The sequence below is a fragment of the Rattus norvegicus genome, chromosome 1 (assembly GCF_036323735.1).
Source record: "Rattus norvegicus strain BN/NHsdMcwi chromosome 1, GRCr8, whole genome shotgun sequence".
Lineage (NCBI taxonomy): Eukaryota > Metazoa > Chordata > Mammalia > Rodentia > Muridae > Rattus > Rattus norvegicus.
Window position 1 is genome coordinate 102,376,832 of NC_086019.1, and position 116,893 is coordinate 102,493,724.

Genomic DNA, 116,893 nt, shown 5'->3' on the forward strand with positions numbered 1-116,893 from the left:
TTGAATTTCATGAAGTCATTGTTTCTGATAGCTGAGTAGCACTCCATTGTGTAGATGTACCACATTTTTTTTAATCCATTCCTCTGTTGTAGGGAATCTGGGTTCCTTCCAGCTTCAGGCTGTTATATAAATAAGGCTGCTATGAATATAGTTGAGCATGTGTCTTTGTTGTATGTTGGAGCATCTTTTAGGTATATGCCCAAGAGAGGTATAGCTGGATCCTCAGGTAGTGGAATGTCCAATTTTCTGAGGAGCCTCCAGACCTATTTCCAGAGTGGTTGTACAAGTTTGCAATCCCACCAACAATGGAGGAGTGTTCCTCTTTCTCCACATGCTCACCAGCATCTGCTGTCACCTGAGTTTTTTAACTTAGCCATTCTGACTGGTGTGACGTTTAATTTCTGTCTCCACGATCTGTCCATTGATGAGAGTGAGGTGTTCAAATCTCCTACTTTTATTGTGTGAGATGCAATGTGTGCTTTGAACTTTAGTAAGGTTAGTTTTATGAATGTAGGTGTCCTTGCATTTGTAGCATAGATACTTTGAATTGAGATTTCATCTTCGTGGATTTTTCCTTTGATGAATGTGAACTGTACTTCCATCTTTTTAATGACTTTTGGTTGAAAGTCAATTCTATTTGATATTAGAATGGCAACTCCAGCTGGCTTCTCTGGGCCATTTGCTTGGAAAGTTGTTTTCCAGCTATTTACTCAGAGGATGTGTCTGTCTTTGTCTCTGAGGTGTGTTTTCTGAATGCAGCACAATGCTCTGTTCTGTTTACATTTCCAGTCTGTTAGTCTATGACTTTTTATCAGGGAATTGAGTCCGTTGACATTGAGAGATATTAAAGAAACTTGATTGTCACTTCCTGTTATTTTCATTGTTAAAAGTGGAATTATGTTTGTGTGTCTCTTGTTTGGATTCTTCACAAGGAAATTATATGCTTGCTTTCATCCTAGTATAGTTTCTCTCCTTGTGTTGGAGTTTTCCATCTATTATCCTTCATAGGGCTGGATTTGTAGAAAGATATTGTGTAAATTTGGTTTTGTTATGGAATATCTTGATATCTTGGTTCTTCCATCTACATTAATTGATAGAATACAGTGACTTGGGCTGGCATTTCTGTTCTCTTAGGGTCTGTGTGACATCTGTCCAGGATCTTCTGGCTTTCATAGTCTCTGGTAAGAAGTCTGGTGTAATTCTTGTTCTGCCTTCATATGTCACTTGGCCTTTTTACCTTACTGCTTTTAATATTCTTTTGTTGTTGTTGTTTTGTGCATTTGGTGTTTTGACTATTATGTGATGGGAGGAATTTCTCTTCTGGTCCAATCTGTTTATGGGCATCTCTTTCTTTAGGTTAGGGAAGTTTTCTATTTTGTTGAATATATTTACTGGCCCATTAAGTTGGGAGTCTTTACTGTCTTCTGTACCTATTATCCTTACGTTTGATCTTCTTATTGTGTCCTGGATTTCCTGGATGTTTTGGGCTAGGAGCTTTTTGTGTTTTACATTATCTTTGACAGTTGTGTCAATGTTTTCTATGGTATCTTCAGCCCCTGATATTCTGTCTTCTATCTCTTGTATTCTGTTGGTGATGTTGTATCTATGACTCCTTGTTTCCTCCTTAGGTTTTCTATGTTGAGGGTTATCTCCCTTTGTGCTTTCAATATTGTTACTATTTCCATTTTCAAATGAATGGTTTTGTTCAATTCCTTCACCAGTTTGTTTGTGTTTTCCTGTAATTCTTTCTGGGACTTTTTTGTTTCCTCTCTAAGGTCTTGTACTTGTTTATTTGTGTTTTCCTGCATTTCTTTAAGGGATTTCTTTATATCCTTCTTAAAGTCCTCCATCATTATTGGAAAATGTGATATTAAATCTAAATCTTGCTTTTCCAGTGTGTTTGGATATCCAATATTTTCCTTGCTCGGAGAACTGGGCTCTGATGATTCCAAGTGGTCTTGGTTTCTGTTGCTTAGGTTCTTGTGCTTGCCTCTAGCCACTGGGTTGTCTCTTTTCTGGTGTTTGCTTGTCTTGCTGTTTCTCAGAATGACTTGACCGTCCTGTAGGCCTCTGTGTCAGCACTTCTGTAGAATAGTTTTTCTGTTTTCTTTAAGCCATTTTTGAGAACAGGTGCTCTGATTTCAGGTATGTAGGTGCTCCTGGACTTTTGGTGCAGCTGTAGGTGCAGGCAGGAGTCAAAGGGTCCTGCCCCTGATTTCTCCTAGGGCCTTGCACCCAGGGTGCACAGTTGACACTGGGTGATTCCCTCTTGGGTCTGGAATGTGAGCATAGGGTAGTCTCCTCTGACTTCTCAGGAGTTTCTACAGTTCTGAGTGTCCTGCTCTCTCCCCTAAGTGATTTGTGTGCAGGGAACTGCTTGGCTGGTTTAGTTCAGTCCTGGGCACAGACCAGAACCGTGGGTACTGCCTGACTGTTCCTTTATTCCTGTGTCCAGAGGCACTGTGCAGTTTCCCCTTGGACCATGGATGTGGACAGAGGTGTGCAGAGGTGGCATTCTGTTCTGCAGTCTCAAGATATCTGCACTCCTGGGTGGTCAGCTCACTTCCCCAGGGCATAATCTGTCATTCTTACAAGATGTTCTGTAGCAATAGAGTTGTAAAACTTGTGGGAATGGCCAACAAGTGACTTGTCTAAATTGAGACCTACATCATGAAAGGGAGCTCATGTCTCACACTGCCTAGATAACTATGAACCAGAGGCAGAACAGCCCAGAGATCCTAGGTTGAACTAGATGTGTCTGGCAAAAAATACCAGTGACAGATATTCTGCTATACTCATAGATATGTGCTGAGATCAATTGCCATCAAAGAATCATCAAACAGCAATTGATGGTAGAAGAGACAGAGACCCACAGCTGTAAGGTGGATCTACAGAAGAAGGGGAAGAAGGATTGTAGGAGTCAAAGCTATCATGTTCTTAACAAGAACATGTCCCACAGACTCAACTAACCAGGACTTAAAGGTCATCACTTAGACTGAAGTAAAACATTCAAATCCTGTACAGATCTTTTGAGTTAGATCCTCTAGATTGTAGTTGTTAGAATGGAATTCTTGTGGGATTCCCTGTGGATGGTGTCTCTACTTCTGTTGATTTTATCTTTAGACCCTGTTTTTCCTACTGCATTACTTCATCCAGCTTTGATCTGAACATTTCTGCCTGGCCTTATAATAACTTGTTCAGTGGGTAACCCTAGAAGGCCTGCTAATTGTTTTTAAAGGGAATTGGAAAAAGAGTGGATTTAGGAGAGAGTGCAAGCAGTTGGAGGGACAGAAAACTGTGGTTGGAATGTAGTGTACAAGATCAGAAAAAAGTTTTTGAACCTTTTTTATTTTACATTTGAGAACTGTCTAGTTTTATGTCCCACTTTAAAACTATGATTTTGGTTTCCTCATGTTTGTATATTCCCAGTCTCTTCTATGTTCTAAGTATAAACCTCCTGTCTGATATGTAGCTGGTAGATTTTTCGCTTCCTTTATGCTACTTCATCACCTAAAGGATAGCTGCGAAAGATATTTAGTTTTAAGAGTTCCCACTTAGTGATGGTCCTCATATTGGTGCTTGTGCTCTTTTGGTCCTGTTGAGAAACTTCCTCCTTGCCAATTCAATGATATACCTACTTTTTTCTTCTATTAGTTTTAGGATATCATGATTATGTTGCAGTCCTTTTATATACAACTGGAGTTAAATTTTGAACAAGGTGAGGGACAGAGATCTAGCTTCTTATTTATGTGGAGCTATGCAATTTAGCAAGCACTATTAAACATGCTGTGCTGCAGACCACCCAGGGGAGTGTGTCAGCAGAGGGACCAAGGCTTGAATTTCAGATAGAGAATGGATTCAGCATGACAGACAGACACAAACTCGAGGTGTGTGCTGCTGCAAAAATCTTTACTTCTTGGCATATATTTAAGCAGTAAGAACAGGTACAGCATAATTGGCAATCATCTAGCTCTTATTCATTTCCCCACCAAATGTCCCTTGCAGAGAGGAAAGCTAAGCATACAGTCTAGGGAACAGTTTTCAACTGCAAACAATAGTTTAAAAAACTGCAGTTATACTGCCAAACTTGTGGGCACCAGGTATGTATTCATCATTTATCTTTGTCATAATAAAGTTTAAACTCTACATTTACACCCCCTCAGAATAGTAAGGAAACTTTTGTAACCATAGCTAACTCTTGATAAGTTTATTCAACTTGTTGGAACTTGTCTATGATCTTTCTAAAAGAATCATTACTATTTTGAATCATGCTAAACAAAACTTTTCCAAAGGGGGGGGAGGCTTTTCTGGAACAGTCATGTTGTTAGTAACTTTAATTAATTTCTCTCCTATGTATTGGGAGCAAATGGGTACAGAAGTTGGATTCATCACAGCTGTTGTGTTTATCAGGATCATGATGGTGTGAGACATTTCCATCTCTGAACTTTCAGTTCCTAAGACATCTAAAGGTACATGACTATCTTCCCACACTGCTATATTCTTAAAATCAGATATTGTTGACAGGCTTAAAATTGCTAAGATCACCAAGACTAAAACACAGAAGGCACCTCCACCACAAGCATAGACCCTAGTCATCATCTTTTTGTAGGGAGACTGCCAGGGACCTCCAGGAGGCCAAGCCATTCTAGGCACATGGCTCTGTTCTGGATAGAAACAAAGCACAAGAGCTTCGTGTCACACAGACTCTACTGGAGTGGGTGTGGCAATGCTGCCTTTTCTCTAAAATGTCACATCATTTTTCAAAGATTATATTGCTGTAGAAGTGTGATTTTGTGTGTGGGTCTTCAGTTCTACTCCATTTCTCAGTGAACCTATATATATATATATATATTTTTTGCTTACTCAAGTTACTTTTATTAAATCATTGCACAAAATTAATAGGGGATGGGAAAGTTTCCAACTATCAAAGTTATCTTGTCCTTGCTGCCTGAAAGGGGAGACAACCCACACAAATCTCAGTCCCCTCTGACCATGGTTAGCCATAATCAAAAGTAAGAACTCCACGTTTGGCAAGAGTGTCTTACGACCAAGGTTTGTGCAGCTGCAAGCTTTCATGTAGTACTAAATTCAGACTTTGCAGGGAGCCATTTCTTCAAGGTTCAAATAGTCTCAAAGCAAATCCACAGTCTCTACTGATTAACCCAAATACATTGAGGGCTTTGCCAACACATTTCACTTACAGCCAGACACACAGGCTTCACTTTACACATCAGTGCATCATCCCCCTTCTGTTTTAAGCAGAATTTGTTAGGGATAACAATTATGTTGGAGATTATGAAGTTGTACAGTAAACGTGGCCTTTTGTCTATCTAGTAGTCTAACAGTTTTATGAAAACAGATCAGCACACTTTTCAAAGCCAATAAAGTAATCACAACAAGGAGAATTATAAAAATCACAAGATCAAGAAACTTATCAAAATGATTCATGGTATCAAATGAAGCTACAACATCTGCAAGACACTCTATAACATCCATACCTGTTACATCAGACAGCTGCTTTGAAAATGATTTTATAATGTTTTGCTACAAACCATAAGTTATTTGAGAAGAATTGGGATGACACAACAAATACATTGTAACTTTTTTCCAGTCATATTTGTTGTCATTGAGTCTTAAAGAAATAATATAATAAAAAGTAATATCCAATCACATTTCAATGTCATTTGTCCTCTGAATAGTTCTAACTGATCTTCAATGAGTGTTACATCTTGTTTCAATTCAACTATTTCATTAACATTTTCCTATCTTATTTTGTTGAGTGCAAAGTTCTTGAGAATGCATATGCCAGTCTTTACAAACTCAGCAGTTTGAACTTCATTGTGAAGAACAACTCCAGCTGTGGTAGCATTAGCAGTTAATGCAATGATTTCCAGAAGCACAGCAGCAACAATTATCAGACCTACCATCCATCCACTTCTTAATATTCTCCTCATAAGCTTCTGCATTAACATCATCACAGGTGAGTCTTTCAATGGTCTTGACAATCTCACTGGTTTCCAGACTTCTGGTGCTCTTCTAACAATACATAAACTTTCAGAAGTACCATCTAAAGACATACTAGTGTTGACACAGGAATGGAGAGTACAGTGTATACAAGCGATGCTATAATTATTTGGGTGCAATTTCACAGGCCCTTTTGGCAACAGATAAAGTAACAACACACAAGCCATAAACATGTGACTTTGATCTAAATTAAAGGACAAATAAAGTTGATCCGTATATTAAAGTTCAACTTTCCAGTCCATACTTCAAGTGGGTGAAAAGCACTTACCAATCTCCACAAATTAGTCTGAATAGAATCACCAAATTGTTATAGAGGGCCTGGCAGTCCAATGCCATGCCACACAATAGAGTCTCTTAAAGCAGAGGCAACTACCATAGTTTTATTTGAATTGGACCATTGCTATTTCAATCCTGAGTGAGAATATAATCCTTGATGGAAACCATAAGAAGTCATAATCAACGACTTCTCCTTGGTAGATATAAATAAGCTCCCAAGGATTTTTATCCATACATTACTGCCAATGTATCCAATCAGATTCCTTGTGAGTAATCCAAAATTGCAAGATGGTAAATTTATGGGATTTGTAGCATTAATTTTTTTTGTCCCTCCAAATGCACAAAGTATAAGAAATTTTCTATAAGAATTCTGGGTAGTACTATGACTAATTCTAGAAAGAAATTTGAGAAGTTATACTTAAACAATGAATTCCATCACCCCTACTAATAGGAATTCCTTTTATTCCCATAATACAACATAATTCACAATTTTCTTATCTTCCTCTGCAGGTTGAACAGGTCCACAATGGTCACAAGGACCAGGTAGAAAATTCATTAACCACTGCAGGAATATCCATGTCTCCTCAATTTATTTCTTTGTTGACTGGAGGATTAGGAATACAGGCCTAATATATAGGATGTGTCATAATTACCTATACAATTACCAAGGACAGCATGGCCAAAAACAAGGCTGTAGTGTTCAGAGGCTTCCCATAGAGCCAAGCCATTGTTCTTCATCAGACAATTTCATAGGGCTGTCCCATGTATGAGGATCAGCTGTCTGCTTCAAAATCTTTGTTCATTGTTTAGTATTGTTTTATTTTTTTGTTTTCGTAGTCCTACATACGTGGACATCAATGAATCACCCATTATTGATAATTACAAAAGTCACACCAACATGGCAGCTAGTCAGGCTACTTTTTTTAAAAAAAAATAGCTTTAAGAGGTTTTATTTTTTTCACCTTTATTAACTTGGGTATTTTATATTTCCATTTCAATTATTATTCCCCTTTCCAATTTCCAGGCCAACATCCCCGTACACATGCCCCTCCCCTTCCCTATGGGTCTTCCCCTCCCCATCCTCCACCCATTACCGCCCTTCCCCCAACAATCACTTTCACTGGGGGTTCACTCTTGGCAGGACCAAGGGCTTCCCCTTCCACTGGTGCTCTTACAAGGCTATTCATTGCTACCTATGAGGTTGGAGCCCAGGGTCAGTCCATGTATTATCTTTGGGTAGTGGCTTAGTCCCTGGAAGCTCTGGTTGGTTGGCATTGTTGTTCCTATGGGGTCTCAAGCCCTTTCAAGCTCTTTCAGTCCTTCCTCTGATTCCTTCAGTGGGGGTCCTGTTCTAAGTTCAGTGGTTTATTGATGGCATTCGCCTATGTATTTGCTGTATTCTGGCTGTGTCTCTCAGGAGAGAACGACATCCAGCTCCTGTCGGCCTGCACTTCTTTGCTTCATCCATCTTATCTAGTTTGGTGGCTGTATATGTATGGGCCACACGTGGGGCAGGTTCTGAATGGGTGTTCCTTCGGCCTCTGTTCTAAACTTTGCCTCTCTATACTCTCTAAAGGGTATTCTTGTTCCCCTTTTAAAGAAGGAGTGAAGCATTCACATTTTGGTCATCCTTCTTGAGTTTCATGTGTTCTGTGCATCTAGGGTAATTCGAGCATTTGGGCTAATATCCATTTATCAATGAGTGCATACCATGTTTGTTTTTCTGTAATTGGGTTCCCGCACTCAGGATAATACTTTCCAGCTCCCTCCATTTGCCTATGAATTTCATAAAGTCGTTGTTTTTGATAGCTGAGTAGTACTCCATTTTGTACATGTACCACATTTTCTGTATCCATTCCTCTGTTGAAGGGCAACTGCGCTCTTTCCAGCTTCTAGTTATTATAAATAAGACTGCTATGAACATAGAGGAGCATGTGTCTTTGTTACATGTTCGGGCATCTTTTGGGTATATGCCCAAGAGAGGTATAGCTGAGTCCTCAGGTAGTTCAATGTCCAATTTTCTGAGGAGCCTCCAGATTGATTTCCAGAATGGTTGTACCAGTCTGCAATCCCACCAACAATGGAGGACTCTTCCTCTTTCTCCACATCCTTGCCAGCATTTCCTGTCACATGAGTTTTTGATCGTAGCGATTCTCACTGGTGTAAGGCAAAATCTCAGGGTTGTTTTGATTTGCATTTCCCTTATGAGTACAGATGTTGAATATTTCTTCAGGTGTTTCTCAGCCATTCGGCATTCCTCAGCTGTGAATTCTTTGTTTAGCTCTGAACCCCATCTTTTAATAGGGTTATTTGTCTCCATGCAGTCTAATTTCTTGAGTTCTTTGTATATTTTGGATATAAGCTCTCTATCAGTTGTAGGATTGGTAAAGATCTTTTCCCAATCTGTTGGCTGTCATTTTGTCCTAACAACAGTGTCCTGTGCCTTACAGAAACTTTGCAGTTTTATGAGATCCCATTTGTCCATTCTTGATCTTAGAGCATTAGCCATTGGTATTTTGTTCAGGAAATTTTCTCCAGTGCCCATGTGTTCGAGATTCTTCCTCACTTTTTCTTCTATTAGTTTGAGTGTATCTGGTTTGATGTGGAGGTCCTTAATCCGCTTGGATTTAAGATTTGTACTGGATGACAAGCATGGATCGATCAGCATTCTTCTACATGCTGACCTCCAGTTGAACCAGCACCATTTGCTGAAAATGCTGTCTTTTTTTCCATTTGATGGTTTTGGCTCCTTTGTCAAAAATCAAGTGATCATACGTGTGTGGGTTCATTTCTGGGCCTTCACTTCTATTCCGCTGGTCTATCTGTCTGTCTCTGTACAAATACCATACAGTTTTTTTTATCACTATTGCTCTGTAATACTGCTTGAGTTCAGAAATACAGATTCCCCTGGAAGTCCTTTTATTGTAGATGATAGTTTTAGCTATCCTGGGTTTTTTATTGTTCCAGATGAATTTGCAAATTGTTCTGTCTAAGTTCGTGAAGAATTGGATTGGTATTTTGATGGGGATTGCATTGAATCGGTAGATACCTTTTGGTAAAATGTTATTTTTACTATATTAATCCTGCCAATCCGTGAGCATGGGAGATCTTTCCACCTTCTGAGATCTTCTTCAATTTCTTTCTTCAGAGGCTTGAAGTTCTTATGGTACAGATCTTTTACTTGCTTGGTTAAAGTCACACCGAGGTATTTTACATTATTTGGGTCTATTATGAAGGGTGTCGTTTCCCTAATTTCTTTCTCGGCTTGTTTCTCTTTTGTGTAGAGGAAAGCTACTGATTTATTTGAGTTAATATTATACCTAGCCAAAGGTGCTGAAGGTGTTTATCAGGTTTAGTAGTTCTCTGGTGGAACTTTTGGGATCACTTAAATGTACTATCATATCATCTGCAAACAGTGATATTTTTACTCCTTTTCCAATCTGTATCCCTTTGATCTCCTTTTGTTGTCTGATTGCTCTGGCTAGAATTTCAAGAAGTATATTGAATACGTAGGGAGAGAGTGGCCAGCTTTGTCTATTCCCTGATTTTAGTGGGATTGCTTCAAGTTTCTCTCCATTTAGTTTAATGTTAGCAACTGGTTTGCTGTATATGGCTTTTACTATGTTCAGGTATGGGCCTTGAATTCCTATTCTTTCCAGGACTTTTACCATGAAGGGGTGTTGAATTTTGTCAAATGCTTTCTCAGCATCTAATGAAATGGTCATGTGGTTTTTATCTTTCAGTTTGTTTATATAGTTGATTACATTGATAGTTTTCCCTATATTAAACCATCTCTGCATGCCTGGTATGAAGCCTACTTGATCATGGTGGATGACTGTTTTCATGTGCTCTTAGATTCGGTTTGGCAGAATTTTATTGAGTATTTTTGCATCGATATTCATATGGGAAATTGGTCTGAAGTTCTCTTTCTGTGTTGGATCTTTGTGTGGTTTAAGTATAAGAGTAATTGTGGCTTCATAGAAAAAATTCGGTAGCACTCTGTTTCAATATTGTGGAATGGTTTGGATAGTATTGGTATTAGGTCTTCTATGAAATTCTGATAGAATTCTGCACTGAACCCATCTGGACCTGGGTGCTCTTTGGTTGAGAGACCTTTAATGACTGCTTCTATTTCTTTAGGAGTTATGGGGTTCTTTAAATGATTTATCTGTTCCTGATTTAACTTTGGTACCTGGTTATCTGTCTAGATAATTGTCCATTTCCTGCAGATTTTCAAGTTTTGTTGAATATAGGTTTTTGTCGTAGTATCTGATGATTTTTTGAATTTCCTCTGATCCTGTATTTATGTCTCCCTTTTCATTTCTGATTTTGTTAATTTGTGCACACTCTCTGTGTCCTCTCGTTAGTCTGGCTAAGGGTTTATATATCTTGTTGATTTTCTTAAAGAACCAACTTTTGGCTCCGTTGCTTCTTTGTATAGTCTTTTTTGTTTCTACTTGGTTGATTTCAGCTCTGAGTTTGATTATTTCCTGCCTTCTACTCTTCCTGGGTATATTTGCTTCCTTTTGTTTTACAGCTTTTAGTTGTGCTGTCAAGTTGTTGATATATGCTCTCTCCTTTTTCTTTCTGCAGGCACTCGGAGCTTTGAGTTTTCCTCTTAGCACAGCTTTCATTTTGTCCCATAACTTTGGGTATGTTGTACCTTCATTTTTATTAAATTCTAAGGAGTCTTTAATGTATTTCTTTATTTCTTCGTTGACCAGGTTACCACTGAATAGAGCATTGTTCAGTTTTCATGTATATGTAGGCATTCTTCCCTTATTGTTGTTGAATATCAGCTTTAGCCCATGATGGTCTGATAGGACACATGGGATTATTTCTATCTTTCTTTATCCATTGAGGCCTGTTTTATGACCAATTATACGGTCAATTTTGGAGAAAGTACCATGAGGTGGTGAGAAGAAGGTATATCCTTTTGTTTTAGAATAGAATGTTCTACAAATATCTGTTAAATCCATTTTATTCATGACTTCTCTTAGTCTCTCTATGTCTCTGTTTAAGTTTGGTTTCCATGATCTGTCCATTGATGAGAGTGGGGTACTGAAATCTTCTACTATTATTGTGTGAGGTGCAATGTGTGCTTTGAGCTTTAGTAAGGTTTTTTTTTTTTATGTATATAGTTGCCCTTGTGTTTGGAGTATAGATATTTAGGATTGAGAGTTTATTTTGGTAGAGTTTTCCTTTGATCAATATGACGTGTCCTTCCTTATCTTTTTTGATGACTTTTGGTTGAAAATCGATTGTGTTTGATATTAGAATGGCTACTCCAGCTTGCATCTTCAGACTATTTGCTTGGAAAATTGTTTTCCAGCCTTTCGCTCTGAGGTAGTGTCAGTCTTTGTCTCTGAGGTGTGTTTCCTGTAGTCAGAAGAATGCAGGGTCCTCATTGCGTATCCAGTTTGTTAATCTATGCATTTTTATTGGGGAGTTGAGTCCATTGATGTTGACAGATATTAAGGAATAGTTATTGTTGCTTCATGTTATATTCGTATTTGTATATGAGATTATGTTTGTGTGCTTTTCTTCTCTTTGTTTTGTTGCCAAGTCGATTAGTTTCTTGCTTTTTCTAGGGTGTAGCTTGCCTCCTTATGTTGGGCTTTACCATTTATTATCCTTTGTAGGACTGGATTTGTAGAAAGATATTGTGTAAATTTGGTTTTTCATGGAATATCTTGGTTTCTCCATCTACATTAATTGAGAATTTTGCTGGATACATTAACCTGGGCTGGCATTTGTGTTCTTCTAGGGGCTGTATGACATCTGTCCAGGATCTTCTGGCTTTCCTAGTGTCTGGTGCGAAGTCTGGTGTGATTTTGATATGTCTGCCTTTATATGTTACTTGACCTTTTTCCCTTACTGCTTTTAATATTCTTTCTTTGTTTTGTGCTTTTGGTGTTTTGACTATTATGTGACAGGAGGAGTTTCTTTTCTGGTCCAATCTTTGTGGAGTTCGGTAGGCTTCTTGAATGTTTATGGGCATCTCTTTCTTTAGGTTGGGGAAGTTTTCTTCTATGATTTTGTTGAAGATATTTACTGGTCCTTTCAGCTGCAAGTCTTCACTCTCTCCTATACCTATTATCCTTAGGTTTGATCTTCTCATTGAGTCCTGGATTTCCTGTATGTTTTGGACCAGTACCTTTTTCCATTTCACATTATCTTTAACAGTTGTGTCAATGATTTCTATGGAATCTTCTGCTTCTGAGATTCTCTCTTCTATCTCTTGTATTCTCTTGGTGATGCTTGTATCTACAGCTCCTTGTCTCTTCCTTCGTTTTTCTATATCCAGGGTTGTCTCCCTTTGTGCTTTCTTTATTGCTTCTATTTCCATTTTTAATTCCTTCAACTGTTTGATTGTGTTTTTCTGGAATTCTTTCAGGGATTTTTGTGATTCCTCTCTATAGGCTTCTACTTGTTTATGTTTTCCTGCGTTTCTCTAAGGGAGTTCTTTATGTCTTTCTTGAAGTTCTCCATCATCATGGTCAAATGTGATTTTAAATCTGGATCTTGCTTTTCTGGTGTGTTTGGATATATATTTTTTGTTTTGGTGGGAGAATTGGGCTCCGATGATGCCATGTAATCTTGGTTTCTGTTGCTTGCCTCTCACCATCAGGTTGTGTCTGGTGTTACCTTGTTCTGCTATTTCTGACAGTGGCTAGACTGTCTTATAGGTCTGTGTGTCAGGAGTGCTGTAGACCTGTTTTCCTCTTTTCTTTCAGTCATTTATGGGAACAGAGTGTTTTGCTTTTAAGCGTGTAGTCTTTCCTGTGTACTGGTCTTCAGCCGTACCTGTGGGTGTGTGTCCTGAGTCCATCAGGCAGATCGGTTCTAGCAGAAAAGTTGATCTTACTTGTGTTCCTGAGGCTGAAGTTGTTCCTGGGGGTCTGTTTTTGAGCTTTCCTTGAGGGCAGCAACCAGGGGGATCTGCACTGCCTTTTTCAGGGCCCCCGCACACCGGGGTCCCAGATGGTGTAAGTTGTTTTCCTCTGGAGTCAGAAATGTGGGCAGAGTGTAGTCTCTTCTGGCTTCCCAGTCGTGTCTGCCCCTCTGAAGGTTAACTCTCCCTCCCACAGGATTTGGGTGCAGGGAACTATTGACCGGGTCCCTTCAGGTCCAGGTGGTGTATGGACCACAGGAGCCCTGCTGCTTGAGAGCCCCTATCTCCCAGTTCCCAGGGGCCCTATACAGTTTCCTCTTGGGCCAGGGATGTGCACAGGGGTATGCAGTATTGGTGGTCTTTCCTAGTCTGCAGTCTCAGGAGTGCCTACCTCTCTGGGTGGTGAGCTCTCTCTCCCATGGGGTTTGAGCAGTGAGCCTATTTTTAAGATAGTGCCATACTGTTCTTAACATTATACCGCTTCAATTTAAAATAGAACATGAAACAGAGATGTCTCTAGCTATATATTTCTTAGAGTTTTTAAAATTTGTGTTTTATTTATTTTCATTTCAAATGTTATCCCCCTTCCTGGTTTCCCCTCTGCAAATCCCCTGAACCATCCCCCCTCCACCCTGCTAATACGAGGTTGCTCTGTCATTCAACACACATTTTCATCTCATGCCCTAAGCATTCCCCTATATTGGGGAATCAAGTCTTCACAGGACCAATTTCCTGCCATCCCATTAATCCCAGATAATGTTACCTAAGCAGCTGGAGCTGTAGGTCCTTCCATGTGTATTCTTTGGTTGGCAGTTTAGTCCCTAGGAGTTCTTGGGTTCTAGTTTGCTGATATTGTTGTTCATTCTATGGGGTTGCAATTTCCTTCAGCTTCTTGAGTCTTTTATCATATTCCTCCATTGGGTTTCTCATGTTTAGTCTGATGGTTTGTTGTGAGCATCCATATCTGTATGGTTAGGCTCTGGCAGAGCCTCTCAGGAGACAGCCATGCCAGGCTCTTGTCAGCAAGTGCTTCTTGGCATCAGCAACAGCGTGTGGGTTTAGTATCTGCAAATGGAATGGATCCCTCGGTGGGGTAGTGTCTGGAATGGCCTTTCCTTCAGTCTCTGCTCCACTCTTTGTGATGGCAAAGATTTTTTGTTCTGGGTCTTTGTTTGTTTATATGTGTATTTCAAGACTACTTTATTTTCAGTTTCTCTGATGACTTGAATATTTTGTGAGATTGCATTGAATATATAACTTGCTTTTGGTAGGATAGACATTTTTACAAGATTATTCCTGCCAATTCAGAAGCATTACATTCTTTCCAACTTCTGGTTTCTTTTTCAGTGTTTTAAAATTTTTCCTCCTTTCTGTTAAGTATACATGTCTTATGTCTTTTAACTCTGGCATTCCTAAGATTAGTTATACCTTTACTGTATATATTTTTTCCATCTTTGCCAATGTTTTCTTCTCTTTCTCTGATCATAATACTGAAATTTCATCTATTCTTGATATCCCCAAACTCTCTCATGCTCCATTCATATACAGTTTTAAGTTTCTCAATGCCTACTATTTTGTGATCCAGTTCATCCTTACTTGGAATTCTATCCTTAACTTTCTGTTTGCAACATCATTTTTGTTAGAGTGGTATTACACAGAGGCTTGTATTTGTTTATTATATTTTTCCTTTCCAGAATAATTTTAATTTGAGTTTTCTTGTAAAATCCAAATTCTATTTTTTATAATTTTGGCTGCGACCCTAGCCTTTAATAGCTGAGTCACCTCTTCAGCCCCAAACTATTTTCACATCAGAGTTTGACTTCCCTATTTAATCATCCTTGACTTGGAGTTCTTAAAGTACTTTGACTATATTTACAGTCACTTTTTAATTTTTTTGTAATTTCTTCTAATTATTCCCTTTAGGGTGTCTTTTCTATGGAATTTATAATTTTTGGATGTGAATTGTTACTTTGGTTTTTCATGCATTAAAAATTTATCATTTTTAGTTAACACATAATGACATTTCTGTATTGAAATTTACACATGTTGAGTTAGGGGTTTTTTGTGGAGGAGGTGGCAATTTTTTTCTAAATCACCTTTGATCTTTCATCAGAAGTGTTTACATTGTTCAGAATGGGGCAATTCAAAGCAGTCATGGGAAGATTTTTATTTTTATTTTGTGTTCATTGGCATAATGCCCTATGTATGTTTGTGTATTACATACATACCTGTTGACTGCAGAAGACCAGAAGTAGGCTTGGTTCCCCTAGAACTGGAGATACCAATAGTTGTGAGCTATAATTTTAGTGCTGTGAAAAGATCTCAAATCTTCCAAAAGAATAGCTAGTAGCTTTAAATGCTGATTCATATCTTCATCTATAATGTCCGGGCCTTGATTTACTGTGACTGGTATGTGAGAATACAGCCTAAATTCAGGTCTTCTTTTTTATGGCATAAGCCCAATTCTTTCAATAGTTAGAAAAAACAATCTTCAGAAACTTTCTTCTGGCATTGGCAAGTAGTTCTGGGTATAAAATGTGGATAGGGCAACTAAAGAATGCTAGTAAGGCATCTTGCATATATCTTTGTCTTGTATGGCATCTGCAAATCCTCTAGGTGTGACAGTTGGAGTATCAACAAGATGTGTCATTGTATGAGGTTTTAAATGAGATATAGAGTAATACAGGTTTAGAGAAAGTATAGATTTGAATTTTTAAATTTACTCTCATAACTCAGAAATTGATAGGTATGAAGGTAAGTGCAGTGTCAACATACTCTGTTCTTGCTAGAGATGAGGACATGAGAATCAGGGCTACACAGTTGTACCTTCCAAGTCAGAACATGACCCCATCCTTCACAGGCAATCTCATCAGCTTACTAATTAATTTTTCTTTAATGTTTGTCCTTAAGTATTTATGACAAACTAGTTTTTCTTTTCTTGGATTATAATGTCTATGTGAGTAAAGAAGAGATTACATTCACATAATCATTCACTTCAGACATTGTAACAATGATTTTTGTCACAACATGCCAAGAAAAAAAAAGACTTTATAGCTGCCCAGTACTGTTACCGAGACAACTCTTCAATCCCCTGGGTTTACGTCTTATGGTTACCCTCCATCAAAGAATCTTGTTGAAGAATTCATCAGTGTACTTCCTATTCCACAGATTTAGTTCTCTGCTTCAAAAGGAGTAGCATATTTGAATTGAGTGGCACATAGGCTTGCTCTATTACCCATGATTGTACTAAACAATGACATACTGAGCAGAAGGTTTCCCCGTGCCTGTTCATGGCCTTCAGTCTTAGAATAGACAGGTTCTGTCCACTATGTTCTCATTGAGTATTGTTAAGCTAAAGCAAAACGACAGTCCCAACAAACTACAGTGTATCTGGTTAACATTTCTTATGGTAATGCTTTTTATTTTTGTTTCATTTGGGATTTTGTTCATTCTATTCTCCCATTCTTTTGTGGGTGAATAAGCTTATTGAAGTGTGGGGGTGTTCATATTTTCATTACAATATCACAATAGATAGTACATTCACTGTCCTATACTGCTGGTGGCTAGAAATAGAACCCTGCCTTAGACTGCTTCCCCCAGTATCTTAGGTGAAAGAACACACAATATGTCCTTAAATTTAAATGACTTTAAATTGTCATACATTTTACATAAATAAGAAACACCCAATATTTTCAGAGCATGGTAAGCAGTAGGTGAGCATACTGCTTTAGATGCAGATATGGATCACAATGACACCTTTACTCAAAGATTAACCTTGGATTAAGGAAAAGTTTATGCTAGAGAAGTTCAAATCTCAGAATGTAAACATGAGACTTGATTTTTTTCACTGAAATTAAGTAGATAATTTGAAAGTGAGAAATCCAGCAAGAATACTGGCTTTTCCAAAGTGAGAAATAAACTGGTTGTGGAGACACCATATTTTTCTTCAGATAAAAATATATCATAGAAGAAAATTCTGAGACAAGAGTTAGTAAGGAGGACAAGTAATTTCTAAAAGTTTTCTTTGGTTTGTAAAATCATGGCCCATTGACATGTCCTGTGCATGACTAGCATGGACATCTTCAGGACTTCTTCTAATTCATCTACCACTGCAACCTCTGATGTAGCATAATTTCATCAGCCAAAATTGTTCTACTAAAAATTTCAAAGTTGGCTAAAACAGCCCAGTCAGGAATTTGATCCTTTAGCTCTTTCTGTCTTCTTTTCTGAAACCATGGTGCCTCTAGCTAGAATAGAAGATCCAAAACATATTTTTCAACTTGTTTTTTTATGAGGACACACGGCCTCAGATGCAGAGCCTAAGGGAGGAAAGACTTATATAACTCTCATTGGCAATGAAGTAAGTGTCCTTGAGAACTTGTGACTAATGCCACAGCTGTACTCATTAACATTCAGAAGCACAAAATGTTCACAAACACATGAACAAAATATATAGCTATCTGTGCATCACTGGATATGTATCCATCAGTCTTATGACTGGGCAGATATATATATATATATATATATATATATATATATACATACATATATATATATACACATATATATATATTAATAGGATGTTCTGGATTTTTACCTTTGGGCTCCTGTATATTCCCAATTTTTTGTGTGCCCTTACTGACAATGAATGCTATGTAACAAGCAAGGATTATTTTTACCATGAAGGAGATATGACAATTGGTGCATTTTTCCCTCTTCATATTTTGTACACAGGTAACAAAGTTCCTCATAAATATGTGCCAAACAATTTCCAAGATGTTCATATACAGTAAGTAGAATTATTCATTTTAAGAGTTCAGAATTTTTATGACAGTGCTTATATAGATTAAAACTTCCTTTAGTTTTTCCACAATCCTTTTACATTCTCAAATTTTTAAGTATATTTTCTGGTGTATATTTTCCTCTTTAATAGGAAAAGTGATCATTTTGATGTTTTTCATTTTATATTCCCTGTGATTATTCAATATCCATGATCCTTTCTTTGCCATGCTTGTAACACCACATAATTTGAATATTCTCAGCATTATGATTTTAGAGTATGGATGATTTAATCTAAGTATGACCTTGAACTTACGGGTTTTCTAGAAGTCTTGATGAGCTCTTGAGTGAAGAGAGGATGTAACTGAGTGAAGAGATTCCTGAGTGACTAGAATGTTGCCAGAGTGACAAGTACTGTCTATGTTACATCTAGCTAATTTCAGAAGAGGACTGTCACCATTAAAATTTGGGAATCTTTACCACTCTACACATATTGTCTATACCATTTTCATTTCATTGTTTTAGGGGTTTTTGTTTGTTTTGTTTTGTTTTTGTTTCTTTTTTGGTCTTAAACTTTTTTTCACAGAAAGATTTTAAATGCCTATTTGCTTGCCATATATGTTTCTAGTGTTTTCCTCCTTTATGTATGTGTGGTCACAAAAATACTCTATCTGCAAGGATGACCACTTAACGGTGGTTTTAGGCTTTTCTGAAATTTGCAATATTAAGAAATAGTATCAGAAAGGTCTGATTTTTTAGGAAAATAATAAAATAAATTAAGTTTTTCTCTTTATAGAGGAGATAAAGGGTGTTTATCCAATGGATTTATCGAAAATTTTAATGGATCCATGTAAAAAGATGATGAAGTAGTGCAATAGATCTTTTAGGCACCAAAACTAGATAAGATTGATGAAGGTAAGAAGTGTATGCTGAAAGGGGCCAGATATAGGTCTCTCCTGAGAGACACAACAAGAGTATGTCAAATAGAGAGGTGAATGCTAGCAGCAAACCACTGAACTGAGAACAGGACCCCTTTTGGGGGAATTAGAGGAAAAATTGAAAGAGCCAAAGGTGCTTTCAACCTCATAAGAACAACAATGCCAACCAACCAGAGCTTCCAGGGACTAAACCGCTACTGAAAGACTATACATGGTCTGACCCAGGGCTCCAACTGCATATGTAACAGAGAATAGCCTTGTTGGGGCACCAGTGGAAGGGGAAGCCCTTGTTCCTGCCAAGGTTGGACCGCAGTGCAGGGGAATGTCAGGGTGGTGGTGGTAAGAGGGGATGGGGGGAACACCCTTATGAGGGAGGGGAAGGGGATAGGGGGCTATGGACAGGAAAGAGGGAAGGAAAGGGAATAACATTTGAAATGTAAATAAAGAAATATATCCAATAAAATTAATAATAAATTGTCACAGAATATAGGTTTTTGAGAAAAGAAAATAACATCATTGATGATTGTTTTAAGTACTTCAAATCTAGGAAGTTTCTGCATACTCAGTAATGTGTGAGTTACAGGACACAGTACTTACAGTAAGAGACTGTTTACAGTATGTAGACATCATCATCACATTGGTTCACTCTGAGCATTAGGAATGTGTATTTCATTCTGAAGAAAAGAAGCAGTCAACTAGTAAAGGTATGAATCAGAAACCATTGGTATACAATTTCACAGGGCAAAAAAACATAGTTATAATTATCAATGTTTTATTTGATATATTCTTTACTTTTTCCTCAGCACATAATTTCTGGGTGTTTACAATAAAAAGTAAAGCTATGAGAAAATCAGTAGGAAGAAAATATATAGAGAAAAGGAAGAAAGAAAGAAAGAAAGAAAGAAAGAAAGAAAGAAAGAAAGAAAGAAAGGAAGAAATTAAGAAAGGAAGGATGAAAGAAAGAATACTTATGAAGGTGAACTTTGCTCAGTGTGACATTACTGTGTAACTGTTAAATCTTTGGTGGGGTGTAAAGCTAAAAATCAAAGAAAGTAGAAGAAATATGTTCAAAAGTAAAAAATCATGAGATATTTGGGGTCTTGATACATTTAGTATGAAACTAACATAGCAAAGATGGTCACAGAGCAAAAATTGTATATCTATAAACAATAATTCCTATCTTAAGGAAGAAATTCATGGTCGACACAATTGCTTAAGGATCACATGTTAAATAACTTCACAAATATGTGTTATACTCCTAGCAGCTGGAGGACACTGGATTCTGGGTGGAGTTCCTTCTATTTCATTATAATTAAGGTCTCTTCTTCCTCTCCTTTTCCTCTGTTCTCTTCTTTCAGCAGCCCAGGCACCATTGTATATGTGTATGTGGTATTTTGTACATAATGTAACAACAGGCCCATATGTGGAAAGAGTATACTGTCAGGTATAGGAGCCATAAGTAGCTGGCTTTTCCATGATGAGTAAACGGATCATATCCTATAAAAATATTCATTTTTAGAGCCAAATTTTATATATTCAAAAATAAAATCAAAGTAGTTCATTACTTGAAAAGAATATTTTCACTACAAAATATTAACAATCTTGCCTTATACAGTTCCCAGACATATTTTTCCGTATATGCTTATATTTGTATTATAATTTCTCTAGTAAAAGAATAGAAAAATGGAGCTCCTACAAGTTTTCTAGGATATTTCTCTAGTACCTAAAAGTGATCTGAAATTGCTTTGTCCGTTTTATCCTTCTGTATATTAGCAGTGAAAATAGTTCCACCATTAAATATATCTTTATCCTGTACACATTTCTCCACTCTTGCCTGTGGCCTTACAATTGAGGCCTCTATGACCAAGAATTGCAGCCTCATTGTCTTTTCTTCATACGCAGTTGGAATGGCCATTGAATATCCTTTAAATCCATTCATGGAGGTCTCTCATGTATTGGGACTATATTCATTTATTTGAGAAGTACAACTGTGGTGTGTGCTTTACTGTATTCAATGATATTTTGGATTCTATAGTTTATTCTCTAACTGGCATTTGGGTTGTGTTTGCTAGCTCCCCTTTTTTCTGGACAATTAGTAAAGTAGCTATGATAAACAAAGGTAATTTCCAGCAGAGCTGGAACCACAAACAGAGGCAACCCTTCAAGCCCATCACCCTCTCTGATGTAAGAGACATTGTCATGGTTTGCTTAGGTGAGTACTTATAGCAGTCATTGTCAGCACTGTGGATGTTTTTCTACCATTTACCTCAAACTATCACTTGCAGAAATAGATATAGATAACAGAAATAGATGAAGAAAATATCTAGACTTTTGTAGTTAATTTTCTTTTAAATTAACAGATTAAAAAATCATTTAATTGTATGATGTTTCAACTTTATCTCCTCTAATTGAATAAGTAAACAATTCATGGAGTAGTCTCTAATTTGTAGTATAAGTTGTATGATGTAGTATACATTTAGAAATAATACAAGAAATTTCTCAGAATTCTGACCTTTTCTGCAGATTTGTCTGTATGTTCTGTTATGATCTTTATTCTAATAAGAATCTTATAAATAACCACTTATTAAGATTATTTTTGACTATTCATTACCTTATACTTTTATTAAACTATTATTACCAATTTCTTAACATTTTCATATTGTCTGAAACATTTGTAGACATTTTTATCTTATTCCTTGGTGTGATTAGTTTTATGTTAACTAGACACAAACTAGAATCACTGGAGAGGAGGAACACTCAATTGAGTAATTGTCTCAATAACATCAGGCTATCTATATGCAGACTTGTAGGGTATTTTCTTAATACTTACTTGTGTGAGAGGACCCAGTCCATTGTGGGTGGGGTGCCACCTTGGCAAATGTGGCCCCGGGTTCCAAAAGAAAGGAGACTGAGCCAGCCATAGTGAGCAAAACAATAAACAGCATTACTCTGTGGCCAGTGGATCAGCACCCATGTACAGGGGTCTGCCTTACTTGATTACCTGTCCTGACTTGTTCCAATAATGAACAGCAATGATGAAGTATAAGCTAAATATTCTGCAAAGATTTGTATCAACTTGAAACATGCTAAAGTCACCTGAGAAGGGGAGGGAGAATAAGTTAAGAAAATGTCTCTATTAAATTGGCTTGTAGGAAAACTTGTAATAGTATTACTCAGCCCATTGTGGGTGAAGCCATTCTGAGGCTGGTAATCATGAATTCTCTAAGGAAGCAGTCTGAGAATTACATTATGAACAAGCCAGTTAGTAGAACCACTCTGGCCTCTGTATCATCTCCTGCCTCCACTCTTTGGCCCTGTTTGATATTCTGTCCTGATGTCTTTCAGTGATGGATTATGGTGTGTAGGTAATCACCTAACAAAGCTTTCCTCCTTACCTTGTTATTGGTCATGGTGTTTCACCACAGCAAGAGTAATCATAATAAAGTTACCAAAATAATCCTTTCCTCCTTAGTTTGCTTTTGGTCATGGTCTTTCATCCAGTAAAAAATAACTAACTAAAATACTTTGTTTCACATTAAAAAACTTAGTATGGGGTGGTTGGGCGGGATGGGAGAAAGTTTCATATGGTATTACATTGCTCTTCTTGTTTTTATTATTTTTTATTTTGAAACAGAGTTTCTCTAACTCATATAGCCCTAGTAGTCCTAAAACTTAGGCAAAGTCCTGTTTTCTTCTGCTTACTGCATGCTGTGACTGAAGAAATGCACTCCAATTCCCAGTGAAACATTTTTATTTCTCTCTCTCTCTCTCTCTCATATATATATATGTATATATATATATATATATATATATATAATTTGTTTGCTTCTTTCTTCATTCTTTCCTTCCTTGAAACATACATTTTTCATTTAGCCCTGGATGTCCCAAAACTGTGTACACCATGCTGACCTCAAAATCAGACATCTACCTGCTTTTGCCTCTTGGGTACCAAACAGTGTGTACCATCAAACACAGGTTCTATGTTTTATTTTTTTAAATATCAGTGTGCTTGTTTTTTTAATTTTCCTGTTTGTTTTTTAAACAAACACACACACACACACACACACACACACACACACACACACACAAGAAAGAGAGAGACAAAGACAGAGAGACAGAGAGCATGGATCTGGATGGGTAGTAATCTGGGTAGGAAAAAGAAAAAAATGAGAAAAAATAAAAATAAATCTGGTCATTTTAAGAAAATAAAGATATTTCACATGCTTGTGAACATGTAAGGACTTTAAATATATTAACATGAACGTTTAAGCAATCTATAGAATGCATATTTTGAACTGATTGTATCAAAAAATAATAACATAACAAGCAAAATTTTGTTAAATTTTGAAAAAGGTTTGTTACCATATATGAATTATAAATGTTCATGACATACTATGCTTTCTCAAAATTTGAATCTAAAATAAAGTGATGAAATCTTGGAGACAATTCCCTACCTCCTTATCATTGCTTTATGTTGGGAAGCTTGGATCCCCTATATTGTTTGATCATTAAATATATAGTGCTGATTGCACTCAATATTGTGTTTGTAAGCTTTCCTTACGTGTATGAAATTGTCAAGATGATACCTGTCATATTTATGTAGGTATGTTTTAAATCTATTTTGTCTATTGACAAAAACTATATTCATTTTTTTCTCACAATTCTAACCAAATGCCCTCCATTAGACACATATTTTCAATTTTATTTTTGCCTTGAAAGATATTTATTAATTCTTTACTAATTTCATACAAAACATTTTGAGCATATTCACCCACACCACCCCATCTTCTCATATTTCTCTTTGACCCTTATCCTCTTACAAAAATAACTTTTTTCCAGTCAAGTGCAGTTTGTATTCTATTTTGTACTCTAGTGTGTACTATTGTCACTGGAACCTTCCTTTGAGTGTGGTTGACCTCCTAAGGGTCACAACAGTGAAGAAATAAACTATCTCTCATCTAGTAACTATCAAATCTCAATAGTATTTTGGATCAGGGTGAAATTTCATGCCTACCTTCTCCATGTTGTTATTGTATCTTATTTGAGCATACATAGTCTTGTACATGATTTCATAATCATGCTGAGTTCAAATGTGCAAGTCTTGTGGGCAGAAAATATTGTTTCCTTGATGTTATCCACAGCCTCTGGTCGTTACAATCTTCCTATTTCTTTTTGCCATGATTGCTCATCCTTGTTGGTAGAGGTGTGATATCTAACACACATTTATAGATTAGCACTGCATAGTCTATTATCTGTATCATGATGAGGCATTGGTTTATGTATTATTTCTCATTTGCTGTAAAAAAGAATCTATGAGGAGGGCTGATGGATGTACTAATTCATGGGTACAGCAATAAGTCATTAGTGGTTGATTTTGTATTTTAACATAATAAGACTATTAAGTTATCCTCATGTGTCTATGACTTACTTACAGTCTTGCACTTTTATAGTACCATGCATGTTTTCTATACTATAGAGTGAACTTATATTGAGTCAGACAAAGGTTGGTCCACATGTAGCATGTGTGCCCATCTTAGTACAAGATGGCATAACTGATAAACCCAATCATTACTGTATCCCTCACAGTTCACAACTTAGTGATAATGATGATTATTTCATTTTCTTTGGTAAGTATGAATAGCATCTCCAGCACTTTGAAATCTAGCCTGGAGAAATATAGAATCTAGGTGACTAACAGCGTGATTTCTCCAGAGTGATTCAGGTATGTAGTGTCCTCAGTCATAAAGTCTTTCCATCAAGTTCTGCAGGATCCAATCTTGTGTCTTCCTGATAGATATTCTAGATAAAGAGTAGGAAGATGTATGATATTTGACTTTCTAAATGTGATTCAGAATGGCTATTTTAATTGTATGGAAGTTCACTGAGATGTGGATATGGTGTAGTTAATTTTGGTTCCTAGTGTATTTGATTTGAGAATTCCTTTTAAATTGTTATTCTTTAACCCGTTTTAGAGTCCAGTCTTCATCCCCCTCCCAGTCTGCCCCCTGAACACTCCCCATCCAATACCTCCTCTGCCTGTCTCCAACTACCACATCACCCCTATGAGACCACCTGTCTTTCTGGGACCTCAAGTCTCACCAGGATTAGGTTCATCTTCTCTCACTGAGGCCAGACCAGGAAGTTCTCTGCTGTATATGTGACAGGGGCTTCATATCAGCTGGTATATGCTGTCTATTCAGGGGTTCAGTGTATGAGAGATCTCAGGGGTCCAGGTCAGTTGAGAATGCTTGTCTTCCCATGGACCAACCCTATCCTCAGCTTCTTCCACAATACATTTTTACTTAAAATATTTTCATAGCTTCTTTTTGTACTCCTATTTTCATCTTTGTAGTCTCTCAGGTCCTTATTTGGTTGCCATGATTTTATCCTGATAAATACAAATGCATCCTTACATATTTGTTTTAAATTATGACATACATGAAGTCTATACTTTTCTTCTGTGCTATGTTACAAGAAAAAATCAACTTGGTTTAAAGGAAACACACCTTGGACATTAAATTTATAAATTTCAGCAGCTTCACAAAAAAGGAGTATGGAGGAAGGAGGAAGAAAGGCAGCATTCTTTGTGTCATCATGCAAATCAGATATGTGGCAGATGAGCAGCTACATGAATGGAAAAAAAAGAAGTTTTAGAAAGGAGTACTGCAGTACAAAGGATCAAAAATACAAACATTACTTGCAGCAAAACTGAAAAACACAAAAACAAAAATTAATACGTGTGTGTGTGTGTCTAAAATACCAGAATTCAGCAGAACAATTCTGCATCTAAAGATGTCTTGTTCCTTTTATTTTCAAGTATGTTTAGTGTAGAATTATTCTTCTTCCCTATGCGTCTTTCCAAAATACAAAACATAATGTGGCTTTTTTATAAAAGCCCTGAAAATGTCTTATTATGAAATATTTTATGTGTAACTGAAGAACAATTTGCTAAATCTAATCTTAAGGAAACTGTTTAGTGAACAAAATTCTTTTGCACTAAAATGCAGTGCTATTTCTTTGTGTATGTTTCTTTGGCATCATTAAAGGTCTAATTTTTTCTCTTACCATATTATTATTAGACAAATCAACAGTTGCCTAGCAAGGTAAAATGCTCTAGGTGCAAGTTTGAGGAACTTAGCTCAGACCTTCCAAACAATATGAGTATACTCTTCTATTCTAATGATCATATGGAGGGTAAAATAGGGAGAGGTAACTCTCTACAAGTCATCTGGCTAGAGGGCAAGACTTATGTGTTGAAAACAAGGAAGGAACTGTGAAGTCAATTGGCAGGGAACTATTTATTCACTGCAGTACAGAGAAAGGAGAGGCAGAAAGCCTTCATGATTTCAAGGTCAGATTTGTTTACAAAGTGTGTTCCATCCCAGCTAAGGCTACATGTTCAGAATCTCTACCAGTCAATCAAATTAGTTAGTCAGTCAATCAATAATTAAACAAATGATTAAGAGGCTCCCTGTGAAATCATGTGAACAGCCTAGACTGACCCTGGTTGTCCTTCTCGGCCGCAAACTCATAGTTCATGAAACTGATGAACCTACACCTACACAAAACCTCACATCTAAATAAGTGCTATATAAAACTGATGAACACACACAAAGGTGAAATAAATTTGGGTGAGGTTTCACAGAAATTAATCCCATTAACTGAGAGGCGGAGCCAAGAAGATCTTCTGTTCTATATAGTGCGTGCCAGACCACCCTATTAAAAAGTCATAGAAATGACACCTGTGGCAATATATTATTTGAATTAATTTTTTGCTAACTTTTAAGGTGGATATTGTCACAGAAAAGTGGGTGACTGGATCAAGATACATTATTCTTTCATAATCGTAGAGACTGAAAGGCCAAGTTCCAAACAAAAGTTTGGCTGTTTTTCAAAACCTAATTCCTTATTCACAGAGTTTTTTTTTAATTTTTCCACACATGAAAGATAAACAAAGCAATATAATGATAAACTAGTGTCCCAGACAGAATAATTAATGAGTATAGGATATTAATAATCTCATCTATTTAAAATGGTCATTCTCATTCCAGTTATTCATGAGAAGATATTAAAATAATGAGTTCATAGAAACATTTATATTTATATTATAAAACCACTGCACAAAAGAGCAAGGTTGTATGGTCTATGGCTTCCTCCTGTATAATTTTTTGAAATCTATGCAGGTATAAGTTTAAGAACTACCAGTTTGTTCTGGCCCTGATGTTTGCCATTGAGGAGGTAAACAGAAACCCTCATCTTCTACACAATACAACTATTGGATATGATATCTATAATATTCCATATACTGAAAAGAATATTCTTTATAGTGCCCTTCTTTGGCATACAGGGATAATCAATCCCCTTCCTAACTGTGACTGTGGACACAAGAGAAAGTCACCTGTTGTACTCACAGGACCATCATGGTCAGCATCTGCCCATATTGGAACACTGCTACAACTCTACAAAATACCTCAGGTGAGGAATGGGATGTGAGAACTAGGAGACAATCTCCCTTGTTGACATTATAGGTATCTGAAAATGTAAAATAGGGGGACTGGAGTTAATCAACTATCAAAGAAAAGTATGAAGATACTTAATAGATCCACAATTCCATTACTTAAAATAGAATGAACGGAGAAGTGGGTGAGACAAGCTAGGTTATTGGAACTGAAGGTCTAACACCAATTCATGTTAAAAATGTATTGAGTTTATAAGATAAGTCCATCTTCATCTTGACTCTATCCATCTGTTGATTTTGATCTGAGGTTGTGTCGCATAGCAATGTATTTTATTATCTCTTCAGCTCACTTTTGGGCCTTTTGATTCTACCTTGAATGATCAGGGGACATCTAATTCCCTCTATCAGATGGCTCCCAAAGACACATCTCTATCACTTGCCATAGTCCTTTTGATGCTTCATTTCAGCTGGTCCTGGGTTGGTCTGATGCTCCCAGATGACCACAGAGGTACTCAGTTTCTATCAGACTTGAGAGAAAATATGGAGAGCAATGGCATCTGCATAGCATTTTCGAAAATGATCCCTGGCACATGGAATGCATTTTCCAATGCATTATGGAAAAGTATGGAGAAAATTGAGGAATCATCAGCAAATGTGATAGTTATTTACGGGGACATCATTTCTGTAGAAGGATTAATTCGGCACATTGCACAACTGTTAGTTACATGGAAAGTTTGGGTCTTGAACTCTTCATGGGATGTTGATAACCATTCTGATTATTTTATGGTAGAGTCATTTCATGGGAGTCTTGTTTTTTCATACCACCATGAAGAGATGATTGAGTTCATGAATTTTATTCAAACAGTTAATCCCTACAAATACCCAGAGGATGATTATCTTCCTAAGTTTTGGTTTTTGTTTTTCAAGTGCTCGTTTTCTAAGTTTGACTGTCAACTTTTGGAGAACTGCCAACTCAATGCTTCTTTGGAATTACTACCCAGACACATTTTTGACCCAACTATGAGTGAAGAAGGATACAATATATACAATGCTGTGTATGCTGTGGCCTATAGTCTCCATGAGCTAAGTCTTCAACAAATACAAATACAACCATATATCAATGAAAAAGGAATGGTATTCTCCCCCTGGCAGGTAATATTTCTTCCTAGGTTTTATAATATCAGCAATGTGGCAATTTTAATATTTCTTAAGGCATTATAATTTGGCATTCTATGTGCTAGACTATGTTGTCAATAACAAGGGATGTATTGTTTCTACATCTGGAGTTAAATGCTAAATTCTGAGTAAGTGTTTTTTTTAATAAATTGGCAGTAACAGGAAAAATCTTAAGCTAATATTAAATTCATATAACATGTTACCTCACATTTTTCTTCATAATATTTTCAATGTAAAAAGTTGAGATTTCTCCTCTATATTTCTCAGAGAAGAGGTTAGTGTAGATCTTTAAGGGTTAAAATGCTCCTCAGCACTTCCACGGGTTATAAAGTTAAGGACCACTTTAAAGTGTACTTCAGACTTTCAGGCCTTCTTTTTTTCAGGACAGAAGCTTCAAATATATTCCAAAAGTGAATAGGTGAGGTTAGCTTATCAAGGAGATATGAATTAGCTCAATTCATGTACATTGGTGTCTTTGTATCTTAGCTATATTTAGTTCAATGATTTATCTAGTACAGAATGAGACTTCTGAAATTTAATGCATTTCAATTCAAGCATCTTTCATTTACTCAGGATCTTTGATGGCTCCTTTAAAAATTCTTCTTATCATGTGGGCTTAAATGCATTGATGGTCAGGGGGCAACCATGAAAGTTATTTGTGTTTCTCAAGGGGAGATAATATGTCAGTGAGAAAGGAGTGACCCAGGTATGGTTTTCAGGGAAATCACAAAGCTTTGTCTAACTAGCAGTCCGGTTGGGTCTTCATTTATACAGGTTCCACAGAAGAAAGATGGCCTAATGATGTAGAGTCAGTTACCAGTTCTCCTGGCTGAGTGGAGTTTGCCAAATATTTTTAAGTTTAACCTGTTCCAACTATTAAGCTTGGGTTTGTTTAGGGGTAGATATGCAAGAAAATCCCTGGAGTCATGGCTTCATTTATAAATGTCTAGATTTCTGCTTATTTATACCTGTCACAATCTCCAGGACATAAGGAAGATTTAAAAATAGGGCCACATAAGAGAATTTCCTTAAAGGGCAGAAGGACTAGTAAGTTTATGACTTTCCTAAACATTCAGACATAATTTTCTCTGAAAAAAAAAACATAAAATGAATCATAATGCAGAAAGTTTCCAAGAATGCTAGAGGCAGAGACCAACACATAAAAGAGAAATGGCATGAAAATGATCCAAGCATTTGGCTTACCTTTGTTGAAATTGTGACATACAACTGTCCTAGCTTCAACGACTTTCACCATTTCGGTTGGACATGACGGTGTCAACTGAGATTTCTTTTATTTCTTTAAAAATGTTTTAGTATCTCATATGATTTTTAACCTATTTTTTTTGCATTTCTTTTAGCTTCTCCCTTTCTTAAGGACCACAATAAATAAAAGTCATGTGAAAGGACACACAGTAATGGATGGAGGAAGAAACTTAGATACAAAGTATGACATTCTTAATTTTTGGAATTTTCCAAGTGGTCTTGGATTAAAGGTGAAAGTAGGAACCTATTCTCTAAGTTCTTACAAGGATGTACAGTTCTCTTTATGTGAAGGGATGATACAGTGGCCTACAAGGTTTACAAAGGTGAGTTGTGACTTCTCTCACTTCTCTGACCTTTCATAAAACTAAAGTAATTCTCAGGATGTAATGATCATTAGACTTTTACTCAATACCAATAAATATTGAACTATCCCTAAGGATCTGCACATAAAAACAGATACCATAGACTATTTTCTCATCAATGCTTCTGCTCAATGGCTATATTTGTTTTCAAGTTTGTTAGCCCATACATGTCTTAAAAAGAATGCCTATTAGATACTGCCTCAGAACACTGATAGATTCATTTGGTCACCTAGATGAAGAAATTTCAGTTAGGTAAGGTTACATATTATTTTCCCAGCCTCTGAAAAGGCATAATATTATGACAAATGTGTGTGTGTATGTTTGTGTGTGGGGGCATGCATTCATGTGTGTGTGTGTGTGTGTGTGTGTGTGTGTGTGTGTGTGTGTGTGTGTATTAATTGACTTCATGTAAATCATCAAAAAAAGTAACTAAGGCAAGTACAGGTTTTTTGGTTTTTTTTTTTTTTTTGATTGTTTGTTTTTTTTTGTTTTTTTTTTTGTTTTTTTGCTGACTTTTCAAGTACTCATTATATTGTAGAAAAAATGTTTTAAAAGCCAAACAAGGTGATGACAACATGTTCATAGATCAGAATTACAGCAAATTTAGACATGAAAGAATGTGGTTCCACACTTCTATCACCTTTTCATTCTGTTTGTGACCGTAGCCAGTGAAATACTGACCACCATTTAGAGGTGGTTCTTATCTCAGTAAGTGCCTGTATAAAACTATGCATGGAGATGCATAAGATTTGCTTCCATGATGAATCCAAGACCTATAAAGTTGTTAGTCAATGTTATCAACCACTTTCAATATAAAAGATCCCCCTAGCAGCCAGTAAGCATGAATACAAGTTAAATCTGAATGCATATCATGGCTTTCTTGAACACTACTTTAATCACCAATACTTATCAACATCTTCAGGAATTGGACCAAGGATTAAACATATGGGCTGTGTAACTGCAAATCAGATAAAATTAGCAATACCAAAACCCATTAGCAGCTAAACCCCTCAATTGTAAGGTGAAGCATTTGAAAATTAACTGGGGCTGGAGAGATGGCTCAGCGGTTAAGAGCACTAACTGCTCTTCCAGAGGTCCTGAGTTCAATTCCCCAGCAACCACATGGTGGCTCACAACCATCTGTAACAGGATCCCATGCCCTCTTCTGGTGTGTGTCTGAAGACAGCTGCAGTGTACTCATACAAATAAAATAATCTTTAAAAAAAAGGAAAATTAACTGCTCAATTATACTCATAAATTCTCTATTTACTCAAAATTTTCAAAGAATCCCAGTCATTTGCTAATAGATTTTATTTCTATCAGATTCCTCAGTCTGTATGCAGTGAGAGCTGTAGGCCTGGACTCAGGAAAGCTGCCCAGGAAGGCAAGGCTGTCTGCTGCTTTGATTGTACTCCTTGTGCAGAAAATGAGATTTCCAATGAGACAGGTAAATACTGGCTTACAGAGAATTTCCAGCTTGTCTGCAGGAGTCTGCTATACCTAAGCAAATGGGAAAAGACTGGAGATAAGAAGAGAGTATCTCATATTCCCTTGTTAGAAATTTAAGCATTGCTACTAGTTTTATTTCCTTTTGAAATCACACTCTCCAGATATTGAAATCATCCTTGACTTACATTGCTGATCCACTGCACATATTTATCCCTGAATACTCACCTTGCCCACACATTAATGGCCTTTTTCATTTCACCATGGACACAGTGTTTTTAGCACAATTTCTTTATATTTTCAAACAGTACACAGTCACATGTAGGATTCCCTTAAAACTTGGATTCCCCACAACATCGTAATCATTATTTCCAGTACAGGAATTTATTGTTGTTGTTGCTGCTGTTGTTGTACACAGTAGGAAACTAAGCAGTTAGGTTTGATTTCTCCAGTATATATGTTTATTCTCACCCTATTTTCATCCCCTTTGCTCAGTACTTCCACAAATTCTATTATTTCATGGAAATCTGTGGGACTGCCTAGTCCTTTCCTCTTTTTGTAACCAGTATAACATGTATCTCTATTATAATCTATTTAACAACTAACATAAAGATATAAGCAAATAAATATAATATTTATCTTTCTAGGATTGCCTTACTCAGTTTAATCTTTTCTTTTTTTTTTATTATTGACTTGCGTATTTCTTATATAGATTTTGAGTGTTATTCCCTTTCCCGGTATCCGGGCAAACATCCCCCTCCCCCCTCCCCTTCCTTATGGGTGTTCCCCTCCCAACCCTCCCCCCATTGCCGCCCTCCCCCCCACAATCTAGTTTACTGGGGGTTCAGTCTTAGCAGGACCCAGGGCTTTCCCTTCCACTGGTGCTCTTACTAGGATATTCATTGCTACTTATGAGGTCAGAGTCCAGGGTCAGTCCATGTATAGTCTTTAGGTAGTGGCTTAGTCCCTGGAAGCTCTGGTTGCTTGGCATTGTTGTACATATGGGGTCTCGAGCCCCTTCAAGCTCTTCCAGTTCTTTCTCTGATTCCTTCAACGGGGGTCCTATTCTCAGTTCAGTGGTTTGCTGCTGGCATTCGCCTCTGTATTTGCTGTATTCTGGCTGTGTCTCTCAGGAGCGATCTACATCCGGCTCCTGTCGGTCTGCACTTCTTTGCTTCATCCATCTTGTCTAATTGGGTGGCTGTATATGTATGGGCCACATGTGGGGCAGGCTCTGAATGGGTGTTCCTTCAGTCTCTGTTTTAATCTTTGCCTCTCTCTTACCTGCAAGGGTATTCTTGTTCCCCTTTTAAAGAAGGAGTAAAGCATTCACATTTTGATCATCCGTCTTGAGTTTCATTTGTTCTAGGGATCTAGGGTAATTCAAGCATATGGGCTAATAGCCACTTATCAATGAGTGCATACCATGTATGTCTTTCTGTGATTGGGTTAGCTCACTCAGGATGATATTTTCCAGTTCCAACCATTTGCCTACGAATTTCATAAACTCGTTTTTGATAGCTGAGTAATATTCCATTGTGTAGATGTACCACATGTTCTGTATCCATTCCTCTGTTGAAGGGCATCTGGGTTCTTTCCAGTTTGTGGATATTATAAATAAGGCTGCGATGAACATAGTGGAGCACGTGTCTCTTTTATATGTTGAGGCATCTTTTGGGTATATGCCCAAGAGAGGTATAGCTGGATCCTCAGGCAATTCAATGTCCAATTTTCTGAGGAACCTCCAGACTGATTTCCAGAATGGTTTTACCAGTCTGCAATCCCACCAACAATTGAGGACTGTTCCTCTTTCTCCACATCCTCGCCAGCATCTGCTGTCACCTGAGTTTTGGTTCTTAGCCATTCTCACTGGTGTGAGGTGAAATCTCAGGGTTGTTTTGATTTGCATTTCCCTTATGACTAAAGATGTTGAACATTTCTTTAGGTGTTTCTCAGCTATTCGGCATTCCTCAGCTGTGAATTGTTTGTTTAGCTCTGAACCCCATTTTTAATAGGGTTATTTGTCTCCCTGCGGTCTAACTTCATGAGTTCTTTGTATATTTTGGATATAAGGCCTCTATCTGTTGTAGGATTGGTAAAGATCTTTTCCCAATCTGTTGGTTGCCGTTTTGTCCTAACCACAGTGTCCTTTGCCTTACAGAAGCTTTGCAGTTTTATGAGATCCCATTTGTCGATTCTTGATCTTAGAGCATAAGCCATTGGTGTTTTGTTCAGGAAATTTTTTCCAGTGCCCATGTGTTCCAGATGCTTCCCTAGTTTTTCTTCTATTAGTTTGAGTGTGTCTCGTTTGATGTGGAGGTCTTTGATCCACTTGGACTTATGCTTTGTACAGGGTGATAAGCATGGATCGATCTGCATTCTTCTACATGTTGACCTACAGTTGAACCAGCACCATTTGCTGAAAATGCTATCTTTTTTCCATTGGATGGTTTTGGCTCCTTTGTCAAAAATCAAGTGACCATAGGTGTGTGGGTTCATTTCTGGGTCTTCAATTCTATTCCATTCATCTATCTGTCTGTCTCTGTACCAATACCAGGCAGTTTTTTTTATCACTATGGCTCTGTAATATTGCTTGAGTTCAGGGATAGTGATTCCCTCTGAAGACCTTTTATTGTTGATGATAGCTTTAGCTATCCTGGGTTTTTTGTTATTCCAGATGAATTTGAAAATTGTTCTGTCTAACTCTTTGAAGAATTGGATTGGTATTTTGATGGGGATTGCATTGAATCTGTAGATCGCTTTTGGTAAAATCGCCATTTTTACTATATTAATCCTGCCAATCCATGAGCATGGGAGATCTTTCCATCTTCTGAGGTCTTCTTCAATTTCTTCCCTCAGTGTCTTGAAGTTCTTATTGTACAGATCTTTTACTTGCTTGGTTAAAGTCGCACCGAGGTACTTTATATTATTTGGGTCTATTATGAAGGGTGTTGTTTCCCAAATTTCTTTCTCGGATTGTTTCTCTTTTGTATTGAGGAAGGCAACTGATTTATTTGAGTTAATTTTATACCCAGCCACATTGCTGAAGTTGTTTATCAGCTTTAGTAGTTCTCTGGTGGAACTTTTGGGATCACTTAAATATACTATCATATCATCTGCAAATAGTGATATTTTGACCTCTTCTTTTCCGATCTGTATCCCCTTGATCTCCTTTTGTTGTCTGATTGCTCTGGGTAGAACTTCAAGAACTATATTGAATAAGTAGGGAGAGAGTGCGCAGCCTTGTCTAGTCCCTGATTTTAGTGGGATTGCTTCAAGTTTCTCTCCATTTAGTTTAATGTTAGCAACTGGTTTGCTCTATATGGCTTTTACTATGTTTAGGTATGGGCCTTGAATTCCTATTCTTTCAAGGACTTTTATCATGAAAGGGTGTTGAATTTTGTCAAATGCTTTCTCAGCATCTAATGAAATGATCATGTGGTTTTGTTCTTTCAGTTTGTTTATATAATGGATCACATTAATGGTTTTCCGTATATTAAACCATCCCTGCATGCCTGGGATGAAGCCTACTTGATCATGGTGGATGATTGTTTTGATGTGCTCTTGAATTCGGTTTGCCAGAATTTTATTGAGTATTTTTGCGTCGGTATTCATAAGGGAAATTTGTCTGAAGTTCTCTTTCTTTGTTGTGTCTTTGTGTGGTTTAGGTATAAGAGTAATTGTGGCTTCGTAGAATGTATTCGGTAGTGCTCCATCTGTTTCAATTTTGTGGAATAGTTTGGATAATATTGGTATGAGGTCTTCTATGAAGGTTTGATAGAATTCTGCAATAAACCCGTCTGGACCTGGGCTCTTTTTGGTTGGGAGACCTTTAATGACTGCTTCTATTTCCTTAGGAGTTATGGGGTTGTTTAACTGGTTTATCTGTTCCTGATTTAACTTCGGTACCTGGTATCTGTCTAGGAAATTGTCCATTTCCTGAAGATTTTCAAGTTTTGTTGAATATAGGTTTTTATAGTAAGATCTGATGATTTTTTGAATTTCCTCTGAATCTGTAGTTATGTCTCCCCTTTCATTTCTGATTTTGTTAATGTGGATGCACTCTCTGTGTGCTCTCGTTAGTCTGGCTAAGCGTTTATCTATCTTGTTGATTTTCTCAAAGAACCAACTTTTGGTTCTTTTGATTCTTTCTATGGTCCTTTTTGTTTCTACTTGGTTGATTTCAGCTCTGAGTTTGATTATTTCCTGCCTTCTACTCCTCCTGGGTGTATTTGCTTCTTTTTGTTCTAGAGCTTTTAGGTGTGCTGTCAAGCTGCTGACATATGCTCTTTCCTGTTTCTTTCTGCAGGCACTCAGTGCTATGAGTTTTCCTCTTAGCACAGCTTTCATTGTGTCCCATAAGTTTGGGTATGTTGTACCTTCATTTTCATTAAATTCTAAAAAGTTTTTAATTTCTTTCTTTATTTCTTCCTTGACCAGGTTATCATTGAGTAGACCATTGTTCAATTTCCACGTATATGTGGGCATTCTTGCCTTATTGTTATTGAAGACCAGTTTTGGGCCGTGGTGGTCCGATAGCACGCATGGGATAATTTCTATCTTTCTGTACCTGTTGACGCCCGTTTTTTGACCAATTATATGGTCAATTTTGGAGAAAGTACCATGAGGAGCTGAGAAGAAGGTATATCCTTTTGCTTTAGGATAGAATGTTCTATAAATATCCGTTAAGTCCATTTGGCTCATGACTTCTCTTAGTCTGTCTACATCTCTGTTTAATTTCTGTTTCCATGATCTGTCCATTGATGAGAGTGGGGTGTTGAAATCTCCCACTATTATTGTGTGAGGTGCAATGTGTGTTTTGAGCTTTAGTAAGGTTTCTTTTACGTATGTAGGTGCCCTTGTATTTGGGGCATAGATATTTAGGATTGAGAGTTCATCTTGGTGGATTTTTCCTTTGATGAATATGAAGTGTCCTTCCTTATCTTTTTTGATGACTTTTAGTTGAAAATTGATTTTATTTGATATTAGAATGGCTACTCAAGCTTGCTTCTTCTGACCATTTGCTTGGAAAGTTGTTTTCCAGCCTTTCACTCTGAGGTAGTGTCTGTCTTTTCTCTGAGGTGTGTTTCCTGTAGGCAGCAGAATGCAGGGTCCTCGTTGCATATCCAGTTTGTTAATCTATTTCTTTTTATTGGGGAGTTGAGGCCATTGATGTTGAGAGATATTAAGGAATAGTGATTAATGCTTCCCGTTATATTCATATTTGGATGTGAGGTTATGTTTGTGTGCTTTCATTCTCTTTGTTTTGTTGCCAAGACGATTAGTTTCTTGCTTCTTCTAGGGTATAGCTTTCCTCCTTATGTTGGGCTTTACCCTTTATTATCCTTTGTAGTGCTGGATTTGTAGAAAGATATTGTGTAAATTTGGCTTTGTCATGGAATATCTTGGTTTCTCCATCTATGTTAATTGAGAGTTTTGCAGGATACAGTAACCTGGGCTGGCATTTCTGTTCTCTTAGGGTCTGTATCACATCAGTCCAGGATCTTCTGGCCTTCATAATTTCTGGCGAGAAGTCTGGTGTGATTCTGATAGGTCTGCCTTTATATGTTACTTGACCTTTTTCCCTTACTGCTTTTAATATTCTTTCTTTATTTTGTGCATTTGGTGTTTTGACTATTATGTGACGTGAGGTGTTTCTTCTCTGGTCCAATCTATTTGGAGTTCTGTAGGCTTCTTGTATGCCTATGGGTATCTCTTTTTTTAGGTTAGGGAAGTTTTCTTCTATGATTTTGTTGAAGATATTTACTGGTCCTTTACCTGGGAGTCTTCACTCTCTTCTATACCTATTATCCTTAGGTTTGATCTTCTCATTGAGTCCTGGATTTCCTGTATGTTTTGGACCAGTGGCTTTTTCCGCTTTACATTATCTTTGACAGTTGAGTCAATGATTTCTATGGAATCTTCTGCTCCTGAGATTCTCTCTTCCATCTCTTGTATTCTGTTGGTGAAGCTTGTATCTCAGCTCCTTGTCTCTTCTTTGGGTTTTCTATATCCAGGGTTGTTTCCATATGTTCTTTCTTGATTGCTTCTATTTCCACTTTTAATTCCTTCAACTGTTTGATTGTGTTTTCCTGGAATTCTTTCAGGGATTTTTGTGTCTCCTCTCTATGGGCTTCTACTTGTTTATTTATGTTTTCCTGGAATTCTTTCAGGGATTTTTGCGATTCCTTTCTGTAGGCTTCTACTTGTTTATTAATCTTTTCCTGTGTTTCTCTAAGGGAGTTCTTCACGTCTTTCTTGAAGTCCTCCAGCATCATGATCAAATATGATTTTGTAACTAGATCTTGCTTTTCTGGTGTGTTTGGATATTCCATGTTTGTTTTGGTGGGAGAATTGGGCTCCGATGATGCCATGTAGTCTTGGTTTCTGTTGCTAGGGTTCCTGTGCTTGCCTCTCGCCATCAGATTATCTCTAGTGTTACTTTTTTCTGCTATTTCTGACAGTGGCTAGACTGTGCTATAAGCCTGTGTGTCAGGAGTGCTGTAGAGCTGTTTTCCTCTCTTTCAGTCAGTTATGGGGACAGAGTGTTCTGCTTTCGGGCATGTAGTTTTTCCTCTCTACAGGTCTTCAGCTGTTCCTGTGGGCCTGTGTCTTGAGTTCACCATGCAGGTCACTTTCAGCAGAAAAGTTGGTCTTACCTGTGGTCCTGAGGCTCAAGTTCGCTCGCGGGGTGCTGCCCTTGGGCTCTCTGTGGTGGCATCAACCAGGAAGATTTGCGCCGCCCTTTCCGGGAGCTTCAGTGCATCAGGGTTCCAGATGGCCTTTGATGTTTTCTTCTGGCGTCCGAGATGTATGTGCAGAGAGCAGTCTCTTCTGGTTTCCCAGGCTTGTCTGCCTCTCTGAAGGTTTAGCTCTCCCTCCCACGGGATTTGGGTGCAGAGAACTGTTTATCCGGTCTGTTTCCTTCAGGTTCTGGCGGTGTCTCAGGCAGGGGTCCTGCCGCTCCTGGTCCCTCCCCCACGGGAGCCCAGAGGCCTTATACAGTTTCCTCTTGGGCCAGGGATGTGGGCAGGGGTGGGCAGTGTTGGTGGTCTCTTCCGCTCTGCAGCCTCAGGAGTGCCCACCTGACCAGGGGGTGAGGTCTCTCTCCCATGGGTTCTGGGAGCAGAGAGCTGCTGCAGGCCGGGATCCGCGGGTGTGGGACTTCCGGTAAACACAGGACGTGCCCAGTCCTAGAGGAATTCTGCCTCCGTGGGTCCCGAGCTCACCAGGCAGCTTTCTTGCAGCAGAAAAGTTGGTCTTACATGTGGTCCCGAGGTTCAAGTTCGCTCGCGGGGTGCTACCCACAGGCTCTCTGCGGTGGCAGCAACCAGGAAGATCTGCGCAGCCCCTTCTGGGAGCTTCAGTGCACCAGGGTTCCAGATGGCCTTTGGTGTTTTCCTCTGGCGTCCGAGATGTGTGTGCAGAAAGCAGTCTCTTCTTGTTTCCCAGGCTTGTCTGCCTCTCTGAAGGTTTAGCTCTCCCTCCCACGGGATTTGGGTGCAGAGAACTGTTTATCCGGTCTGTTTCCTTCAGGTTCCGGCGGTGTGTCAGGCAGGGGTCCTGCCGCTCCTGCCCCCCCCTTTCTTTTTTTACAGACAGGTTTTTTTGTTTGTCCCTGGCTGTCCTGGAACTAACTCCATAGGCCAGGTTGGCCTCCTGCCTCTGCCTCCAGAGGGCTGGGATAAAAGGCTTGTGCCACCACTCCAGGGCTCAGTTTAATCTTTTCTATTCCCTTATGCTTGTCTGGAAATTTCATGATATCATTTTTAACATATAAGTATTAATACTTTGTTATGTAAATGTATCATATGTTCTATGTTCATTCTTCTATTGGAGAACATCTAGTTTGTTTCCAGTTTCTGTTTTTGTAAGTAGAGCAGCAACAAACATGGTTAATCAAATGTTCTGGTGATAGGATAAAGCATACTTTGGGTATATTCCAAAGAGCAATAAGTTTGGATTTTGAGGTAGACTGACTCCCATCTTTCTGCAGAAATGGCATACTGTTTCCATATTTGCTGTACAAGTTTGCTCTTCCATCAACAATGGAAAAGTGTTCCCCTTGCTCCACATCCTTGCCAGCATGAGTTGCCACTTGTATGGTTGTTCTTAGGCATTCTGATAGGCATAAGATAGAATATCAATGTAGTTTTCATTTATAGAATATACTTCTGATTTTTCATCCCTAAATTCCTTTCAATTCTTCCCATTTCCAACCTATACAAATTCATTCCCTTTCTTTTTCTTTCCCACTAGAATACAAAAGACATCTAACTCATAATGATAAAATAAAATTTAATAATAAGCAAAGCAGAATATGATGAAACAAGCTAACTAACTAAACAAATACCCAAAGAATAATTTCAAGAATCATATGCAGACATTGACACACACACACACACACACACACACACACACACACATGCACACACATGCACACACACATGCATGCACCCACATACACACTCACATGCAAAGGCAAATACAAACACACATTTTTCATAATTGGACATCCCATGAAAACAAAATCAGAAACTGTAACATATGCATTAAGACCTACCTGTTAGTTTAAAATAAATTCTCAAGACAAACCATTGTGAGACAATAAATTCTTTCATTATCCCACTGAATTAATTTTGTATTGGTCATCAGGTAATGGATCTGGTCTATAAGTTTTATTTGCTTACCCAGTTGAAATCCATTGAAAAAATAAAATTTTCAGTGCCACCAATTTTTATTTCATGGTAAGTTCTTTGGTAGCAATGGGACTTGTGTATAGTTCCCATGTCTGCACCAGGACCTTATCTGACTTATACATATGTAACAGCTTTGCATGCTGTGAGACTCTCTGGGATTTCATACCTTACAAATCCTGATGTGTAGAGAAGGCTTTCTTTTATCAGTGTCTTCCCTCATCACTGTTTCTTACAATCTTTCTGAATACTTCCTTGTTGTTTTCCCTAAGCCCTGAAGCCAGAGGTCTTTATATAGGTCCCCATTTTAGAACTGAATGTTCCAAAGTATGTCTTTCTCTGATCATTGTCCAGCCATGTGCATCTATCATTTTTATCTAGCATAGGAGGATGCTTTTCTGATAAAAGCTGAGAAGAGTACTGATCTATGTCCACTGAAGAAAGGTATTATAAATGGATCACATCATTTTGTTTCTTTTGTAGAAGAGTAGTATTTTGTTTTTTTCCTGAGTATATTGCCTATCTCATCTCAGGTGTTTGGTTTCCAAGGCAATATCAGCCATGGGCTTTATGTTATGAAGTGGGCCTCTATTTGAATCAGGTAGTGGGTTGTTATTTCAACCAATTTTGAGCCACTACTGTAGCAGTGTATTGTGCTGGCAGCTCACCTTCATAGATTGCAGTGTTTGAAGTTGTGTTATGTTTTCTTTTTCCCTCTGGTAGTATGAAGAGTACCTCTAAATACTGTGAAAACTAGTCAATAGTGGGTAAGGCTCTAGGTAGGTGCGAGTTTGATTTCTCTATGCAAAATTACTTATGAGTTGCTGTCTTCAGCTACTGTGCAGAGTAACCAATAGCCTTGAACAGGGCTGGGTTCTTTGGGCTCTCATAGTGCCTCTTTGGCCAAAAATTTTGTGCAGTCTATTTGACAATACAGCTCTCATTTACTGGCTAGAGATGTCCATTTGGATTTTGGCTTTACCATTATTTGGTGGTTCCAATTAAAGTTTCCAAGACATATGTATATATTTTAACTTCATCTGTATAGGTTTTCAAATACAACCCCTCAAATTATCCCTAGATTTAGCTTTTCATTCCCATAGTCACATCTGTATTCACATCTTCTCTCTATTTCTCATTTGATATTCCTATTCCAGTCTTACATGCCATTCATCCATAACTATGTATTTTATTTCTGCTTACTATGGTGATTCTTCACTCTTCCAGGCTATTACATTGTACCTAACATCAATGACTATATTGAGTGTAGCCTGCTGATTTAGTACTTTACAGATAAAAGCCTCATATAAATGATTGACTACATATTTTTCTTTTTGTATTCGGTTATCTCACTCAGGATAATCCTTTGTAGCATCAGTAGTTTACTTCATGAATTTCACAGCATATTTAAGATCCAAGATTCCCTCTCACTGTCCTGTTTCATTTGAGTCAAAACAGTCAACTCAAGATCATGTGATCAATCTGCAATACAAAGATGTTCAGAAACCTCTTGTGTGATGTACATAATCTCCACTTGGAAAATATGTGTAAAACAAATTCATGACATCACCCATTATGAAGAAACACATTTTCTATAAATATTTTCATATATTATGTTAATTCTATAGTGTGTCACTTCTGAAATTTCTATATAATGATTATCTCCCATACAGGTAAAGATTTTTAAACCCTAAAGTATGTGATATAACCATTAACTCATCAATAACAACATATCAATGACATATAAACAGTTTTAACAGATGTTTGCTACTTTTATATTAATTGCTGTAGAATCATGTCTTGTGACAACTAGGAAATGGCAATGATGCCATGTAAACTGCATTATTGAATGTTAGTTGAATGATAAACTAGGAATGTCTGTATGTGCTTGAGCTAGTGAAACTAACTGAAGTAAAAGTTCTTCGCCAGGATGTTCACAATAGAAAATGTTTGTATCAAAATGAATTCAGGGAAAATAAATCTTGGAAAAAGAAAGTACAACCAGGTAATTAGATGACAAGAATTAAGGCAGCATATGGATTAGAAACAAAAAAAAGGTGAATCAAGCATGTATAACATTTAAGTCCTTAATCAGATTGTATATTTAGACAGTGAAAATAATTATAAAAAAGTATTTCTTTGAAAAAATTCTATTTTTCTTCCCATAATTTACAATTTTGAAAATCCTCTATTGAGAATTCTCTGTTTAGTTCTGTATCCCACTTTTTAATTGACTTATTTCACTTATTTGTATCTAATTTCTTGAGTTCTTTGCAATATCTTTGGATATTAGACCTCTGTCAAATGTACAATTGGTGAAGATCTTTTCCTATTCTCCAGGCTGCAGTTTTATCTTATTGATGGCGTCCTTACTCTAGCAAAAAGCTTACATTTCAGGAGGCCAAATTTATTAACTGTTGATCTTAGTGCCTGTGCTATTGGTATTCTGTTTAGGAAGTGTCTCATGTGCCAATGAATTCAAGGCAGTTCCTCATTTTATCTCCTATTGTATTTAGTGTGTCAGGTTTTATGATGAGGTCTTTGAACTATTTGGACTTGAATTATTTGCAGGAATTTGCACTCTTCTACCTAAAGACATCCAGTTAGACAAGGACCATTTGTTGAAGATGCTTCCCTTTTTCCATTGTATAGTTTTGGCTTCTTTGTCAAACATCAAGTGCCCATAGATGTGAAGGTGTACTTTTGAGTGTTTGATTCTATTCCATTGATCATGTGTCTGTTTTTATGCCAATGCCATGCAGTTTTTATTACCATTACTTTGTAGTATAGCTTGAAATCAGGGATGAGATACTTCTAGAAGTTCTTTTCTTATACAGTATTGTTTTAAATAACCCTGGGGTTTTTTTCTTTTTCTTCACATGAAGTTGAGAGCTGCTCTTTCAAGGAAAGTAAAGAATTGTTATCGAATTTTGGTGGGTATTGCATTGAATCTATAGTTTGCTTTTAGCAAAATGTGCATTTACTAAGTTAATCCTCCTGATCCATGAACAGGGGAGATTTTCATCTTTTGATATCTTCCTCAATTTCTTTCTTTATCAGAAGTCTAAAGTTCTTGTTATACAGGTGTTTCACTTGCTTGTCTATAGTTACAGCAAGATATTTTACATTATTTGTGGTTACTGTAAAGGGTGTAGTTTCACTAATATTTTCTTAGCCTAGGTACTATTTGTTTAAAGAAGGCCACTGAATTTTTTGAATTAATTTTGTTTAACCACTTTTGTAAAGGTGTTTTTCAGCTGTAGGTTTTCTCTGGCAGAATTATTGGGGTCATGTATGTATTTCATCATATCACATGTGAATAGTAATACTATAACTTCTTCCATTCTAATTTGTATCCCATTCATCTTCTTTAGTTGTCTTATTGCTCTAGGTATAAATGTGAGTACTATATTGATTAAATAGGGAGAGAGAGAGTGCAGCCCTCTCTTGTATCTGATTTTAATTGTATATCATTAAGTTTCTCTCCATTAATTTAATCTTGGCTATCAGATTGCTGTATATTGTGCTTATTATCTTCAGCAATGCACCTTGTGTCTTGGATTTCTCCAAGAGTTGTAACATAAAGGGGTGTTGGATGTTGTCAAAGATTTGTTCAGTATCTAGTGAGACCATGTGACTTTTTTCGTTTCAGTTCGTTTATATGGTAGAATACCTTGACAGTTTTTGTATATTGAAGTTTCCCTGCATCTTTGTGATGAATCCTACTTGATGATGATGATGGTTGGAGCTTTTGATGCCATTTTGTATTCAGTTTGTGAACATTTTAATGAGTGTTTTGGTATCAATGTACATTGGACAAATTGGTCTGAAGTTCTTAGTTGAGTGTGATTTAGATATTAGGGTGGCTGTGGCCTCATAGAATGAGTGTGGCAAAGTTTCTTCTGTTTCTATTTAATGGAATAGTTTGAGGATTATTAGTATTAGCTCTTCTTTGAAAGTTTGGTAGAATCCTGTGCTAAAACCATCTGGTCGTGGGCTTTTTTGGTTGCTATATTTTAATCAAAGCTCCTATTTTCTTAGAGGTTATAGGAATGTCTAAATAATTTACCTGATCTTGATCTAGCTTTGATCATGGTATCTATCTAGAAAATCATACGTTTTGTGCAGAGTTTCAGATTTTGTGCAGTGAAGGCTTTTGGAGTAGGACTTAATGATTCTTTGAATTTCTTCAGTGTCTACTGAAGCTAGTCTCAGCTTGGAGAGCAGTTCCTGAGAAAAGGGGTATATAAGAGTGGCAGAAAGTATGATTTGAAGTCAAATCCCTATCTTCTGCTCGACATGGTTCCCTAGGGAGTTTCCTGTAGATAGCTCTCAGGTGTGTAGTTTGCTCCTGACAGGGCTCTCTCTCTCTCTCTCTCTCTCTCTCTCTCTCTCTCTCTCTCTCTCTCTCTCTCTCTCTCCTGCTTTCTGTTTGTCTGTTTGAGACAGCTCTCTCTTGCTATAAAAGAATTCTAACTGCTCTCTGGATAGCTTGTGGATTTTCTGACCAATGTCAGAAAAGCTTCTATAAAAAATTCATGGATATTTAAATCAAGTTAGACATCCTGTTAGAAAAGAGAAACAAGCCAAGAAAGAAATTAGGGAAACGACACCCTAAATAATAGACCCAAATAATATAAACTACCTCGGTGTGACTTTAGCCAAGCAAGTAAAATATTTGTACAATAAGAACTTCAAGACTCTGAAGAAAGAAATTGAAGAAGTCCTCAGAAGATGGAAAGATCTCCCATGCTCATGTATTGGCAGGATTAATATAGTAAAAATGGCCATTTTACCAAAAGCGATCTACAGATTCAATGCAATCCCCATCAAAATACCAATCCAGTTCTTCAAAGAGTTAGACAGAACAATTTGCAAATTCATCTGGAATAACAAAAAACCCAGGATAGCTAAAACTATCCTCAACAATAAAAGGACTTTAGGGGGAATCACTATCCCTGAACTCAAGCAGTATTACAGAGCAATAGTGATAAAAACTGCATGGTATTGGTACAGAGACAGACAGATAGACGAATGGAATAGAATTGAAGACCCAGAAATGAACCCACACACCTATGGGCACTTGATTTTTGACAAAGGAGCCAAAACCATCCAATGGAAAAAAGATAGCATTTTCAGCAAATGGTGCTGGTTCAACTGAAGGTCAACATGTAGAAGAATGCAGATCGATCCATGCTTATCACCCTGTACAAAGCTTAAGTTCAAGTGGATCAAGGACCTCCACATCAAACCAGACACACTCAAACTAATAGAAGAAAAACTAGGGAAGCATCTGGAACACATGGGCACTGGAAAAAATTTCCTGAACAAAACACCAATGGCTTATGCTCTAAGATCAAGAATCGACAAATGGGATCTCATAAAACTGCAAAGTTTCTGTAAGGCAAAGGACACTGTGGTTAGGACAAAATGGCAACCAACAGATTGGGAAAAGATCTTTACCAATCCTACAACAGATAGAGGCCTTATATCCAAAATATACAAAGAACTCAAGAAGTTAGACCGCAGGGAGACAAATAACCCTATTAAAAATGGGGTTCAGAGCTAAACAAAGAATTCACAGCTGAGGAATGCCGAGTGGCTGAGAAACACCTAAAGAAATGTTCAACATCTTTAGTCATAAGGGAAATGCAAATCAAAACAACCCTGAGATTTCACCTCACACCAGTGAGAATGGCTAAGATCAAAAACTCAGGTGACAGCAGATGCTGGCGAGGATGTGGAGAAAGAGGAACACTCCTCCATTGTTGGTGGGATTGCAGACTGGTACAACCATTCTGGAAATCAGTCTGGAGGTTCCTCAGAAAATTGGACATTGAACTGCCTGAGGATCCAGCTATACCTCTCTTGGGCATATACCCAAAAGATGCCCCAACATATAAAAAAGACACGTGCTCCACTATGTTCATAGCAGCCTTATTTATAATAGCCAGAAGCTGGAAAGAACCCAGATGCCCTTCAACAGAGGAATGGATACAGAAAATGTGGTACATCTACACAATGGAATATTACTCAGCTATCAAAAACAATGACTTTATGAAATTCGTAGGCAAATGGTTGGAACTGGAAAATATCATCCTGAGTGAGGTAACCCAATCACAGAAAAACACACATGGTATGCACTCATTGATAAGTGGCTATTAGCCCAAATGCTTGAATTACCCTAGATGCCTAGAACAAATGAAACTCAAGACGGATGATCAAAATGTGAATGCTTCACTCCTTCTTTAAAAGAGGAACAAGAATACCCTTGGCAGGGAATAGAGAGGCAAAGATTAAAACAGACACAGAAGGAACACCCATTCAGAGCCTGCCCCACATGTGGCCCATGCATATACAGCCATCCAATTAGACAAGATGGATGAAGCAAAGAAGTGCAGGCCGACAGGAGCCGGATGTAGATCTCTCCCAAGAGACACAGCCAGAATACAGCAAACACAGAGGCGTATGCCAGCAGCAAACCACTGAATTGAGAATAGGACCCCCGTTGAAGGAATCAGAGAAAGAACTGGAAGAGCTTGAAGGGGCTCGAGACCCCATATGTACAACAATGCCAAGCAACCAGAGCTTCCAGGGACTAAGCCATTACCTAAAGACTATACATGGACTGACCCTGGACTCTGACCTCATAGGTAGCAATGAATATCCTAGTAAGAGCACCAGTGGAAGGGGAAGCCCTGGGTCCTGCTAAGACTGAACCCCCAGTGAACTAGATTTGGGGGGAAGGGCGGCAAGGGGGGGGAGGATGGGGAGGGGAACACCCATAGAGAAGGGGAAGGGGGAGGGTATGTTTGCCTGGAAACCGGGAAAGGGAATAACACTCGAAATGTATATAAGAAATACTCAAGTTAATAAAATAAAAAAAAAAAGAAAGAAATCCTGTTAGAAAAATCCTAAAAGAAATTCTTAGATTTTCTGATTAAAACCAGAAACCAAGAAAACATTCTAATATATCCATATTTGCTCTTGAGAAAACCTCTTACAAACAGCTAGAAAATATTTTTAAAAAACACTATGTTTTCTCTCTAAGTAAATCTTGGGATTTCCAGCCAAGGTCTGAAATCCTATTAGGAAAAAATTCTAAGAGAGCTATGAAAAATTCTATCAGAGCTATGAAAAATTCTAAAAGAGCTTTGTTCATTCTCCATGCTTTTTTCATCTAAAATCAGACGTCCTGTTTGAAAAAAATCTTGAAAAGCTGTGTTCACACTCCAAAGATCTTCAGACAGCTTAGCTCTCCCTAGAAATAAATTCTACAGAAGAATCACATGCAGACAAAAAGGCTACTCTTTTATTTACAAATCACTTCAATCATTTTTTCTAGGTTTCCTTTTCAACATCCCACATATTAGCACTCCAAAAACTTAGCCCAGTGACTCGGGAAAAGGACAAGTTCATTTTTTAACATTGCAAAGGAATTCAGAGACCTGCCTGACCTTGTAAACTAAGATAGGTGGAAACTTGCCCTAGTATCACAACTCCCTGAATTTCTTTATCTCCTTTCTTAGTATCTTTTTGACAACCTGGCTCACAGTGTCGTTGCATCTGCTTTTCTACATCTGTGAGGCTCCTCATATAATTCATATTGCATCCTTATATTTTGCCTAGTTGAGAAATCATATATTTTTGAACTAATGTTTTCAGAGTTCTTTTCCACAGCCTGATGGTCACAGCATTCTACCACTTTGCTGAGAATTATACATGTCCTTGACTCCTAGCCTTGTACTGTTTGTGTTTATCATGGAATCATTAACCTTGGCAGTGAGGACATTTCTTCAAAGGAGGAGCAAGAAAATATGGACATTATTATACAAACAAGACTTACAACCACAATAAACATCAAAACTCATATACAGTCTGTGTTCTAGGGGTGGGAACCATGTCATTGAATCCCTTACATGGCCTAGCACGACTTGACAAGTGTCTTTTGTTAAGTCTCCCTTTTCATTTTTGATTTTGTTAATTTGGATACTTTCCTTTGCCTTTTAGTTAGTTTGGATAAGAGTTTGCCTATTATGTTCATTTTCTCAAAGAACCAGTTCTTGGTTCCATTGAGTCTTTGTATCATCCATTTTTATGTTTCTAATTGGGTCATTTCAGCCCCAAGTTTGTTAATTTTAGGACATATATTCCTCTTAGGTGTGTTTGCTGATATTTTAGAGCATTCAGGTGTACTTTTTAATTGCTAGTATGAGAACTCCCCAATTTGTTTACAAAGGCACTCAGTGCTATGAACTTTCCTTTCAGCACTTATCATTGAGTATAGAGTTGTTCACATTCCATTATTATGTGGCCTTTCTGTAGCTTCTGTTGGTCTTATAGTTCCAGCTTTAATCCGTGATGGACTGATAAAATACAAGGAGTTATTTCCATTGTCTTGATTCTATTTTGGCTTGATTTGTCACCACCTACATGGTAAATTTTGAAAAAGGTTCTATGAGATGCTAAGAAAACTGTATTTTATTTTATGTTTGGGTGAAAGATTCTGTAAATACATTTTAGAACCACTATATTCACCACCTCACATAATTTCATTATTCTCTGTTTAGTTTCTCTCTGGAGGAACTGTCTTCTGGTGAGAGTGGAGTGTTGGTGTTTCCCACTATTAATGTTTGAGTTTTGAGGTATAGTTTAAGCTTTAGTAACATTTCTTTTATAAATGTTGGTGCCCTGGAGTTTGGGGCAGATATGTTCAGAATTGAGCTGCCATTTTAGTGCATTTTTCTTTTGATGAGTATGAACTGTGCATGCACTGTCACTTTTGTTTAATTTTTATTGAAAGGCTGTTTTATTAGACATTATTAACAACTACTCAACCTTGCTTCTTTGGTCTATTTCTTCAGAAACATGTTTTCAACCCTTTACTGTGAATTAATGAATATCTTTGTAGCTAAGGTATGTTTCTGGTATGTAACAGAGTAATGGATCCTGTGTTCTCATCCATTCTGCTAGCCTGCAATTTTTACTGGGGACTTGAGTCCATTGTTGTTGAGATATGTTGATGACCAATGATCATTGATTCCTATTATTTTGATGTTCCTGTTACTAATGTGTGTGGACACGTGTGTGCATGTGTGTGTGTGTGTGTGTGTGTGTGTGTGTGTGTGCGCGCGCGCGCTAGGGTTAGGGTTACGGTTATGGTTAGTGTGTGTGTGTGTGTGTGTGTGTGTGTGTGTGTGTGTGTGCACGCTAGGGTTAGGGTTACGCTTATGGTTAGTGTGTATGTGTGTGTGTGTGTGTGTGTGTGTGTATGTACGTATTCATGTGTGCTACACTGTCAATTGGTATGTTGAAATCTATCGACATAGATCTGTGGGGACCTGGCACAGCTAGAGCAGTCAAAGAATTGTAATCTTCCAAGAGGTGAGGGAAGTCAGATTAAGGCAACCTCTACTTTATTACAGGGCACTTGCTACTCTAGAACAGCAAGACCCTGATATGCTCTGGGGCATACTGGTGTTAGCAAGCAGGGTGGCTGCTACTTGAGCAGGGAGAGGAAGCTCGACTATCATAATTGTTCACAAGGTACAAAGCAGTGAGATGCTGTTGCAGGTTGTGTTGTGTAGGGGTGACTGGGTTAGCAACAAGATCAGGGCTAATGGGCAGGAAGTTACTGTAGTGGGCATGAGCAGCTTCCAGTGGCAAAAGCTTCAAGAGGGAACTCTCTTTCCCCTGAAGTGTTACTATTAGATAAGAGTTTTGGATTGGTCTTTATTTGTTTGTTTGTTTGTCTTTGACAGAGAAAGAGCAGGGAAAAGGCAAGATCCTGAGAGTTGTTTGAGGCTGTCTCATGCTTGGGTTGGTAAGAGGCAGACGTGTTTATAATAGTTTGTTTCAGTGTTTGTTGTGTTTTAGGGAAAAAGCCGTTTTTGCCAAAGAGTTTATCAAAACACTGTGGGATATCATGTCAGTTTGACTTGTTGACGTAGTGTCTTTCATTGAAAAAAATCAGACTGGACAGGGAAAAATGACAAATATATATATATATATATGTATGTATATATATATATATTTCATTTTGGCATATGTTTAAGTTGGCAATATGGCTCTATAGGAGAGATTTTTGACTAAGGTGTACAGTTGTCATCTCTTTTATTGTCTGAATTTTTAAAAGACTGATGTTGAATAGTTACCAGTTGGGTAGTTTAGTTTAATTAGGCTTAGTATTAATGAGGAATTTGGAGGGTTTGGGGATTTTTGTCCTGTATCAGGGTTTGAGTTGTATGAGAAGTGTGGTTTGTTTGTGTAAGGGAGTCACAGAAATTATAAAGTTGTTGTATGGTAGATAGTTGGGGATAGGGAACTATGTACTTTGGCAGTTTTTTTATTAAAGCATTTAGTAGATCTTTGGCTTTTTATGGCTCAGGGAGGGGTAAAGAGAGATTCCTCTCTCTGTGATTGGTTAGGGCAAGATAGAGTGAGGGGAGAGGGCAGTGGAAGTTTAGTTGCTTTTGAATGGAGTTGTTTTTTGAGGGATACGTGGTCAGGGCTGGGATTTAATTTTTCTTTTCAGTTGGGTGAGAAGTGTGAGATCTTAAATAGGGTAGAATAGTCTTTAGGACCTTGATCTTTGGGCTCACCTGACTGAAGGTGGTCAGGGGCTCTGCTGCTATCAATGTGCCCTATTTTAGAAGATCTAATGTATTGTTGATTTGTAGATAAGAATGACAAAAAAATCACAGGAGGATTATTTTTCTTCTCAGGTAACTGTGTTTCAGAGGAGAAAAGTTATTTGTGTCTCTGAGTCAGGGCTGTAAATAAGTATAGCACTGTCTGAAAGAATTTTTCCCAAAATAAGAAGGATTAGTATTGGCTATTTTTATTTTGTGGGCTTTTCATAGGGCATATATCTCCCTAACCTGGGGGTATGTTTTTATTTGATGACAAGTTATCCATGGCAGAAAAGAGGAAAATGTCTTGCCAATGGAGTGATCCCTTGGTCTATTGGCTTTTGGGGATTTTACAGAGATTAAAACACTAAGCCTTTCTATTGATTTAAGAACTGGCAGCTACCCTGTGTCTTTTAAGTGGTTCTTGCGTTACCAGGGTTTTTGTCAGATAGAGAATCTTTGTCACCATCTGTTATGGGCTGTTGGGTTTTATACAGGAGCTAGAGGTTGGAACTACAATTTAAAATTGGAAGGCTCACCTATGATCCTGATCTTGAGGCTGGGAGATACAAGTTTCTGGCCAAGATCTTGGTATGGGGATCTTGAGGCATAGTGGCTATGAATCCAAGGAGAGTAAGGCAAGGATATCTCTGAGTTCAAGATCACCTGGGACAAAGCAAGTCCCATATCCAGGCATGGTGACACACACCTTTAATCTGGGCCATACCTTCTGCTGGAGACCTACATGAGGACATCAGAAGAAGGAAAATTCTCTTTTTTGACTGCTTGCCTTGTGAAACTGAGCAACTGCTAGATACTTGGACTTCCATTCACAGGTGCTGCTGACCATTGTTGGGGAGTTGGACTACAGACTCTAAGTCATAAACAAATTCTCTTACTTTGTAGAGACTACCCATAAGTACTGTGACTCTAGGGAAGCATGACTAATATACTCTGGCCAGAAGATTTTAATTGTTCTTTTAGAATTTGTAAATCTATGTGATGAGACTGTGTCTCTACATTTGGGGTGGAAGAGAAGCACTCACCTTCCCATGGTATTGGTTTTAGTGTGTCTGCCATTCTTGCGCCATGTGGTGGCCAGTTGTCTGTCTATTCCAGGTCTATATATACTATCTGTGGGGGATCTGCCTGGCTAGAGTGTTCAAAAAATTATACTCCTTGACAGGGAGAAGGGTCAGATAAAGATAGCCAGTGCTCCCTTCTGAAGCTATTGCTATTCTAGGGCAGCAAGAGCCTACTACACAGCAGAATGTCTGTCATAAACAGGACCATTGCTGATTGTGTACCTCTGCTGCTCTGACTGATACCACTGCTTGAAGGTCAGAACTTAGAACAAGAACTCTCTTCCCCAGGGAGTGTTATAACTCTTATATGACAAAACCTCTCAGATGATCCTTGATAGAATAGAATAATTCTCACACTGTTATTTTACTGGATAGGGTCTTACATACATTATTGGGATGGCTTGGGTTCTGACAACAGATGCTGTCTATAATCTACATGTTGAGGGGCTTGCAGCACTGCCATGTGTGGCTGATTGTCAAGATCCTCTCCATAGCGTGCTGTGGTCACATGACAAAGGGCACAGTAAGGAACAGGTGAAATACCTACTGGTAAGAAATTCCAGTGCTTCTGAACCCACTCAGTCTTATCAAGTTTTCTCAGTCCACTGCCCCACACTTCTCTTATTTTGTTTTTACTGCTGTGGAACTACTTATTACCTGTGTTTACTTGTGTGTATTTCACCACCTTGGATTGGAGTTTCCATTTTAGTATATACTGTAGGGCTGGTATTGGGGATAGATATTTTTAAATATGCTCTTTTTTTGGAATATCTTATTTTCTCCATTTGTGGTGACTGAGAGATCTGCTGGGTATTATATTCTAGGTTGGCATCTGTGACTTATTACCAGCTGTAAGACATCCTCTGTTTATGCCCTTCTAATGTTTAGAGTCTCTGTTGGAGTTGAGAAGTCAGATGTAATTTTGATAGGCCTCTTTACATCACTTGGAATTTTTCCTTTATAGCTTTTACTATACTTTTTTCTGTAGATATTGTGTTTCAATTATTTTCTGGTGGAAGGGTTTGATGTAGAGGTCATTATCCACTTGGACTTAAGCTTTGTACTTGGTAATAAGAATGGAGCAATTCGCATTCTTCTACACGCTGACCTCCAGTTGAACCAGCACCATTTGTTGAAAATGCTATCTTCCTTCCACTGGATGATTTGAGCTCCCTTTTGAAAGATCAAGTGACTATAGGTGTGTGGATTCATTTCTGGGTCTTCAATTCTGTTCCACTGATCTATCTTCCTGTCTCTGTATCAATACCATACAGTTTTTATGACTATTGTTCTGTAATACTGCTTGAAGTCAGGGATGGTGATTCCCCCAGAAGTTCTTTTATTGTTGAGTATAGTCTTAGTTATCCTAATTTTTTTGTTATTCCAAATGAATTTGCAAATACCTCTTTCTATCTCCATAAAGAATTGAGTAGGAATTTTGATGGAGAGTGCATTCAATCTGCACTTAGCTTTTGGCAAAGGGGCCATTTTTACTATATTAATCCTGCTAATCCATGAGCATGGGAGATCTTTCCATCTTCTGAGTTCTTTGTCAATTTCTTTCTTCACAGACTTGAATTACTTGTCATACAGATCTTTCACTTGCTTGGTTAAAGTCACACCAAGATATATTATATTATTTGGGACTATTGTGCAGTGTGTCATTTCCTAATTTCGTTCTCAGCTTGTTTATCCGTTGAGTAGAGGAAGGCTACTGATTTGTTTGAGTTAATTTTATACCCTGACAATTTACTGAATATGTTTATCAGGTTAAATAGTTCTCTGGTGGAACTTTTGGGGTCACTTAAGTGCACTATCATATCATCTGCAAATAGTGCTAATTTGACTTCTTCCCTTCCAATTTCTATCTATTTGACCTCCTTGTATTGTCTGATTGCTCTGGCTAGGACTTTGATTACTATATTGAGTAAGTAAGGAGAGAGGGGTAGCCTTGTCTAGTCCCTGCTTTTAGTTGGATAGCTTCAAGTTTCAGTCCATTTAGTTTGATGTTAGCTACTGGTTTGTTGTACATTGCTTTTATTATGTTTAGATAAGGGCCTTGAATTCCTGATCTTTCCTGGACTTTTGTCATGAAGAGGTGTTGAATTTTGTCAAATGCTTTCTCAGCATCTAATGAAATGATCTTGTGGTTTTTATCTTTTAGTTTGTTTATGTAGTGGATTAGTTGATGGATTTTCATATATTGAACCATCCCTGCATCCCTAGGATGAAGCCTACTTGATCATGATGAAGGATTGCTTTGATGTGTTCTTGGATTCAGTTTGAAAGAATTTTATTGAGTATTTTTGTATCAATATTCATAAGGGAAATTGGTTTGAAGTTCTCTTTCTTTGTTGGGTCTTTGTATAGTTTTGGTATAAGAGTAATTGTGGCTTCATAGAAGGAATTTAGTACTGTTTCATCTGTTTCTATTTTGTGTAATATTTTGGACAGTATTGGTATGAGGTCTTCTATGAAGGTCTGATAGTTCTGCACTCAACCCATCTGGTCCTGGGCTCTTTTTGGTTGGGAGACTTTTAATAACTGCTTCTATTTCTTTAAGAGTTATGGGGTTGTTTCAATGGTTTATTTGTTCCTGATTTAACTTTGGTACCTGGTATCTGTGTAGAAAATTGTCCATTTCCTCCAGTTTTCCATTTTTGTTGAATATAAGCTTTTGTAGTAGGATCTGATGATTTTTTTTAATGTCCTCACATTCTGTTGTTATGTCTCCCTTTTCATTTCTGATTTTTTTAAAATTTGGATACACTCTCTGTGACCTCTGGTTAGTGTGGCTAAGGGTTTATCTATCTTGTTGGTTTTCTCAAACAACCAGATCCTGATTTACTTGATTCTTTGTATAGTTCTTTTTGTTTCGACATGGTTGATTTCAGCCATGAGTTTGATTATTTCCAGCCTTCTATTCCTCTTGGGTTTGTTTATTTCTTTTTGTTCTAGAGCTTTTAGGTGTGCTGTCAAGATGCTGACATATGCTCTCTCCTGTTTCTTTTTGCAGGCACTCGGAGCTATGTGTTTTCCTCATAGCACCACTTTCTCTGTGTCCCATAGGTTTGTGTGTGTGTGTGTGTGTGTGTGTGTGTGTGTGTGTGTGTGTGTGTGTGTGTGTGTGTATTTTATCTTCATTTTCATTAAATTCTAAGAAGTCTCTTTCTTTATTTCTTCCTTGACCAAGTTGTCATTGCTCAACTTCCATGTATATGTGGGCTTTCTGTCATCATTGCTGTTATTGAAGACCAGTCTTAGTCTGTGGTGATCTGATAGGATGCATGGTATTATTTCTATCTTCCTGTATCTGTTGAGGCCTGTTTTGTGACTGATTATATTGTCAATTTTGGAGAAGGTACTGTGAGGTGCCGAGAAGGTGTATCCTTTTGTTTTAGGATGGAATGTTCTATAAATATCTGTTAAATCCATTTGATTCATAAATTCTGTTAGTTTCTCTATGTCTCTGTTTAATTTATGTTTCCATGATATCTCCACTGATGAGAATGGGATGTTGAAATCTCCTACTATTATTGTGTAAGGTGCAATGTATGCTTTCAGCTTTAGTAAGGTTTCTTTTATGAATGTGGGTGCCCTTACATCTGAAGCATAGATATTTAGAATTGAGAGTTCATCTTGGTGGATATTTCCTTTGATGAATATTAAGTGTCCTTCCTTATCTTTTTTTAATGACTTTTGATTGAAAGTCAATTTTTTGGGGCCTTTTGCTTGGAAAGTTGTTTTCCATCCATTTATTCTGAGGTAGTGTGTGTCTTTGTTTTTGAGGTGTGTTTTCTGAATGCAGCAAAATGCTCAATCCTCTTTATGTATCCAGTTTGTTAGTTTGTGTTTTTTCATTGGGGAATTTAGTCTAATGATTTCAAGAGATATTAAGGAATAGTGAATGTTGCTTCTTGTTATTTTCATTGTGTGTTGGGGAATTATGTTTGTGTGTCTCTGTTTTGGTTTCATTGCAAGGAGATTATATTCTTGCTTTCTGTACAGTGTAGTTTTGCTCCTTGTGTTGGAGTTTTCCATTCATTATCCTTTATAGGGCTTGATTTGTGAAAAGATAATGTGTAAATTTGGTTTTGTCATGGAATATCTTGGTTTCTCCATCTATATTTATTGAGAGTTTTGCTGGATACAGTAGCTTGTGCTGGCATTTCTGTTCTCTTAGGGTCTGTATGACATCTGTCCAGGATCTTCTGGTTTTCATAGTCTCTGTTAAGAAGTCTGGTGTAATTCTTATAGGTCTGCCTTTATATCTAACTTGACCTTTTTCCCTTACTGCTTTTAATATTCTTTCTTTATTTTGTGCATTTGTTCTTTTAACTAATATGTGAAGGTAGGAATTTCTCTTCTGGTCCAATCAATTTGGAGTTCTGTAGGCTTCTTGTATGTTTATGGGCATCTCTTTCTTTAAATTAGTGAAGTTTTCTTCTATAATTTAGTTGAATATATTTACTGGCCCATTAAGTTGGGAGTCTTCACTCTCTTCTCTACCTATTATCCTTAGATTTGATCTTTTCATTGTGTCCTGAATTTCCTGGAAATTTTGGGCTAGGAAATTTTTCTATTTCATATTATTTTTGACAGTTGTGTCGATGTTTTCTATGGTATCTTCTGCCCCTGAGATTCTCTCTTCTACCTCTAGTGTTCTGTTGGTGATTATTGAATCGACGACTCCTTGTCTATTCTTTAGGTTTTCTAGCTCCAATGTTGTCTCCCTTTCTGCTTTCTGTGTTGTTATATTTCCATTTTTAAATCCTGAATGGTTTTATTCAATTCCTTCACCTGTTTGGTTGTGTTTTCCTGTAGTTCTTTCAGGGAATTTTTGTGTTTCCTCTTTAAAGGCTTGTACTTGTTTGCTTGTGTTTTCCTGCATTTCTTTAAGGAGTTCTTTGTGTCCTACTTAAAGTCCTCCATCATTATCATAAAATGTGACTTTAATTCTAAATCTTGCTTTTCTGGTGTGTTTGGATATCCAGTGTTTTCTTTGATGGGAGAATTGGGCTTTTTTTAAATTTTATTTTATTTTTATTTATTTTTTTTATTAACTTGAGAATTTCTTATATACATTTCGAGTGTTATTCCCTTTCCTGGTTTCCGGGAAAACATCCTCCTCCCCCCTCCCTTTCCTTATGGGTGTTCCCCTCCCAACCCTCCCCCCATTGCCACCCTCCCCCCAACAGTCTAGTTCACTGGGGGTTCAGTCTTAGCAGGACCCAGGGCTTCCCCTTCCACTGGTGCTCTTACTAGAATATTCATTGCTACCTATGAGGTCAGAGTCCAGGATCTGTCAATGTAAAGTCTTTAGGTAGTGGCTTAGTCCCTGGAAGTTCTGGTTGCTTGGCATTGTTGTACATATGGGGTCTCGAGCCCCTTCAAGCTCTTCCAGTTCTTTCTCTGATTCCTTCGACGAGGGTCCTATTCTCAGTTCAGTGGTTTGCTGCTGGCATTCGCCTCTGTATTTGCTGTATTCTGGCTGTGTCTCTCAGGAGAGATCTACGTCCGGTTCCTGTCAGTCTGCACTTCTTTGCTTCATACATTTTGTCTAATTGGGTGGCTGTATATGTACGGGCCATGTGTGGGGCAGGGTCTGAATGGGTGTTCCTTCAGTCTCTGTTTTAATCTTTGCCTCTCTCTTCCCTGCCAGGGGTATTCTTGTTCCCCTTTTAGAGAAGGAGTGAAGCATTCACATTTTGATCATCCGTCTTGAGTTTCATTTGTACTAGACGTCTAGGGTAATTCAAGCATTTGGGCTAATAGCCACTTATCAATGAGTGCATACCATGTATGTCTTTCTGTGATTGGGTTAGCTCACTCAGGATGATATTTTCCAGTTCCAACCACTTGCCCACGAAATTCATAAAGTCATTGTTTTGATACCTGAGTAATATTCCATTCTGTAGATTTCTCACATTTTCTGTATCCATTCCTCTGTTGAAGAGCATCTGGGTTCTTTCCAGCTTCTGGGTATTATAAATAAGGCTGCGATGAACATAGTGGAGCACGTGTACATTTTGTATGTTGGGGCATCTTTGGGTATATGCCCAAGAGAGGTATAGCTGGATCCTCAGGCAGTTCAATGTCCAATTTTCTGAGGAACCTCCAGACTGATTTCCAGAATGGTTGTACCAGTCTGCAACGCCACCAACAATGGAGGAGTGTTCCTCTTTCTCCGCATCCTTGCCAGCATTTGCTGTCACCTGAGTTTTTGATCTTAGCCATTCTCACTGGTGTGAGGTGAAATCTCAGGGTTGTTTTGATTTGCATTTCCCTTATGACTAAAGATGTTGAACATTTCTTTGGGTGTTTCTCAGCCATTCGGCATTCCTCAGCTGTGAATTCTTTGTTTAGCTCTGAACCCCATTTTTTAATACGGTTATTTGTCTCCCTGTGGTCCAACTTTTTGAGTTCTTTGTATATTTTGGATATAAGGCCTCTATCTGTTGTAGGATTGGTAAAGATCTTTTCCCAATCTGTTGGTTGCCTTTTGTCCTAACCACAGTGTCCTTTGCCTTACAGAAGCTTTGCAGTTGTATGAGATCCCATTTGTCGATTCTTGATCTTAGAGCATAAGCCATTGGTGTTTTGTTCAGGAAATTTTTTCCAGTGCCCATGTTTTCCAGATGCTTCCCTAGTTTTTCTTCTATTAGTTTGAGTGTGTCTGGTTTGATGTGGAGGTCCTTGATCCACTTGGACTTAAGCTTTGTACAGGGTGATAAGCATGGATCGATCTGCATTCTTCTACATGTTGACCTCCAGTTGAACCAGCACCATTTGCTGAAAATGCTATCTTTTTTCCATTGGATGGTTTTGGCTCCTTTGTCAAAAATCAAGTGACCATAGGTGTGTGGGTTCATTTCTGGATCTTCAATTCTATTCCATTTGTCTATCTGTCTGTCTCTGTACCAATACCATGCAGTTTTTATCACTATTGCTCTGTAATACTGCTTGAGTTCAGGGATAGTGATTCCCCCTGAAGTCCTTTTATTGCTCAGGATAGTTTTAGCTATCCTGGGTTTTTTGTTATTCCAGATGAATTTGCAAATTGTTCTGTCTAACTCTTTGAAGAACTGGATTGGTATTTTGAAGGAGATTGCATTGAATCTGTAGATCGCTTTTGGTAAAATGGCCATTTTTACTATATTAATCCTGCCAATCCATGAGCATGGGAGATCTTTCCATCTTCTGAGGACTTCTTCAATTTCTTTCTTCAGAGTCTTGAAGTTCTTATTGTACGAATCTTTTACTTGCTTGGTTAAAGTCACACTGAGGTACTTTATATTATTTGGGTCTATTATGAAGGGTGTTGTTTCCCTAATTTCTTTCTCGGCTTGTTTCTCTTTTGTGTAGAGGAAGGCTACTAATTTATTTGAGTTAATTTTATACCCAGTCACTTTGCTGAAGTTGTTTATCAGCTTTAGTAGTTCTCTGGTGGAACTTTTGGGATCACTTAAATGTACTATCATATCATCTGCAAATAGTGATATTTTGACTTCTTTTCCGATCTGTATCCCCTTGACCTCCTTTTGTTGTCTGATTTCTCTGGCTAGAACTTCAAGAACAATATTGAATAAGTAGAGAGAGAGTGGGCAGCCTTGTCTAGTCCCTGATTTTAGTGGGATTGCTTCAAGTTTCTCTCCATTTAGTTTAATGTTAGCAACTGGTTTGCTGTATATGGCTTTTACTATGTTCAGGTATGGGCCTTGAATTCGTATTCTTTCCAGGACTTATCATGAAGGGGTGTTGAATTTTGTCAAATGCTTTCTCAGCATCTAATGAGATGATGATGTGGTTTTGTTCTTTCAGTTTGTTTATATAATGGATCACGTTGATGGTTTTCCGTATATTAAACCATCCCTGCATGCGTGGGATGAAGCCTACTTGATCATGGTGGATGATTGTTTTGATATGCTCTTGGATTCAGTTTGCCAGAATGTTATTGAGTATTTTTGCGTCGATATTCATAAGGGAAATTGGTCTGAAGTTCTCTTTCTTTGTTGGGTCTTTGTGTCGTTTCGGTATAAGAGTAATTGTGGCTTCATAGAAGGTATTCGGTAGTGATCCATCTGTTTCAATTTTGTGGAATAGTTTGGATAATATTGGTATGAGGTCTTCTATGAAGGTCTGATAGAATTCTGCACTAAACCCCTCTTGACCTGGGCTCTTTTTGGTTGGGAGACCTTTAATGATTGCTTCTATTTCCTTAGGTGTTATGGGGTTGTTTAACTGGTTTATCTGTTCCTGATTTAACTTCGGTATCTGGTATCTGTCTAGGAAATTGTCCATTTCCTGCAGATTTTCAACTTTTGTTGAATATAGGCTTTTATACTAAGATCTGATGATTTTTTGAATTTCCTCTGAATCTGTAGTTATGTCTCCCTTTTCATTTCTGATTTTGTTAATTTGGACACACTCTCTGTGTCTTCTCGTTAGTCTGGCTAAGGGTTTATCTATTTTCTTGATTTTCTCAATGAACCAACTTTTGGTTCTTTTGATTCTTTCTATGGTCCTTTTTATTTCTACTTGTTTGATTTCAGCTCTGAGTTTGATTATTTCCTGCCTTCTACTCCTCCTGGGTGTATTTGCTTCTTTTTGTTCTAGAGCTTTTAGGTGTGCTGTCAAGCTGCTGACATATGCTCTTTCCTGTTTCTTTCTGCAGGCACTCAGCGCTATGAGTTTTCCTCTTAGCACAGCTTTCATTGTGTCCCATAAGTTTGGGTATGTTGTACCTTCATTTTCATTAAATTCTAAAAAGTCTTTAATTTCTTTCTTTATTTCTTCCTTGACCAGGTTATCATTGAGTAGAGCATTGTTCAATTTCCACGTATATGTGGGCATTCTTCCCTTATTGTTATTGAAGACCAGTTTTAGGCCGTGGTGGTCTGATAGCACGCATGGGATTATTTCTATCTTTCTGTACCTGTTGAGGCCCGTTTTTTGACCAATTATATGGTCAATTTTGGAGAAAGTATCATGAGGACCTGAGAAGAAGTTATATCCTTTTGCTTTAGGATAGAATGTTCTATAAATATCTGTTAAGTCCCTTTGGCTCATGACTTCTCTTAGTCTGTCTACATCTCTGTTTAATTTCTGTTTCCATGATCTGTCCATTGATGAGATTTGGGTGTTGAAATCTCCTACTATTATTGTGTGAGGTGTAATGTGTGTTTTGAGCTTTAGTAAGGTTTCTTTTACGTATGTAGGTGCCCTTGTATTTGGGGCATAGATATTTAGGATTGAGAGTTCATCTTGGTGGATTTTTCCTTTGATGAATATGAAGTGTCCTTCCTTATCTTTTTTGATGACTTTTAGTTGAAAATTGATTTTATTTGATATTAGAATGGCTACTCCAGCTTACTTCTTCCGACCTTTGGCTTGGAGGTTTGTTTTCCAGAGTGAAAACTCTGAGGTAGTGTCTGTCTTTGTCTCTGAGGTGTGTTTCTTGTAGGCAGCAGAATGCAGGGTCCTCGTTGCATATCCAGTTTGTTAATCTATGTCTTTTTGTTGGGGAGTTGAGGCCATTGATGTTGAGAGAGATTAAGGAATAGTGATTATTGCTTCCTGTTATATTCATATTTGGATGTGAGGTTATGTTTGTGTGCTTTTCTTCTCTTTGTTTTGTTGCCAAGACGATTACTTTCTTGCTTCTTCTAGGATATAGCTTGCCTCCTTATGTTGGGCTTTACCATTTATTATCCTTTGTAGTGCTGGATTTGTAGAAAGATATTGTGTAAATTTGTTTTTGTCATAGAATATCTTGGTTTCTCCATCTATGTTAATTGAGAGTTTTGCAGGATACAGGAACCTGGGCTGGCATTTGTGTTCTCTTAGGGTCTGTATGACATCAGTCCAGGATCTTCTGGCCTTCATAGTTTCTGGCGAGAAGTCTGGTGTGATTCTGATAGGTCTGCCTTTATATGTTACTTGACCTTTTTCCCTTACTGCTTTTAATATTCTTTCTTTATTTTGTGCGTTTGGTGTTTTGACTATTATGTGATGGGAGGTGTTTCTTTTCTGGTCCAATCTGTTTGGAGTTCTGTAGGCTTCTTGTATGCCTATGGGTATCTTTTTTTAGGTTAGGGAAGTTTTCTTCTATGATTTTGTTGAAGATATTTACTGGTCCTTTGAGCTGGGAGTCTTCACTCTCTTCTATACCTTTTATCCTTAGGTTTGATCTTCTCATTGAGTCCTGGATTTCCTGTATGTTTTGGACCAGCAGCTTTTTCTGCTTTACATTATCTTTGACAGTTGAGTCAATGATTTCTATGGAATCTTCTGCTCCTGAGATTCTCTCTTCCATCTCTTGTATTCTGTTGGTGAAGCTTGTATCTACAGCTCCTTGTCTCTTCTTTGGGTTTTCTATATCCAGGGTTGTTTCCTTGTGTTCTTTCTTGATTGCTTCTATTTCCATTTTTAATTCCTTCAACTGTTTGATTGTGTTTTCCTGGAATTCTTTCAGGGATTTTTGTGACTCCCCTCTATGGGCTTCTACTTGTTTATTTATGATTTTCTGGAATTCTTTTAGGGATTTTTGTGACTCCTCTCTATGGGCTTCTACTTTTTTATTTATGATTTCCTCGAATTCTTTCAGGAATTTTTGCGATTCCTCTCTGTAGTCTTCTACTTGTTCTCTAAGGGAGTTCTTCACATCTTTCTTGAAGAAACTAGATCTTGCTTTTCTGGTGTGTTTGGATATTCCATGTTTGTTTTGATGGGAGAATTGGGCTCCGATGGTGCCATGTAGTCTTGGTTTCTGTTGCTTGGGTTCCTGTGCTTACCTCTCACCATCAGATTATCTCTAGTGTTACTTTTTTCTGCTATTTCTGACAGTGGCTAGACTGTCTTATAAGCCTGTGTGTCAGGAGTACTGTAGACCTGTTTTCCTGTTTTCTTTCAGCCAGTTATGGGGACAGAGTGTTCTGCTTTCGGGCGTGTAGTTTTTCCTCTCTACAGGTCTTCAGCTGTTCCTGTGGGCCTGTGTCTTGAGTTCACCAGGCAGGTCACTTGCAGCAGAAAAGTTGGTCTTACCTGTGGTCCCAAGGCTCAAGTTCGCTCGCGGGGTGCTGCCCTCGAGCTCTCTGTGGTGGCATCAACCAGGAAGATCTGCGCCGCCGTTTCCGGAAGCTTCAGTGCACCAGGGTTCCAGATGGCATTTGGTGTTTTCCTTTGGCGTCAGATATGTGTGCAGGGTGCAGTCTCTTCTGGTTTCCCAGGCATGTCTGCCTCTCTGAAGGTTTAGCTCTCCCTCCCATGGGATTTGGGTGCAGAGAACTGTTTATCCGGTCTGTCCCTTCAGGTTCTGGCGGTGTCTCAGGCGCAGGGGTCCTGCCACTCCTGGGCCCTTCCCCACGGGAACCGAGAATTGGGCTTTTATGATGTCAAGTAGCCTAGGTTTCTGTTGAACAGATTCCTGCACTTGCCTCTAGCCATTCATTGGGTTGACTCTGGTGTTTTCTTGTCTGAGAGTGACTTCAACCCTTGTAGGCCTGTGTTCCAGCACTCCTGTAGAACTGATTTCCTCTTTTCTTTCAGCATTTTCTGAGAACAGGTGCACTGATTTCAGGTGTGTAGGCAAACCTGGTGACTGTCTTCCAGCTCTAGGCATTGGTAGGAATCAGAAAGGTCCTGATCCTGATTGCTCCTAGGTCCTTGCACCCAGGGGGCACAGTTGGTACTAGGTGATTCTCTCTTGTGTCTGAAATGTGTGCAGAGGGTAGTCTCCTCTGGCTTCTCAGGAGTGTCCAAACTTCTGAGGGCCCAGCTCTCTCCCCCACGTGATTTGGGTTCAGGGAGCTGTTTGGCCAGTTCAGATCAGTCCAGGGCAGAGATCAGAAGAGCAGGAACCTGAGTCTCACTGTTCCTATATACCTGGGTCCAGAGGCACTATGCAGTTTCCCCTTGGACCAGGGATGTGGGCAGAGTTGGGCAGAGTGGCAGGCTGGCCTGCAGTCTCAGGATGTCTGCCTAAGCCTTTTTTGTTTCTGATTTTTTTTAACTTTCAAAAGTCTTTATCTTTAGCTAATATAGATAAGGATTTGTTGATCTTACTGATTTTTTTTTCGCAAGGAACCAACTCATAACTTTATTGATTCTTTGTATTTATTTGTTTCTTTTTATTTTATTGATTTGAACCCTAAATTTTCTATTTTGAATTATTTATTTTATTTTTTATATCCCATATGTTGATCCCCCTTTCCGTCCTCCCTCCCAGAGTTCTTCACCCCATCCTTCTTCTCTTTTACGTCTCAGAGGTTTCCCTATAGGGGGAGGGGTATTATCCTTCCCTGGGACAGGATTTTGCACATCCTCTCTTACTGGGGCCAGACAAAAATGCCATGTGTTACATATGTGCTGGGGGACTCCAACTAGCCACTTTATTCTCTTTGTTTGGTGCTTTAGACTCTGGGATCTTCCAAGGTTCTGGGTTAATTGACACTTTTGGTCTTCCTATGGGGTTACCATTACATTCAGGTCTTTCAATTCTTCTCCTACCTCTTCTGTAGGGGTCCCTAACCTCACTCCATTGCTTGCCTGAAGTATCTGCTTCTGTCTCAGTCAGTTGCTGGTAGAAACTCTCAGAAGGCAGCCCCATTAACTCTCCTGTCTCCAAGCAAAACTTGGCATTAGTAATAGTGTCAGGGTTTGCTGTCTGTCCATGGAATTGATCCCAAGTTTGACCAGTACTAGATAAACTTTGTTCAGTCTCTGCTCCATTTTGGGACAAAAATTTTAGATGAAAATTGGTGACTCCATCCCTCCATTACGAGCCCTCCCTATCTATCTACTAAAGGTGGTCACTTTAGATTCTAATGCCCACAGTAGGTCATGTCAGCTAAGGTCACCCCCATTGATTCCTGTGAGCCTCTCACATCGCAGGTCACTGGGACTTTGTAGAGGTTCTCCCCAACCATGCTCTGTCTCCAGCATTTGCATATTTGCATTCATTCTCCTGGGCTCCTCTCTTGTTCCCACTCCCAATACCTGAGCAACTGTTGTTGTAAAATTTTATTAAAATGTTTTTCTTTTGCCCCCACTAGATCTAGCACCACAGCACCTAAAAATATCTGCTAGATATCTTGCCAGAAACACACATCCCAACTCCGTGGCAGATTAGTGTCCCATCCACCACATACTCTTAAACTTAATTCACCACAAGAAAGAACACACAACACAATAACCTTTGATCCAATTGATAAGATATAATTGCCCACCTGAACATACAACGCCCTTTACACAACCATCCTTTAAGAATATTCATGGCAGCAGCTCTCTGCTCCCAGACCCGGGGCAGCAGCTCTCTGCTCCCAGACCCGGTGAGAGAGAGACCCAACCGCCTGGTCAGGTGGGCACTCCTGAGGCTGCAGAGCAGAAGAGACCACCAACTCTGCTCACCCCTGCCCACATCCCTGGCCCAAGAGGAAACTGTATAAGGCCTCTGGGCTCCCGTGGGGAAGGGCCCAGGAGCGGCAGGACCCCTGTGCCTGAGACACCGCCGGAACCTGAAAGAAACAGACCGGATAAACAGTTCTCTACACCCAAATCCCGTGGGAGGGAGAGCTAAACCTTCAGAGAGGCAGACAAGCCTGGGAAACCAGAAGTGACTGCTCCCTGCACACACATCTCGGACGCCAGAGGAAAAAGCCAAAGACCATCTGGAACCCTGGTGCACTGAAGTTCCCGGAAGGGGCGGCACAGGTCTTCCTGGTTGCTGCCACTGCAGAGAGCCCGTGGGCAGCACCCCACGAGCGAACCTGAGCCTCGGGACCACAGGTAAGACCAAATTTTCTGCTGCAAGAAAGCTGCCTGGTGAACTCAAGACACAGGCCCACAGGAACAGCTGAAGACCTGTAGAGAGGAAAAACTACACGCCAGAAAGCAGAACACTCTGTCCCCATAACTGACTGAAAGAGAGGAAAACAGGTCTACAGCACTCCTGTCACACAGGCTTATAGGACAGTCTAGCCACTGTCAGAAATAGCAGAACAAAGTAACACTAGAGATAATCTGATGGCGAGAGGCAAGCGCAGGAACCCAAGCAACAGAAACCAAGACTACATGGCATCATCGGAGCCCAATTCTCCCACCAAAACAAACATGGAATATCCAAACACACCAGAAAAGCAAGATCTAGTTACAAAATCATATTTGATCATGATGCTGGAGGACTTCAAGAAAGACATGAACACACTTAGGGAAGCACAGGAAAACATTAATAAACAAGTAAAAGCCTACAGAGAGGAATCGCAAAAATCCCTGAAAGAATTCCAGGAAAACACAATCAAACAGTTGAAGGAATTAAAAATGGAAATAGAAGCAATCAAGAAAGAACACATGGAAACAACCCTGGATATAGAAAACCAAAAGAAGAGACAAGGAGCTGTAGATACAAGCCTCACCAACAGAATTCAAGAGATGGAAGAGAGAATCTCAGGAGCAGAAGATTCCATAGAAATCATTGACTCAACTGTCAAAGATAATGTAAAGCAGAAAAAGCTACTGGTCCAAAACATACAGGAAATCCAGGACTCAATGAGAAGATCAAACCTAAGGATAATAGGTATAGAAGAGAGTGAAGACTCCCAGCTCAAAGGACCAGTAAATATCTTCAACAAAATCATAGAAGAAAACTTCCCTAACCTAAAAAAAGAGATACCCATAGACATACAAGAAGCCTACAGAACTCCAAATAGATTGGACCAGAAAAGAAACACCTCCCGTCACATAATTCTCAAAACACCAAAAGCACAAAATAAAGAAAGAATATTAAAAGCAGTAAGGGAAAAAGGTCAAGTAACATATAAAGGGAGACCTATCAGAATCACACCAGACTTCTCGCCAGAAACTATGAAGGCCAGAAGATCCTGGACTGATGTCATACAGACCCTAAGAGAACACAAATGCCAGCCCAGGTTACTGTATCCAGCAAAACTCTCAATTAACATTGATGGAGAAACCAAGATATTCCATGACAAAACCAAATTTACACAATATCTTTCTACAAATCCAGCACTACAAAGGATAATAAATGGTAAAGCCCAACATAAGGAGGCAAGCTATACCCTAGAAGAAGCAAGAAACTAATCGTCTTGGCAACAAAACAAAGAGAATGAAAGCACACAAACATAACCTCACATCCAAATATGAATATAAAGGGAAGCAATAATCACTATTCCTTAATATCTCTCAATATCAATGGCCTCAACTCCCCAATAAAAAGACATAGATTAACAAACTGGATACGCAACGAGGACCCTGCATTCTGCTGCCTACAGGAAACACACCTCAGAGACAAAGACAGACACTACCTCAGAGTGAAAGGCTGGAAAACAACTTTCCAAGCAAATGGTCAGAAGAAGCAAGCTGGAGTAGCCATTCTAACATCAAATGAAATCAATTTCCAACTAAAATTCATCAAAAAAGATAAGGAAGGACACTTCATATTCATCAAAGGAAAAATCCACCAAGATGAACTCTCAATCCTAAATATCTATGCCCCAAATACAAGGGCACCTACATACGTAAAAGAAACCTTACTAAAGCTCAAAGCACACATTGCACCTCACACAATAATAGTGGGAGACGTCAACACCCCACTCTCATCAATGGACAGATCATGGAAACAGAAATTAAACAGTGATGTCGACAGACTAAGAGAAGTCATGAGCCAAATGGACTTAACGGATATTTATAGAACATTCTATCCTAAACCAAAAGGATATACCTTCTTCTCAGCTCCTCATGGTACTTTCTCCAAAATTGACCATATAATTGGTCAAAAAACGGGCCTCAACAGGTACAGAAAGATAAAGATAATCCCATGCGTGCTATCGGACCACCACAGCCTAAAACTGGTCTTCAATAACAATAAGGGAAGAATGCCCACATATACGTGGAAATTGAACAATGCTCTACTCAATGATAACCTGGTCAAGGAAGAAATAAAGAAAGAAATTAAAAACTTTTTAGAATTTAATGAAAATGAAGATACAACATACCCAAACTTATGGGACACAATGAAAGCTGTGCTAAGAGGAAAACTCATAGCGCTGAGTGCCTGTAGAAAGAAACAGGAAAGAGCATATGTCAGCAGCTTGACAGCACACCTAAAAGCTCTAGAACAAAAAGAAGCAAATACACCCAGGAGGAGTAGAAGGCAGGAAATAATCAAACTCAGAGCTGAAATCAACCAAGTAGAAACAAAAAGGACCATAGAAAGAATCAACAGAACCAAAAGTTGGTTCTTTGAGAAAATCAACAAGATAGATAAACCCTTAGCCAGACTAACGAGAGGACACAGAGAGTGCGTCCAAATTAACAAAATCAGAAATGAAAAGGGAGACATAATTACAGATTCAGAGGAAATTCAAAAAATCATCAGATCTTACTATAAAAACCTATATTCAACAAAATTTGAAAATCTTCAGGAAATGGACAATTTCCTAGACAGATACCAGGTATCGAAGTTAAATCAGGAACAGATAAACCAGTTAAACAACCCCATAACTCCTAAGGAAATAGAAGCAGTCATTAAACGTCTTCCAACCAAAAAGAGCCCAGGTCCAGACGGGTTTAGTGCAGAATTCTATCAAACCTTCATAGAAGACCTCATACCAATATTATCCAAACTATTCCACAAAATTGAAACAGATGGATCACTACCGAATTCCTTCTACGAAGCCACAATTACTCTTATACCTAAACCACACAAAGACACAACAAAGAAAGAGAACTTCAGACCAATTTCCCTTATGAATATCGACGCAAAAATACTCAATAAAATTCTGGCAAACCGAATTCAAGAGCACATCAAAACAGTCATCCACCATGATCAAGTAGGCTTCATCCCAGGCATGCAGGGATGGTTTAATATACGGAAAACCATCAACGTGATCCATCATATAAACAAACTGAAAGAACAAAACCACATGATCATTTCATTAGATGCTGAGAAAGCATTTGACAAAATTCAACACCCCTTCATGATAAAAGTCCTGGAAAGAATAGGAATTCAAGGCCCATACCTAAACATAGTAAAAGCCATATACAGCAAACCAGTTGCTAACATTAAACTAAATGGAGAGAAACTCGAAGCAATCCCACTAAAATCAGGGACTAGACAAGGCTGCCCACTCTCTCCCTACTTATTCAATATAGTTCTTGAAGTTCTAGCCAGAGCAATCAGACAACAAAAGGAGATCAAGGGGATACAGATCGGAAAAGAAGAAGTCAAAATATCACTATTTGCAGATGACATGATAGTATATTTAAGTGATCCCAAAAGTTCCACCAGAGAACTACTAAAGCTGATAAACAACTTCAGCAAAGTGGCTGGGTATAAAATTAACTCAAATAAATCAGTTGCCTTCCTCTATACAAAAGAGAAACAAGCCGAGAAAGAAATTAGGGAAAAGACACCCTTCATAATAGACCCAAATAATATAAAGTACCTCGGTGTGACTTTAACCAAGCAAGTAAAAGATCTGTACAATAAGAACTTCAAGACACTGAGGAAAGAAATTGAAGAAGACCTCAGAAGATGGAAAGATCTCCCATGCTCATGGATTGGCAGGATTAATATAGTAAAAATGGCCATTTTACCAAAAGCGATCTACAGATTCAATGCAATCCCCATCAAAATACCAATCCAATTCTTCAAAGAGTTAGACAGAACAATTTGCAAATTCATCTGGAATAACAAAAAACCCAGGATAGCTAAAGCTATCCTCAACAATAAAAGGACTTCAGGGGGAATCACTATCCCTGAACTCAAGCAGTATTACAGAGCAATAGTGATAAAAACTGCATGGTATTGGTACAGAGACAGACAGATAGACCAATGGAATAGAATTGAAGACCCAGAAATGAACCCACACACCTATGGTCACTTGATTTTTGACAAAGGAGCCAAAACCATCCAATGGAAAAAAGATAGCATTTTCAGCAAATGGTGCTGGTTCAACTGGAGGGCAACATGTAGAAGAATGCAGATCGATCCATGCTTATCACCCTGTACAAAGCTTAAGTCCAAGTGGATCAAGGACCTCCACATCAAACCAGACACACTCAAACTAATAGAAGAAAAACTAGGGAAGCATCTGGAACACATGGGCACTGGAAAAAATTTCCCGAACAAAACACCAATGGCTTATGCTCTAAGATCAAGAATCGACAAATGGGATCTCATACAACTGCAAAGCTTCTGTAAGGCAAAGGACACGTTGGTTAGGACAAAACGGCAACCAACAGATTGGGAAAAGATCTTTACCAATCCTACAACAGATAGAGGCCTTATATCCAAAATATACAAAGAACTCAAGAAGTTAGACCGCAGGGAAACAAATAACCCTATTAAAAAATGGGGTTCAGCGCTAAACAAAGAATTCACAGCTGAGGAATGCCGAATGGCTGAGAAACACCTAAAGAAATGTTCAACATCTTTAGTCATAAGGGAAATGCAAATCAAAACAACCCTGAGATTTCACCTCACACCAGTGAGAATGGCTAAGATCAAAAACTCAGGTGACAGCAGATGCTGGCGAGGATGTGGAGAAAGAGGAACACTCCTCCATTGTTGGTGGGATTGCAGACTGGTAAAACCATTCTGGAAATCAGTCTGGAAGTTCCTCAGAAAATTGGACATTGAACTGCCTGAGGATCCAGCTATACCTCTCTTGGGCATATACCCAAAAGATGCCTCAACATATAAAAGAGACACGTGCTCCACTATGTTCATCGCAGCCTTATTTATAATAGCCAGAAAATGGAAAGAACCGAGATGCCCTTCAACAGAGGAATGGATACAGAAAATGTGGTACATCTACACAATGGAATATTACTCAGCTATCAAAAACAACGAGTCTATGAAATTCGTAGGCAAATGGTTGGAACTGGAAAATATCATCCTGAGTGAGCTAACCCAATCACAGAAAGACATACATGGTATGCACTCATTGATAAGTGGCTATTAGCCCAAATGCTTGAATTACCCTAGATCCCTAGAACAAACGAAACTCAAGACGGATGATCAAAATGTGAATGCTTCACTCCTTCTTTAAATGAGGAAAAAGAATACCCTTGGCTGGGAAGGGAGAGGCAAAGATTAAAACAGAGACTGAAGGAACACCCATTCAGAGCCTGCCCCACAGGTGGCCCATACATATATAGCCACCCAATTGGACAAGATGGATGAAGCAAAGAAGTGCAGACCGACAGGAGCCGGATGTAGATCGCTCCTGAGAGACACAGCCAGAATACAGCAAATACAGAGGCGAATGCCAGCAGCAAACCACTGAGCTGAGAATAGGTCCCCCGTTGAAGGAATCAGAGAAAGAACTGGAAGAGCTTGAAGGGGCTCGAGACCCCAAAAGTACAACAATGTCAAGCAACCAGAGCTTCCAGGGACTAAGCCACTACCTAAAGACTATATATGGACTGACCCTGGACTCTGACCCCATAGGTAGCAATGAATATCCTAGTAAGAGCACCAGTGGAAGGGGAAGCCCTGGGTCCTGCTAAGACTGAACCCCCAGTGAACTAGACTATGGGGGGAGGGCGGCAATGGGGGGAGGGTTGGGAGGGGAACACCCATAAGGAAGGGGAGGGGGGAGGGGTATTTTGCCCGGAAACCGGGAAAGGGAATAACACTTGAAATGTATATAAGAAATACTCAAGTTAATAAAAAAAAATAAAATAAAAATAAAAAAAAGAATATTCATAACAACCTGTTATTCCAGAGTGGAATCTTAATGTTAGCCTCCATGTTCTCTCCACAGCTACTCTGAGCCTTCTCCAGTCTCCTGTCAGTTCCAGACTCCTCCTTCTCCCTCAAATTTTCTCTCACCCATCCTTTATTATCCAATGACAGGCCTTATTCAATCCTGTGCCCACTCTCACCTGTATGACATCCTACATGTTCCCTTTTCTACTCCCTCTCTGATCTCCAATCCAAGTCCCTTCCTCCCTTTGTCTCCTGTGATTATTTCATTTCCCCTTTTAAATGCTATTGAAGCATCCTCACTTGGACCTTCCTTGCTAAACTGCTTCTGGTAAGTGGGTTGTATCATGCATGTTCTGTACATTTTGGATAATATTAACTTATCAGTGAGTGCATACCATGCATATCCTCACTCAAAATAACATTTCCTACTTCCATACATTTGCCTACAAAATTCATGACGGTTGCTTCAGGTTTCTGGCTACCCTCAATAAGGCTTCTATGATTTCTGCAGATTTAATCCTTATGGGTATGATTACCTCTTTTGTTCTAGACTTTTCAGGTATACCGTTGAGTTCTTTATATAAGACTTGCTTATTTTTTTAATGTAGGCACCAAGAGCTGTGGACATTCTCTGTATACTATTTTTATTGTGTTCCTATATTTAGTACCTCTGCATCCATAAACAGATCATTGATATTAAGATATATCAATGACCAATAACTATCAATTTCTTTTATTGCACCGTTGTGGCTGCTGGTGGTGGTAGTAGTGGTGGTAGCAGTGGTGACATTGTGTGTTTTGCTTCTATTAATTTTGCAGTGAGAGTATTCTGTTTCCTAGGATTTTCAATGTAGTTAACCTCAATAAATTAGAGTATTTCCACTCACATTTTCTATGGCTAGATTTGTTAATAGATATTGTTTAAATTTGACTTCTTTTATTTTTTGGATCTATGTTGATTGAGCAGGGAAATTATTAGCAAATAAATATTTTGTATATATTTGTTGGTTACTTTGTACTGAAAGAAATTATCAACTCTGATTATATTTGAGAGAAACAGATCAAAACATGCACCTAATCTCTAGCAAAAACAGCATAATTTTTCAACTTTTACCATTAAATTATTATTTCAAAATGTTTAGACATACTGTATGTTGCGTTTTCTGTGTTTCCCCTTCTGCATACTGTGGTTTATTCTTTAATATCTTTTAATCTGAATATAATAGCCTATGTTTAAGATTTTGGATGCTATCTTGTCAAATAAGTGTTACTGTTTTTCAATTTTGATTCCCTTACCCAATTTTCTTATTTAAAGAGAAAATTAAACTTTAAAAAATTTAGCTGGCTAGAATCATCTGGGCTGGAATCATACAGAGGGCATCTCTCCAAGCCCTTCTGGACTTAGAGTAACTAAAGAGGTGTCAGTTGAAATTTTTATGTCTTCTTTATATTCTGCTTCATATCATCCACTTGTTGTTTTCAATATCCTTTCTTTGTCGTATGTGTTTTACGTTTTTATTAACATGTGGCATGGGAATCTTTTCTGGTGCTCAGTATGCTTCTTGAACATTTATAGGTTTATTCTTTATCTCAAGAAAAAATTGATATTTTTTGTTGAAAGCATAGGATTTAAAATGGGTTTCTTCTCTTTCTTCTATATCTATTATTTTTAGATTTGGTTTTCTCAAAGTATTCCAGATTTACTGTTTCTTTGTTTAAGGTGATTTTTGGATTTAACATTTTCTCTGACTGATAGATTTATTTTTTTCTAAAACATCCCTAATTTTCTCATTTTGTGTCTTCTTTTCTGATTTTATTTATTTCAATGTTTTTTGGCTTTCTTTAAGAGATTTATTCCTTTCCTTCAAGTTTTGTGTGTTTTCCTGGATATCTTATGGGATTTATTTACATTATCATTGAGGACATCCATCACTTTTACATAATCTGTGTTGCAGCCTTTTATTTGTGCTTCAAGCATGCAGAATATTCTGAATCAGATGTGATAGGATAGCTCTGTTCTATTGTATATATGTTACTTTGGCTGTTATTGATTGTGTTGTTATGCCATCACTTAGGTGTCTAGGATTGGGATAATTATATGTCTCAGAACTGATTTTTGAATATTTGTCTTTGTATTTGGGTGTATTGTTACATGATTTATGTTACCTCTCTGGATATTTCAATAGTGTAATGGCTGTGTTTCACTTGCCTGCTCAGCAGTTGTATTCACAGAGAAGGCCTGCTGTTGTTAGAATGAGTAAGGGGAGAGAAATGTAAGAAGGTTCTTGTGATCTGTTGATGGGTTCCAAAAGGATATAAAAATATTCTGCTACAGACATGGAAATTAAACTGAGGGGATTGAATTTCACAGGAAGTAGAAGTGCTTGTAGGTCTGCCTTAGCCTCCATTTTTGCTCTGGGCTGAGTGACTCTTAGAATAGCAGAGGGTTTATATTGAAATTGGTATATGAGACAAAGCAACCAGTGGGGGAGGAAGGCAGAGGTCAAGATATGTGGAATCCAAGGAGATGGGAGCTCAGGGGAACAGAAAGCTGGGGAAATTGTTCTGCTGAAGTGCTTTGAATGATTTGGGAGGATTTGGTCTAGAGAGAGCTGATCACCCAAAAGTGCGGGCAATCCTGAGACTGCAGGGCAGGACAGACTGCCACTACTGCCCACCTTTGCCCACATCCCTGGCCCAAGAAGGAACTGCATAGTGCCTCTAAACACAGGAAAATAGGTGCAATCAGTTACAGGATCTGCACCTGGATCTGAACCAAACCTGTCAAACAGCTCCCTGCACTGAAATTCCATGGGGTGTGGGGAGCTAGACCCTCAGAGGTGCAGGCACCCTTGAGAACCCAGAGGAGACTACTCTCCACTCACATTCCTGACTCAAGAGGAAAATGCCTAGTGCCATCTGTGCCCCCTGTGCACAGGGACCTAGAAGCAGTAGGGGCAGGGCCGTTCTGGTTGCTGTCCTCACAGAAAGCTGAAAGCCAGCCGTCAGGAGCGAATGCACCCCTGAGAGCAGAATACTATGTTCCAAAACTGGCTGAAAGAAAACAGGAATACAGGTCTATAGAAGTGCTGTAACACAGGCCCACAGGAAGGTCAACCCACCATTAGAAACAGTAAGAATGGCTAACACCAGAGACAAACTGATGGCAAGAGCCAACTGCAGGAACCCAAGCAACAGAAACCAAGACTACTTGACATCATCAGAGGCCAGTTCTTCCACCACAGCATACACTGGATATCCAAACACACCGGAAAAGCAAGACCTAGATTTAAAATCACATTTTATTATGATGATGGAGGACTTTAAGAAGGTCATAAATAACTACCTTAAGGTATTACAGGACAACACAAGTAAACAAGTAGAAGCCCTTAAAGAGTAAATCCCTTAAAGAACTACTAGAATGTACTTGGAAACCCAGTGTAGTTAGCAACTGTTAAAAGTGAAATAATTAACTTCTTTCCTTGACTGTTTTTGCAGGGGATAGTTTAGCATGGAAGGGTAAGATAATTTCCTCATTTTATTACAACTCATACTTATGCAGAAACAACAAAAATACTTATCCTTAATCATTTAGAGTTCCATAAAACAATGAATATATTGCCTGGAAGGAGGCAGCTTTCAGTCCTCATCTTATAATCATTATAATGTTATTTCCACTATGTCTTAGAATGCATAGTTATGAAGTGCTTGTGTATGGATAGGTATCACTTACTTCATGATCTTCCACAGTCATATCTGTTGGACTTTGTCACAGATCACGGTTAAGATAACCTTCTTGGGGGCTGGAGAGATGGATCAGTGGTTGAGAGAACTAACTGCTCTTCCAGAGGTCCTGAGTTCAATTCCCAGCAACCACATTGTGGTTCACAACCATCTGTAATGTGACCCAATGTTCTCTTCATGTGTGTCAGAAGACAGCTACAGTATACCACTCATATACATAAAATAAATAATTCTTCAATAAAAAGATAGGTTTCTTGGGATATGAATGACAATGTCACTTTATAATGTATGTAAAACCAAATATTTAGATGGGTTTTGGACTATAAGTAGATTAAGTTCAAGGACAGCATTGAGTTCATCCTTATGTGATACGAAATCCAACCACTATGAATTTCCATGTGAGCTCATAGTACCTTTGACATGAAATACTCCTTTGATAAATCCCTTATGTCCACACTTAAGCTATATGGAATGCCCACAGATATTTTCAGTATTCACAGAATAAGAGAACTTCAGTCATGGATACAAAGTCCTGCACAATTTTATTTTAATGAATATATTTCCAACCATACATAAGGCATATTAATGTGAAAATACACATGATAACAATTTACAATTCAAGATATCATTGATGAAAGGTGGTAGAATAAGTAAATCCTGATTTTCAAATAAAGTGTCATCCTTACATAAGTTAGTTAATGACATAGACATCATGTTTCTTCAGGTTCAGGCGGTGTCTCAGGCAGGGGTCCTGCCGCTCCTGGGCCCTCCCCCATGGGAGCCCAGAGGCCTTATACAGTTTCCTCTTGGGCCAGGGATGTGGGCAGGGGTGAGCAGTGTTGGTGGTCTCTTCCGCTCTGCAGCCTCAGGAGTGCCCACCTGACCAGGCGGTGAGGTCTCTCTCTCTCACGGGGTCTGGGAGCAGAGAGCGACATCATGTTTCTTAAGTAAGTCAAAGATAGACAATACAAAAGCAACAGCAAAATGCTCATAGTAGAAGCAAAGGGAGAAGTTGTGAATATGTAAAAAGCTTGAGAAAATATGGGTAGATTTCCATGATCATTAAAGTAAAAAATAAAACCCAAGATATCAAAGTGGAAATTACGTTCTTCTGAAAATAACCTTGATAAATGTTAGCTCAAAAGTATAAAGCAGAGAAAATCCCTTGATAAGGTTGATAGTGTTCAGAAATATGCAAAGGATAAATGTAATGGAAATATGGCCTCATAAACTGAGGTACATGTTTTTATTTCAAGGTAAAACTCACAAATAGTTAGGAACAGAATATTGAAAAACTATTTTTTTTTGGGTTCTTTTTTTCGGAGCTGGGGACCGAACCCAGGGCCTTGCGCTTCCTAGGTAAGCACTCTACCACTGAGCTAAATCCCCAGCCCCCGAAAAACTATTTTTTAATGCCTAGTAATAGTTCTTTACCTCTGTGTTAACAAATAATGCCATAGCTAAATGTTACAACATTATACTAGTGAAGGAATTAAGCTCCAAGTATACAATGGCATTTTTAGTTTGAAATCATTCAGAGTATTTACCAAATTGAGATTCCCAAGAGATTTTATGAAGATAAGTAAATATGGGTCCAAAATCGGAGAACACCATTTAGGAAATGAATCTCAAACACTAATGCCAGTATTGTACGAAATATAAGTCCAGAATTAGACATGTTTCATAAGGTCACGTCAGAATCAAATTGCAATTATACAATATTGCTCTGAAATGTTAGGACTCATAAAATAGATGCAACAGAGTCACAAACTGCAGGAAAGCATTCAAAGAGAGAGCAAAGGCAGTGGGCTGTTTGATTTTTGTCAGCATAGGCAAAGAGCACAGTATAGATTTGAAATAATGTACAGAATCCTTAAAAATGCCTTTCTGAAACAATAAAAAGAGGTGAATCAGGAAGCACTTCAATCAGCTGGGGATAATTAATATATTAGTGGGTATGTGAACACCTGAAAATTAATTCACTGTCACTTTCATTTGTAAACAGATATGGATCAGTGTGTGAAGTGCCCAGAAAGTCACTATGCCAACGCAGAAAAGAACCACTGCCTCCGGAAATCTGTGAGCTTTTTGGCCTATGAAGAGCCACTGGGAATGGCACTCACCATCACAGCACTGGGCTTCTCTGTGCTGACAGCTGTGGTTCTTGTTGTCTTTGTGAAGCACAGAGACACACCCATTGTCAAGGCTAACAACCGGTCTCTCAGCTATATCCTGCTATTGACACTCTTCATCTGTTTCCTCAGTTCCTTGCTCTTCATTGGACAGCCCAGGACAGCCACTTGCATCTTGCAGCAGACAGCATTTGGAATTTTGTTTACTGTGGCTCTCTCCACAGTGTTGGCCAAAGCCATTACTGTGGTTATTGCATTCAAGGCCACTGTTCCAGCTAGAATGGTGAGGTGGTTAATGGTATCAAGAGCCCCTAATTTCATCATTCCCTTCTGCACACTGATCCAAATTATTATCTGTGGAATCTGGTTAGTTACCTCTCCACCCTTCATTGATCAAGATACTCATGCCGAGCTTGGTCACATCATCATTGTGTGCAACATGGGTTCAACAGTTGCCTTCCACACTGTCCTGGGGTACCTCTGCTCCTTAGCACTTGGGAGCTACACCATGGCCTTCTTGTCCAGGAATCTGCCTGACACATTCAATGAAGCCAAGTTCCTGTCATTCAGCATGCAGGTATTCTTCTGTGTTTGGATCACGTTCCTCCCTGTCTATCACAGCACAAAAGGAAAGGTCATGGTGGCTATGGAAGTATTCTCCATCTTGGCTTCCAGTATAGCACTCCTTGGATTGATTTTTGCACCCAAGTGCTACATTATTTTGTTAAGGACAGAAAAAAACTCCTGTCCTGGTATCAGGCACAAAAAACATTCAAAAAGCAATATCCATTTAAATTTAGTTAAAAATTAAAATTTATCTATGATAGTGGTTTAGTCTAGTGCCACAGCATTGTAAATACCTTATTTAGATATAACAGGATATGATTATGTACACTTGTAGTTCTTTATCTAATTCTATTAAACTCTCTTTGTACTGAAACCATTCATTTTATATTATGTTTTAGGTTCTTTGGATAATTTTTGGAACACAGTTTTAATATGTGCTCCTTTTGGCCTACTGTCCCTTAACTATACTAGTGTGGCATAAACTAATGGATTAAAAAGTGTGTTCCTCCTCATACAAAGTGCTGCTGTAGAAAATGTCTCACCATGTCAGCTTTATTGCATTCATTTTGCCCTTTCAAAAAATATTTATGTGACTGATGTTTATTGACTCCAGACTATTCTATTATATTCTGTATACTCTGTAACTGGACCACTATTACAGCAAAGTGTCTCTCAATATTCAATTTGACAGGTTCTTATTTCCAGTGAACTGAAAAAAAAAACATGTTTTTTAATTATAGTAGAAGTTCCTTCTATTTTAATGTACTGTAAGTCAGGAAAAATGAAGCTTCTTACTGTGCATACCTCCAAGAGATGCCTGAATTGTAACTAGCATCTGTTTATAAACTTAGAGCTCAGGAACAGGATGTGAGTGACTAAGCAGGCATTTCATAATCTGTTATGAGCATACCACATTGTAGAGAGGCATTCAGGTTCAGCTTAGATTAACAAGAGCATTGTGAAAGATGGAGTTAGCAAAATACTACAGCAGAGGTAATATGGAGGTTATATACTTCATTGAGAAAAGTAAAACTCTTTCTTCTTTTTCAATTGGTTATTTCATTTATTTACATTTCAAATGTTGTCTCCACTCCCTGGTTTGCCCTTCACAAAGCCCCTATCTCATACAACCCTTCCCCAAGCTTCTATGAGGTTGCTCCTCGACCTACCCACCCACTCTTGCCTAAAGGCAATAGGCCCCCTTCACTACAGCATTGAGCTTCCACAGGACCAAGGGTCTCCCCTCCTTTTGATGCCACATCAGGCAGAACTCTGCTACATATGCACCTAGAGTCATGGGTCCCTCCATTTGTACTCTTTGGCTGGTGTTTTCTCCCACGGTGCTCTGAGGGGGTCTGGTTGTTAATGTTCTTCTTCCTACGGAGTTGCAAACCACTTTAGCTTTTTTTTTTTTTTTTTGGTTCTTTTTTTTTTTTTCGGAGCTGGGGACCGAACCCAGGGCCTTGCGCTTCCTAGGTAAGCGCTCTACCACTGAGCTAAATCCCCAGCCCCTCTTCTAACTTTTCCTTTTTGGTACCCATGCTCAGTCTAATGATTGGCTGTGAGCATCTGTATCTGTACTGGTCATGCTCTGCCAGAGCCTCTCAGGGGTAATTGTACCAGGTTCCTGTCAACAAGATCTTCTTGGCATCAGCAATAGTATCTGGGTTCGGTGTCTGCAGATGGGATAGACAGTGTGATAGGGTGGTTTCTGGATGGCCTCTCTTTCCACCTCTGCTCCACTCCTTGTCCTTGCATTTACTTTAGATAGGAGCAATTCTAGGTTACTATTTTAAGTTGTGTGGGTGGCTGCACCCCTAACCCGGAGCAGTGCCTAACAAATAGATATGGTGTCTACAGGTTCTATGTCAAGTTTGTTGGGTATTTTGGTTACTGTTGTCACTGTTGGGGCCTGTGAATTTTTGCTTCCCTAGCACTGGAATTTTCTAGTGGCTACCCCCAGTTCCTCATCCCATACCACTACACACGTCCAAACAATTTTATGACCCTCTGTACTTCTCCCTCAGTCTCCTCCTACACCTGATCCCATCCCCATTTTCCCCTCTTCCTCTTCCTTCCCTCCCAGGTTCTGCCCCCCTACATCCCATGATTATTTTGTTTCCCCTTGTATGTACGACTATATCATTCACACTTTTTTCTTCTTTCATCTTGAGCTTCATATGGTATATGAGTTGTATCATGGGTATTTCAAGATTTGGGGCTAATATCTACTTATCAGTGAATACATACCATGTGTGCTGTTTTGTGATTGGGTTATCTCACTCAAGATGATAATTTCTAGTTCCATCCTCTTGCGAGAAAACCTCATGATACCCTCATTCTTTTATTTTCAATTGGATTTTTTTACTTTACATTTCTAATGTTATTCCCTTTCCCAGTTTCTCATTCCCCTCCTTTTCTTCTATAAGGGTGTTCCCCTCTCCATCCATCCTCCATACACAACCCCATCGACATTTCCCTAAACTGGGGAACTAACCTTGGCAGGACAAATGGCTTCTTCCATTGGTGCCCAACAAGGCCTTCCTCTGTTACATATGAAGTTGGAGACCTGGATCAGTCCATTTATAGTCTTCGGGTAGTGGTGTAATTTCTGGGAGCCCTTCTTGGTTGGCGTGGTTGTTCTTATGGGCTCACAAGCACCTTCAGCTCTTTCAGTACTTTCTCTAATTCCTCCAACAGGGGTCCTGTTCTGAGTTCAGTGATTTGCTGCTAACATTTGGCTCTCTATTTGACATGCTCTGGCTGTGCTTCTCAGGAGATATCTATATCCAGTTCCTGTCAGCATCCACTTCTTAGCTTCATCCATCTTATCTAGTTTTGGTGGAGATATATATACACACACACACACACACACACACACACACACACACACACACACATATGGACCACATATGGGGCAGGCTCTGAATGGCCGTTCTTTCAGTTGTTTTTCTAAACTTTGCTTCCATATCCACTACTGTGTATATTTTGTCCCCTTTCAAGTAGTAGTAGGAGCAGCTGCATTTTGGTCATCCTTTTATTGAGCTTCCTGTGGTCTGTGGATTACATCTTGTGTAGTTCCAGCTTTCAGGCTAATATCCACTAATCAATGAGTGCATACCAAGTGTGCTTTTCTGTGATTGGGTTACCTCATTCTGGATGTTATTTTCTAATTTATTCATTTGGCTATGAATTTCATGAACTCATTGTTTTTGACAGCTGTGTAGTACTCCATTGTATAGATGTACCACAGTTTTTGAGTCCATTCCTTTGTTGAAGGGCATCTGGGTTCTTACTAGTTTCTGGCTATTATAAATAGGGCTGCTATGAACATAGTGGAGTGTGTGTCCTTGTTTTACGTTGGAGCATCTTTTGGTTATATGCCCAGGAATGGTATAACTTGGTCCTCAGGTAGTAAAATGTCCAATTTTCTGAGGAACCTCCAGACTGATTTCCAGAGTGCTTGTACCAGTTTGCAATCCCACAAACAATGGAGGAGTGTGCTTCTTTCTCCACGTCCTTGCCAGCATCTGCTGTCATCTGAGTTTTTGATCTTAGCCATTCTAACTGGTGTGAGGTGGAATCTCAAGGTTGTTTTGATTTTCATTTCCCAAATGGCTAAGGATGTTGAACATTTCTTTAGGTGCCTTTTGGCCATTTGATATTCCTCAGCTGAGAATGTTTTCTAGCTCTGTACCCCATATTTTAATAGGGTTATTTGTCTCTCTGAAATCTAACTTCTTTTTTTTTTCTTTTCTTTTTTTTTTTCGGAGCTGGGGACCGAACCCAGGGCCTTGTGCTTGCTAGGCAAGCCCTCTAACACTGAGCTAAATCCCCAACCCCTGGAATCTAACTTCTTAAGTTCTTTGTATATTGGAAATTAGCACTCTATCAGTGGTAGGATTGGTAAAGACCTTTTCCCAATCTGTTGGTTGTCATTTTGTCCTAATGACAGTGTCTTTTGCTTTACAGAAGCTTTGCATTTTTATGAGGTCCCATTTGTCTATTTTTGATCTTACAGCATAAGCCATTGGTGTTTTGTTCAGGAAGTTTTGCCCACTGCACATGTGTTTGAGACTCTTCACCACTTTTTCTTCTATTAGTTTTAGTGTTTCTGATTTGATGCAGAGATCCTTGGTTCACTTGGACTTAAGCTTTGTACATGGTGATAAGAATGGATCTATTTGCATTTTTCTAAATTCTGACTTAAATGGTGAACCAGCACAATTTGTTGAAAATGCTATCTTTCTTACATTGAATGGTTTTCGCTAGTTTGTCAAAGATCAAGGGACCATAGGTGTGTGGGTTCATTTCTTGGTCTTGTTGAGTAGAGTTTTCACTATCCTAGATTTTTTGTTATTCCAAATGAATTTGCAAACTCCTCTTTCTTTTTTTTATTGAATATATATATATTTTTTTATTAACTTGAGTATTTCTTATATACATTTCGAGTGTTATTCCCTTTCCCGGTTTCCGGGCAAACATCCCCCTCCCCCCTCCCCTTCCTTATGGGTGTTCCCCTCCCAACCCTCCTCCCATTGCCGCCCTCCCCCCACCAGTCTAGTTCACTGGGGGTTCAGTCTTAGCAGGACCCAGGGCTTCCCCTTCTGCTGGTGCTCTTACTAGGATATTCATTGCTACCTATAGGTCAGAGTCCAGGGTCAGTCCATGTATAGTCTTTAGGTAGTGGCTTAGTCCCTGGAAGCTCTGGTTGCTTGGCATTGTTGTACATATGGGGTCTCGAGCCCCTTCAAGCTCTTCCAGTTCTTTCTCTGATTCCTTCAACGGGGGTCCTATTCTCAGTTCAGTGGTTTGCTGCTGGCATTCGCCTCTGTATTTGCTGTATTCTGGCTGTGCCTCTCAGGAGCGATCAACATCCGGCTGCTGTCGGTCGGCACTTCTTTGCTTCATCCATCTTGTCTAATTGGGTGGCTGTATATGTATGGGCCACATGTGGGGCAGGCTCTGAATGGGTGTTACTTCAGTCTCTGTTTTAATCTTTGCCTCTCTCTTCCCGGCCAAGGGTATTCTTGTTCCCCTTTTAAAGAAGGAGTGAAGCACTCACATTTTGATCATCCGTCTTGAGTTTCATTTGTTCTAGGCATTTAGGGTAATTCAAGAATTTGGGCTAATAGCCACTTATCAATGAGTGCATGCCATGTATGTCTTTCTGTGATTGGGTTAGCTCACTCAGGATGATGTTTTCCAGTTCCAACCATTTGCCTACGAATTTCATAAAGTCGTTGTTTTTGATAGCTGAGGAATATTCCATTGTGTAGATGTACCACATTTTCTGTATCCATTCCTCTGTTGAAGGGCATCTGGGTTCTTTCCAGCTTCTGGCTATTATAAATAAGGCTGCAATGAACATAGTGGAGCACGTGTCTTTTTTATATGTTGGGGCATCTTTTGGGTGTATGCCCAAGAGAGGTATAGCTGGATCCTCAGCCAGTTCAATGTCCAATTTTCTGAGGATCCTCCAGACTGATTTCCAGAATGGTTGTACCAGTCTGCAATCCCACCAACAATGGAGGAGTGTTCCTCTTTCTCCACATCCTCGCCAGCATCTGCTGTCACCTGAGTTTTTGATCTTAGCCATTCTCACTGGTGTGAGGTGAAATCTCAGGGTTGTTTTGATTTGCATTTCCCTTATGACTAAATATGTTGAACATTTCTTTAGGTGTTTCTCAGCCATTCGGCATTCCTCAGCTGTGAATTCTTTGTTTAGCTCTGAACCCCATTTTTTAATACGGTTATTTGTCTCCCTGCGGTCTAACTTCTTGAGTTCTTTGTATATTTTGGATATAAGGCCTCTATCTGTTGTAGGATTGGTAAAGATCTTTTCCCAATCTGTTGGTTGCCGTTTTGTCCTAACCAGTGTCCTTTGCCTTACAGAAGCTTTGCAGTTTTATGAGATCCCATTTGTTGATTCTTGATCTTAGAGCGTAAGCCATTGGTGTTTTGTTTAGGAAACTTTTTCCAGCGCCCATGTGTTCCAGATGCTTCCCTAGTTTTTCTTCTATTAGTTTGAGTGTGTCTGGTTTGATGTGGAGGTCCTTGATCCACTTGGACTTAAGCTTTGTACAGGGTGATAAGCATGGATCGATTTGCATTCTTCTACATGTTGACCTCCAGTTGAACCAGCACCATTTGCTGAAAATGCTATCTTTTTTCCATAGGATGATTTTGGCTCCTTTGTCAAAAATCAAGTGCCCATAGGTGTGTGGGTTCATTTCTGGGTCTTCAATTCTATTCCATTGGTCTATCTGTCTGTCTCTGTACCAATACCATGCAGTTTTTATCACTATTGCTCTGTAATACTGCTTGAGTTCAGGGATCGTGATTCCCCCTGAATTCCTTTTATTGTTGAGGATAGCTTTAGCTATCCTGGGTTTTTTGTTATTCCAGATGAATTTGCAAATTGTTCTGTCTAACTCTTTGAAGAATTGGATTGGTATTTTGATGGGGATTGCATTGAATCTGTAGATCGCTTTTGGTAAAATGGCCATTTTTACTATATTAATCCTGCCAATCCATGAGCATGGGAGATCTTTCCATCTTCTGAGGTCTTCTTCAATTTCCTTCTTCAGTGTCTTGAAGTTCTTATTGTACACATCTTTTACTTGCTTTGTTAAAGTCACACCGAGGTACTTTATATTATTTGGGTCTATTATGAAGGGTGTCGTTTCCCTAATTTCTTTCTCGGCTGGTTTCTCTTTTGTATAGAGGAAGGCAACTGATTTATTTGAGTTAATTTTATACCCAGCCACTTTGCTGAAGTTGTTTATCAGCTTTAGTAGTTCTCTGGTGGAACTTTTGGGATCACTTAAATATACTACCATATCATCTGCAAATAGTGATATTTTGACTTCTTCTTTTCCGATCTGTATCCCCTTGACCTCCTTTTGTTGTCTGATTGCTCTGGCTAGAACTTCAAGAACTATATTGAATAAGTAGGGAGAGAGTGGGCAGCCTTGTCTAGTCCCTGATTTTAGTGGGATTGCTTCAAGTTTCTCTCCATTTAGTTTAATGTTAGCAACTGGTTTGCTGTATATAGCTTTTACTATGTTCAGGTATGGGCCTTGAATTCCTATTCTTTCCAGGACTTTTACCATGAAGGGGTGTTGAATTTTGTCAAATGCTTTCTCAGCGTCTAATGAAATGATGATGTGGTTTTGTTGTTTCAGTTTGTTTATATAATGGATCACGTTGATGGTTTTCCGTATATTAAACCATCCCTGCATGCCTGGGATGAAGCCTACTTGGTCATGGTGGATGATTGTTTTGATGTGCTCTTGGATTCGGTTTGCCAGAATTTTGTTGAGTATTTTTGTGTCGATATTCATAAGGGAAATTGGTCTGAAGTTCTCTTTCTTTGTTGTGTCTTTGTGTGGTTTAGGTATAAGAGTAATTGTGGCTTCGTAGAATGTATTCGGTAGTGATCCATCTGTTTCAATTTTGTGGAATAGTTTGGATAATATTGGTATGAGGTCTTCTATGAAGGTTTGATAGAATTCTGCAATAAACCCTTCTGGACCTGGGCTCTTTTTGGTTGGGAGACCTTTAATGACTGCTTCTATTTCCTTAGGAGTTATGGGGTTGTTTAACTGGTTTATCTGTTCCTGATTTAACTTTGGTACCTGGTATCTGTCTAGGAAATTGTCCATTTCCTGAAGATTTTCAAGTTTTGTTGAATATAGGTTTCTATAGTAAGATCTGATGATTTTTTGAATTTCCTCTGAATCTGTTGTTATGTCTCCCTTTTCATTTCTGATTTTGTTAATTTGGACGCACTCTCTGTGTCCTCTCGTTAGTCTGGCTAAGGGTTTATCTATCTTGTTGATTTTCTCAAAGAACCAACTTTTGGTTCTGTTGATTCTTTCTATGGTCCTTTTTGTTTCTACTTGGTTGATTTCAGCTCTGAGTTTGATTATTTCCTGCCTTCTACTCCTCCTGGGTGTATTTGCTTCTTTTTGTTCTAGAGCTTTTAGGTGTGCTGTCAAGCTGCTGACATATGCTCTTTCCTGTTTCTTTCTGCAGGCACTCAGTGCTATGAGTTTTCCTCTTAGCACAGCTTTCATTGTGTCCCATAAGTTTGGGTATGTTGTACCTTCATTTTCATTAAATTCTAAAAAGTTTTTAATTTCTTTCTTTATTTCTTCCTTGACCAGGTTATCATTGAGTAGAGCATTGTTCAATTTCCAAGTATATGTGGGCATTCTTCCTTGATTGTTATTGAAGACCAGTTTTAGGCCGTGGTGGTCTGATAGCACACATGGGATTATTTCTATCTTTCTGTACCTGTTGAGGCCCGTTTTTTTGACCAATTATATGGTCAATTTTGGAGAAAGTACCATGAGGAGCTGAGAAGAAGTTATATCCTTTTGCTTTAGGATAGAACGTTCTATAAATATCCGTTAAGTCCATTTGGCTCATGACTTCTCTTAGTCTGTCTACATCTCTGTTTAATTTCTCTTTCCATGATCTGTCCATTGATGAGAGTGGGGAGTTGAAATCTCCCACTATTATTGTGAGAGGTGCTATGTGTGCTTTTTGCTTTAGTAAGGTTTCTTTTACATATGTAGGTGCCCTTGTATTTGGGGCATAGATATTTAGGATTGAGAGTTCATCTTGGTGGATTTTTCCTTTGATGAATATGAAGTGTCCTTCCTTATCTTTTTTGATGACTTTTAATTGAAAATTGATTTTATTTGATATTAGAATGGCTACTCAAGCTTGCTTCTTCTGACCATTTGCTTGGAAAATTGTTTTCCAGCCTTTCACTCTGAGGTAATGTCTTTCTTTGTCTCTGAGGTGTGTTTCCTGTAGGCAGTAGAATGCAGGGTCCTCGTTGCGTATCCAGTTTGTTAATCTATGTCCTTTTATTGGGGAGTTGAGGCCATTGATGTTGAGAGATATTAAGGAATAGTGATTATTGCCTCCCGTTATATTCATATTTGGATGTGAGGTTATGTTTGTGTGCTTTTATTCTCTTTGTTTTGTTGCCAAGACGATTAGTTTCTTGCTTCTTCTAGGGTATAGCTTGCCTCCTTATGTTGGGCTTTACCATTTATTATCCTTTGTAGTGCTGGATTTGTAGAAAGATATTGTGTAAATTTGGTTTTGTCTTGGAATATCTTGGTTTCTCCATCTATGTTAATTGAGAGTTTTGCAGGATACAGTAACCTGGGCTGGCATTTGTGTTCTCTTAGGGTCTGTATGACATCAGTCCAGGATCTTCTGGCCTTCATAGTTTCTGGCGAAACGTCTGGTGTGATTCTGATAGGTCTGCCTTTATATGTTACTTTACCTTTTTCCCTTACTGCTTTTAATATTCTTTCTTCATTTTGTGCGTTTGGTGTTTTGACAATTATGTGACAGGAGGTGTTTCTTTTCTGGTCCAATCTATTTGGAGTTCTGTAGGCTTCTTGTATGCCTATGGGTATCTCTTTTTTTAGGTTAGGGAAGTTTTCTTCTATGATTTTGTTGAAGATATTTACTGGTCCTTTGAGCTGGGACTCTTCACTCTCTTCTATACCTATTATTCTTAGGTTTGATCTTCTCATTGAGTCCTGGATTTCCTGTATTTTTTGGACCAGTAGCTTTTTCTGCTTTACATTATCTTTGACAGTTGAGTCAATGATTGCTATGGAATCTTCTGCTCCTGAGATTCTCTCTTCCATCTCTTGTATTCTGTTGGTGAAGCTTGTATCTACAGCTCCTTGTCTCTTCTTTTGTTTTTCTATATCCAGGGTTGTTTCCATGTGTTCTTTCTTGATTGCTTCTATTTCCATTTTTAATTCCTTCTACTGTTTGATTGTGTTTTCCTGGAATTCTTTCAGGGATTTTTGCAATTCTTTCAGGGATTTTTGCGATTCCTCTCTGTAGGCTTCTACTTGTTTATTAATGTTTTCCTGTGTTTCCCTAAGGGAGTTCTTCACGTCTTTCTTGAAGTCCTCCAGCATCATGATCAAATATGATTTTGAAACTAGATCTTGCTTTTCTGGTGTGTTTGGATATTCCATGTTTGTTTTGGTGGGAGAATTGGGCTCCGATGATGGCATGTAGTCTTGGTTTCTGTTGCTTGGGTTCCTGCGCTTGCCTCTCGCCATCAGATTATCTCTAGTGTTACTTTGTTCTGCTATTTCTGACAGTGGCTAGACTGTCCTATAAGCCTGTGTGTCAGGAGTGCTGTAGACCTGTTTTCCTCTCTTTCAGTCAGTTATGGGGACAGAGTGTTCTGCTTTTGGGCGTGTAGTTTTTCCTCTCTACAGGTCTTCAGCTGTTCCTGTGGGCCTGTGTCTTGAGTTCACCAGGTAGCTTTCTTGCAGCAGAAAAGTTGGTCTTACCTGTGGTCCCGAGGCTCAAGTTCGCTCGTGGTGTGCTGCCCACGGGCTCTCTGCAGCGGCAGCAACCAGGAAGATATGTGCCGCCCCTTCCGGGAGCTTCAGTACACCGGGGTTCCAGATGGCCTTTGGTGTTTTCCTCTGGCGTCCGAGATGTGTGTGCAGAAAGCAGTCTCTTCTGGTTTCCCAGGCTTGTCTGCCTCTCTGAAGGTTTAGCTCTCCCTCCCACGGGATTTGAGTGCAGAGAACTGTTTATCTGGTCTGTTTCCTTCAGGTTCCGGAGGTGTCTCAGGCAGGGGTCCTGCCGATCCTGGGCCCTCCCCCACGGGAGCCCAGAGGCCTTATACAGTTTCCTCTTGGGCCAGGGATGTGGGCAGGGGTGGGCAGTGTTGGTGGTCTCTTCTGCTCTGCAGCCTCAGGAGTGCCCACCTGACCAGTCGGTGAGGTCTCTTTCCCACGGGGTCTGGGATCAGAGAGCTGCTGCACGCTGGGATCCACGGGTGTGGGACTTCCGGTAAACACAGGACGTGCCCGGTCCTAGAGGAATTCTGCCTCTGTGTGTCCCGATTTCACCAGGCAGCTTTCTTGCAGCAGACAAGTTAGTCTTACCTGTGGTCCCGAAGCTCAAGTTTGCTCGCTGGGTGCTGCCCACGGGCTCTCTGCGGCGGCAGCAACCAGGAAGACCCAAACTCCTCTTTCTATTTCTATAAAGAATAGAGTAGGAATTTTGATGGGGATTGCATTGCATCTGTAGATTGATTTTGCCTATCTTTACTATATTATTTCTGCCAATCCATGAGCATGGAAGATCTTTCCATCTTCTGAGACCTTCCTCAATTTTTTTCGTCAGAGACTTGACCTACCAATCTTTCACTTTCTTGTTTACAGACATATCAAGATATATTATATTATTTGTGACTATTATTAATGGTGTCATTTCCCTAATTTCTTTCTCAGCCTGTTTATCCTTTGAGTAGAGGAAGGCTACTGATTTGTTTGAGTTAATTTTATACCCCAACACTTTGCTGAAATTGTTTTTCAGGTTAAGTAGTTGTCTGGTGGAACTTTTGGTGTAACTTAACTATACTATCATATCATCTGCAAATAGTGATATTTTGATTTCTTCCCTTCCAATTTCTATCCCTTTGATGTCCTTTTGTTTTCTGGTTGCTCTGGCCAGGACCTCGAGTACTATATTGAATAAGAAGGGAGAGAGTGGGTAGCCTTGTCTATTCCCTGATTTTTTATTAGATAGATTTCTTTACCTACATTTCAAATGTTATCCCTTTTCCCATTTTCCTGTCCATAAGCACCAATCCCCTCCCTCATATGGGTATTCCCCCCATAGATCTGCCTTACTCCCCCCACCGCCTCCATATTCCCATGCATTGTAGGTCAAACCTTGGCAGGACCAAGGGCTTCCCCTTCCACTGGTTTCCCAGTAAGGCTATTATCTGCTACATATGAAGTTCGAGTCCGGGATAAGTCCATGTATAGTCTTTTGATAGTGGTTTAGTCCCTGGAAGATCTGGATGGTTGGCATTGTTGTTCTTAAAGGGTTACAATTTCCTTCAACCCTTTCAGTCCTTCCTCTAATTCCACCCAAGGGGGTCCTGTTCTCATTTCAGTGTTTTGCTGCTAGCTTTGATTTCTGTATTGGACATGCTCTGGATGCATCTCTCAGGAGAGATTTATATCCAGTCCCTTTCAGCATGCATTTTTTAGCTTCATCAATCTTACCTAGTTTTGGTGACTGTAAATATAGGGGCCACATGTGGGGGAGGCTCTGAATGGCTGTTCCTTCAGTCACTGCTCTAAACTTTGCTTCCATATCTCCTCCTATGGATATTTCCCCCCTCTTAAGGAGTGGGAGCATCCACAATTTGGTCATCCTTCTTGAGCTTCCTGCAATCTGTGGATTGCATTTGGGTAGTTCCAGCTTTAAGTTAAAATCCATTTATCATAGAGTGCATGCCAAGTGTGTTTTTCTGTGATTGGGTTAACTCACTCAGGATGATATTTTCTAGTTCATTCCATTTGCCTATGAATTTTATGAAGTCATTGCTTTGATAGCTGCGAAGTACTCCATTGTACATTTTTTTAAAATCCATTCCTCTGTAAAAGGGCATCTGGGTTTTTTACAGCTTCTCACTATTATAAATAGGGCTACTATGAACATAGTGGAGCATGTGTCTTGTTTAATGTTGGAGCAACATTTGTCTGTATGCCCAGGATTGGTATAACTGGGTCCTCAGGTAGTAGAATGTCCAATTTTCTGAGGAACCTCCAGACTGATTTCCAGAGTGTTTGTACCAGTTTGCAATCCTACCAGCAATGGAGGAGTGTTCCCCTTTCTCTACATCTTCACCAGCATCTTCTGTCATTTGTGGTATTTTTTCCTAGCCATTCTGACTGGTGTGAGGTGGAATCTCAGGGTTGTTCTGATTTGAATTTCCCTACTTACTAAGGATGTTGAAGATTTCTTTAGGTGCTTGCTGTCTATTCAATAATACTCAGCTGATAATGTTTTGTTTAGCTCTGTACCCATTTTTAATAGGGTTATTTTGCTCTCTGTAGTCTGACTTTTTGAGTTCTTTGTATATTTTGGATATTAGCCTTCTATCACATGTAGGAATGGTAAAGATCTTTTCCCAATCATTTGATTGTGGTTTTGTACTAATGACAGTGTTTTTTGCCTTACAAAAAATTTGCATTTTTATGAGGTCCAATTTGTCGATTCTTGATCTTAGAGCATGAGCAATTGGTGTTTCATTCAGGAAATTTTCCCCAGTGCCCATGTGTTTGAGACTCTTCTCCACTTTTTCTTCTATTAGTTTGAGTGTATCTGGTTTTATGTGGAGGTCCTTGATCCACTTGGACTTAAGCTTTGTACATGGTTATAAGAATGGTTCGATTTGCATACTTCTGCATGCTGCCCTCCAGTTGAACCAGCACCATTTGCTGAAAATGCTATCTTTTTTCCATAGGATGGTTTTGGCTCATTTGTCAAAGATCAATTGACCATAGGTGTGTGGGTTCATTTCTGGGTCTTCAGTTCTGTTCCACTGATCTATCTGCCTGTCATGTACCAATACCATACAGTTTTTATGACTATTGTTCTGTAATACTGCTTGAAGTCAGGGAGGGAGACTCCCCTAGAAGTTCTTTTATTGTTGAGTACAGTTTTCAGTATCCTGGGTTTTTTGTTATTCCAAATGAATTTGCAAATTCCTCTTTTGATCTGTGTAAAGAATTGAGTAGGAATTTTGATGGAAATTGCATTGAGTCTGTAGATTGCTTTTGGCAAAATGGCCATCTTTACTATATTAATCCTGCCAATCCATGAACATGCAAGATCTTTTTATCTCCTGAGATCTTCCTCAATTTCATTTTTAAGAAACTTGAAGTTCTAGTCACACAGATCTTTCACTTGCTTAGTTAAAGTCACATGAAGATATATTATTTTGGGACTATTGTGAAGGGTGTCATTTCATTAATTTCTTAGCCTATTTATCTTTAAGTAGAGAAAGGATATTGATTTGTTTGAGTTAATTTTGTACGCTGACACTTTGCTGAAGTTGTGTATCAGTTTACATAGGTCTCTGGTGGAACTTTTGGGGTCACTTAAGTATATTATCATATCATCTGCAACTAGTGATATTTTGATTTCTTCCCTTCCAATTTGTATCCCTTTGACCTCCTTTTGCTGTCTGACTGCTCTGTCTAGGAATTTGAGTACTATATTGAATAAGTAGGGAGACAATGGGCAGCCTTGTCTAGTTCCTGATTTTAGTGGGATTGCTTAAATTTTCTCACCATTTAGTTTGATGTTAGCAACTGGTTTGCTGTACATTGATTTCACTATGTTTAGATATGTGCCTTGAATTCTTGATCTTTTCAGGACTTATATCATGAAGGGGTGTTGAATTTTGTCAAATGCTTTCTCAGCATCTAATGAAATGACCATGTGGTTCCTATCTTTGAATTTATTTATATGACGGATTACATAGATGGATTTTCATATACTAAACCACCCCTACATCCCTGGGAGGAACCCTCCTTGATCATGATGGATGATCATTTTGATATGGTCTTGGATTTGCTTTGCAAGAATTCTATTGAGTATTTTTGCATCAATATTCATAAGGGATATCAGTCTGATATTCTCTTTTTTTGTTGGGTAAATCTGGTCTTCAATAACAATAAGGGAAGAACGCCCACATATACATGAAAGTTGAGCAATCCTCTACTCAATGATAACCTGGTCAAGGAAGAAATAAAGAAAGGAATTAAAGAATTCTTAGAATTTAATGAAAATGAATGTACAACCTACCCAAACTTATGGGACACAATGAAAATTGTGCTAAGAGGAAAATTCATAGCACTGAATGCCTGAAAAAAGAAACAGGAGAAAGCATATAATAGTAGCTTGACAGCAAACTTAAAAGCTCTAGAACCAAAAGAAGGAAACACACCCAGGAGGAGTAGAAGGCAGGAAATAATCAATCTCAGAGCTGAAATCAACCAAGTAGAAACAAAAAGGACTATACAAAGAATCAACAGAACCAAAAGCTGGTTCTTAGTCAAAGTAAACAAACTAGATAAACCCTTAGCCAGACTAACCAGAGGAAACAAAGAGTATGTCCAAATTACCAAAATCAGAAATGAAAAGGCAGAGGAAATTCAAAAAATCATCAGATCCTAATACAAAAGCCTATATTCAACAAAATTTGAAAATCTGCAGGAAATGGACAATTTCCTAGACAGATACCAGGTACCGAAGTTAAATCAGGAACAGATAAGCCATTTAAACAACCCCATAACTCCTAAAGAAATAGAAGCAGCCATTAAAAGTCTCCCAACCAAAGAGAGCCCAGGTCCAGATGGATTCAGAGCAGAATTCTATCAGACCTTCATAGAAGACCTCATACCAATAGTATCCAAACTATTCAACAAAATTGAAACAGATGGAGTGCTACCGAATTCCTTCTATGAAGCCACAATTACCCTTATACCTAAACCATACAAAGACACAACAAAGAAAGAGTACTTCAGACCAATTTCTCTTATGAATATCGACGCAAAAATACTCAATAAAATTCTTGCAAACTGAATCCCAGAGGACATCAAAACGATCATCCTTCATGATCAAGTAGGCTTCCTCCCAGGCATACAGGGATGGTTTAATATGCAGAAAATCATCAAAATACTCCACTATATAAACAAATTGAAAGAAAAAAACCACTGACTATTATATTAGATGCTGAGAAAGCATTTGACAAAATTCAACACCCCTTCATGATAAAAGTACTTGAAAGAATGGGAATTCAAGGCCCATACCTAAGCATAGTAAAAGCCATACACAGCAAACCAGTAGCAAATATTGAACTAAAAGGAGAGAAACTTGAAGCAATCTCACTAAAATCAGGGAATAGATAAGTCTGCCCACTCTCTGCATACTTATTCAATATAGTTCTAGCCAGATCAATCAGACAACAAAAGGAGATCAATGGGATACAGATTGGAAAAGAAGTCAAAATATCAATATTTGCAGATGATATGATAGTATATTTAAGTGATTACAAAAGTTCCACCAGAGAACTACTAAACACCCTTGGCAAAGTGGCTGGGTATAAAATTAACTCAAATAAATCAGTAGCCTTCCTCTACAGAAAAGAGAAACCAGCAGAGAAAGAAATTAGGGAAGCAACACTCTTCATGACAGTCGTAAATAATAGAAAATACCTCAGTGTGACTTTAATCAAGCAAGTGAAAGAGCTGTATGATGAGAATTTCAAGCCTCTGAGGAAAGAAATTGAAAGAAGATCTCAGAAGATGGAAAGATCTCCATGCTCATGGATTGGCAGGATTAATATAGTAAAAAATGGCCATTTTACCAAAAGCGATCTACAGATTCAATGCAATCCCCATCAAAATATCAACCCAAATCCTTAGAGAATTAGACAGAACAATTTGCAAATTCATCTGGAATACCAAAAATCCCAGGATAGCTAAAACTATCCTCAACAATACAAGGAATTCCAGGGTAATCACTATCCCTGAACTCAAGCAGTATTACAGAACAATACTGATAAAAACTGCATGGTATTGGTACACAGACAGACAGATAGACCAGTGGAATAGAATTGAAGACACAGAAATGAAACCACACACCTATGATCACTTGAATTTTGACAAAGGAGCCAAAACCATCCAATGGAAAAAAGATAGCATTTTCAGCAAATGGTGTTGGTTCAACTGGAGGTCAGCAGGTAGAAGAATGAAGATTGATCCAAGCTTATCACCCTGTACAAACCTTAAGTCCAAGTGGATCAAGGGCCTCCACATCAAATCAGGTACACTCAAACTAATAGAAGAAAAAATGGGGAAGAATCTCGAAAACATGGGCATTGTAGATAAGTGGCTATTAGCCAAAGTGCTTGAATTACCCTAGATGCACAGAACACATGAAACTCAAGAAGGATTACGAAAATGCGAATGTTTCACTCCTTCTTTTAAAGGGGAACAAGAAGACCCTTGGCAGGGAATAGGGAGGCCAAGTTTAGAACAGAGGCAGAAGGAACACTCACTCAGAGCCTGCCCCACATGTGGCCATTACATATATAGCCAGCAAACTTGATAAGATTGATGAAGCAAAGAAATGCAGGCTTACAGGAACCGGATGTAGATCTCTCCTGAGAGACACAGCCAGAATACAACAAATACATAGACGAATACCAGCAGCAAACCACTGAACTGAGAATGGGTCCCCAGTTGAAGGATTCAGAAAAAGGACTGAAAGAGCTTGAAGGGGCTTGAGACCCCATATGAACAACAATGCCATCCAACCTGAGCTTTCAGGAACTAAGCCACTATCCAAAGACTATACATATATTGACCCTGGGCTTCAACTCCATAGGTAGCAATGAATAGCCTAATAAGAGCACCAGTGGAAGGGGAAGCCCTTGGTCTTGCCAAGTCTGAACCCCCAGTGAATGTGATTGTTGGGGGGAGGGCGGTAGTGAGGGGAGAATGGGGAGGGGAACACACATATAGAAGGGGAGGAGGATGGGTTAGGGGATGTTGGCCTGGGAACCAGGAAAGTGAATAACAATTGAAATGTAAATAAGACATACCCAATTTAATAAAGATGGAGAAAAAATACCAATGTGACATAAACAATTTAACATATAACATGTTCACACATGAAATAGGCAAAACAGTAAAAATCTATCAACTAAGTAAATGTTAGTTTATTTAGTTATGGCTATTATTACTTTTTGCTTATTCACTTTATATCTGACTCACTTCTGACTCCCCTTCTCTTCCAAGCAGGTGGATCCCCTGGGTATCCCACCACCCTGACAATTCATGCAAGACTAGTTGCTTCCTCTCTCTCTGAGGACAGACAAGGCAGCCTAGCTAGAACAACCTATTATACATATATGCAACAGTTTTAGGGATAGCATCACTCCAGTTGTTTGGAACCCACATGAAGACCAAGTTTTACCTCTGCTCCATGTGTGCAAAGGGAGGGGGGCTAGGTCCAACACCTGTATGTTCTTTGGTTGGTGGTTCAAAATTTGAGAGCTCCTAGGTTCCAGGTTAACTTATTCTGTTACTGTTTCTTTGGAGTTCCTATCCCCTTTAGTGCCCACAATCCTTCCTCCTATTCTTCCTTAAGAGTCCTCAAGTTACATCTACTATTTGTCTATGAGTGGCTGTATCTCCTTGAGACAGCGACTGGATTGAGAATCTCAGTGGACACCTTGCTCCTGTCTTGCAACCATAACAGATATCATTAATAATGTTAGGGATTGGTCCTTGCCCTAAATAATGGTCTCAAGTTGGACCAGTTATTGGTTGGCCATATCCTTAGACTATGCTCCATCCTCTGTGTCTGCGTTAGTTGTCAACAGAAGAAAATTGGATTCAAAGTTTTGTCAGTGGGTTGGTGTCTCTATCACCTGACTGGCCATTCTGTCTGGCTACAGAAGGTGGCCCCTTCAGGTTCCATATCCCCAATGTAGTGAATCACAGCTCTCACATGTTCATTGATTCTTGGGTGCCTCCCTTAATCCAGGTCTCTGTCTTGTCATGGATATGACCCCTACTTCCTCACCCCTGTACATTGCAGATTTCCATTCATTTTCATAGACATTTAGTCATTTATCCTTTCCTTCACACACAGCTGGACCTGAACCCTCATTCTCTCTCTGTCACCCTGCACAATGAGTTTCCTCCATCCTTGTGCCTCTCATGATTTTTATTCCCACTTCTAAGAGAGATTTAAGCTTCCTTATTTGAGCCTCATTTTTTTCTCTGTGGAATGTAACATGGTACCTATATTTTGTGGCTAATGTGCACTTAAAAGTGAGTGGATACCATGCATGTCCTTTGGAGACTGGGTTACTTCAGTCAGGTTTATATTCTCAAGTTCCATCCATTTGACTGCAAATTCATGATGCCTTGCTTTTTAATTACTGAATTGTATCCTACTATGAAGATGTACCACATTTTCTTTATCCATTCTTCAGCTGAGGGACATCTAGTTTGTTTCTAGCTTCTGGCTATTATGAATAAAGCTGCTGTGATCATAGTCGAGGAAATGTCTTTGTGGAATGTTGGAGAATCTTTTGGGTATATGCCCAGGAGTGGTATAGCTGGGTCATTAGGTAAAGCTCTTCCCAGTTTTCTGAGAAACCAGCAAATTGATTTCCAAAGGGGTTACACAAATTTGGGCTTCCACCACCAATGAAGAAGTGTTCATTCTCTTTGTTCCACATCCTGGCCAGCAAGTGCTGTCTCTTCAGGTTTTGATCTTAGCCACAATGATGAGTGTAAGATGGAAATCTCAAAATTATTTTGCTGTGCATTTCCCTGATGACTAAGGATTTTTAATATTTCTTTAAGTGGTCCTCTGCTATTCAAGATTCCTCAGTTGAGAATTCTGTTTAGTCATGTGAACCTTTTTTAATATTTATATTCAATCTTTTTTGCAATCCAGTCATTTTCTGCCTCTCCATCTACCCTCCCATAGTTCCTCATTCTATTCTTCCTTCCCCATATCTCTAAGAGGAGCTCTTCACCAATGCCCCCAACTCCTCTAGCCCTCCAAACTCCCTGGGGCCTCAAGTCTCTCAGGAGTTAGGCACATCTTCTCACAATGATGCCAGAGCATGATGTCCTCTGCTGTTTATGTATTAGGGGCCTCAGACCAGCTAGTGTATGCAGTCTAGTGGGTGGCTCAGTGTCTGAGAGATCTCAGGGGTCCAGGCTAGTTGAGACGAGGGTCTTCCTATAGGTCACCTTTCTCAACTTCTTCCAGCCTTTCCCTAATCCAACCACAGGGTCCCCGACATCAGTCCATTAACCAATGGTCTAAGTATCTGAATTGTTTCAGTCAGCTGTTTGTTCAGCCTCTCAGAGGACAGCCATGCTAAGACCGTGTCTTTAAGAATAAAATACCAGTAATAATAGTGTCAGGCCTTTGTCCTCTTTTTGAGATGGATCACAAGTTGGGCCAGTCAGTGGTTCTCCTTTCCCTCAGTCTCTTGCATTTTTGTACTTGCAATTCTTTTAGACAGGACCAATTCCTGATCAGAATTTTTACTGTGAGATGGCAACCCCATCCTTCCAATTGATTGCCTGTCTTTGAACTGCAAGAGGACTCCACATGTTCTCACTCCACATTGCTGGGCATTTTTTTTGAGGTAATCACCCTGACTCGGCCTCCTAAGCAGAGAGATTATAGGCTCACTTGCCTCCTAAAACTGCATTCCCACATGCATTTCATTTTTAACAGCTGCATTAAGGTAGAGCATCTAAATATATTTTTTTCATCTTTCAGCAAAAAAGTAACACAACACAACAGTACTTTTGCATTGTGAACCAGAGGAACACACATGTCAGATTTTTCATCTACTCTTTTTTTCCTTTGTTAACTTCAGTATTTCTTATTTACATTTCGATTGTTATTCCCTTTCCAGTTTCCAGGCCAACATCCCCCTAACCCCTCTTCCTCCCCTTCTATATGTGTGTTCTCCTACCCATCCTCCCCCCATTAACGCCATCCCCCCCAAAATGACATTCACTGGGGGTTCAGTCTTAGCAGGACCAAGGGCTTCCACTTCCACTGGTGCTCTTACTAGGCTATTCATTGCTACCTATGAGGTTGGACCCCAGGGTCATTCCATGTAGAGTCTTTGGGTAGTGGCTTAGTCCCTGGAAGCTCTAGTTGCTTGGCATTGTTGTTCATATGGGGTCTCGAGCCCCTTCAGGCTCTTCCAGTCCTTTCTCTGATTCCTTCAACGGGGATCCCGTTCTCAGTTCAGTGGTTTGCTGCTGGCATTCGCCTATGTATTTGCTGTATTCTGGCTGTGTCTCTCAGGAGAGATCTACATCCGGTAAATGTCGGCCTGCACTTCTTTGCTTCCTCCATCTTGTCTAATTGGGTGGCTGTATTTGTATGGGCCACATGTGGGACAGGCTCTGAATGGGTGTTCCTTCTGCTTCTGTTTTAATCTTTGCCTCCCTATTCTCTCCCAAGGGTATTCTTGTTCCCCTTTTAAAGAAGGAGTGAAACATTCGCATTTTGATCATCCTTCTTGAGTTTCATGTGTTCTGTGCATTTTTGGCAATTCAAGCATTTGGGTTAATATCCACTTATCCATGAGTGCATACCATGTGTGTTTATCTGTGATGGGTTACCTCACTCAGGATATTTTACAGTTCTCTCCATTTGCCTATGAATTTCATAAAGTCATTGTTTTTGATAGCTGAGTAATATTCCATTGTGTAGATGTACCACATTTTCTGTATCCATTCCCCTGTTGAAGGGCATCTGGCTTTGTTCCAGCTTCTGGCTATTATAAATAAGGCTGCTATGAACAAATGGGAGCATGTGTCCTTGTTATATGTTGGGGCATCTTTAGGGTATATGCCAAAGAAAGGTATAGCTGTGTCCTCAGGTAGTTCAATGTCCAATTTTCTGAGGAACCTCCAGACTGATTTCCAGAATGGTTGCAGCAGTCTGCAATCCCACCAACAATGGAGGAGTGTTTCTCTTTCTCCACATCCTCGCCAGCATATTGGATATTAGCCCTCTATCAGATGTAGGATTGTAAAGATCTATTCCCAATCTGTTGGTTGCTGTTTTGTCGTAATGACAGTGTCTTTTGCTTTACAAAAGCTTTGCAGTTTTATGAGGTCCCATTTGTTAATTCTTGATCTTACAGCATAAGTCATTGGAGTTTTCTTCAGGGAATTTTGCCAGTGCCCATGCATTTGAGACTCTTCCCCATTTTTTCTTATATTAGTTTAAGTGTATCTGGTTTGTTGTGGAGGTCCTTGATCCACTTGAATTTAAGCTTTGTATATGGTGATAAGAATGGATCAATTTGAATTCTCCTACATGCTGACTGCCAGTTGAACCAGGACCATTTGTTAAAAATGCTATCTTTCTTCCATTGGATGATTTTAGCCCTTTTGTCAAATATCAAGTGGCTATAGGTGTGTGGGTTCATTTCTCGGTCTGCAGTTCTGTTCCACTCATCTATCTGCCTGTGTCTGTACCAATACCCTACAGGTTTTATGACTATTGCTCTGCAATACTGCTTGAAGTCAGGGATGGTGATTCCCCCAGAAGTCCTTTTATTGTTTTTTTAAGCACATTTTTTTATTAACTTGAGTATTTCTTATATACATTTTGAGTGTTATTCCCTTTCCCGGTTTCCAGGCAAACATCCCCCTCCCCCTTCCCCTTCCTTATGGGTGTTCCCCTCCCAACCCTCCCCCCATTGCTGCCCTCCCCCCCACAGTCTAGTTCACTGGGGGTTCAGTCTTAGCAGGACCCAGGGCTTCCCCTTCCACTGGTGCTCTTACTAGGATATTCATTGCTACCTATGAGGTCAGAGTCCAGGGTCAGTCCATGTATAGTCCTTAGGTAGTGGCTTAGTCCCTGGAAGCTCTGGTTGCTTGGCATTGTTGTACATATGGGGTCTCGAGCCCCTTCAAGCTCTTCCAGTTCTTTCTCTGATTCCTTCAACGGGGGTCCTATTCTCAGTTCAGTGGTTTGCTGCTGGCATTCGCCTCTGTATTTGCTGTATTCTGGCTGTCCTTTTATTGTTAAGTGTAGTTTTTGGTATCCTGGGTTTTTTGTTATTCCAAATGAATTTGCAAATTCCTCTTTCTATCTCTATAAAGAATTGGGTAGGAATTTTGATGGGAATTGCATTGAATCTGTAGAATGCTTTTAGCAAAATGGCCATCTTTACTATATTAATCCTGTCAATCCATAAGTATTAAAGATCTTTCCATCTTCTGAGATCTTCCTCAATTTCTTTCTTCAGAGATTTGAAGTTCATGTCATACAGATCTTTCACTTGCTTGGTTAAAGTCACACCAAGATATTTTGTGTTATTTGGGACTACTATGAAGGGTGTCATTTCATTAATAACTACTCAGCCTATTTATCCTTTGAGTAGAGGAAGGCTACTGATTTGTTTGAGTTGATTTTGTACCCTGACACTTTGCTGAAGTTGTTTATCAGGTTAAGTAGTTCTCTGGTAGAACTTTTGGGGTCACTAAAGTACACCATCATATCATCTGCAAATAGTGATATTTTGATTTCTTCCCTTCCAATTTGTATCCCTTTGACTTCCTTTCGCTGTCTGATTGCTCTGTCTAGGACTTCTAGTAATATAGTGAATAAGTAGGGAGACAATGGGCAGCCTTGTCTAGTCCCTGATTTTAGTGGGATTGCTTCAAGTTTCTCTCCATTTAGTTTGATGTTAGCTACTGGTTTGCTGTACATTGCTTTTACTATGTTTAGATGTGTGCCTTGAATTCCTGATCTTTCCAGGACTTTTATCATGAAGGGGTGTTGAATTTTGTCAAATGCTTTCTTAGCCTCTAATGAAATGACCATGTGGTTCTTATCTTTTAGTTTGTTTATATGGTGGATATCATGGATAGATTTTTGTATATTAAACCATCCCTGCATTCCGGCGATGAAGCCTTCTTGATCATGATGGATCATCATTTTGATATGTTCTTGGATTTGGTTTGCAATAATTTTATGAGTATTTTTGTGTCAATATTCATAAGGGAAATTCGTCTGAACTTTTCTTTCTTTGTTGGGTCTTTGTATGGTTTCAGTATAAGAGTAATTGTAGCTTCATAGAAGGAATTTAGTAGTGCTCTGTCTGTTTCTGTTTTGTGAAATAGTTTGGACAGTATTGGCATGAGGTCTTCTATGAAGGTCTGATAGAATTCTGCACTGAACCCATCTGGACCTGGGCTCTTTTTGGTTGGGAAATATAGATTTAAATTTTTTAAACTTATTCTCATGTCTTAGTTAAGGTTTTACTGCTGTGCACAGACACTATGAATAAGGAAACTCTCATAAAGGCAACATTTAATTGGAGCTTGTTCACAGGTTTATAGGCACAACTCATTATCATCAAGGCTGAAAAATGGCAGCATCCGGGGAGGCATGTTGCAGGAGGGGCTGAGAGTACTATGTCTTCATCTGAAGATGAAGTCTAGTGGAATACTGATTTCCAGTCAGCTAAAATGAGGGTCTTAAGCCCATATGCACACTGACACTCTACTTCAACAAGGCCAACCCTCTAAATAGTTCCACTCCCTGGGCCATGCACATTCAAACCATGGTACTTTCATAATGCAGAAATTAATAGATATGCAAGTAAACATAGAATCAACACACTGTGTACTTGCTAGAGATGAATACATAAGGTCTAGGGTCATAGAGTTGAACCTTCAAGGTCAGTACATGGACCCATTCTTCACAGGCAATCTTACTAATTAATTCAATTTTCTTTAATGTTTATCCTTAAATATTTGTAACAAACTAGTTTTTTGTTCTTATTGGATTATAAGGTCTATATCAGTAATAAAAATATTGTACTTTCAAAAACTTTCATTTTAAACATTAAAAGGACTTTTGACACAACATGCAAGGAAAAAAGGTTTTATAAATGCCTCACACTGCTACCTGGACAATTCTTCAAACCCAGGTGTTTAAGTCTTATGGTGCTCCTCCAGGAAAGAATCTTTTTTTTTTAACTTGGATATATTTTTATTTACATTACAAATGATATTCTCTTTCCCAGATTCCTGGAAATAAGTCCCCTATCCCACCCCACTCCCCTTCAACTATAAGGGTGTTCCCCTCCCCATCCACCCCACTTTACACCCCCTCCCAATATTCCCCTACACTGGGAATCCAAACTTGGCAGGGCCAGGGTCTTCTCATTCCACTGGTGCCCAACAAGATGATCCTCTGCTACATATTCAGCTGGAGACATGTGTCAGTCCATGTACAGTCTTTGGATAGTGGTTTAGTCCCTGGGATCTCTGGTTGATTGGCATTGTTGTTCTTATGGGGTTGTAAGCCCCTTCAGCTCATTCAATCTTTTCTCTAATCCCTCCAACAGGGATCTCCTTCTAAATTCAATGGTTTGCTGCTAGCATTTTCCTCTGTATTTGACATGCTTTTGCTGTGCCTCTCAGAGGACATCTATATCCAGTTCCTGTCAGCATAAATTTCTGAGCTTCTTCAACCTTGTCTAGATTTAGTGGCTGTATATATATGAGCCACATGTAGGGCAGGCTCTGAATGGCTGTTCCTTAAGTCTCTGCTCTAAACTTTGCCTCCATATCCCCTTTTATGAATGTTTCTGTTCCCCCTTCTAAGAAGGAATGAAGCATCTGCATTTTGGTCATCCTTCCTCTTAAGCTTCATGTTGTCTGTGGATTGTATCTTGGGTAATTTGAGCTTTTGGGTTAATATCCACTTATCAGTGAGTGCATATCATGTGTATTTTTCTGTAATTGGGTTACCTTACTCAGGGTGATATTTTCTAGTTCAATCCATTTGCCTATAAGTTTAATGAAGTCACTGTTTTGATAGCTGAGTACTTCTCCATTATGTAGATGTACCATATTTTCTGTATCCATTCCTCTGTTGAAGGGCATCAAGGTTCTTTCCAGCATCTGGCTATTATAAATAAGGTTGCTATGAACATAGTGGGACTTGTGTCTTTGTTGTATGTTGGAGCAACTTTAGGGTATATGTCCAGCAGAGGTATAGCTGGCTCATCAGGTAGTGGAATGTCCAATTTTCTAAGGAACTTACAGACTGATTTTCAGAGTGGTTGTACCAGATTTCAATCCCACCAAAAATGGAGGAATCTTCCCCTTTCTCTACATCCTCACCAACGTCTGCTCTCACCTGAGTTCTTGATCCTAGCCATTCTGACTGGAGTGATGTGGAATCTCAGGGTTGTTTTGATTTGCATTTCCCTGTTTACTAAGGATGTTGAGGATTTATTTAGGTACTTCTCAGCCACTAGCTATTCCTCACCTGAGAATTAATTGTTTAGCTCTGTACCCCGTGTTTTAATGGGGTTATTTGGATCTCTGGAGTCTACTTTCTTGGGTTCTTTTTAGATTTTGGGTATTAGTCTTCTATCAAATGTAGTATCGGTAAAGATCTTTTCTCAATTTGTTGGTTGTCCATTCATCTTAATGAGAGTGTACTTTGCCTTACAGAAGCTTTGCAGATTTTTCAGGTCCCATTTGTGGATGCTTGGTCTTAGAGCATAAACCATTGGTGTTTTATCCAGGAAATTTTCCCCAATGCCCATGTGATTGAGACTCTTACCCACTTTTCCTTCTATTACTTGCAATGTATATGGTTTGCTGTGGAGGTCCTTGACCTACTTGGACTTAAGCTTTGTACAGGATGATAAGAATGATTCTATTTGCATTCTTCTACATACTTACATCCAGTAGAACCAGCACCATTTGTTGAAAATGCTATATTTTTTCCATTGGATGGTTTTAGCTCCTTTGTTAAAGAACAAGTGACCATAGGTGTGTGGATTCATTTCTGGGTCTTCAATTCTGTTCCACTGATCTACTTGCCTGTCTCTGTATCAATAATACACATTTTTATCACTATTGCTCTGTAATACTCCTTGAGGTCAGGGATGGTGATTGCCCCAGAAGGTCTGTTCTTCTTGAGTATAGTTTTTGCTATCCTGATTAATTTTTTTGTTATTTCAAATGAATTTGAAAATTGCTCTTTCTAACGCTATGAAGAATTGAGATGGATTTTGGATGGGGATTGAATTGAATCTGTAGATTGCTTTTGGGAAAAATATGGCCATTTTTCCTGTATTATTCCTGACAATCCATGAGCATGAGGGGGTCTTTCCATCTTCTGAGATTTTCTCAATTTCTTTCTTCAGAAACTTGAAGTTCTTTCACATAGATCATTTACTTGCTTGGTTAGAGTAATAGTGAGGTATTTTATATTATTTGGGATTATTGTGTCGGGTTTCCTTTCCCTAATTTTTCTCAACCTGTTTATTCTCTGAGTAGACGAAAGCTACTGATCTGTTTGAGTTAATTTTATACCCAGCCACATTGCCCGAGTTGTTTATCAGGCTTAGTAGTTCTATGCTGAAACTTTGGGGTCATTTAAGTATACTATCATATCGTCTGCAAATAGTGATATTTTGACTGCTTCCCTTCTAATTTGTATCCCTTTGACCTCCTTTCTTTGTCTGATTGTTCTGGTTAGGACTTCGAGTACTATATTAAATATGTAGGGAGAGAGTAGGCAGCCTTGTCTAGTCCCTTATATTAGTGGGATTATTTCAAGTTTCCCTCCATTTACTTTAATTTTCACTACTGGTTTGCTGTATACTACTTTGACTAAGTTTAGGCATGAGCCTTGAATTTCCTGATCTTTCCAGGACTTCTATCAAAAGTGTTGAATTTTGTCAAGTGCTTTCTTAGCATTTAATAAAAGAATAATGTGGTTTTTTTCTTTGAGTTTGTTTAGATAGTGGATTACATTGATGGATTTCCATACATTGAACCGAGGATGCAGCCTACTTGATCATGATGGATGATCATTTTAATGTGTTCTTGGATTAGGATTGCAAGAATGTCTTTGAGTATTTTTGTGTCGATATCCATAAGGGAAATTGATCTGAAGTTCTCTTTCTTTGTTAGGTCTTTGTGTGGTTTAGGTATAAGTGTAATTGTGACTTCATAAAAGTAATTGGCTACTGCTCTGTCTCTTTCTATTTTGTGAAATAGTTTGGACAGTATTGGTATGAAGTCTCCTATGAAGGTCTGATAGAATTCTACACTAAATCCTCCTTGTCATGGGTTTTTATGGTTGGGAGCTGTCTAATAAGGGCTTCTATTTCTTTAGGAATTTTGGGACAGTTTAGATGGTTTAACTGATCCTGATCGTTATTTAAATTTGGGGCCTGGTATCTGTCTAGAAAATTGTGCATTTCATACATATTTTCCCGTTGTGGTGAATATAGGTTTTTCTAGTAGGATCTGATTGTTTTTTCTAATATCCTAAGATTCTATCATTATGTATCCCTCTTCAATTCTGATTTTGTTAATTTGGACACTGTCTCTGTGCCCTCTGGTTTGTCTGGCTAAGGGTTTATTTATCTTGCTGATTTTCTCAAAGAACTTGTTCCTGGTTTTGTAATTCTTTGTGTAGTCCTATTTGTTTCTACTTGGAGGATTTCAACCCTTAGTTTCATTATTTCCTGTCTTCTACTGCTTTTGGGTCTATTTGATTCTTTTTATTCTAGAGCTTTGAGGTGTGCTCTCAAGCTGCTACTATATACTTTCTCCTGTTTCTTTTTGGAAGCACTCATAGCTATGAGTTTTCCTCATATCACTGCTTTCATTCAGTCCCATAAGTTTCAGTATATTGTGCCTTCATTTTCATTAAATTCTAAAAGTCATCAATTTCTTTCGTTATGTGTTCCTTGCCCAAGTTATCATTGAGTAGAGGATTCATCAACTTCCAAGTGGACTTTCTGAAGTTTTTGTTGCTGTTGAAGACCTTCTTTAGTCCATGGTGATCTGATAGGTTGATGGGATTATTTCTATCTTCCTGTATCTGTTGAGGCATGTTTTGTAACCAATTATATGGTCAATTTTGAGAAGGTACCATGAGGTGCTGAAAAGAATATATATCATTTTGTTTTAGAATGGAATGTTCTATAAATGTCTGTTAAGTCAATTTGGTTCATAACTTCAGTTAGTTTGTCTATGTCTCTGTTTAATTTCTGTTTCCATGATCTGTCCATTGATGAGAGTGGGGTGCTGAAAACTCCTACTATTATTGTGTGAGGTGCAATGAGAGTTTTGAGATTTAGGGAGGTTTCTTTTATGAATGTAGGTGAATTAGTATTTGGAGCATAGATAGTTAGGATTGAGAGTTCATCTTGGTGGATTTTTCCTTCGATGAATATGAAGTGTCATTCCATATCTTTTTTGATAACTTTTGGTTGAAAGTTGATTTAATTTGATATTAGAATGGATACTCTTGTTGCTTTGAACCATTTGCTTGGAAAGTTTTTTCCAGCCTTTTACTCTCAGATGGTGTTTGTCTTATTTCCTGCATGCTGCAAACTGCTGGGCCCTCTTTACATAGCCAGCATGTTAGTCTATATTTCTTTATTGGGGAACTGAGGATATTGATGTTCAGACATATTAAGGACCGCCCGGACCTGAAGGGACCGATCAACAGCTCTCTGCACACAAATCCCGTGGGAGGGAGAGCTAAACCTTCAGAGAGGCAGAAACGCCTGGGAGGTCAGAAGAGACTATACTATGTCCACATTTCTGACTCAAGAGGAAAATACCAAACGTCATCTGGGACCCCAGTGCACGGGAGCTCTGGGAAAAGGTAGGGAAGGCCCTCCTGGTTGCGGCCCCCATGAACAGCTCAAAAGCAGCCACCCAAGAGCAACTTGAGCTGCAGGGCCACAGGTAAGACCAACTTTTGTGCTCCAAGCGACTTGCCTGGTGGAGTCAGGAAACAGTCCCACAGGAACAGCTGAAGACCAGTAGGCAGGAAAGACTACACGCCCGAAAGTAGAACACTCTGTTCCCACAACTGGCTGAAAGAAAACAGGAAAATAGGTCTACAGCACTCCTGAGACAGGCCTATAGGATGGTCTAGCCACTGTCAGAAATAGCAGAACAAAGTAACACCAGAGACAACCTGATGGTGCGAGGCAAGTGCAGGAACCAAAGCAACAGAAACCAAGACTACATGGCATCATCGAAGACCAATACTCCCACCGAAGCAAACACTGAATATAAATAAATACATAAAATACATAAAAAACACACCAGAAAAGCAAGATCTAGATTTAAAATCATATTTGATCGTGATGCTGGAGAACTTCAAGAAAGACATGAAGAACTCCCTTAGAGAAATGCAGGAAAACATAAATAAACAAGTAGAAGCCTGTAGAGAAGAATCACAGAAATCCCTGAAAGAATTCAAGGAAAACACAATCAAACAAGTGATTGAATTAAAAATGGAAATAGAAGCAATAAAGGAACCACAAAGGGAAACAACCCTGGATATAGAAAATCAAAGAGACAAGGAGCCGCAGATACAAGCATCAACAACAGAACACAAGAGATAGAAGAGAGAATCTCAGGAGCAGAAGTTCCATAGAAATCATTGACACAACTGTCAAAGATAATGGAAAATGGAAAAAGCTACTGGTTCAAAACATACAGGAAATCCAGGACTCAATGAGAAGATCACACCTAAGGATAATAGGTACAGAAGAAAGTGAAGACTCCCAGCTCAAAGGACCAGTAAATATCTTCAACAAAATCATAGAAGAAAACTTCCCTAACATAAAGAAAGAGATTCCCATAAACATAAAAGAAGCCTACAGAACTCCAAATAAATTGGACCAGAAAAGAAACTCCTCCCGTCACATAATAGTCAAAACACCAAAAGCACAAAACAAAGAAAGAATATTAAAAACAGTAAGGGGGGGTTGGCGATTTACTTCAGTGGTAGAGCGCTTGCCTAGCAAGCGCAAGGCCTGGGTTCGGTCCCCAGCTCCAAAAAAAGGAAAAGAAAAGAAAAAAAAAGAAAGCCCTAAAAAAAAAAGTAAGGGAAAAAGGTCAAGTAACATCTAAAGGCAGACCTATCAGAATTTCACCAGACTTCTCACCAGAGACTATGAAGGCCAGCAGATCCTGGACAGATGTCATACAGACCCTAAGAGAACACATATGCCAGCCCAGGTTACTGTATCCAGCAAAACTCTCAATTAACATAGATGGAGAAACCAAGATATTCCATGACAAAACTAAATTTACACAATAACTTTCTACAAATCCATGACTACAAAGGATAATAAATGGAAAAGCCCAACATAAGGAGGCAAGCTACACCCTACAAAAAGCAAGAAACTAATCGTCTTGGCGACAAAACAAAGAGAAGAAAAGAAGAGAAACCTAATCTCACATCCAAATATGAATATAAGAGGAAGCAATAATCACTATTCCTTAATATCCCTCAACATCAATGGTCTCAACTCCCCAATAAAAAGACATAGATTAACAAACTGGATACGAAATGAGGACCCTGTGTTCTGCTGCCTAGAGGAAACACAACTCAGAGACAAAGACAGACACTACCTCAGAGTAAAAGACTGAAAAACAACTTTCCAAGCATATGGTCTGAAGAAGCAAGCTAGAGTAACCATTCCAATATCAAATAAAATCGATTTTCAACTAAAACTCATCAAAGAAGATAAGGAAGGACATTTCATATTCACCAAAGGAAAAATTCACCAAGATGAACTTTCAATCCTAAATATCTATGCTCCAAATAAAAGGACACCTACATACAAAAAAGAAACCTTCCTAAAGCTCAAAGCACACATTCCACCTCACACAATAATAGTAGGAGATTTCAACACCCCAGTCTCATCAATGGACAGATCATGGAAACAGAAATTAAACAGAGACGTAGACAGACTAAGAGAAGTCATGAACCAAATGGACTTAACAGATATTTATAGAACATTCTATCCTAAAACAAAAGGATACCCATTGTTCTCACCACCTCATGGTACTTTCTCCAAAATTGACCATATAATTGGCCATAAAACAGGCCTCACCAAATACAGAAAGGTATACATAATCCCATGCGTCCGATCAGACCACCACGGGCTAAAGCTGGTCTTCAACAATAAGGGAAGAACGCCAATATATACACGGAAGTTGAACAATGCTCTACTCAATGATAACCTTGTCAACGAAGAAATAAAGAAAGAAATTAAAGACTTCTTAGAATTCGATGAAAATGAAGGTACAACATACTCAAACTAATGGAACACAATGAAAGCTGTGCTAAGAGGAAAACTCATAGTTCTGAGAGGCTGCAGAAAGAAACAGGAGAGAGCATATATCACCAACTTGACAGTACACCTAAAAGCTCTAGAACAAAAAGAAGCAAATACACCCAGGAGGAGTAGAAGGCAGGAAATAATCAAACTCAGAGCTGAAATCAACCAAGTAGAGACAAAAAGGACTATACAAAGAATCAACAGAACCAAAAATTGATTCTTTGAGAAAGTCAACAAGGTAGATAAACCCTTAGCCAGACTAACGAGAAGACACACAGAGTGTGTCCAAATTAACAAAATCAGAAATGAAAAGGGAGACATAACTAGAGAATCAGAGGAAATTCAAAAAACCATCAGATACTACTACAAAAGCTTATATTCAATAAAACAATTTCCTAGACAGATACCAGGTACAGAAGTTAAATCAGGAACAGATAAACCATATAAACAACCCCATAACTCCTAAAGAAATAGAAGCAGTCATTAAAGGTCTCACAACCAAAAAGAACCCAGGTCAAGACGGGTTCAGTACAACCATTCGGGAAATAAGTCTGGACGTTCCTCAGAAAATTGGACATTGAGCTACCTGAGAACCCAGCTAAACCGCTCTTGGGCATATACCCAAAAGATGCCCCAACATATAACAAAGACACATGCTCCACTTTTTCATAGCAGACTTATTTCTAATAGCTAGAAGCTGGAAAGAACCCAGATGCCCTTCAACAGAGGAATAGATACAGAAAATGTGGTACATCTACACAATGGAATATTACTCAACTATCAAAAACAATCACTTTATGAAATTCATAGACAAATGGAGGGACCTGGAAAACATCCTGAGTGAGGTAACCCAATCACAGAAAAACACACATGGTATGCACTCATTGATAAGTGGATATTAACCCAAATGCTTGAATTGCCCTTGCTGCACAGAACACATGAAACTCAAGAAGAATGACCAAAATGCGAACGCTTCATTCCATCAATAAACGGGGGAACAAGAATACCCTTGGGAGGGAATAGGGAGGTAAAGTTTAAAACAGAGGCAGAAGGAACACCCATTCAGAGCCTGCCCCACATGTGGCCCATACATATACAGCCACCAAACTAGATAAGATGGATGAAGCAAAGAAGTGCAGGCTGACAGGAACCGGATGCAGATCTCTCTTGAGAGACACAGTCAGAATACAGCAAATACATAGGCGAATGCAAGCAGCAAACAACTGAACTACTGAACTGAGAATGGGACTCCCGTTGAAGGAATCTTAGAAAGGACTGAAAGAACTTGAAAGGCCTTCATACCCCATATGAACAAAAATGCCAACCAACCAGAGCTTCCAGGGAATAAGCCACTACCCAAAGACTATACATGGACTGACACTGGGCTCCAACCTTGTAGGTAGCAATGAATAGCATAGTAAAACCACCAGTGGAAGGGGAAGCCCTTGGTCCTCCTAAGACTGAACCCCCAGTGATCATGATTGTTGGGGGGAAGGGTGGTAATGGGGGGAGGGTGGGGAGGGGAACACCCATAGAGAAGGGGAGGGAAAAGGGTTAAGGGGTTGTTGGCCTGGAAACCGGGAAGGGGATAACAATTGAAATTTAAATAAGAAATACTCAAGTTAATAAAGTTAAAAAAATTTAAAAAACTAAATTTAATATTCCTTTGTTTTCATTTTTATAATTTCTAAATTTATTTTCATATGCTAATTGTATGTCCTTATGTGTGGGAGGACAAAATGTGTATATCTATGTTGTTGTGTAACAAAGAAGATATTTCAATGACTTCCTTCTCATCCTTTTTATTACAAAGCACTTCTGATTAAATAAGTTATTAACACACCAAAAAAAAAATTCTCGCAAACCAAATGCAAGAGCACATCAAAACAATCATCCACCATGATCAAGTAGGCTTCATCCAGGCATGCAGGGATGGTTTAATATAAGGAAAACCATCAACGTAATCCATTATGTAAACAGACTGAAGGAACAAAACTACATGATCATTTCATTAGATGCTGAGAAAGCATTAGACAAAATTCAGCACCCCTTCATGGTAAAAGTCCTGGAAAGAATAGGAATTAAAGGCCCATACCTAAACATAGTAAACGCCATATACAGCAAACCAGTCGCTAAGATTAAACTAAATGGAGAGAGACTAGAAGGAATTTGACTAAAATCAGGGACTAGAGAAGGCTGCCCACTCTCTCCCTACTTATTCAATATAGTTCTTTAAGTTCTAGTCAAAGCAATCACACAACAAAAGGAGATCAAGGGGATATAGATTGGAAAAGAAGTCAAAATATCACTATTTGCAGATGATATGATAGTATATTTAAGTGATCCCAAAAGTTCCACCAGAGTACTACTAAACCTGATAAACACCTTCAGCAAAGTGGCTGGCTATAAAATTAACTCAAATAAATCAGTAGCCTTTCTCTACACAAAAGAGAAACTAGTCGAGAAAGCAATAAGGGAAACGACACCCTTCATAATAGTCCCAAATAATATAAAATACCTCAGTGTGACTTTAACCATGCAAGTAAAAGAGCTGTACCATAAGAACTTCAAGCCTCTGAAGAAAGAAATTGAAGAAGACCTCAGAAGATGGAAATATCTCCCATGCTCAAGGATTGGCAGGATTGATATAGTAAAAATGACTATTTTACCAAAAGTAGTCTACAGATTCAATGCAATCCCCATCAAATCCAATTCTTCAGAGAGTTAGACAGAACAACTTGCAAATTCATCTTGAATAACAAAAAAAACAAGATAGCTGAAATATCCTCAACAATAAAAAGACTTCTGGGGGAATCCCTATACCTGCTCTCAAGCAGTATTGCAGAGTAATAGTGATAAAAACTGCATGGTATTGGTACAGAGATGGACAGATAGATCAGTGGAATAGAATTGAAGACCCAGAAATGAACCCACACACTTATGGTCACTTGATTTTTGACAAAGGGCCCAAAACCATCCAATGGGAAAAAGATAGCATTTTCAGCAAATGGTGCTGGTTCAACTGGAGGCCAGCATGTAGAAGAATGCAGATTGATCCATGCTTATCACCCTTTAGAAAGCTTAAGTCCAAGAGGATCAAGGACCTCCACATCAAACCTGATACACTCAAACTAATAGAAGAAAAAGGGGGGAAGATCCTGGAACACATGGGCACGGGAGAAAATTTCCTGAACAAAACACCAATGGCTTATGCTCTAAGATCAAGAATCGACAAATGGGATCTCATAAAACTGCAAAGCTTCTGTAAGGCAAAGGACACTCTTGTTAGGACAAAACAAATACCAACAGATTGGGAAAAGATCTTTACCAATCCTACAACAGATAGAGGCCTTATATCCAAAATATACAAAGAACACAAGAAGTTAGACCGCAGGGAGACAAATAGCCCTGTTAAAAAATGGGATTCTGAGCTAAACAAAGAATTCACTGCTGAGGAATGCCAAATGACTGAGAAACACGTGAAGAAATGTTCAACATCTTTAGTCATAAGGGAAATGCAAATCAAAACAACCCTGAGATTTCACCTTACGCCAATGAGAATGGCTAAGATCAAAAACTCAGGTGCCAGCAAATGCTGGCGAGAATGTGGAGAAAGAGGAACACTCTTCCACTGTTGGTGGGATTGCAGACTGGTACAACCATTCTAGAAATCAGTCTAGAGGTTCCTCAGAAAATTGGACATTGAACTACCTGAGGACACAGCTATACCTCTCTTGGGCATATACGCAAAAGATGCCCCAACATATAACAAAGACACATGCTCCACTATGTTCATAGCAGCCTTATTTATAGTAGCCAGAAGCTGGTAAGAACCCAGATACCCTTCAACAGAGGAATGGATACAGAAAATGTGGTATATTCACACAATGGAATATTACTCAGCTATCAAAAACAATGACTTTATGAAATTCATAGGCAAATGGAGAGAACTGGAAATTATCATCCTGAGTGAGGTATCCCAATCACAGAAAAGCACACATGGTATGCACTCATTGATCAGTGGCTATTATCCCAAATGCTTGAATTAACCAAATGCACAGAACACATGAAACTCAAGAAGGATGACCAAAATGCGAACGCTTCACTCCTTCTTTAAACGGGGGAACAAGAATACCCTTGGGAGGGAATAGGGAGGCAAAGTTTAGAACAGAGGCAGAAGGAACACCCATTCAGAGCCTGCCCTACATGTGGCACATACATATACAGCCACCAAACTAGACAAGATGGATGAAGCAAAGAAGTGCAGGCTGACAGGAACCAGATGTAGATCTCTCCTGAGAGACACAGCCAGAATACAGCAAATACATAGGCGAATACCAGCAGCAAACCACTGAACTACTGAACTGAGAATGGGATCCCCCTTCAAGGAATCAGAGAAAGGATTGAAAGAGATTGAAGGGGATCAAGACCCCATATGAACAACAATGCCAACCAACCAGAGCTTCCAGGTACTAAGCCACTACCCAAAGACTATACATGGACTGACCCTGGGCTCCAACGTCATAGGTAGCAATGAATAGCCTAGTAAGAGCACCAGTCAAATGGGAAGCCCTTGGTCCTGCCAAGACTGAACACCTATTAAACATGATTGTTGGGGGGAGGGTGGTAATGGGGGGAGGATGGGGAGGGGAAGCCCATATAGAAGGGGAGGGGGAGGGTAAGGGGGATGTTGACCTGGAAAGCAGGAAGGGAATAACAATTGAAATGTAAGTAAAAAATACTCAAGTTAATAAAGGTAAAAAAAATAAAGCAACAATCTACACTACAAAAAAAGACATATTAAATATATTAAAAGAATAGTGAGGATTGTTGCTTCCTGTCATTTTTTCTGTTCAAGTGGAATTCTGCTTGTGTGTCACTCTTCTTTTAGTTTGGTGGCAAGGAGATTACTTTCTTGCTTCGCATAGGGTATAGTTTCCATCCTTGTATTGAAGTTTTCTATCTATTATCCTTTGTAAGGCTGGAATTGTAGAAACTTTTTGTGTAATCCTGGTTTTGTCATGGAATATCCTTGTTTCTCCATCTATTGTTAATTGAGAGTTTTGCTGGATATAGAAGCCTGGGCTGGCATTTGTGTTCTTTTAGGGTCTGTATGACATCTGCCCTTTATCTTCTGGCCTTCATAATCTCAAGTCTGGTATGATTCTAGTAATTCTGCTTTAATATGTTACTTGACCTTTTCTCTTACTGTGTTTATAATTCTTTCTTTCTTTTGTGAATTTGGTGTTTTGACTATTATATGACAGGAGGAATTTCTTTTCTGGTTCAATCTATTTGGAGTTTTGTATGCTTCTTGTATGTTTATGGGCATCCCTTTCTTTAGGGATGTTTTCTTCTAATACTTTTGTTGAATATATTTACTGGCCCTTTAAATAGGGAATCTTTACTTTCTTCTATACCTATTATCCTTAGGTTTGATCTTCTCATTGTATCCTGGATTTTTGCTACAATGTTTTCCATTTTACGATATCTGTGATGGTTGTGAAAATATTTTCTATGGTATCTTCTGCCCCTGAGATTATCTCTTCTCTCTCTTGTATGCTGTTTGTGATGCTTGCATCTGTGACTCCTGATCTCTTCCCTAGGTTTTCTATCTCCAGGGTTGTCTCCTTTTGTGCTTTCTTTATTGTTCCTATTTCCGTTTTTAAATCCTGGAATGGTTTTGTCCATTTCCTTCACCTATTTGGTTGTGTTTTCCTTAAATTCTTTAAGGAATCTTTTAAGGGATTTTTGTGTTTCCTCTTTAAGGGCTTCTATTTGTTTACTTGTATTATCCTGTATTTCTTTCAGGGAGTTATTTATGTCCTTCCTAAAGTCCTCTTTCATCATCATAAAATGTGATTTTAAGTCCAAATCTTGCTCTTCTGGTGTGTTTTGATATCCATTATCTTCCTTGGTGGGAGAACTGATCTCTGATGATGGCGAATAGTATTGGTTTCTGTTGCTTAGGCTCCTGCACTTGCCTCTTGCAGTCAGGTTTTCTGAGTGTTGGCTTGTCTTTGTCTTGCTGACTCTGAATGTGGCTTGGCCCTCCTTTAGGCCTCTGTGTCAGCACTCCTGTAGACCTGTTTTCTTTCATTCAGATATGGGAACAGAGTGCTTTCCTCTCAGATGTGAAGGTGTTCCTAGAGACTGGTTTCAGCTCTAGGCACAGGCAGAAATCCAAAGACTCCTGCCTCTGACTGCTTCTATATCCCTGTGCCTAGTGGGCACAGATGGCATTGGCGATTTTCTCTTGAGTCAGGAATGTGGGCAGAAAATATTTGTCAACTCTGGGTTCTCAGGTGTGTCCACACTTCTGTTGGTCCAGCCCTGTCCTCCATGGAATTTGGGTACAGTTCAGTTCAGTTCCTGGTATAGCCAAAAACTAGCTGCTTTCTGCAACTGACTGATCCTATATTCCTATATCCAGAGGCACTATGCAATTTCTCTTGGACCAGGAAATTGGGCAGAAGTGGCAGTCTGCCCAGAGGTCTCTGGTTTGTCTATACTTCTGGGAGTTCAGCCCTCTCTCCCTAGGAACTTTTCTTGAAACTTACATATGAAAGACACTGCATTTTTTCATGTGAGAAAGGAATCACTCTTACAACTTCTCCCACTATTTCTGAAGGTTATATGATCCAGAATTTTCATTCGTGGCTGTGGATTATTGTGGTGTTGGTGGGTGATGGAGATGCTGGTGGTGGGTAGAAGGAGGCAGAAGAGGAGGAGGAGGAGGAGGAGGAGGAGGAGAAGGAGGAGGAGGAGGAGGAGGAGGAGGAGGAGGAGGACGAGGACGAGGACGAGGAGAGGAATAGTTATGGTTGATGGGTAACAGACCCCAGGACTCTGGTGACTATAGCACTTGATTCACAAGGCAACGGGTTCTTTAACTCACAAAAGAATGAGGAATAGTGTGAGCAAGGAAGAAAGAGACTTCGTCAAAGAATCTTGTTGAAGAATTCATCAGTGTACTTCCTTTTCTTCAGATTTAGTTCTCTGTTATAAAAGTAGTAGCATATTTGAATTGAGTGGCACGTAGGCTTGCTCTATTACACATGATTGCACTAAACAATGATGTACTAAGCAAAAGGTTTCCCTGTG

The 116,893-nt window shown here is 38.9% G+C and overlaps 1 protein-coding gene across 3 annotated transcripts; it reads left to right on the forward strand.

Annotated features, from left to right (window-relative positions):
* The first annotated feature begins 17,775 nt into the window (after window positions 1-17,775).
* On the forward strand, window positions 17,776-79,441 carry Vom2r37 (vomeronasal 2 receptor, 37). 3 transcript variants are annotated; one of them, XM_039091454.2, is made up of 6 exons: window positions 17,776-17,984; window positions 27,096-27,387; window positions 27,716-28,522; window positions 29,905-30,132; window positions 31,495-31,618; window positions 77,511-79,441. In XM_039091454.2, exons 1-6 carry the CDS (start codon window positions 17,776-17,778, stop codon window positions 78,446-78,448), a joined length of 2,598 nt encoding a protein of 865 aa, XP_038947382.1. In that variant the 3' UTR covers window positions 78,449-79,441. The 3 variants fall into 3 exon arrangements, with proteins under 3 accessions (XP_038947382.1, XP_038947371.1, NP_001092957.1); XM_039091443.2 differs by lacking the exon at window positions 17,776-17,984 and having other exon boundaries at window positions 21,403-27,387; window positions 28,298-28,522; NM_001099487.1 differs by lacking the exon at window positions 17,776-17,984 and having other exon boundaries at window positions 27,106-27,387; window positions 77,511-78,448.
* The last annotated feature ends 37,452 nt before the right edge of the window (window positions 79,442-116,893 follow it).

Excerpts from the sequence above, each read along its gene's own strand:
- Vom2r37 (XM_039091454.2), top strand. The coding sequence starts at position 17,776 with ATGTTCTGGATTTTTACCTTTGGGCTCCTGTATATTCCCAATTTTTTG. Across the intron at positions 27,388-27,715 it reads AACTCTACAAAATACCTCAG|CTCACTTTTGGGCCTTTTGA; the intron begins GTGAGGAATGGG and ends TTATCTCTTCAG. Across the intron at positions 30,133-31,494 it reads GGCCTACAAGGTTTACAAAG|ATTCCTCAGTCTGTATGCAG; the intron begins GTGAGTTGTGAC and ends TATTTCTATCAG.